The following is a 121896-nucleotide window of genomic DNA, read 5'->3' as shown; positions in this document are numbered from 1 at the left end:
GTCAAAGACGCCCGCGCGAAGAGGGAGGTCTGTGGGTCACCGCTCTTCTCACACTCCGGAATCTTAAAGCAGAGGTCCGGGGACTCCCGGCAACCGCAACACGGCCCGAGCCACCCAGTCCGAGCAACTTCCCCAGCAGGACCACACCCAGTCTCCCCCGCCGCAGTCGGGTTGCCCCGGGCGCCAGGAGCGCAGGCTGTGGACCACGGCAGGCACGTGGGCTAGGCGCAGTGCTGCGCCACTTCGGCCCGCCTGACAGCCCCGGGGCTCGCGCGCTGCCCCGGCCTCTGGGGAGAGGTTCCTCCCCCTCTGCTCTGCACCAGTCCGAGGGAATCTGCGGTCGGTGACGCGCATCCTTCGGCGAGCCACCTGCAGCCCCCGGCGCGCCGCTGGGGCCGCATCGCAGGCTGGGCGGGTGGCTTGGGTACCGCGCGCTCCGGAGGCCATGCGGGTGTTGGCGCGGCGCGGCGGCCGACTGCCGCTGCTCGGTAAGGCCCCTCGCCCCCTCCCCGCCCCGGCCGAGTGCGCACCCCCGCCCCCGAGCTCCCCTCGCCGCCGTGTCCCTCACCTCTTTCGCGCCCTCCTGTGCAAGCGGTGAACTTGGCTGCGGCTCGCCCCCCCCCCTCCGCTCTCGCCCCCACCCTCCTCCGCAGCGCTCCTCCGCAGTCCCCAGGCCGCCGCGCCTAGGCTTGGGTTTGGATGCGCGCGGCCAGCCCTGGAGTCTGGGCAGTGCAGGTGGCCCAGGACCCCCTGAACTGTCCCCCTGGCTACTGTGGAGTCTCGGGAAGTGGCGTTCTCACCTCTTTGAGGCATGGGTTGACTGAGTAAACTCTAATGGGAAAACGGCATCTTCTGTTAGAGCGGTCATCCCCGCTGGTGACCCCCACCTGTGCCAATTTTCGGTTAGATCAATGGCTAGTTACTTTGGAAATACTATCCGAAACGGATTTACAAATTAAAATATTAGCGGTCCTTCTGTTCTTATCCTAGGATTAAACCCTAGTGAGATTTTCAAGGACTCTGAGGACTGCCCTCCCAAATTACCTGCTTGGGTGGTAGCTGTGATTGAAAACGTTAACCATAAAGAAAAGTTCCCCTTCCGACCCAGTTCAGATCGGTTCGCGTCAGCTTTCTATTTGGGAAGATGAGGGGGTTGGATTGAATTTAAGTTGGAGACAGAGTTCTGGGAGCCTGGAGAAGATCGGGCCCTGCCCTAGTTTTGCAGCCTTGGGAGGCACTCACGGCCTGGCCTTGGCGTCCTCATCTGCCCGGTAACCTACTTCCCCTTCGGCTCCAACGCTTAGGAATAAGGCTTGAACATCGACGACAAATAGAAAAAATATTTACAATATAACCAGCAGAAATTATTTCCGGTCGCTTTAAAAAATAAGAATTACAAAGTAAAAAATGTAGAATATAAAGAAGTGGGAAAATAGACGTTTTACCTTTCTTAAACAGTTTTGTAAATAGGTATATTTCAAATACATAGCTTTGCTTTTCAGGTTCTGTTAATGCAAAAGGGTTTGGTTGTGTATGCTATTAGTGCCTTTTTCCATAGCAGAAAAGATTTTCTGAAGGGCTGAAGGGGTCTAGGGAAGTAACTTGGTATCAGAGCAGCACTTGCAACCACACTCAAACCGCACTAGACTCCTTCTTAGGAAATGTCTATATTCCTCTCCAGATTCAAAATGCAACACACAGACAACAAATATGCACAATCTTAGGAGTCCATCCGTCCGTTATATTTCAGTATGTCCTCGTAATCACGGGAGGGGGTCAAAACACAGGGTGGCTCAGCTCCAAAGTGACCACCACTCTGATTATCTCAAACTCTGTATTACTTTTGCCTGTTTTTGAAATTCACAAAAAGGAAATCACTATTATACCCCACCCCTCTCCTTTCTTTTTTCAGTGCTGGGGATCGAACTCAGGGACTCACATAGATGAGGCACTCTCCTAACTCTTCCTTCATGATCAATTTCTTTCTGTACTACCTGTTTTTATGTGTGGACAAGTGTTGACCTCCATGGGCATGTGTGCCTGTGAAGGTCAGAAAAGGTGGCCAACTCCCCTTGAAATGAATTTGCAGATGGTTGTGAGCCACCGTGTGGGTGCTAGAAACCAAACCCAGGCCTTCTGCAAAAACAGCAAGTGCTCCTAACTGCTGAGCCAGTTCTCCAGACCCAGTATTCAGCCTCTCTAACTCAACAGTGCTTGTGAAAGAAGACTTTGTTCCCTGTAGTGTAGTTCTTGAAAACAGTGCTGGCTGCCATTCTTTGATATGATACTCTTTGCCCTGTGTTTATACATTCCTTTGATGATCATTAAAGCTCTTCTTGGACTAAGGATGTGTCTCTATAGCAGAGTACTTGCTTAGTATACATGAAACCCCTGGGTTCAATTCTCAGAACCCCCTTTTTTAAAGTTGCTTCTGTTTTCGTTGTAAATACAAACAATACTCTGTGTCCATCATCTGGTTTTGGTGGACCTGAACTCTCATTTCTTGTAGGATTTTCCCAAAGGGAGGGCATATATGCAATTTGGGTAGGTACTGCAGAGGTGTTTTCCAAAGTAGTTGTACCAATTCACATCCCTACTAGTGGTATGGAAGCTCCAGCCCACACCTTTATGATGCTCACTCATAAATATTTTCTTCTTGGGTAAAGTAAGGATCTTAAAAGTAAGGACTTTCAGCCAAGCATGGTGGTGCACACCTTTAATTCCAGCACTCAGGAGGCAGAAGCAGGCATATGTCTATGAGTTCAAGGCCAGCCTGGTCTACAAAGCTAGTTCCAGGACAGCCAGGGCTGTTTGTTCACAGAGAAATCCTGTCTGGAACAAACAAAAAAAGAGTTAAATTTCTTGCATTACAAAGAAAGAGGTTGGTTTCCTTTGTAAGCACTATTTTTCATGGATAGAGGCTCTGGAAGAGAGGGAAGGTGTGACTGGATTTTTCTTTGGGCTGCCACCTCACAAATAATGACACGGAGACTTCATATTCATTAGGAAAGCTTGGTCTATAGCTTACGCTTATTCCAAACTAGCTCTTATAACTTAAATTAACCCATTTATATTAATCTATGTTCTATCATGTGGCATTCTCTCTTCCATATTGCACCTCCTTTTTTCTCTCTGTGTCTTCTGCATTCTGCCTGAACACCTAGATTCCTCCTCCTCTTCCTTTCTATCCCCGGAAATCCTGCCTGTACCTCCTGCCTAGCTATTGGCCATTCATCTTTTTATTACACCAATCATAGCAATATATCTTCATACAGTATACAAATATTCCACAACATAAATGGTTTATAATAATAGCTTTCAAGCACTAGAACTTTACGTTACATTTAAAAATGAGCTGCATGGGTATAATACCTTAAACAAGAGTAGAAACACACACACACACACACACACATATCATACAATATAATAAAAATAAACTTAAATTCATATCAATATACAAAAACTAGTGGTTGTTCAAAAATAGACTCAACAATACACCCTTTTTAAAAATATTTTATTTGTTATGTATACAACATTCTGCTTCCATGTATATCTGCCCACCAGAAGAAGGCACTGGATCTCATAACGGATGGTTGTGAGCCACCATGTGGTTGCTGGGAATTGAACTCAGGGCCTCTGGAAGAGCAGTTGGTGCTCTTAACCTCTGAGCCATCTCTCCAGCCCAACAATACACCCTTTTATATTATCATTTCTATACTATATCCCCCCTTTCCCCTTAAGAAAGAGATCCCTGAATCTAATCTCCTTTTTTCAGTTTTTTTCATGACCATGACCAATAACAACTTGTAACCAACCCTGATAAATGATGACAAGCATCTATAACCCATGGAATGATCAAAAATTATCCACCCCACATCTTGGAATTGTGGGCATCATGTTCTTCTTTTTTTAAAAAAAATTATTTTTATTTTATGTGCATTGGTGTTTTGCCTGCAAATATGCAAGGGAATTATAGACAGTTGTGAGCTACCATGTGGGTGCTGAGAATTGAACCTCTGGAAGAACCACTGAGCCATCTCTCCAGCCCCTAGACTGCTTCTTTCTGTCTAGGGTGCAACAGCATCTTTAGGGGACCCTGAGAAAATTGGGCTAATGGTCAAGTTCTGGGAGAGCTAGCTGTGTTATTTTTTGTTTAGTCTGTGTGTGATGGGAAAGTCTTTTCTGGAGTAGTCTGTGAGGCTGGACCATCTCAGCTAGCAGCTTTGAAATTTTTCTGAACATAGAATTTTGAGGAAATTGCAACTGAAACATTCTGAGAGGCTGGATCACCTGGGGTACTTGTTTTCATTGATGTCTGGTCCTTTTTTTTTTTTTTGAAAACACATAAACTTTTGAAGTTAACATATATATCTGCATTAACACAAGGATGGAAAGTGTAGTGTATACAAGTCAGCTAAAGATGATTTTATGTTTTATGATTAGGCAGGTAAAAGGCATCTGTTAACTTTATAAGACCATTTGGACTGCACAATGAAACTATAATATAAATCTCTATCCATGCCCTATGAAAGGATGGCATGTAATAATTAGTCACAAGGACTCTGTAGACAACAAGATTTATCCTGTCTCATCCAGTCTCAGAGCTGTTCCCATGGAGGGGGATCAGCATATATATCACCTGTTGTGTAGTCTTTCTTGTTTTTTTTTCATGTCTGTAGCCAAGATTTTCAAGATGTCTCCCCCAATCAAATTTGATCTTCATTATTTTTTAAGAGAACCATAACTTTTTGTTTCCTGTAGAAACAAAGGCATAACCTCTCCCCTAATGGAATATATTTTCTGACTTCCATTTTGAGTTAAGACATTATTAAAATATATAGTTTGGTTTAATTTAGAAGTTTCCATAATCCAATGTCTCTCAGCAGCTTTGTTTTTGTTCATTAGCTTTTAAAAATTCAAAGTCAGCAAAGTACCATACAGTATTCAGGCACCCTGTGTATTTCCCATCTTTACATGGCTTTTTTTTTACTATTACTTTACTTGTCTCTTTAAATATGTTACTATTTTTAAACTATTTTTTCCTTTGTCTATACCCATTTTCCTTTCTTTTAAAAAAATTTAATTTATTTTTATTTCATGTTCATTGCTGTTTTGGCCTGCATGTCTTGTCTGTATGAAGGTGTCAGAGCCCCTAGAACTGGAGTTACAGACCATGGTGAGCTGCCATGTGGGTGCTGGGAATTGAACCTGGATCCTCTGGAAGAGCAGCCAGTGCTCTTAATCACTGAGCCATCTCTGCAGCCCCCATTTTTCTTTCCTTGCATCTAAACACATTTTAAAGCAAACTGTGACCTGTTCAGAAGTTTTGTCTGCCTGAACCTGGCAGACAAAATTCTATTTTTTTTTTTTTTTTTTTTTTTTTTTTTTTTTTTTTTTTGCTGCGACTCTGTAGCCTCCTCTGACCATGTGAGCCAAATCTTAAAACGCTAGGCTACTTACTGCCTTTGTGGCTCTGCTTAGCATATGGCTCCTGCGGCTGGCTCTACCCCCCTCAGTTCCATGAGAACTTAGTTTTATGTCAGTGGGTACCAGCCTGGAGACACATTTACTTGCCCAACTCTGGGAATTTGTTGTGTCTGCCTGAAGCAGGAGTTTGTACCCAGTGCTGGCTGCTCAAGTGCTCAGCTGTATAGCAGGGCCTCTTAAAAAAGCCATGCCTCATCCCAGCACTTCGGAGGTAGAGGCAGGCTGATCCCTGTGAGTTCGAGGCCAGCCTTGTCTTCAAAGTGAATTCCAGGACAGCCCACCAGTGCTACACAGAGAAACCCTGTCTTGAAAAACAAACAAAGCCTTGCCTTTTTATGCCCATGCTACCTGAAAGCCTGCTTTCTCAGGCTTTATATGGACATTTGAGCCTTCATGTTGGACGCCATTATATATATTGAGTCTTTTTCTGTCTCACCAGTCAGCTCCCAAATAATGACATGGAGACTTCTTATTAATTATGAAAGCTCAGCCTATAGCTTAGGCTTATTCCAAACTAGCTCTTATAACTTAAATTAACCCATTTATATTAATCTATGTTCTGTCACGTGCATTCTGTGTCTTCCATTTTGCACCTCCTGTTTTCTCACCGTGTCTCTTGGCTTCCCCCTGCATACTTAGATTCCTCCTCCTCTCCCTTTCTATCCCTGGATATCTTGCCTATACCTCCTGCCTAGCTATTGGCAGTTCACCTTTTTATTACACCAATCATAGCAATACACCCTCACGCAGTGTACAAATATCCCACAACAGGAAGGAGCTCTCTGTGACTTTTTCTACATTGGGCACTGTTACTGTAAAGAGAAGATTTCAATATTACAATAACTAAGACACTGTCTCTTTCATTGTCAGAGAATTAATAGTCAGAGCCTTGAACTACACATTCTTGCCACTGTTTTTTATCCTTCTTGCTTGCCTTAGTTACTTTTCCATTGCTGTGAAGAGACACCATGTCCAAGGCAACTTGAAAGAGTTTATTGGGGGCTTGCTTATAGTTTCAGAGGGTGAGTCCATGATCATTATGGCATGGGAGGGGGCATGCATGGCAGCAGGCAGGCAGGCATGGTACTGGAGCAGTAGCTGAGAGCTACATCTAGATCCACAAGCATGAGGCAGAGAAAGCTAACTGGGACTGTCTTGAGCTTTGCTTATTTTGTTTTGCTTTGGTGTTTTTGTTTGTTTGCTTTTTTTGTTTGCTTTTTTGTTTTTGAGACAAGGTTTCTGTGTGTAGCCCTGGTTGTCTTGGGACTCGCTCTGTAGACCAGACTGGCCTCAAACCCACAGAGATCTGCCTGTCTCTGCCTAGGATTTCTGGGATTAAAGGTGTGTGCCACCACTGCCTACTAGGGTTTTTAAAACCTCAAAATCCACCCCTAGTGACAGTCTTCCTCCAACAAGGCCACACCTTCTAATCCTTCCCAAACAGTTGCACCATCTTTGACATAGCATTCAAATATGTGAACCTATGGGGCCATTCTCATTCAAACCAGCATGTTCCATTCCCTGGCCCCCATTAGCTTGCATCCCTATCATAATGCAAAACGCATTTAATCCAACTTCAGAAGTCCCCGTAGTTTATCACATCTCAACACAGTTTAAAAGTTCAAAGACTCTTCTGAGACTCAATGCAGTTTCTTAATTGCAACCCCCTGTAAAATCAAAAGCAAAAAGCAAACTGCATACTTCCAACATACAATGGTTCAGAATATACATTACCCTTCCAAAAGTGAAGAATGCGAGTGTAGTAAGGAAATACTGGATCAAAGCAAGATCAAAATCCAGCAAGGCAAACTCCAAATCTATACTCTACGTTTGATGTCAGAGGGCTTAGATGGCTCTGCCCTTCCAGTCCTGATGATTGCCACACCCTTCTTTTCCTTGGGCTGGTTCAACTCCTGATCTGCTGCTTTGCATGGCAGGTATCCTACAGTTCCAGCATCCCCAACATCCGAGGGTCAACAACACAACCCAGGCTTCACTTTCACAGCTTTTTGTGTGGTGTCTGTTGGTCTCCTTGCAGGGACCTCCCTGACACACTCCTGGTCTTGGAGGATCTTCTTAACTGCAGAGGAAGATTCCATAACCCCTTTACTCCTTTATTCTTCATAACTCAAAAGCTAGAACCTCATGGCTGACGCTGGCAGGTTCTGGTGCCTGCTTGGGTAGGAATTACACTTGCATGTGTTTTTATTTGTTTTCTTCCTTGGTTGAATAAGCTTTCCTGTATTTAGGAGCAGAAGATTCCTTAGGCATTTCCTCTTTGCAGGTTAGAAGCATGACTAGGTGGGACCTTGCTCGGACAGTACCACTCCCTTTATTCAGTTTCGTATCAAGCCTTTCTTTAAACTTCTCATCTCTTTGAGCACAAGACTTTGCTTCAACACTGAATTTTCTGGTGCTCTTTTTTCCCCTCAAACTGCACATTTTGGGTTACTTTTTGTCCCATTTGCTCATTTTTATTGTAAATCTGCATAACAGGGACCACTAATAACCACATGACACAGTCAATGTTAGGCTGTCCTGAAATATCCTCTGCCAAAGAAAGAGTCCCCAGGCAGATTCTTAGGACAAGGGCAAAAACCAGCCACATTCTTTGCCAAAATATCACAAGAATGATCTCAAACCCAGTCACTAGAATTTTTCCCCTCTAAAACCACCTGAGCTGGGCCTCCCTAGTCCACATTGCTGTCTAGTCAACACTAGACATTGCTCCCTAGTTAGCACGACTGTCTTCTGAGTACATAGTAGAATGGTACAGTAAGCTCTTTTTATAGTGTTCAAAGTTCCAAATTCTTCCACACCCCACTCCTGGTACAAACTTCTGTCTTAGTTACTTTTCTTTTTGCTGTAAAGACACCATGACCAAAGCAACTTATAGGAAATATATTTTAATGGAGCTTACAGTTTGAGAGGGTTAGAGTCCATGCCCATTGTGGTGGGGAGCATGGCAGTAGGCAGGCAGGTGTGGCACTGGAGCAGTAGCTGAGTGATCACATCTCAATCCAGGAGCAGAGAGAGCTAACCAGGAAAGATGTGGACTTTTGAAACCTGAACCCAGCCCCAGTGACACACCTCCTCCAAAGCCACGCCTTCTAATCCTTCCCAAACAGCTCAACCAACTGGAAACCAATCATCCAAATATATGAACCTATGAGGGGACATTCTCATTTAAACCACCATATTTATCTTCCTTCTTGAGAATCCAAGAAGGAGTAGGCCAGAAAGATGGTGAAGGCAAAGAGGCTGGGGGAAAATGGGTTTGGATTAGAGAAAATACCAGCCCCTTGATGGCCCTTGACTCTAATGCTTTAGTTTCAATTCTTGCCTCATCTGAGTTTAGGTTAGCTATTATTGATTTTCCTCATTGGAACTTCATATTTGCCTGTAGTAAATTATCTGAGGGTTAATGGGGAACTCATGTCTGTTGTTATATAAGAATGATATACATCTTATAATATGAATGAATGAAACGGCACTTCAGTAACTCTTAGTTATCAGTTGAGGTGTTTCCATTGATTTTGAAACTGCCTGTTGTCTAACTGAAAGTTAAGGAGCTATTAAAGACTGAGAAGGAGTGGCTAGAGAGAAGGCTCAGTGGTTAAGAATGCATACTGCTTTGCAGAGGCCCAGAGTTCAGTTCCTAGCACCCATATCAGGTAGCTCACAGCCATCTGTAAGCCAGCTTCAGGGGATCTGGTGCCCTTGGGCCTATTTGGACACAGGCATTTAACATATACATACCAAAGTGTGTATATACACACACACACACACACACACACACACACACACACACACACAAATACATAATAAATCTTTTTTAAAAAAAGATGGAGGTTTACACATTTTATCAGGAAGACTTCAGATAAGAAAAATTAATATAAGCCTAAATAAGTGGAAATATTTTTAAATTTAACACACATTATTGAATGCTTATTTCTGTGCCAAGCACAGAACTTTTTTGGACAATGTGTACAAAAAGGAAAGAGATGGTGGTGTCAAGATTTATGTATGAATAGCTGGCTTTATTCTATTTAACAAATCTATGGTCTTTGCCTTTCCCAGGAAAGGCATCTCAAACATCTTTTTTTTTAAAAAAAAAGTTAATTTATTCTGTGTGTGTATGTCTATGTCACAGTGAGCAGGTGGAGGTCCGAGGACAACTTGCAGAAGTCAGTTCTCTCCTTTTACTATGTGGGTTCCAGGGATTGAACTTGGCTTGTCAGTTATGGCTACAAGTGCTTTTATCCACTAAGTCATCATTTTGACTCAGGAAAAGCATTTTGATATGAAGCTTCCTTTTATTTATTTATCTATTTATTTTATTTACTTATTTTTAATTTCATTTGCATTGGAATTTTGCCTGCATGTATGAGGGCATTGGATACCCTGGAACTGGAGTTACAGACAGTTGTGAGCTGCCATGTGGGTGTTGGGAATTGAACCCCGGTGCTCTGGAAGAGCAGTCAGTGCTCTTAACCACTGAGCCATCTCTCCAGCCTTCTATTTACTTATTTTTAAATATTTATTTATTTATTTATTTATTTATGTGTTCATGTGTGTTTTGCACCATGTGTGTTCAGTTCACACAGAGGCCAGAAGAGGGAGTCAGATCCCCTAGGATTGGAGTTACAGATGGTTCTGGGCTACCATGTGGGTGCTGGAAATTAAACCCAGTACACTGGAAGAGCTGTCAGTTCTCTTAACTGCAGAGCCATCTCTCCAGCCCCATGAAGTTTCCTTTTAGTTCAGCCTTCCAGCAAGGGGGTGGCGGGGGGGGGGGGGCTGGCTTAGGGAACAATGAGGAAAGAGGTAAATTAATATTGACAGATATTTTTGATCACTAAATACATATAGATTATAAGTAGCATGGGTTTGGAACCTCAGAATCCATTTGGAGGCTGAGCTTGGTGTGTAGTCCCAGCACTACTACAGGGAGCTGGGAAGGACTAGAGAGTTCCTGGCAAATCATGGATCAGGTATCCTACCTTATACACAGCAAATACCAACAAAGAAACCTTACCTCAAGCAATGTGGACGATGAAGATCCCTGAGATTTTCCTCTGACCTCCAGGGGTACACACTGGCCTGCACATACCTACACTAGTGTGTGAATCACACATGTACACACAAGGTTTAAAAAATTTAAAAATGAAATAAAAACAGCATTCTTCAATGAAATTTCAACTAAATAAGAATAGGAATTCCAAGGGCATTACCTTGTGCAACTACTTGAATATAGATAGATTGTATTATATATTCATGGAAATAGCAGTGCTCTTGCATTTGGGGTAAAATGAATGATCTGTCACAAAGTCAAATATGATTTTTTTGTTTGTTTTCAAGGGTTTCTTTGTGTAACCCTGACTATTCTGAAACTAGCTTTGTAGACCAGGCTGGCCTTGAACTCACAGAGATTTGCCTGCCTCTGCCTTCCAAGTGCTGGGATTAAAGGTGTGGACCACTACTGTCTAATCAAATATGATCTTTGCATTTGGGGAAGAAACAGTTTGAGTTTGGAATTTTGTGTGTGTATGAGAGAGAAAGAGAGACAGAGACAGAGAGACCGAGAGAGAGAGAGAGAGACAGAGACAGAGACACAGAGAGACACACAGAGAGAAATACACAGAAAGAGACAGACAGAGACAGAGACAGAGTCTTATGTTGCCCAGGCTGACCTCCAATTTAATATGTAACCAAGTGCTAGGACTATAAGGATACATTCTGAAGACGGGCTTGGGGCTGTTTTGGATTTTCCAGATGGTCATTCCACTATGTCATCTAGGTTGGTCTTAAGCTCCCATAGCTCAGACCATGGAACCTAGCAAGAAGCAGTTTTCTAAATGGTTCTTTGAACAAGTGTGTTGACTGTGTTTTATCACCAGAGAGTATCTGTGCTCCATTGAGAACCTCCCCGCTTCCCCATACCATCTTCACAATTTAAACTGTGCCTGTCTTGTCTTCACTCTCTAATGATACTAAGAAATCAGTGTGGCAGGATTCCCTGACAATGAAATATGCATCCGATGTTGGAGATTGCCATCAAAAGAGAAAGAAAAGGAAAGAGGGAGGAAGGGAGGGAGGGAAGAAGGGAGGGAGGGAGGGAAGAAAGGAGGGAGGGAGGGAAGAAAGGAGGGAGGGAGGGAGGGAGGGAGGGAGGGAGAACAATATCTGTAGATTGACATCTGTAGATAGCTGACTCAAAATACCTCCTAAGTATTGTTTTGTTTTGAGAGAGCTGGCCTGGAATTCACTATGTAGACCAGGCTGGCCTCAAATGCACAAATATCCACCCACCTGTCTCTGTTTTCAAGTGCTGGGAATAAAGGCATGGGCCACCACGCCTGGCTCTGGATGAAGTTTTGATTTGACAAAAAAAAAAAAAAAAAAAAAAAAAAAAGCATAAATAATATGAGGAGTGCTGCAAACTTGCAAACTTTTATTCTTAAAAATTAATTAGCAGCTGGGCATTGGTGGCACATGCCTTTAATCCCAGCACTCAGGAGGCAGAGGCAGGCAGATCTCTGTGAGTTCAAGGCCAGCCTGGTCTACAGAGCGACTTCCAGGACAACCTCCAAAGCAATTCAGAGAAACCAACCCTGTATTGAAAAAAACCAAATCAAATAAATAAATAAATAAATACAATAACAATAACAATAATAATTAGCATACAAAGTAAAATACTGCTTTTTATTGTTTCTCCTCTCCTCTTTTGGGCTTTTTAGGAGGGTTTTTTCAGGTGGTATCCCAAGCTGCCTCGAGTCCACCTGTCTCGGCCTCCTTAGTCCTGGGATTTCAGGCATATGTGCTACCACACCCACGCTCACGAGTTCCAAACGGGTCTTGCAGATAATGGGAGGACACATTTGGCTTAGCATACTCCATAGTTTGATCCTGCTGCTCTGCCCCACCCTTCGTTCACTTAGACAAGCTGATGACCCTCCAGTGAAGGGATTTACCCAAGCAGAGTGTTTGGAGTCTGAGTTATCTTTGGTAGTGGTGTAGTTGATTGTTTTTTTGTTTTTTTTTGTTTTGTTTTTTGTTTTTTTCTGAGACAAAGAATCTCACAGACAAGGTTGTCCTTGAGTCCCTCCTATCTCAGTTTTCCAAGTGCTGGGATCACCATGTCCATCTGTCTCTATTGATCTTCAGACTTGCCCTCACTGTGGCTTCTATGGAGGCTTTAGCCATAGTTACAAGGTCAGAAGTTTTTCATCCTTTAAGGGACGCGGAGTGTGAGCTCTGCGCCTGCGTGGTGTGGTTAGTTTTTCCAGTGGCTGTCTCCTCCGTGGCCATGAACTAATGAACACTGTTGTGTCGTTAACTTGACTCATACCATTCTGTTCTTTAGGTACTAACACATGTGAAGGAAATATAAAAATAATATAAAGTACACACACAATGTTCTTTTGTGGCTAGAGGAATTGCATAAGATCCTAAAAGAGGAACTATTGGTATTTTGGGGGGAGTTGTTAAACAGTAAAAAAAAAAAAAAAAAAAAAATGTTTTCACTACTGTCATTATTAGTTGATTGGAAGCCAAGAGTCCTCCATAAAATTATTTACAGTTTACACTGCAGAAGGAGATATTGCCATTCTTCCTCTCCAATACCGTGTTTTAATTATAGGATACCCACCAAATTCAGTCTTCAAAATCCTCTGTGATCAGAGTCAGGTTTCCTAATGCTGTTCTACTCTTGGAGGAAATGCAGATAGACATCTCAGGACTCACAATGCAAATAGGAAGCATGCTGGTGGCGATGGCTCTGCAATTGAAGTTCCTCTTTCTGAACATCAAATGAATCCCACAGGGTCTGCTTTAGGTGGGCACTTTGCAGAAATGGAGATACAGAGTCAGGGTTTGGAGTCAGTCCTGGATGTAAGGCTTCCCTGCCTCCCCACCCCCCACCCCCACTTCTTCTGAGTGCTTCTGAGAAAGGTCTATTTCTAGGACCCGTGTTAAATGCTGAACAGGGCTGTGGTATGCCTCAGTGTTACAGCCCAGCATTTGTGAGGACCTAGCTCTGTCCTGAGCACCTTCCCAGACACCATACAGCAACCTCCAAAATGGACCGGTACTGCTCTCACCAGGCTAATGCTATGGTGCCGACAGTCACAGAGCTGCAACTGATGCAATTTTAGAAGCATCTACAGAAGCATAGCCTCTAACCCGGACAGAAAAAGAGGCCAAGCTTCCAAGAGGAGAGCATTCCAACCGTGGCTGGGAAGGTGTGTGATCAGTGACAGGAAAGCAGAGGGTGAGGACACTCCCAGCAAGTGGGCTAGCAAGGAACAAGGTTCATAGGTAACAAACCTGAGCAAGACCACAATTCAGGTCTCTGTCCTTGGGACTCAGACTATAAGGTCTCTAGGATTACAGTGGCTATGCTTTATAAAGTTATAACTCAGAAAATTGATTTCTTTTTGTTTTTTGAAACAGAGTTTCTCTGTAGCTTTGGAACCTATCCTGGAACTCTCTCTGTAGATCAGTCTGACCTCAAACTCACAGAGATCTGACTGCCTGTATCTCCCTAGTGCCTGGCTTAGGAAATTGATTTTTTAATACTTAGTGTGTATGTGTCTGTGTGCATGCATTCGATTGTGTGTGGGAGTCAAGGCTCATGTATGAAGGTCAGAGGACAACTTGAGGGAGTTGGTTGTCTCTGTTGTAATTTTAAAAAGCAGCACTCCATGGGCTGGAGAGATGGCTCAGCGGTTAAGAGCACTGACTGTTCTTCCAGAGGTCCCTAGTTCAATTCCCAGCAACCACATGGTGACTCAAAACCACCTTGAATGAGATCTGGTGTCCTCTGGTGGACTTTAAACATAATAAATAAATAAAAATCTTTAAAAAAAATAGACGTTTAAAAAAAAAAAAAGCAGCACTCCAGAGAAAGACTCCATGTGACAGAGTTTGGGTGGAGGGGTTTATTGAGGGAAAGTGAATGGGAAAAGAAGGGAGGGGAGGGGGAGACTGGCCTCTGGGGACTAGAGTGGCAGAATAGGAGAGACAGAGAGAGAAAGAGAGAGACAAGAGACAGGCAGAGAGAAAGAGAGATGGGAAGTGGGAGGTGGGCGGGGCCCTTTAAAAGGGAGCACAGTGAGTGTGCACAGGTGATGCTCTTATGGCTACAGCTGAGGGCATATCCTGTGAGAACCCAAAGGACAGGTCAGTACAGATGCAGGAATACTAACAGTCTCATTTCACCATGTAGGTCCCAGGGATCAAAACTCAGGTTCTCACGATTGATGGCAAGTGCCTGCAGAGCCATCTTGATGGCCTGGAGCTTGGCCTTTATCACAGAGCCCTCGAACCTCTGATTCCAGGAGATTCATTACACTGTTTCTTTCCTCTCCCAGTCTCTTTCCCTCTCCTCTCTCTCCCTCCCCTTCCTTCTCTGTCTTTCTCTCTGTCATCCAACTTTGTTATTTTATTTATTTAATCATTTTTCTTGGGGTTTTGAGACGGGGTTTATCTGTGTAGCTTTGGAGGCTGTCCTGGCACTCGCTCTGTAGACCAGGCTGACCTTGGACTCACAGAGATCTGCCTGCCTCTGCCTCCCAAGTGCTGGGATTAAGGGTGTGCGCCACCACTGCCCAGCTATTTATTGACTTTTAAGAGAAAGTGTCCATAACTTTCACTGGTTTTCAAAGGGACCTGTGAGGGAGTCCAAAGAAAGGAAGAGCCAGTGCTGTGAGTTGTGGAGGGTTTCCAGTGGAGGATGTGTGGTGTTTATGTGGAGGATGGAGTGGGTCGGCTGAACTGTTGCACAGTGGCCAGAGAGGAAGCTGCAGGTAGTGGTCCAGGCCAGAAACAGCCAAGACTTTAACCGTGACAACGGTAACCCAGAGGGTGAACTGAGGGAAGATTTGAGAATAATCAAGAAGGCAAAAATGTTAGGGTTTGGCTACTGCTTGGATGGGAAATGAGGGCGGGGAAAGGACTCAAAGCTATCTCCTGGAGCTAGGGGAATGGCCACACCTGCAGCCCCAACAATGTGGGATGCTGAGGCAGGAGGATCCTTTGATAGTAAGAGTTCACAGCAAAGATGCTCTGATCTCCAAGATGTCCAGCTTTGGTGAGAGTGTGGGTGTTGACACTAACTGAAGACACAGAGAGAGAACAGAGGCAGCAGGAGGCGGGAGGGAAAGGTGGCTGCAATTCCTGGTGGGCCATCCAGATCTATAGCTACATATTCAGAGGTGTGAGACACACAGAGGTAAAAGTTTGGAGTCCACAAGTAAATAGGTGGTGGTTAAAATCATGACAGTTTTCAGGGAAAGTGCACAGAGAATGAATAGGAAAAAAAAAAAAGAGGGGGGGAGCTTAACCTGTCGCCCTCATTTGTCAGGTGGTGAAATGAAGCTCAGAGAGGTTAACTTTGTTCAAATTCAGTGTTATCCAAACTAAACTCCCAGAGGGGAACTTGAACTCAAGTCTCTAGTTCTCACCTGGATCTATTTGCCTCAAAGATGTCACTTGGAAAGGAGGCATTAGCGCTAGAGCGATAGCTCATCTGTTAAGAGCACTGCTGTTCTTCCAGAGGACCAAGTTCTGTTCCCCACACCCTCATGGCAGCTCACAACCATCTGTGACTCCAGTCCCAGGGGATCTGACGCCCTCTTTCGGCCTCTGAAGGTATCAGGCATACATGTGGTATAGTCAGGCAAACACTGACACATACAACAATTTAAAAATTTTTCTTGGTATTGTTTTTTAAAAAAGAAAGAAAAGATAGGAAGAATGAGAAAATTATGTACCTAGGCATTCTATCAAATCTAAATCCATTGTTCTGTCATTGGAGAGTAGATATTTACTTTGTATTTTGAGTTTGTTGAGACACAGCCTCACTATGTAGCTCTGAAATCTCGCAGACCAGCCTTGCCTGAGAGTTGAGGCGCTCCTCTGGCCCCTGCATCCTGAAGACTATAAGCTCAGGAGGGCTTTCACCAATGCACTACCACACTTGGGTTTGCTTAGTTGTGCTTTTTTTTTTTGTGAAGCAAAGTTGTGTTTTTTTAAGAAAAGATTTTAATATAGACTTAAGCATGAGCCCTTAGGGATGGGGGTGGGGGTGTGAACACACAAGAGGAAGTGTGGGCTTCTCAAGGGAGAGTTGCCTAGACGGTTCTTGTATTAGCCTAAACTTTGATTTTAGATTAATGTCATCTCTTTCAAAGTACCCTCGCCAGTGCCATTCTTTGTAGCAGGCTTTTTCTTTTGGGCCACCAACCAGCTCCCAAATCCCAATTACACGCAGAGAACTAACTATTGTTTTTGAGTGCTCACCCTTAGCTTAGCTCCTTTCTTGCTAGCTCTTTTTTTTTTTTTTTTTTTTTTTTTTTTTTGCCCCGAGACAGGATTTCTCTGTGTTGCTTTGGAGACTATCCTGGAACTCACTCTGTAGACCAGGCTGGCCTCAAACTCACAGAGATCCTCCTGGCTCTGCCTCCGGAGTTCTGGGATTAAAGGCATGTGCCATCAACGTCCGGCTCTTGCTGGCTCTTTTAACTTTACCTGTTTCTCTTCATCTACGTTTTGCACTTTTTTTTTTTTAATCTTCTTTTTCTGTATGTTCTACTCCATCTAGCTGACTGGCGGCTGTCTGACTGGCTGGCCCTGGGAGACTGCCTCTCCTCCTCATTCTCTCCTTTCTTCTTCTCTCATTCTCTTGTTCTTAGATTTTAACTCTTACTTATCCACTCCACCTGCCAGCCCTGCTATCCTTTCTCTGTCTAGCTATTGACCATTTAGCTTTTTTATTAGACCAATCAGGTACTTTAGGCAGACAAGATGAAATAGCAACATATCTTTTCATAATTCAACAAATGCCGCAGAAACAAATGTAACACATCTTGACATAGTTAAAGTAATATTCCATGGCATAAAAAGTAACAGCTTTCTATAGCTAAATATCCCACAATTCTTTTTCTTTCAAAGCATATAATTTTTTGAGCTTCCCCACTTTTTTTAGGTTAGTTATTTATTATATATACAATGTTCTGTCTGCATGTATGCCTGCAGGCCAGAAGAGGGCACCAGATCTCATTATAGATGGCTGTGAGCCACCATGTGGTTGCTGGGAATTGCACTTAGGACCTCTGGAGCTATTATCTCTCCAGCCCCTACCTCCCCACCTTTTTTAATTCCAAAGCTTCCTCAGGGCTTCACATGGATTTGCAACCACAATCCGAGAATTTCCACCAAGACTTTGGAATAGATTCTTGGAAAATAGATTCTTGGAGTTGATGATGTCAATTATGCATCAGCCTTTTGAAGGCAGATGTGTTGAGTCATATTTCTATAGTAACTTCACCTTTTTTTTAAAAAGATTTTATTTATTTACTATGTATACAACATTCTGCTTCCATGTATATCTGCACACCAGAAGAGGGCACCAGATCTCATAATGGATAGTTGTGAACCACCATGTGGTTGCTGGGAATTGAACTCAGGACCTCTGAAAGAGCAGGCAGTGCTCTTAACCTCTGAGCCATCACTCCAGCCCCCCGTAACTTCACCTTTTAAAATGTCTGTTTCCTGCCAGGTGTGGTGGTGCACCCCTTTAATCCCAGCACTCTGGAGGTAAAGGCAGGCGGATCTCTGTGAGATTGAGGCCAGTTTGGTCTACAAAGTGAGTTCTAGAACAGCCAGAGCTATTACACAGAGAAACCCTGTCTTGAAACACCAAACCAAACCAAACCAAACCAAACCAAACAAACAAAAAGCCCGTTTCCCAGAGTGTATTAGAAACAGTCACAGAACTATCATCACTATCCATATGCAGGGCATTTCCATATCCACCCCCAGTTCCCTCATGACCAGTGTCATCAACCCCCAGTCTCCACACCTAACCCCTGGCAACCAGTAATATCTTCTCTGCTCTTTGTTTCCCCCTTTTCAAAAGATCATGTGTGGAATTGTATATGTGGTCTTTTGAGTTTGTTTAACCACATAGAATAATGTTTTCGGCTTTTTGTTGTTATTTTGTTTACATCAGGATGGCTTAGAACCTACAAGATTCACCTGTCTCTGCCTCCTGAGTGCTAGAATTAAAGGTGTACATCACCATGGCTAGCCTGCCATAAATTTTTCAAGGCTTCCTCATGCTGTTATATGCCAGTATTTTTTTTTCCTTTTAATTGCTGAGTAGTATTCTAATGTGTGGATGTCATAGTTTATCCATTAAGCTGATTTTTTTCTGTCCATTAATTCTCTTTTTTTGTTGATTATGAATGATTTCATAAGTGTTCAAGTACAGGTGACTCATGTGAGGAAAGTGTTAATTTCTCCTGCGTAAATCCATGGTGTTGTGTGGATAGATTTTATGCTGTATATAAATGCTCAACTGGTATCTTTGGGGGGAGGGGGGAGACAGGGTTTCTCTGTGTAGCCCTGGCTGTCCTGGAACTCGCTCTAGACAAGGCTGACCTTGAACTCACAGAGAGCCTCCTGCCTCTGCCTCTGCCTGCCGTGCTGGGATTAAAGGTGTGCCACCACTGCCTGGCTCAACTGTTGTCTTAACCAAGTTGTGTTGACAAGTGATTATGCCATGGGGACTGCAGTTGCTCAATGCCATTGTCAGCGCGCGCTGCAGTCAGTTTTCTGTTTTTGTCCCTGGTCCCCTTTCCAGTCTGCGTCATAGTCTGGTGTTTTGGCCCCCACACCATCCTACTAACGATGTAGCAACATGTTGTGGTTTGAGTTGTGTTTCCCTAGTAACTGATGATGAGAAGCAATTACCATTCACTTCATCATTACCTTACTCTTTGTTATTGGATTATTTTCTAATTATTGGGTTTTAGGAGTTATGTGTATGAAATGGATAAAGATTATTTGTTGGAGTAGTGTTGTGTAACAGTTTTCTCTGAAATTGAATCATTCCATCCTGCAGGGAAGCTCTTTAAGCAGGGTGATAAGTAACTCAAAAAAGCTTCAGGAAGTCCCTGAAACTGACCAGATTACACTAGGTCCCTACCAGAGTAAGCAATAAGAAGAGCTGCAGAGAAGACTCTTGAGATAACCATGATCAACTAGCTGCCTGCAAGAAACAAAAACGAGCAGAGCTCCCTGGAAGGTGTTAGACCAACTGAGTCCCTTGGAATGGGCACTCACCAACCCATTGAGCTGCTTGTGGGCTATGCAGTGTGCTGTTCTCCATGCTGGGGTGGACTTTGTTGATGCAGCTGTCTTTGAGTCATTTCTGCTCCTTTAGGTTAGCATCTTACCCATATTCATGCAAGTAACTCCAGTAAAACTCATTGGTTTAGCAAGCTAGACTTCTAGAGCATTTCTACTTTGATCTGTCGTGGGCTCCCTATCTAGGTTGAGTAGACATGTGTGTCCCTCCAGGAAAAGTTTGTCACACAAGAAGTGACCTGAAAATACCTTCATTCTGAGAGTTTGAATTCTTTGCACCCCTATGTAAAGGCCATGCCTCTATAACTCTAGTGATGGGGATGTAGAGACAGGTCGAGCCCAGTGGCTTGCTGGCTGGTCTAGCTGAAACAGAGAGACCCTGTCTCAGAAAATAAAGTGGAGAGTGATGGAGGAACATATCCAATGTCAATCTCTGGCCTCTATATGCACATGCATGGGGGTATACACTTGTGTGCATGAACACACACAAAAATAAAGAAGAAAGTCAGCTATTCCCAAAGGAGGCAGAAAAAGAAGACAAGGGAATTGGGAGCAAACAGGACAGACAGAATCAAAGGACAGGTTGATGGAGTCAAGCTTAATCACACCAATAGTCTCATGAACTTAAATAACACCAATGTCACAACAAAAAGGTTAATTTTGGTATGCACTGCTTTTATTGGGAAGTCCTTTATAATTGTTTTATTTAAAACATGAAAATGAAAATCAATGTTTTAAAAGGCAAAGTTGGTCAGATTCCATTAAGAAAAGAAGTTCAAACTCTGTGCCACACAAATGACGTCAGTCCTGTATATGAGGACATAATAGGCTAAAAGGAAAAGAGTGTGGCCATGTACACCCTTAATATCAGCACCAGGTAGCCAGACAGTGATGGCACATGCCTTTAGTGCCAGCACTGAGAAGGCAGAGGCAGGTGGATCTCTGTGAGTTCAAGGTCAGCCTGATCTACAGAGTGAGTTCCAGAACTATTGGAGCTATATAATGAGACCCTGTCTCAAAATTAGTTAACTAATTAATTAAACAAAGGGAAAGTTTTATGCTAACACTAATCCAAACAGCTAGTGGGTTTTTTTTTTTTAACAGCATCAAAATGTCTTTAGGGCTGAGTCATGTGCAATGCTGTGAGGCTTATTTCTTCAATTGAACATTCCTGTGTCTAGTAACAGAGCTGGGAAGTATGTGTAGGGATCTCTGGTTGAGCTGCAAAGAAAGGTGGGTAAACTCACAGAGTGCAGCACTCCTTCGGTAATTAGCAGTGTGAGGACAAAGAGGCCAATAAGGGAGAGAGAAGCCTTGGCTGCCTCTCAACCAAGATGATGGGATGGCAGCAGTCAAATGCTCCCCACTTCTGTCTCCCCCGAAGTACATGTAATGAATGTACTTACAGAGTATACTCTGAGCTATGAAACACAGTTTGACAAGCTCTGAAAGATTCCAGAAATACAAGATAGAGCTTTTGACTGACATGGTATTTTAGAAATTGCTAGCAGAAAAAAAAATTGGAAGGTCACCAACTTTGAGAAATCAAAGCAGTTTTGAAGGGTCCACGGATCAAGAAGAAACCAGAAAATCAATTGTATTTTGAATTGAATTATCAGTGAAAATGAGATGAATATAGTAATATGTGGGATGCCTCCAAGGCCATCATTCTAGCCCAAGTTGTGTGTATTTGTTTGTTTGTTTGTTTTGGTGTTAGGGATTGAACCAAGTGCATCACACATTTGAGGGAAGCCCTCTATTACTGAGTCATGCTCCCAGACCCAAATTTATAATGTTAGCTTATTATTAGACATTTACTTATTAATTATTAATTAGAGCTTTTTCTTTCTATGGTGTCATGATTGCTTGCTTGTTTTGAGACAGAGTCTCATGATAAGGTTCCAGTGCTGGGCTTGTAGGTGTGAGACACTTTAAAACAATAAAGATCTCAAATCAATGGCATCATATTCAACCATAAGAAACAAAAGGAAGCCAGGTATAGTGGTCTATGCCTTTGATCCCAGTACTCAGGAGACAGAGGTAGATTTTGAATTCAAGACCAGCCAGGTCTACATTGTATGCCCCAGGATAGCAGGACTATACAGAGACGACCCTGTCTCAAACAACAGTACACAATGACAACAACAAAACAGACAAGAAAAGAAGAAATAGAAGGAAAATATCAAATTAAGCTCTGTCTTAATTAAGGTTTCTATTGCTGTGAAGAGACACCATGACCATGCAACTCTTTTTTTTTTTTCTTTTTTTTTATGTATACAGTGACCTGCCTGCATGGATGTCTGCATGCCAGAAGAGGGCACCAGATCACATTATAGACGGTTGTGAGCCACCATGTGGTTGCTGGGAATTGCACTCAAGACCTCTGGAAGAGTAGCCAGTGTTCTTAACCGCTGAGCCATCTCTCCAGCCCCCATGGCAACTCTTATAAAGGAAAACATTTTAATGGGATGGCTTACAGTTCCAGAGGCTCAGTCCATTATCATCATGCTAGAATTTGGCAGCATGCAGTCAGACATGGTGCTGGAGAAGGAGCCAAGAGTTCTACATGTTAATCCACAGGCACCAGGAAGTGAACGGTCACACTAGGCATAGCTTGAACACAGGAGACCTCAAAGTTCACCCCCACAGTGACATGCTTCCTCTAACAAAGTCACAACTACTTCAACAAAGCCATACCTCTTAATAGTGCCATTCCCTATGAGCTTATGGGGCCAATTACATTAAAACCACTTACCAGGAGCTCTGTATGAGCAAAATAAACAAAGTAATCATGACCAGAGTTTTAAAAAATGAACAAGAAAAGCAAATCAAGGGCAGAAAATCAATGTAACAAAGATTGATAAAAGATCAGTTAAACTGATGAACCTCACTCAGTGAGACCACCAGATCAAAGATACAAATGCACAGTTGTTTAAAGAGTTATGTATTACGTACAACTTTCTAAAACTAAAAATAAAACCTTAAAACACTTGACTTGGTCAAAATATTTGAAGAGATATGCTATCACAGTGACAGAAATTAGAGAATGTTTTAAAGTAACTGAAAGGATACTAAACATTTTAATTCAACAAGGCAATTAAAGCCACAGTATGCCCCTGTATTGCTCACACCTATCACTCCAGCTCTTGAGAGCCTGAGGCAGAAGTCTGTGGCTAGCAAGGAGTACTGAGCAAAGCTCTGTCTCAATAATGAAAAAGGCGGAAGAAAAGCCACAGCGAGAGGACACACCTCCTACTCTATGAAGAGTGAAAGTCTTGCAGAAGATGATCCAGTGGATAAAAGTACTTGCCACAAAAGCTCAGCTACTCTGACTTGGGGCACGTGTACGCACGCGCACGCACACACACACACACACACACACACACACACACACACACACACACAAAGATAAAATTTAATAATAGAAAAACTGAAGGTCTCATTATAGCAGATATTGTTGAGAATGTGACACAGCTGGAATCCATGTGTATCAGAGTACACAGGAGTACCAGAGGATAGTACCTCTATGAAAAAGAAAACTTTGTAGGATAATAGAAAAGCTCACTATTAATATGAGTGTGTATGTCAGGGTGGTTGTGTAGTTTTTTTTTAAAATGTATTTATTATGTATATAGTCTTCTGCCTGCATACCAGCAGAGGGTACCAAATCTCATTCAAGGTGGTTGTGAGCCACCATGTGGTTGCTGGGAATTGAACTCAGGATCTCTGGAAGTCAGTGCTCTTAACCACCGAGCCATCTCTCCGACCCGGTTGTGTAGTTTTATATGTATATATAACAAATATATGTAACAAATAAAATATACATTATATATTACATGATAAATGTATATTATATATAATAAATATATATACTCATTTCCAAAGTTACATGCTTTAATGTGTACAATCTAAGTAGATTAGACTATAGAGTCATGGTTGTTATTGTAGTTTGGATGGTTGGTTGATGTGCTATATAGACCAGGCTGGCCCCCAAACTCACAGAGAACCACTTATCTCTGCCTCCCTAGTGCTGGGATTAAAGACATGCATCTCCACACCTGGAAAAATCACATTTAAATCGAGAGTGGAGAGTGAAAACATTAGAGAGTGAGACAAGAAAGAATGTTAACATCCCTGAGACTCTGAGATTATAGGGTACAGAGATGGCTGGACATGTATATTTACCTCCTGCCTCTGTCAAGCCCATCACACAAATGCCAGTAAAAGAGATTTAGAATGACAGAAACCCATGCACTAGGCGTGATCTGGAGTCTACTCCTTGCTTAGGGCACTGTGTGAGCCACTGGGTCGGTGAGTAAGCTTGATTCTAGTGGTTGGTCCACAGAGCATGTTTTCGTCAAAATGCCACTATGCCCACTGAGACATTTGCATTTACTTCATCAAGAAGGTTAAGTAAAACTCAACACACACACACACACACACACACACACACACACACACACACACATCATGAAACACGTTACTTTGTATGCCAGCTCAAAATTAATTAAAAATAAATAAATGAATACCTCAATAATGCTCTAAATATTTCTAAACTTGAGAGGCTGAGGCTGAGGTGTACCTCACTGGAAAGTACTTACCACTAGAGTAGTCACCTACCATGCATTTTCTGAGGTCACTGATGAGATCTCCAACACTAGAGAGACAAAGGAGCAGAGACAGTGAGCAACAGAGAGAGCCAGAGAAAGTGCTCTCCACTGCAGGACCCCTGAGGTAATGACATCAGTTTTTCAATGTCTCCACCTCATTTCAAAAGCTTAACAGGGCGTGTGGCCAGTGACCGCCATGCTGGACAGCACAGATGGAGAACGTCCCCATCACTGCAGATGGTACTGTGGGATGCTGCCCCCAGTGGCTGCTTTCCCTCATCTAGAATAGACTGGCTTTCATGAAACTTCACTTCCCATATTCTTTTCTGTTGGTCCCTTTTCCCTGATTGCATTTCGTTTCTTTGTTCTGTGGCAAGCCAAACACTTCTTTTCTTTCCGAGGTGTGTGTGTATACTAATGTCATTATTTTTGTTTTGTTTTACAGTCGTTTTGTCCGTAACAATTCTTGAGACCATTACAAACCAAGATCTGCCTGTGATCAAGTGTGTCTTAATCAGTCATAAGAACAATGGCTCATCAGCTGGAAAGTCATCCTCATATATCATGGTAAAGTAATAGGAGCATATGGCTCCCTCTGTTTTGCTCTAGAGACTATGCTTTGTAGGCTATTGGAACCTGTCATGACTCAGTGGGCACTGCTATCCCTTTAGCGTACTAGGCACTCTTATCGGGTACAGCCGCATCTATACTGCCAGCTCTTGCCGCCAGTGGCATCAAGAACGATATTCTGGGGGTGTGGATTGGATTTCCAGCACTGAGGGTTAGTGTGTTTCCCTCACACGTGCACCTGGGAAGATCCATGAGGGTATGGATTTGAAAGGGCATGTATACCTAGTGTGGAGAAGTGGTGAGCATCTCTCTCTCTTTCCGTCTCCCTCCTCACGTGTGTGTGTGTGTGTGTGTGTGTGTGTGTGTGTGTGTGTGTGTGTGTGTGTGTGTACAGGCATGCTGTTGTGATGGCCAGAAGCAACCAGAGCAAATTGGTTCTCTTGCTTTGCAGCAGGTACCTTTGCCCACTGAGCCATTACACTGTCTGCATTTCCCTTTTCTTTTCTAAAGATTTATTTATTTTTATTTGATATGTATGAATGCTTTGCCTGAATGTATGTGTGTATACCGTGTGCTTCCCGGTGCACACCAAGATCAGAAGAGGGCATCAGACCCCTGGAACTGGAGTTACAGACAGTTATGAGCTACCATGTGGGTGCTGGGAATCCATCCTAGGTCCTCTGCAAGAGCAGTCAGTGCTTTTTTTTTACCACTGGGCCCCTCTCCAGCTCATTCCACTCTCTTTAAAAGTTTGTTATGATTTGCTTTTTGTGTATGAGTGTTTTGTTTGCATGTATGTCTGTGAACCATATGCATGCTTGGTACCCGCAGAGGCCAGAAGAGGATATTGAATTCCCTGTGACTTGAATTCCAGAAGGCTGTGAGACACCATGTCTTTGCTGGGAAACAGACCTGGCCTCTGGAAGAGCAGCCAGTTTTCTTAACCACTGAGGCAACTCTCAGCCCCTTTGTTTGATACTAGTACTCTAACATGCTTATCTCCACCTGTCTACTTCTTAAAATATATGTTTAGTGAAAGCACTCAAATGGAGGAAGCTTACATGACAGAGAACTGAAAACATTAGACATTTCTATGCATCAAATAAGACTGTATCAGCTAACTCTATACACATTTCCAGTTTAGGATTCACTAACTGTTTTCTTTCATGGAAATAGAAAAATGTATGTTATGGATTGACCTCCTCTAACTATCAGAGACTAGAAATAATATTAACTTAAAATAATAGTATGAAATGGGTTTCAATAGCAGCATTATATATATATATATATATATATATATACACATGTATATATATAATAGGCATATTATGTATACACTACACACACACACACACCTCAATCTAAACACATTTTTTTCTTTCCTTTCTTTCTTTTTTTGGTTTTTCAAGACAGAGCTGTCCTGGAACTCGATTTGTAGATCAATCTCGCCTTGACCTCACAGTATGTGCTCTGCTGGTAGAAGCATTACTGGTTTTAATTTCTAAATAGGTATTAGCATTGTAACAAATTGGCATCTTAATAATGAAGGCATTTTAATATATAATAGTATGGAGACCAGATGAAGTCCTGAGTGAATGTGTATTATTGGCTTGAGTTCTACAGTGTCAGGGAACCCAGTGCCCCAGACTCATGGGAATGGTAAGTCCTTCCCCAGGTCAGACTTGGGAATGGCAAGGTCTGAGTAAGGATGTTGACAGTTTCTGTAGAAAGTACCAACCACAGCTTCTTCATCCTGGGTGACTGCAGCCTGAGACTACTCCCCTACACAGATCACACACACACCCCTAAATTAGCTCATCTGCCTCCTTGTTAAGTTGTATATAATAAACACACTGGGTCTCCATCACAGTGCACATCCCAGCCGAGCCCAACTTTTTTGCAGTTGTGTCTGTCATCATTTCCTGATTGCTTCAGGTCAGGTCAGGTCAGGTCCAAAGTTTGTAGGTCACAGCATAGTAGCGTTTCAGTGTGGATACAAAATAGTATTATGTGGCATCCGATTTCAACTTTTAGTGTCTTTCCAACCTAAAATAGCTATTCACGTATATATGTTGTCTTTTTCTGTTACATGTATTATTTATTTGTGTGGAGGGGGTGGAGGGTGTACATGACAAAGCAGGGGTTTGAAGACAGCTGCGGAAGTGTGCTCATGTCTTCCAACATATGGACACTGGGGGGTCAAACTCAGGTCATGAGGCTGAGTGAGAAGTACCTTAAGCCTCTGAGCCATCTCCCAAGGCCCAAACACTGATTTTAAAACAAATAAACTGGGGGCTAGACAGATGGCTCAGAGGTTAAGAGAACTGATTGCTCTTCCAGAGGTCCTGAGTTCAATTCCTAGCAACCACATGGTGGCTCACAACCATCTGTAATGAGATCTGTTGCAACTCTCTCTTCTGGCCTGCAGGCTGAACCCTGTATACATAATAGAAAAAAATCTAAAAAAAACAAACTTTTACTTATTTATTGTATACATGGATTTCTGTGCATTTGTGTGCGGTTCATGCAGATGCCGCCACACACATGTGGACATCAGAAGACAACAGTTCTTACCGGCCATCATGTGGATCCCTGGGATCCCTGCCGGTCCTCAAGCTCAGTGGCAAATGCCTTTACCACTGAGCTATCTCATCAGCCCTTGTGTACTTACTTATAAACATCGATCTTTAAACTAAATGAATATCTATTGGCCTTGGTCCCTAATCAATCATGTATTATTATTCTAATATGATATTCTTAGACATTATTGAGGATCCTGAGATGTCTTAGGGTTTCTATTTCTGCGAAGAGACACCATGACCATGGCAACTCTTATCAAGGAAAACATTTAATTGGGGTGGCTTGCTTATAGTTCAGAGGTTCAGTCTATTATCATCATGCAAGGAAGCAAGGCAGTATGCAGGCATAGTGCTGGAGCTGAGAGTCCTTACATCTTGATCCAAAGGCAACAGGAAGTGAACTGAGACACTGGATGGTATCTTGAGCATAAATGAGGTCTCAAAGCCCACCTCCACAGTGGCACACTTCCTCCAACAAGGCGACACCTACTTTAACAAAGCCACATCTCCTATTAGTGCTACTCCCTTTGGTGGCTATTTTCTTTCAGACCACCACATGTGAAGACCAAGTAGCTCCTAAAATATTTTAACAAATAGCCATGCAATGTGAACTGCAGAAAACATGAGCTCTTGTTCCCAGGCTCTTGTAGTGTAACCTGTTCTACTGGGACATTATCTCAGTTTGCTGTCTGTCTCAGTGATAAAGACCAAGACCAAATGCAACTTGATGATGAAAGAGGTTTTTTTTGTTTTTTTGTCCTTGAGACATCTTTGTGGAGATCCCATAGTCCAGTGGAGTTTTGCATGGCCAAGCACTAGGTAGATGCCTGGCTTCTTCTATGTTTATTAATTGGAATTATGTCATGAGTAAGAGCTATGTCTTTTCCCCCATTTTATTTATTTATTTATTTATTTACTGAGTTATCTGTTTAGTTCATCACAGACTCATGACATTTAGTGTTTGTGTAGATCTTGAGCCCATTCAGGGTAACACTTAACAGTAGCACATGACTTGCCATCATTTGTATATTTCTCCCTCCAAGTTAATGCTGATAACTGTGGTTTCAATATAACAGTGAGGGTTCATTCCAGCCTACCCCTTTCCTTTTTGTACTTCTCTATGATTGTAAAAGACCTGGCTCATACCTGAGATATGCTTATTTATCTATTCCATCCTAGTTTGTAACAGGGTCTTAAAAAAAGTGCTGACCAGTACCCAGTGGGCACTAGCGGATCTGTGTACAGGAACTGTGCCCCAGTACCCAGTGGGCACTAGCGGATCTGTGTACAGGAACTGTGCCCCAGTACCCAGTGGGCACTAGCAGAGCTGTGTACAGTGACTTTTGTCTTTTGCTGTGTGGTATCCAATGTTTCTTGTGCAAAGTTATCTATTGTAGTAGTACTTTCTCACTGAGACCAGCAGCCCACAAATAATGACATGGAGACTTATTAATTATAAAAGCCTTACCTTAGGCTTCTTCCTAACTGGTTCTTATAACTTAAATTAACCCATATTTTTCAATCTAAGTTCTTCCATGAGGCTTGTTACCTCACTCTGTACTGCGCATCCTGCTTCCTCTGGGTCTCTCTCTGCCGGGAAGTCCCACCTATACTCTCCTGCCTAGCTATTGGCTGTTCAGCTTTTTACTACACCAATCACAGCATACATCTTCACACAGTGTACAAATATCCCATCATATTTCCCCCTTTTTGTCTAAATGAAAGGAAAGGTTTTAACTCTAATATAGTAAACCTATATATAGTGAGAACAATTCAAAGAAAATACTTTATTAACTATCCTATCTTAATGAGTCTAAAATTTTATACCTAAATCACTTTCTATCCTAACTTATATTGTCATCCTAAAAATATCTTTTTAGACCTTAAAACATTTCTTAGATGAACAATTTAAGCTTTTATGTCCCTCAGCCTTATAAACTTTGCATCTCTTTTGTAAGTTTCTTTTTTGATAATAACAAAGAAAACGGTGTAACTCTCTAGTCTTCAACTCCCATCAGAGAACCGAAAGGATAAAATATTGCTTAGGTACACCAAAGGTGTAGAGTCATCTGTTGTTCTTTGTTCTTTTGCTTAAATTAAAGTCGTGCTCTATGGAACATGAACCGGGAGATACATTAACCATGGAGTTTATTAAAAGGTGGGGAAAGCAAGAGAGCAAGCAAAGAGAGTAAGAGAAGAGAGAGGGCAAGAAAGCAAAGAGAAGAGAAGAGAGCAAAGAGAGCGTACGTGGGCAGGGGTCTGTCTTTTAAAGGGGTTCTTTACACCTGTGTGCAGACTTAGTACCCATGGAACTCTGGGCTGACCAGGGTACTGCCTGAGTGGATCCTGCCAGGTAACAGGATTCTGACAGGGCCAGGCCAGCATAATGCCTGAATCTTTCACCATCAACTTCCAAAATTACAGAAATGACAGAAACAGCTGGCTGCCTGGTGACCCAAGGTTGCTCTGCAACATCAGGACATCCATCTTCAGCCTACAGGCCTAGAATATCTGGCAGGAGTTTTTATGAATAAAGAATTTTGAAGGACTGTCCTACCTTGTCTTGGCAAAGCTCAGCAGTCACCTTCTTTTGTGTCCTGCTTGTCCGTTTGGACAGTGTACTGTCAGCAGGGGAATTTTCTTGCCCAGTGGCTAGCTTTGTCACAAAGAAAGCAAACTCCATATGGAGGTTCTTCAGTGCCCATCATCCTTTTTTGAAGTAAATTGGTGCTTCCAGGAGCAGACATGTCTCACTGTCAAGAAAAGCCTTCTCTTATTAAAACATCTTAATAAATACTTATTTTGTAGGACTCTGAAGTGTTTGAAGACCAACTTTCTATCTAAAATATATTTTTTAACCTTGAAAGCATATTTACATGACTACAAGTTTGATTGTTATAGATGACTAACCTCTAACCTGCATTTTAAATTATCCGAAACAGTTTGTAGTAATAGCCTTTAAGGACTAGAACTATATTACATTTTACAATGAGCTGCATAGGTATAATATCTTAGACAAGTGTAAAAATTTGTGTGTGTGTGTGTGTGTGTGTGTGTGTGTGTGTGTGTGTTGTGTTAAAACAAAAATAACCTTAAATTTGTATCAATATACAAAAATCCATACCATTGTAAAATAGTTGAGATTAGCAGTTGTTTTTTTAGTTTAAAAGTAGATTCAATTGCCAGGTGTTGGTGGTGCATGCCTTTAATCTCAGCACTCGGGAGGCAGAGGCAGGAGGATCTCTGTGAGTTTGAGGCAGCCTAGACTCCAGAGCGAGTGCCAGGATAGGCTCCAAAGCTACACAGAGAAACCCTGTCTTGAAAAACAAACAAACAAAAAAGTAGATTCAATTATCTACCCTTTTATCCTATTATTTCTGTATCCCCCTTTTTTCTTTTCAGAATGAGATCCCTGAATCTAATTTCCTGTGCTTAGTTTTCTCTCTGACTATGACCAATAACAATTTGCAGCTAACCCTCCTAAGCAATGACAAACATCCACTAAGTGACCGAATCCACCCACCCCCACCTCTTGGTGCCCTTTGTTCTCTAGACTGTTCTGTGACATCTGGGGGTCACATTATCTTTAGTGGACCCTGAGAAAATTGGGATAATGGTCAAGTCCTGGGAAAGCTATCTGTAACATTTTTCTCCAGTCTCTGTGTAATGGGAAAGTACAGAGCTTATCTGAAGTCCTGGCTGGAGTAGTCTGTGAAGTTGGACCATCTCAGTTAGCAGCTTTAAAGTTATTCCAGGTGCAGAATTTTGAGGAAACTGTAACAGAGGCATTCTGAGAGGTGGGATCATCTGGGCTACTTATCTTTACTGGTGTCTGGGTTTTATTTTTTTTTCTGAAAATACACAAACTTTTAAAGGTAACAGATAGATCTGTATTAACACAAGTATGCATTGTGCAGTGTGTACTAGTCAGCTAAAGATGAGTTTTGTTTTATGTTTGAGCAGGTAAAAGGCATATGTCAACTTTATAAAGTCCATTTGGACTGCACAACCAAACTGTAATATAAATCTCTATCCATCTTATATGAAAGGATGGCATATAATAATAATAAGCCATGAGGACTCTGTAGACAACAAGATTTATTATGTCTCATCCAGTCTCAGAGTTGTTCCCATGTAGAGAGATCAGCATATACATCACCTATCCTGTAATCTTTTCTGGCTTCCTCCCTATGTCTGCAGCCAGGATCCTTAGGAGGTCTTCCCTGGTCAAATCTGATCTTGATTAACTTAGAAGAAATCCTATGGAAACAAGAGCATGACCTCTTCCCCATTGCAACACATTTTCTGACTTCTATTCTGAAGCCAAGACACCCCTAAAGTTTATAAGATGGTTTAATTCAGCAGTCCAATATCTCTCAAATGCTGCTGGTCTGTGTTCATTAGCATTTAACAAATTCAAAATCAATAAAGCATCATCTAAGATCCAAACTCCCTGTGTTATAATACTTCCCATCCTTAGGGGACTTTTTAAATATTCCTTTACCCAGAGGCAGGTGGATCTCTGTGAGTTCAAGACCAGCCTGGCCTACAAGAGCTAGTTCCAGGACAAGCTCCAAAGCCACAGAGAAACCCTGTCTCAAAAAACTAAAAAAAAAAAAAAAAAAAAAAAAAAAAAAAAAAAAAAAAATCCTTTACCCTCTCTTTAAAGACTATTTTAAAACTATTTGTTTTTTTTTTAAACGATTGTCTGTACCCACTTTCTTTTCTTTCCTTAGCACCTAGATGCCTTTTAAAGCATACTGTACCTTTTTAGAATTGTGTGTGTGTGTGTGTGTGTGTGTGTGTGTACTGACTTTATGCACTCTGACCATGTGAGCCAAGCCTTAAAGGGCCAGTCTGTCCAACGTGTAGATCTGATTAGCACATGATACTGGTGGCTGGCTCAAGACCACAGGCAGTGGCCAGTAGCCATGCCTCTATGCAGCAAACATTGGCCACTTGAGAGACTGGGAGTAGGAAGCCATGTCCAGCTCCTTGTCCAGAGCTTTTCTTAGTCCTATGTTTGGCCCTATATTTACATATTCAAGCCTCCACATAGGACACCAATCTATGTGTGTCAGTTCTTTTCTGTCCTACCCTTTTCATTATGGTTTTGTAATTTATTTCCAACACAGATGGGTTATTTTGGTTTGTATTCCATTTTGATGCCTTTCTACAATATCCTAGTTGTGTAGTTCCTCCCTACACCTTTCACTTTTTGATACTGAGTCTCATTTTATAGCCAAAGTTGGCCTGAAACTATGTAGTTCAGGCTGGCCTCAAATTCAGGTAGTCCTCCCAAGTCTTGGATTAAAGGTTGCTATGCCTGGCTGCTGGCTGATTATTTACTCTTAAAATCTATTGTGGGTCCTGCAAGTCAGATATATATTGTTGTTGTTTCCAGACAGAGTGTCTCTTGTAGCTTTGGAGACTGTCCTGGAACTCACTCAGTAGACCAGGCTGGCCTCAAACTCATAAAGAGCCACCTGCCTCTGCCCCCTGTGTGCTGGGATTAAAGATGTGCACCACCACCTCCCGGCCAGAGTTACATATTTCAAAAATGTTGTATTTAGGGTTATAAGTTAAGCTCAATGGTAGAGCAGGTGCCTAGCTTATGTGAACCTGGGGTTCTAGCCCCAGTACTGAAAAAAATAGACACAGGATGGGGAACGGAACCTAAAAAGACAGTTCAGCAGTTAAGAGCACTGACTGCTCTTGCAGAGGACCTGGGTTCTTTTCCTGGCACCACATGGTGGCTCACAACCACCTGTAATTCCAATTCCAGGTACTCTGATGCTCTCTTGAGGATGCCTCTTGGCCTCTGCAGGCTCCTGCACTCAAGTGGTGAACATAAACTCACACACACATGTATTCATGTATATATATATAATATATATATATATATATATATATATATATTCTCGAGCTGCATCTCGAGCACTGAGCCCTCCTATCTCCTGCAGTTAGCTGATTCTTTTAATTCTTAGGTATTGGTCCTGAATTCCTTGTACACAACAAGCAGATGCATGTGTGTCTCACGCCTACCTTTTTCTTGCATGTGATGCCCTTGATGAGGATAATTTTGTAGTAAGCCTTTTCCCCTTGAGCAATATAGCATATCACTGCAAGTCAGTTCCCAGAGCCTGTCCTTATGTTTTTTTTTTTAATTGTTTTGTTTTTTGTAAACAGCCACATCATACTCACTGTATGCACTTGCCATAGTTTGTTCAGTCACTCTCCTGTTTGAGCATTTAAATTGTTTCCAATATTTTGACATTACAAATAGCACTGCAGTTGATGTCACTAATCACTGGAGACATATTTCTAAATGTGGGGATGGCTGGCTCACACAGCAAGTGCGTATTTGAGTTTCATAGGTGTTGCTGAATTCCCCTCCAGAACGTTGTTTGGTGTAAATTCCTGCAGCAGTGTGTGAGTGTCCACTTCCTCAAAGTGTCACTATCAGAATGTGTTGGCAGACTTCTCAGTGTTTGCCAGTCTCACAGATGAGAAGTGTTTTAATTTATGCGGGTTTCAACATCTTCTTGCATATTTGAGGGCCACTCTGTATCTTTTTGGAAAAAAAAAGATAGACCATTACTTTTTTTTTTTAGATTTATTTTATGTGTGTGACTCTTTTGCCTGTGTGTATATCTGTGCCCCACATGCTTTCATGATACCTGTAGAGTTCAAAAGAGGGCATTGGATCCCCTGGAACTGGAGTGATAGGTGGTTGTGACCCACCATGTGGGTGCAAGGAACCAAACCTGGATCCTCTGGAAGAGCATCCAGTGTTCTTAACTGCTGAGCTGTCTTTCTAGAACCCCTTCTCCTCCTTCTCTTCTTCTCCTTTAGATTAAAATTAGATCATTTTAATGTGTTTTAATTTTTACAACCTAGTTTCTGGTTCTTGTGATGAGTGCAGACATGTTAGGTTATTTGATGGTATCTGGAAAGATCACATGGCAAAATGCCTACCAGGTAGCATGGACAAGGCCACATTTGTTCCCCAACTTTATGGGGGAAAATTGTATAATCTGGGTGTGGTAATGCATGCAGCCTTGGTTACATAGAGAGGTTTTGTCTGAAAACAGATGGAAGCTGGGCATGGTGGTGCCTGACCTTAATTCCAGCAAAGGCAGAGGCAGGCAGGTCTCTTAGTATTTGCAGCCACCCTGGTCTACAGAGAGTTCTAGGCCAGCCAGGGCTACATAGTGAAGCCCTGTCTTAAGGAAAGAAAAGAAAGATCATGTTGTCTACAGCTTCTTGCTTGTGTATATACCTGGCCTTATACAGAACCACAGGCCAGCCATGAAAGGCTTGCTTGTGGTCCCCAGTGTGGGTGGTAAACTGCCGTTCATCAGGCCGTCTCATGTCCCAGGGCCCCACTCACCGAGTTCATCTCAGGGACACTGCCCTTAGCAATAGTGTAGTGGGGCAGCAGGATTCCTTTCATCCCCAAAGAGTGTGACCCTGGCCTTCTGGAGACATATGCTCCTTGGACTTATAGGTCTCTCTAGTTAGCGGTTCTTCCAGCAGAGAATGCATGGGGAGCAGGCTCTTCCACACCCCCTTCTTCCCCACTGTTTGAACTCTTACACTTCTCCCTGGGCATGGATGCCCACACCAGAGGGACTTCCCATTTCCCAGACTTCTCTTTTGCTTGGGCTTGATCACTTTCACTTGGACTGCCCTTCCTTGTCCTGGGCCTGTTCATCCTTCTTGTGTTTTGTGTTTCTTCAAGGTTCTGTGTGTGCTAGGTATGGGCTGTATGGCCGAGCTACACTCCAGCCCTTTGTTTTTTCTGTTCATGCCTCTTTTTCTGGTGCTGGGTTTGGAACCCAGGGCCTTGCTCATGTTAAGAACTCTACCACTCAGGGCTGGAGAGATGGCTCAGTGGTTAAGAGCACTTACTGCTCTTCCAGAGGACCTGGGTTCAAATCTCAGTATCTACATGGCAGTTTAGAATTATCTGCAACTCCAGAACCCAACACCCTCACACAAACATACAGGGAAAACACCAATGAACACAATGCTCAGTACCCATAGCTCTTCCATTTGTGCATTCACATGTTCTCAGTGTGACATGGCAGGGTTAGCCTTCAGACTAGTCACCGTGCATTCATGAGCCTTTGGCTTTCCTTCTCTTTTCCTTGTGGTAATCTGAACAGCACCCACAGGCTTACACTGAAATCAAGTGTACCCATGCGATGGCCATCTCTGGGGTTAAATAAGCCCTTCTTTTTGGGGTCTTAGCAACAAGCAAGCTGACTTCATGTGGTCTGAAACAGGAAGGTACACTCCATACATCTTTTGCTTATGTGAATTGCTTATCAGTTTCTTTTCCAGTTCAGCCCAGATATACCTTCTTAGTAGGTAGCAGCATAGTTGGATATTACATGCTATTTATGGTTTTATTGCTGTGAAGAGATACCATGACCAAGGCAACTCTTTTATTTGTTTGTTTGTTTTTTCCAGACAGAGTTTCTCTGTGTAGCCCTAGCTGTCCTGAAACTCACTCTGTGGATCAGGCTGGCCTCAAACTCAGAGATCTGCCTGCCTCTGCCTCACTAATGCTGGGATTAAAGTCATGAACCACCATTGCCCAGCTAACCATGGCAACTCTTATAAAGGAAAACATTTAATTGGGGCTGGGTTACATTTCCAGAGGTTTAATCCGTTGTCATCATGGTGGGGAGCATGGCAACAGGCAAGCAGATATGATGCTGGAGAAGGAACTTGAGAGTTCTAGATAGAGATCAGCAGGCAGCACAAAGAGAGAGAGCCACTGGGCCTGGTTTGAGCATCTGAAACCTCAAGGCCCATCCGGTTGACATACCTCCTCCTACTAGCCTGACTCCTGTTGAGCCTATGGGGGCCATTTTCATCCAAACAACCACATATGCAGAGTGTCGTTATGCAATCAGGCTTGATATTAAGAAAAAAAGTGAATTCTCATTGTTCTATCTACAACACAGGTTTCCGAATCCCCAGAAGACCTTGGGTGTACACTGAGGCATCACAGTGCAGGGGTGGTGTACGAAGCTGCCACCGTGGAGGTGGCCGAGTCCGCATCCATCACACTGCAAGTACTGGTCACCACCCCAGGGGACATTTCTTGCCTCTGGGTCTTTAAGCACGGTTCCCTGGGCTGCCAGCCACATTTTGATTTACAAAACAGGTAAGGGTTTCAGAGCCAAATTTTCAGCATAAAATGTAGTTCGTTTGGACTCCCCCACATTTTTTTTCCCTTTCCCCAAAACTCAAAGTTCTCCTGTCTCTGTCTACAGAATGCTGAGATTATAGGCTTGGACTCCTAAGCCTGGCTCAGAATCCCTTCCAGCGTCCATCCATGTGTGCTGTAACTTATTTCTGGTGAAAGAATGAACTAAATGTAGAATTAGGGTACGGACAGATGACATTATGTATCTGTCAGTCACAGGAGGTGCCTCCCCAAAGGGAGGCTGAATGCAAGTGTGGGTGCCAGCTGACAGTGATGCATCTATCTCGGTTCTTCAGTTACAACAAACTAGACCTGCACAAGATACTACTAATGTGTCGCCAGGGGGTGGTGGTGCACGCCTTTCATCCCAGCACTCGGGAGGCAGAGGCAGGCGGATCTGTGTGAGTTCGAGGCCAGCCTGGTCCACAGGAGTTCCAGGACAGCCAGGGCTTTGTTACGAAAACAAAGAAAGAAAGAAAGATTGATAATGTTGTGGATATATGGTGGGAAGGGCAAATCCAAAACTACTCTAAAAAAATAGAATCGTGGGCATTGAAAGACGGCTCAGTGGTTAAGAGCACTGGCTGCTCTTCCGAGGATCCAGGTTGGGTTCCCACCACCCACACAGCCACTCACAACCATCTGTAACTCCAGTCCCAGGAGATCTGATGCCTTCTGTTGGCCTCCATGGGACATTGCATGCAAGTGGTATGCGTATATATGTGCATACAGACACTCATTCATACATGTATAATAAGAATAAATAAAATATTTAAAATTAAATAATTTACTATTTATTTACTTTTTTGGGTTGTGTTTTGGTTTTATTTTATTTTTCAAGATTGGGTTTCTCTGTGTAGTCCTGGCTGTCCTGGAACTCACTCTGTAGACCAGGCTGGCCTCAAATTCAGAGATCCACCTGCCTTTGCTTCCCAAGTGCTGGGATTAAAGGTGTTCACCATCACTGCCTGGCAAAAATAATTTATGTAATTTGAAATCTTGATTTGCTCCGACAAAATAAGTATTTTGTTATTGGACATAAGATGCAGCTCTAAAAAAAGTTTTAATAATTAATAATACTTTGTAAACTTGTAAGAGACTTAAAACTGTGGGGTTTCCCAATGACATAGGCCTCTCACCTGATTTTGAGGGTAGGCAAAACTTACAGCCAGGCTGATTGATAGCACTCAGGCTGGTGCAGGACCAGAATCGTGTTCTCCACAGAGCAGCCCTCAGGGCCACAGCCTCGAGGACAGGCTCGAGTGACTCAGGGTGAACTTGATGCTTTTGGTTCTGAGTGTTTTCCAGAGTAGCCAGACCTCTTTCTCATTTCACAGAGGGATCATTTCCATGGTCATGTTGAATGTGACAGAGACGCAGACTGGAGAATACCTACTGTATATTCAGAGTGAAGCCACCAACTACACAGTACTGTTCACAGTGAGTATACGAAGTAAGTCCAGCTCACTCCTGGGTACTCCAGCACCCCATGGGAGTACCTCAAGACTGGGTATTCCAGCACCCCATGGGAGTACCTCAAGACTGGGTACTCCAGTATCCCATGGGAGTACCTCAAGTCTGGGTACTCCAGCACCCCATGGGAGTACCTCAAGACTGGGTACTCCAGCACCCCATGGGAGTACCTCAAGTCTGGGTACTCCAGCACCCCATGGGAGTACCTCAAAGACTGGGTACTCCGGTATCCCATGGGAGTACCTCAAGTCTGGGTACTCCAGCACCCCTTGGGAGTACCTCAAGACTGGGTACTCCAGCACCCCATGGGAGTACCTCAAGACTGGGTACTCCAGTATCCCACGGGAGTGCCCTGGGACTCACTGTACTCTCCCTCACCAAATTCAGATAGTCAGAGTCTTTCAACACAGAGCTGGAAGAACTAGAAAAGAGCTGGAAGACTTGGGAATGAAAAAAATTCTGTCTCTTTAAATTTTTCCCAGACTAACTTCAAACTCCTGTAGGCTAGGGTTGCCTTGAATTTCTTCCTGCCTCAGTCTCCAAGTATTTGATTGCAGGTACTCGGTACCATGATGACTAAATGTCCTGAGTTCTAATTCTGATTCTAATTCTACCAACTTTCGAGGGTTGCTAAGTCTGTCTAAGGCTTAACTCCCTTATCTGTAATGAGAGGATGAAAATACATGCCTCTGGATTGGCGGTGGCTCACAAGTAAAAACAATGGCTGCTCTTGCAGGGGACCTGGATTGGGTTCCAAGCATCTTCATGGCAGCTCACAACTACTGTAACTCCACTCCCAGAGGATCCAACACCCTTCTGACCTTTGGGAACTACATGTACATGATGAGGGACAGACAATACTCAGGCTAAACACCCTTGCATGTAAAAAATGAAACGGGATCAATTTATCTAAAAAAAAAAAAAAAAAAAATAGATGCCTCTCAGACTGCAAGGCCTTGGTGTGACCTCACAGAACTTCCTGACATAAAGTCACTGTTCCGGTCTCCTACACCCAGCAACACAGACCAGACACATGCTGTTGCTGAACACTTGAACTTTGGCTAGTGTAACCGAGGAACCAAATTCTTTATTTTATTTCATGTAAACTAATTAAAATTTGAAATTAAATAACCACATGTAGCCAGTGGCCACTGTGGTGGACGAAGCTGGTTTATGCAAGTGCAAGCTGTCCAGTGGTTGGTTCGCTGCACAGTTGGTAGCTGTGTGAGTAGTAGAGACGCCACCAGCATGGGTCCTCTGGCTTCTGTTCATTTGGTACCATTACTTGCAGGCCTCATGTGTGCAGACTCGGTGCTGTGCATACCACACACCTGTTTTCCTTCCCGTCACTGTGGAGGTGGCTGCATGCATGGAGCCTTGAGTCTTGGGGGGCTGAGGCAGAGTTGACACCATTGCAACTAAGTTGCCTGCTGCACATTGCTAGGACTTGCCAGGCTGCTTTCTTCCCTGTCAGAGACTCAGCTTTGCAAAGCCAGGGTAGTGTGCAGCCACAGAGGGGCCTGTCCAGACTGCCACAGAGACCATTTGTTGAGGAGCTCTGTGTGCCTTATCTCAGGTGCTCACAGAGGTTGGCCTGCGCGTTGATATGAACACAGACACCTGACGTATTTGTGACTGGCAAATCCAGGGGCCCATGAGAGCCAGGTCTGCACTTGCTCATCACTCACTCTGGGCCTGTGTGACACTTGTGGTCTTACAGTCATAGCATTGGGGAACATGCTAAGTATAAGCATTGCAGCTTGGCTGGAAAGGTATCCTAGCAGCCAGGAGCCAAGTAATAACACAAGGTCACATCGTGCAACAAACCTCACACAATAGATTTATTGGGAGGGAAAAAAGCCAGGAGGTGACTGCCTCTGCTTGAATGAGAAACAAAACAGCAGCAAACTGAACAGGATAGAGGGCTTACATAGGGTTTTGGGGAAGTGTGTGTGTGTGGGGGGGTACTTTTCAGGGTGGAGATTGGTGGGATTTCATGTTCAGAGATTGGGTTTTTTACTCTGTAGGGTGGGGTCAGGGTCCAGCAGTTAGGGCAGGTAGGTGGTTAGAGGTCTTCAGAGGACCTCGCTCAGGGGCCTTACACTAGGTTCCCTGAGGGATATCACCTTGGACAAAGTCAAGTACAGAGTAACTTCACCTATATTCTCTGAGTTGTCTTGAGCCTTCACCCCTGCCCCCTTCCTACCTCCTCAGCCCTCTTGTAGAACATTAAGTATGGGCTCCACGCCCGATGAGAATACAGAATGTCGTAGGCACTTTTCTCTCTCTTGCTACATTGCTGTGTAGCTGTGTGTGCTGAGTGGAAGATCCTCTGTGTCTCTGTTATATTTACAGTGGCTTCCTTTTTACTTTAAGTTCTATGTCCATAATTCTGGCTCTTAGGAAGCTGAGGCAGGAGGATCCCAAGCTTGGTGCCAGCCTGAGCTGCATAGTGAGTTCTAGGCTAGACTGTTTCAAAAAAAAGGGGGGGGGAATAAAGGGGACTGGAAAGATGAATCAGTGATTAAAAGCATTGCTGTTCTTCCAGGGGACCACAGGGTTCAATTGCCAGCATCCACATGGCGGCTGGCAACCATCCATAATTGAAGTTCCTTGGGATTCAACACCCCCCCCAAAAAAAAATGTAAATTATACCTTTCCAGCATTTCCTGAGTGGTGAGCTGTGAAATGAAAAATAGGAGAGACTAGCAACTCCAGTGTGGAGGAGAGACTAGCAACTCCAGCATAGAGGAGTTAGTCATAAACTCAGTCAGTGGTCAAAAGTGGGGCATAGTTACAAAAATAAAAAAATCCACACCTCATTATTGTTTTAAAAAATTAATAGTTTTTTTTTTGACAGAATCTTACTTTATTTTTGGCTGGCCCTCTATAGACCATGCTGCCCATGAATGCACAGAGATCTATCTGCCTGCCTCTGCCTCTGCCTCTGCCTCTGCCACCCATGTGTGGGACAATAGTGTGTGCCACCACTCCTGGCATTATACTATTCTTAATTTTGCATTTTCTTTTTCAGATGAAAAAGAACAAAACAGATCAATCAAGATAGCAAAGTGCAGGCCGGGCGGTAATGGCGCACGCCTTTGATCCCAGCACTCAGGAGGCAGAGGCAGGAGGATCTCTGTGAGTTTGAGACCAGCCTGGCCTACAAGAGCTAGTTCCAGGACAACCTCCAAAGCCACAGAGAAACCCTGCCTCGAAAAGCAAACAAACAAACAAAAAGATAGCAAAGTGCTTGGAATTCCTGCTGTTAGGAGCAGCTCAGGAAATGGGGGATGATTAGTGTAATGTAGGGGTCTTCTGAGGAGGGGAGATTGGTTGGAGTGACACAGGGAAAGTGATCTGGGGTCTGCCTTGGGAACCCTAGCTCACAGAAATACCTTGTGTGGTAATAAGCTCCCAAAGCCTCAGTTTCTAATGTAAGGTACTTAAAGGGTTGTGTAGAGACAAAGCAGCAAGGTTTTTCTTCTTTTACAAAAGTCTCAGTGTGTAGCCCAGGCTGGCTCTAATCTCACAATTTTCTCACTTCCTACATTTGGGGGTTGCGGGTGTGCACCATCACACCTGGTTATCACACAATGCTGTATTTAAGAAAAAAAAAGTTGTTGAAGTAGGGGGTTCAACCTTTGAATATTGCAACATATTGTGGTCTGCAAATGTCTTGTCCCCACTCATAAATATTCTGGGACCATGACACTTATGGAGTGGCTGCAGGTTGGACATGCCTGGATATCCCTAAAAATGTGTAGAATTGGAACCAAGTTTAGAAGTCACTGGGTTAAAAAAAAAAAAAAAATGAAAACTACCACGGAATGGGAAAAGATACTTACAGTTTATAACCCACTCCAGATTACTAGTAATAATATATAAAGAGCATCTATAAATAAATAAGGAACAAAACTAAAGCAAAATATCCCCTTCTCAGTAGTTGTATAAAGTGGGTAGTCATTTTTTGTATGTGTATTTTATGTTTGTATGTGTGTGTGTGTGTGTGTAGCAGTCTAGTCTGAATGGGAAGCTAAGCTAAACTTCTAAATTCTGCTCTAGGTTTAGCTCTATCCTATTCTGTTTCCACTGTTCTCTGTTGTATTAATTTGCACCTAGTTGTAGATTTTAAACTTTGAGTAAGAGCTAAGCTCTGCTTTTGCTCGTTTTTTTTTTTCTCCTTTTACACTATGTCATGTGTAAAAGGAGAAAAGACTTCACCTTACTTATTCATCTATGGATTTGTGAACCCCAAGAGACTGACAAGAGACCACATGTAAAACTGACCTTGACCTCACACTCAGCATGGTGGCACACACCTTTAATCCCGGAACTAGGGAGTCAGAGGCAGGAAGAGCTCTTGTGAGTTTGAGACCAGCCTGGTCTAGGTAGAAAGTTCCATGACAGCCAAGGCTGCATAGGGAGATGCTGTCTCAAAATAAGCACACAAACAAACAAACAAAACCCTGACATCACCTGAGGGTGGTGGGAGCCAGACTGTGCCCTGGTAAGATAGACCAGATGTTTGGAAATGGCATGGAATGTTTTTTGAGGGACTGCTAAGACAGTTTTAAGTATTAAGTGGCAGTATGTTGTCATGCCGCAGATACGCAGCTGTATGTACTGAGAAGACCTTATTTCAGGAAGGTGGAAAACCAGGACGCGCTGGTGTGCGTGTCCGAGAGTGTTCCGGAGCCCACGGTGGAGTGGGTGCTCTGCAGTTCCCCCGGGGAGAGGTAAGGCACACCTCATCGTGACTGTGGCCACTGTTCCTGTCAGAACATTGATTGTTTTCTTCCATGCTTGAAGTCAAACTATATGTGGAATTTGATCCCCCCACCCCACGTTTTGACAAAATGATTGCTGTGGATTTCATGGGGAGGAAATGGGTGATTTATGGTAAGTGGGCCTTGGAAAGCCACAGGGTAGTCGAGGGGCTCTCCCAGCCATTCCCTACAAAAGGAGGACTTAACTGTGATCTTTGGATCCCAGATCATCTGAGTCGGGGAGCTATAACAGCCTTATATGTAAGAAGTGTCTTGTGAGTAAATGTTTACTTTGTGATCGTTCTGTTTACTCTGGAGAAGCCATTTATAGAATTGTTAAAAAGATGGAATCCAGAGCCTGAGAACCCAGCTTTTTTTTCCAAGCTGTGTGGCCTCAGACAAGATCCTTAAGCTCTCTGTGCCTCGTCAGAAGAGTGAGGCTGGAAGAAAAACAAGCAAAATAAACAGGTTTTTGTTTTTATTATCTATGAGTGCTCTGTCTGCAGGTATTCCTGCAGGCCAGAAGAAGGCATCAGATCTCATTACAGATGGTTGTGAGTCACCATGTGGTTGCTGGGAATTGAATCCAGGTCCTCTGGAAGAGTAGCCAGTGCTCTTAACCGCTGAGCCATCTCTCCAGGCCTGACTTAGATTTTTAAAAGAAGAATGGGATTACCCAGATGGCAGAGTGAGTTGAGATGTGAGGCCACAGAGTAGGTACCAGGCACAGAGTGCAAGTCACCTTCTGCTTGTCACTGAGCTAGAGCTGAGCTCCCACTGGGTAAGAAGCCTTGTGGTCCCAACTAGCCAAATCAGTGATACTATTTGCTGAAAAGTAAATGGGACAAAGCAGAAGAGAAGAAAAGGAAAATCAGTGTCTCAAATACTATTAATGTGATCTTGAATTTTATGAAAAAAGAAATGATGACCTGAACTGTGTGTGTGTGTGTTTGACATACATGTGTGTACATACATGTATATGTATATGTATATGTATATGTATATGTATATGTATATGTATATGTACATAATGTTTGTATAGAATAAGAAGGTTGGAATACTGTCACATCAGTGTGACAACATTTGTCTTGGGGTGATAGGAAATGGGCGATTTATAATTAGAAAGAAAAGTGCACTTGATTCAGAGGAGAAAGACAGGAGTAAGGACAGCCCCCAAAGCTGTCACATGCCCTGGGAAAGCCATGTGGAGGCATTTCTGCTGAGGCAGGAGAATGTCACTTTGTGAACACTACTGTGGTCTGGTGGTCTTCCCTAGAAGTCTCACTTTTTTTGCCTTTTCTCTCCAGTTTGTGTTGGGAACTCACTACCCCTGCCCCCAGTTGGCAGTGTCAGCCTCTCTCTGTATGATCCTCATCTGTACTTGCCAGTCTTTTGTTTGTTTGTTTTATTTTTGTTTTTCCAGACAGGGTTTCTCTGTGTAGCTTTGGAGTGTGATGATATGTTATGCATGATTTATTAAAGCCACTGAAGATCAGAGAAGCATAGCAGCTAAGCCAGTAGATCTTGCCTCTACTAAGCTAAAATGGCAATCCTGTCTCCACGAATCCTCAGAGGCAAAAGCTCGAGTTCTGTCTCCTCCTGCCTTTTAGTCCTTTCTCTGCCCAGCCAAATCACTCCTGTCTCCACCTCCCTAGTGCCGGGATTAAAGGCGTGTGATCCCAAGTGCTGAGATCACCTTTGTGTGAGCTGTTTCTTTTAGGACTGAATTAATTTCGTGTAGTCAGTGTGGCTTTGAACTAACAGACTGTCTACCTCTTAATCCTGAGTCATGGGATTAAAGGTGTGTGCCACCACTACCTGACCTGTATAGCTTGTGGTTGGCTTTGCTTTCTGAATCCTCAGTCAAGCTTTAATAAATCATAAATAATATATCACTACATTGGTGCCTGTTCTGGAATTTGCTCTGTACATCAGTCTGGTCTCAAACTCACAGAAATCCGATTGCCTCTTCCTCCCAAAGCTGTGCTTCTTGTCACCTGCTTTCTTTCTCAGTGTTTCCCTTTTTCTTTTTTACTTGTCTTTAAATCACAACTAGAAAAAACAAAAACAAACAAACAAACAAACAAAAAACAGGTCACCAAGCATTTCTGTGTAATGACATACACCTATAATCCCAGCACTCAGAAAGCTGAGGTGAGAGGACACTCAGAGTCTTAAGCCAGCCTGAACGACCTGGAGAGACCCTATCTAGGAAAAAAGTCACTAAACCCCCCACCCCCCAAAAAAAGTCTACAGGTAATCATGTACTATTGTTTTAATTAGAGTAGCTGGCTGGTCCTGAGAATCCCAAGCTGAATACAGTTGAGTTTTGCTACTTTTTCAATGGCTCTTTAATTCCTTCCATCCCTTCCAATATACTTTGTAGCTTGGTCTCTGGGTGTTGTTGAACCCAGGGCTTTGAATATGCTGTTACACAGTCTACACCAAGTGGTGCTGCCAGCCTGTGATCTGTCACTCTGAAACATTTCATGAAGGAAACTCATTTTCTGATTGCAGCTGTAAAGAAGAAGGTCCTGCTGTTATCAGGAAGGAGGAAAAGGTACTTCGTGAGCTATTCGGAGCAGACATCAGGTGCTGTGCAAGAAACGAACTGGGCCGAGAATGCACCAAGCTATTCACCATAGGTAACTGGGGGCTGTCACCTATGTGCTGTTAGTGACTATTCCTTGGAATGCCGTTGGGACTGAGAGCATCTGCTTAGGTAATCATTCAACTTCAGACATTCATTTTTCTTTCTTTCATAGCACTTTGTTTAACTTGCCTTTATTTAGGTGCTGGGCTCGAACCCAGGGACTCTGAGTGTGTGCTCTGCGACCATGTTCCACTGCAGATGCTTCATACCACCTTATTACATTTATTTATTGTGTGTGTGGGGGGGTGAATGCATTCACTACAGTAAGCATATGGAGGTCAGAGGACAACTTGTGAGAGTCTGTTCTCTCAACCCATCTTATGGGGCCTGGGATCAAATTCAGACCATCCAGCAGGGCAGTGGGCACCTTTACTCGCTGAGCCATCTCCATGGCCTATTCAAGCCATTTCAAACGTCATACTATAGATTCTGTAAGTGGGGATTTCTTTAACAAAGGGGATTCCATCTTTGGAGTATTGTTCTATCTTGTCATTTCTGGGGACAGAGTGCAGGGCTTCTCTAGGCTGGCCTCTTTCATTGTGCTATTCTCAGTTCAAGATCGTTTTGATTTGTTATTAGTAATATTGGGGACACTGACACCTTTGCTTTTCAACATCTTCACTTTTTTTTCTTAATTGGGTTATTTTTATCTTCTAGATCTAAATCAAGCTCCTCAGACCACACTGCCTCAGTTATTCCTGAAAGTGGGGGAACCCTTGTGGATGAGGTGCAAGGCCATCCATGTGAACTATGGATTTGGGCTCACTTGGGAGCTAGAAAACCAAGCCCTGGAGGAGGTAATGGCACCATTGGTATTTACAGCGAGCGCCCCTGCACTGCTGGCAGCCTGAATTGCAGACTCCTGTTTCGTTAACACACAGGGCAGCTACTTTGAGATGAGCACCTACTCCACAAACAGAGCTATGATCCGCATTCTGCTGGCTTTTGTGTCCTCTGTGGGAAGAAACAACACTGGATATTACACCTGCTCATCTTCAAAACATCCCAGCCAGTCAGCGCTGGTGACCATCCTAGGTAACACAGGTGGCTCGGGAAAGCTCGTTTGTTTGGTTTTGTTTTTTGAGACAGAGTCTCCCTATGTAGCCTTGGCTATCCTGGAACTCACCGTATAGATCGTCTGGCCTCGAACTGTGTGTCTCCCGAGTGCTGGGATTATCGGCATGTGCCACTACACTCAGCTCTACTTGTATTTGTGGTTGCTTTTGGAAACTGTAAAGGGAGGCTGGTGAGATGGCTCAGTCACTAGAGATGATCATGGCCTGAGTTCCATCCCTGGGACCCCTGGTAGAAGGAGAGAACTGATTCCTGTAGGTTGTTCTCTGACCTCTACATGTGGTCTTTGCCGAATGTGCCACCCAAAACACAATATGTAAGTGTAACTTAAAAAAACAAAAACAAAAAAAAAAACTTTATTTTTATTTATATGCATGGGCGTTTTGCCCACACCTATGTCTGTGCCCCAACGTATGTGTAGTGCCTACAGAGGCCAGAAGAAAGTGTCAGTTCCTTTGGGTCTGGAGTTACAGGTGGCTGTGAGCCACCATGCTGATGCTGAGAATTGAACGAAAGTTCTCTGGAAGAGCAGCCAGTGCTCTAACTTCTGAGCCATCTCTCCAGCCAAAAGTTGTAAAGGAAACTGGTGAGAATAGTGTGGTCAAGATAAGCTTCCTCTAGCCTTCCTCTCCAGTTTGCCACTGACTTTGCTCAGACCACATTGCAATGGCATCAATCTGTCTGCCTGACTTTGTCCTACATAGACCGTAACTTCCTATGGATGGGGCAGTTCCTTCTATACTTGGAGTCCCAGAACCTGGTACTAAATGCCTGCCTAATGAATCCTTGTCCTGGGAATGTGCTTAGTCATGGCTGTGAGAACCATTCCCACGCTGGGTGGATGCGAATTATGGAGGCATGCCCTCAAGAGGTTCAGAATAACAACCACATATAGGTGATGTCACCCTAGGGTGAAGGCTTTAGCGATGTGAGCCACCTAAGGAGACAGCTGTGCTCTTGACAGAACAATATGGAGGATCATGAGGAAGCCTTGTGCATGTTGCTTTTTGTTTACCATATAGAGCATTGATTTGTACCTGGAGATTTTTTGACATGGGGTTTGTCCCTGGGTCCTCAGGAAGGGGAGTGTGCCCTTTCAGCTTCTGAGCCACCCTTCCAGCTCTAACGTCCTATCCCTAGTAAAATCCTGACTATAAAAGATGAGTTCAGTCCGGCATCTGGGGCCGAAGCTCCTGTGCTTCTTCTTGGACTACCCCAACCTACAGCTCGAAAGCGACTGTGCTTTCTTGCATTAAACTGACAAATTAAAAAAAAAATCGTTTTATTGTAAGTCTTAATGAAGCCAGCTTGGTCCACATTTCAGGTTCCAAGTTAGCTACACAGTAAAACCCTGTTTTTTTTTGTTTTATGAGGGGTGTGTGTGTGTGTGTGTGTGTGTAAGATTATTTTACCATCCTAATACAAATGTGAATATCTACTTTGTAAACTTTCCGTCTACAGAAAAAGGATTCATAAATGCTACCAGCTCACGGGAAGAGTATGAAATTGACCCATACGAAAAGTTCTGCTTTTCGGTCAGGTTTCAAGCATACCCACGGATCCGATGTACGTGGACCTTCTCTCAAACATCATTTCCTTGTGAACAAAGTGGCCTGGAGGATGGATACAGGTGAGACAGCGTGGAGCACAGTTCTCCACCCTCGCCCTTGCAAAGGACAGGGTTGTATTTGTGGAAGTGAATTCTCTCAGTACACACACACACACACACACACACACACACACACACACACACCCTCCCCCTCCTCCACTGTACTGAGGATCAAATCTGGACCCTTCCTTGTATGTGCTAGCCAAACACTGAACCCTAGACTCAGCCCCATGAGTTTGTGAGTTGATTTATTGTTGGGTTAAAGAACTGAAGGCTGAAAGCAAAGGGCACCCTGTGAGGATAGCTGCCCCACATTCTTGTCTGGGAGTAAAGCCTGCTGTATGAAAACAGAATCCTGGCAGTTTTTCCGTCAAGAGATTGTGGTTTCCTGTTTGAGTGTTGTGCTGTGACAGTACCCTGGGGCTAAGTACGGTTGTGAGCGATGGAGGAATCGAACCTCCTTGCCAACTGAAAACATCACCCATAGGTGTACTGATTTATGTTTTCAAACAAAAATGCGGAAATAGCCCAACCATAGTGGTAAAGGACAATTTAATTCTCCCAGGGACTTATTCAGCTATATTCTAAGGGAGAAAATCTCATTCCTTTTTTGAAAAGCAAAAGCCTGCTTTTCCCTGGTTTCTTCCTTTGACTATGGGGCCTCTTCTGTCTTTCTTTTCAGATTTTATTTCTAGTAGTTTTAGGTGTGTGTGTGTACATGTGTACGAAGTCTTTGCATGTGAATGCAATGTCCGTAGAGGGCAGAGGCTTGGTTACAGGCAGTTGTGAGCTGCTGAACTTGAGTGCTGTGAACCCAACTCAGGACCTCCATGAGAGCAGGATGTGTGTGTGCTTTCCTAACTGCCAGACTAAGCAAACCTGCAGCACATCTCCTTCTATTTCTTACAGCCCATGGCTTCACATTTGACTGTGAGAGCCAAGGCATTGTTGGCCTCTTTCCAGCAAGTCTTCAGTCTAGAACAGTCTTGGTTTCTCAGCATATGATCCGTAAGTGTGAGAGTCACCTGGGCAATTGTCTTAAAAGGTAGATTCATGGCTCCTATTCTAGACCTGCTGAATCAAAATTGAGACAAGTTTTTCTGATTTGATTTGATTTCTTTTCCAGATAGGGGCTCTCGGTGTTGCCTGGAATGAACTTGAATATTTGAGTTCAGGCGACCCTACCTTGGCCTCCAAAGTGGCTGGCACTAATGTGCTAGGCAACAATTCATTCGAAGGCCTTTGTTGCTGGTTTGTCTTAGGTGTGCTGTTTAACACAGTAGCCACCAGCATTAGACTAGTGAGGACTTCATACTGGGACGGTCTAAATTGAGATGTAAAATACACTCTGGGTTTTAAAGACTTTGTGTTTAAAATATAGTGTAAAATCTCATTAATAATTTCCACATCGGTGCTATGTTTAAATGATTGTGTTTGAGGCATGCTGGGTCAAAGAAATCAGCTATTGCACATGATTTACCGTCTTCTTTTTAATTCCCATACATAGTTGGCAGGGAATTTTTAAAAGAAGAATGTGGCTGTGTTTATGGCTCATGACGATAGTATTGGATCTCTCTGGTCACTGTGATGAGTTCTTTTTTACCTTGATTCTGCTCTCACTTGCTTCAAGATATTGTGGTTTTTTTTTTTTTAATTCCCATAAGTGATTAGTAATTGGTCTTTGTTTGAGAGAGAGAGAGAGGTACTGGGATGGGACCTAAGCCTTGCATGCTAACCAAGTGCTTTATCACTGGGACCTACAGCCCCAGCCCTGTTTGGATTTTTGTTGTTACTGTTTTTTAAAAATTTATCTTTAATCTCGTGTGTGTGTGTGTGTGTGTGTGTGTGTGTGTGTGTGTGTGTGTGTGTGTGTGTGCTACTTGCCTGCCTGTGACAGATTCCCTGGAACTGGGGTTATAGACAGTTGTGAGCTACCTGATGTGGGTGCTGGAAATTGAACCCAAGTCTTCTGGAAGAGCAATATTTGCTTTTAGCCCCTGAGCCATCTCTCTACCCCTGGATTTTCTTGGGGATGGGGGTGTCCAGTGGGTGTGTGTATATGTATGCACCCACATGCAGAGGCCAGATCAACCCTAGAGGCCATCCTCTATTGTTCTCCAAGATATACAAATTATTTATTTATTTTATGCATATGAGTGTTTTGCTTGCATGTGTGTCCATGCATATGTGCCTGTTGGGGTGTCAGATCACACATGTGCCTGGTGAGATCTCAGATGACATATGTGCCTGATGGGGTATCAGATCACATGTGTGCCTGGTGGGGTATTTGTAACGGGAATAATAAAAACCTAGAAACAGATATTGGGCTTCAAGCTTCAAGCTGAAGATAAGAGACTTGGCAAAGTAGCCAAGTGAGTAGACCTTAGCTCTACCTAGCTGAAATGGCAATCCTGTCTCCACGAGACCTCAGAGGCAAAAGCTCTGAGTTCCTGTCTCCTCCTGCCTTATATTCATTCCTTTCTCTGCTCAGCCATATCACTCCCGTCTCCATCTCCCTAATGCTGGGATTAAAGGTGTGGGATCCCAAGTACTGGGATCAAAGGTGTGAGCTCTGTTACTCTTCACTCTTGTGTAGGCCAGAGTGGCCTTGAACTCAGAAAGATTTATCTGCCTGTCTCCTGAGTCCTGGTATTAAAGGTGTGTGCCACCACTGCCTGGCTGTATGGCTTGTTGTGGTGATATCTTGCTTGAACAAATAAAGCCTGTCTGGGTGTCACAGAATGGAGCTTGCCACTAGATGACCATAGAGGTCTAGAGGTCTGTACAGACAGACAGGAAGAGGTAGCCGCCAGAAATGGGATATAAGCAGGGAGAAACAGGAAATAGATTTCTTGTCTGCTGAAACGCTAATAAGGTAAGGTGTGCAGTGGCTTCCTCCTTCTCTCTGATCTCTCAGCCAGGCTTTATTTGTTCAAGTAAGATATCACCAGAGCAGCAGGCATTGGCGATGCACACCTTCAATCCCAGCACTCGGGAGGCAGAGGCAGGCAGATTTCTGTGAGTTCGAGTCCAGCCTGGTCTACAGAGCAAGTGCCAGGACAACCTCCAAAGCAATACAGAGAAACCCTGTCTCAAAACAACAACAACAACAAAAAGATATTACCACAGCATGTGACTAGCTTTGCATTCTGAACCCTCAGGCAAGCTTTAATAAATCATAAATAATATATCACCACAGGTATCGGATCGCATGTGTGCCTGGTGGTGTGTTCAGATTACTTGGAAATAGAGTTATGGATGGTTGTTGAGTCACCATGTGGACTAGGAACCAAACCTGGGTCATCTGCAAAAACAAGTTCTCTTAACCACTGAGTCATTTCTCTTGCCTCCCCCACTATTTTTTAAACAAACTCTCACTGAACTTGGAGCTCACCCTTTTGGCTAGACTGGTGGGCAATCAAGCCCCAGGATTCACCTGTCTCTGTATGGCCCCTATATCAGCCTGAGGGTTACAGAAGCACACTGCAACACCGTCTTTTACATGGTACAGATCTGAACTCAGGTCCTTTGTCCACCAAGCCACCTCCCCAGCTCTGAATCTGGATCTTTAGAGTTGTAATGCAGGGAGTGCCAAGGGCTGTGGACCTCTTCTTACAAAAGTTATCCTGGTGTTCAAGGATTCAGTGTGAGGTTAACTGAGAGTGCAGAGTTTCCCATCAGCAGTGTGCTCAGCTTGCTAGCAAGAGGAACTGAATCATCCCTCTATGGCAGAGGACTGTCAGCATTGTAGACCAGCTAAGCAACATCCCTGACCTCCACTCATTGGATACCAACAGCTCATCTACCTTCTCTCAGTCATTACTGACCAAAAATGTCTCCATTGTCCCACCTATTCTCATAAGCCCTTGTGTTTGTTTAATTGCTTGCTTGTTTTGGGACAGGGTCTCTCTATGTAGCCCTGATTGTCCAGGAATTTTCCATGTAGACCTAGCTGGCCTTGAACTCACCATGCCTGACTCTAATAAACTTTTACCCAGAACCTGAGTTCTGGAAGTAGCAGATAGGGAGGGAGCTTCGTGATGACAAGGCAGCCCGTGTTCAGAAGAACAGTTGCTTGCTGGCTCCTTTGCATCAGTGTGATCTAACACAGCCTTAGACTCCCCTTGCATTCCAGGATATTTGTGAACCTGACTCAGGTAAAGGAGGAGTTAAATTCAGTTTAACAAATGTCCCTTTAGGTAGTGGTGGTGCACACCTTTGGTTCTAGCATTCCAGAAACAGAAACAGGTGGATTTCTGTGAGTTCCAGGCCAGCCTAGGCTACACCTTGAGCTCCAGGCCAGCCTGGACTACACAGCAAAGTGCCATCCATGTGAGTGGGCAAGATGCTGCCACTTTCCTTCTTCCTCAGACAACACATATTGTCACTGTTGTGACATGGTGATACACAACAGAACCTCTTGAAGTATCACAGAGCCATGTCTGCCACACAGTCAGGGGCCACTCCACTGAGCCAGGTAGCCACATTGCATCCAGGGCTCCATTCTGCAAGCCTGAACCCCAGAAGCTTCCTATCCCAGCTTCAGTAGTTCTGTCCCTATCATTTCTGTCACCTGGGATTGGCTCTGAATTTATAGTCTCCATAAAGATGGCTGCCCTGTCATGCCTCTAGCGCTGCCCAAAGCCTCAGTCAGGAAATGCGTATGCGGTAGAGTCATCATCACTTCTAGGAGAAAGCTGAATCCTTGGTGTCTCCCACAAACCACCCACCCACCCACCCACCCACACACACACACACACACACACACACCACCAAGAGCTTACTTAGTGTGCATTTCTTTGAAGGCTCCCAGAGAATAAAAACTGCACCAGGTGTAGCAGGGCCACTAAAGCCCAAGGTGAAGCAGACAGCGCTCTCCCAAGCTGAGAGAGCTGAACAGTGAGAGAGGTGAACCCGCTTCTCAGTGATCTTCTGTCTGCTGTAGGCTCTGGGTTGAGGTGGGAGGTAACGCAAGCTCTGTTTAACTTTCAGTGATGAAAAGTTTCAAATTTACTAATTAAGCCAAAGAAGCCCACATCCTTAGACACCCCCCCCACTAGATGCAGCAGTTTGCTTGAGATGAGTGGGGTGGCAAAGTTTCTTGATTGTGTTCTGAGAGCTGAGTTGAGTGGCAGAGTGACAGGAGGGTTGGGTTTTGTTTTGTTTTGTTTTCCCCCATCTGTGTACTAGCTGGATTCCTGCAGAAGCTTCAGTGTGGTCATCGCGTATGCCAGAAGTCTCAGCTTCCCCACCTTCACAGCTTCATTTCTGCAATTCACTTCCTCAAATCTCACCCTAAGGTTTACTGGGGCTTGCCTTTCCGTGCTTGTGTTCGGTTTCCAGCTGCCATGGTGTCCTTTTACTTCTGAAAAAAAAAAAAAAAAAAAAGATTGACGAATGTTCGCACCTCACTTGGAGTAATTATCTAGACTTCCTAATCAACACCAAATCCCCATTAGTGTCATGGTAGGAAAAGTATGAGCTTGTCATAACTTTTCCCCAGAGATATTTCATTCTCTCCTCCATGAGTCTTGGTTCTGTCCCCACCAAGGCACTCACTGAGTTTTTTCAAAGTAAAGCAAGGGGATCTCTCGTGTTCTCGGTCTGGATGACTACTAGCTCAGGACAAGAGCAGGGACACAGAAGCCTCTGGATAGGACCTGTGGCAGAGCTGACATTTACCTTTTAGTGAATGGGGTTCAGGGTAGGGAAGAAGTGAGCCTGAATACATACAGAAAAGAAGGAAAAGATATTTGACTCTAGAGCAACACCACAAGCCCCAACTCTGCTGCATCTCGCTTTATTAATGTAACAGTGACCCTGGCTCCTCCTTTTCCTGGCCTACATGGTGAGACCCTGTCTTTATGTATGTAATAAGTGTCTTTAACTTAATAGTTGTACTATTATATCTTAGTTATAATTTTAATAGCTATATAGTATTATAGATTTTAGAAGTTGAAACAGGATCTCTTGTGTAGCACTGGCTATCCTGGAGCTTAAAATGTAGATCACAGAGATCCACCTGCCTCTGCCTCCTGAGTACTGTCATTAAAGGCATGTGCCACCATGGCTGGCCTTAGATATAACATTCTTTATGAATCATAAGTGGATTCCTGAGCCCTTGGACCAAGCTTGGCCTTTTTTTTAGCTCCTCCCTCTCGGGGCTAAATACAAGGAAGTAGAAGGTAATTTGGTGGCAGGATGAACCCCCTCTTCCTTATTATAATGACAATTCCTTGTCTTAGTCTCCAAGATATGTCACTGTGAAATCAATTTTCCTAAACCAAAAAAGAAATAAACAAAGAAAAAAAAAAACCTGGAAGAAATGAGGCTCTGGGTCTCCGGATCAGCAGATGGTAACTCGGATTGTTGCTGGGATCCTAAGGGTGAGAGAAAGCCAGGTGTAGTGACACAGGCCTATCACCCTGGAACACTAGAGACTGAAGGGAAATGGGTAGAGCCATCTGGAGATTTGATTCTGTGTCCCACTAAGTTATGTGATGAGTTTCCCACCTGGATGTTGTTGAAGGGAAAATACCTCAGGGGCATTTTCTATGACAAGCCACACCCTGTGGTGACAGCACAAAGGACAGAAAAGAAGAATCTTCATGCAGCCGTGTGCTTTGTTCCGCACAGTGCAAAACGGTTGTCTGTAGTCAGATTTTTCTTTGGGCCACCAGCTCACCAAAAAACAAAACCAAACAAAAAAGACAGGGAGACATATTAATTATAAAAGCTCAACCTATAGTTTAGGCTTGGTTCTAATGTATAGTTTAGCTCTTATAACTTAAATTAACACATTTCTGTTCGTCTACATGTTGCCACCTGGCTCATGGCTTTTACCTTTCTTCCTGAACATCTCCCATCCTCTGTGTCTGGCTGGCAACTCCCTTTCCAGAAAATCCTGCCTACCTATTGGCTGTTCAGTTTTTTTTTTTATTAAACCAAACTGAGTGACACATCTTCACAGTGTACACAAAGATTATTCCACAACAGTTGTGTGGTCATTAGTTTCTTCCCCAACCTGTCCCTGGCTAGCTGTGTCATTCAGTCATCCCTCTCCCTCTGTCTCTGTTTGTCTCCTTCTCTCACTCTGTTTGATATAAGCAAGGCTCTCTATGTGACCCACATCAGACCTGAACTCTCTCTCTCTTTTTTTAAAGGATTTATGTATTTTTACTTTCTGTGTATTAGTGTTTGCCTGAATGTTTGTATGTGCATGCTTAGTGCCATGGAGACCAGAAAAAGGCATTGGATCCTCTGGTGGAGGTATAGGTATCTGTGAGTCACATTGTGGGTTTTGGGAACTGAATCTGGGTCCTCTGAAAGACCAACCCACTGAGTCATCGCTCCAGCCCTTGACCTTGAACTCTTACCCTCCCATTTCCGCTTCCTATGTACTGAGATTACAGGTGTGTGCCAGTTCTCTTAGTGCTGGCTGGGCCTTTTGTTTGTTTGTTTGTTTGTTTGAATTCTCTTCTTCCTTCCTTTTCAAGGCCCTTGGCCATTGTCCAGAGAGAATCACATTTTCTGCTTTGGAGGCTCATGCCATTCTTCCCTCTCTGAAGCTTAGAAATTGCTGTAGTTTGCCCCACCCCCCATGCCACCCCCACCACTGGCCTTTGGCTTTTCCTACAGTCATTCTATTGCTTTACTTCACATTATTTTTCCCTTGTCCTGGAGTACGCCAGGATAAGAAGTGAGGACTGCGGAAGTAGCTCAGATGGTAGAGTGTTTGCCCCTGGGTTCAGTCTCTGGTTTCATAGAGCCAGACAGTGTGCTCAGAAGGTAGAAGCAGGAGCTCAGAGCCCTTTCATAGCAAGTTCAAGGTCAGTCTGGTTGCCAGAGAATCCTTTTAATAAAGAGACAGAGTTGTAAAAGGAGCTCAGTCAGTCAGGCTATTGTGAGACTTTGTCTCCTCCCATAACCACACCCACCCCCCCAAAAAAACAAAGGAAAGAAAGGGGAAAGAACTGGAGAAAAAAATGTGTACAATTTTCAACCTTTAATTACTGAAAGCATGTTATTTTATTCTTGGTAGTCCTGGGATTGAATTCGGCAGCGTACATGCCAGGCAAGCGGCATTCATATACCTCTCTGCAGCCCGACTGCTACAAACTTTTGACAGGTGCAAGAAATGACTCCCATATCACTAGGAGTTAAGGGCACCCAGATTGCTGGTACCAGGTTAACCCTGGCTCAGAGCTCCAGCTCTCCAGGTGTCTCTTGGGGTCCTCTGGCATTCTGCTGGCACGTTGGCACTTGCAATTTTGTTTTCCCCAGTGCCTCCCAGGCCTGCCCATTCCCATTCTTTCTTCCCTAGAAACATTCTCTGAAACCTCAAATGTGAACTTTTATTTCTCTTGTGGTAGAACTTGCCACACCCTAGTTTATTATCTGCTCAGCTTCCCCATTTCTTTGTGTGCTTTAGAGACAGCATCTCCCCATGGACCTCAGCTCAGCCTCGAACCGACCATCTTCCTGCCTCAGCCTCCCTAGTGCTGAGATAAAGGTTTGAGTCATCATGCCCACATCCCATAATTGCTCCTTTATGTCTGCTTCTAACGTCGAACTGTAAATTCTGAGATAACGGAAACACACTCCCCCCCCCCAAATTTTCTGCTGGAGGCTTGATTCTTCCCATAGAATCAGGTCTCTATTGGTAGCTCAATGAACCCATGGGTTCCCAGACTGTCACTGTAATCTCCAGACTTCCCAACAATAAACTTCTCCCAGTACAGTCAAGCAAATCTAAAATTGCACATGCTGTGGCTATTGTGCTCAGGCATCCATAGCATCTCCTTCCAGTATTCACCTCTCTGAATAATTAGACTTTCTCAAGGATCTTAATCAGTGGACTCTCTTCTACCCCCTGAGCCCTCTTTTCCCAGACATCCCAGTACCTCCCTCTGCTTTGGTCAGGAGGCCCCACTGCCCTATGACTTCCTGCCTTCAGTATTGTGGTTGCTTTTCCCTTGGTCTCTTTTGCCCTCTGGGCTAAGCTGACTCCAATTCTGCCTCTGTGAAATCCACAGAACTTTGTATGCTGACCTCTGCCTACTTTGGGCAGCTAAAAGCCTTCAATTTAATGCTTTACCTGTTCCACTAATAGGAGTTTTATAGCCCACTTGGGATACAATCTTCTTGAAGATGGGAGGAGAATAGCTGGGCCCTTACTTGTTGAAGGCTTGTTCCCCCACACCCAGAGTGGTGCTAGGAGATGGGAGATGTTTTGGGGTTTTTTTGTTGTTGTTTGATTGGTTGGTTGGTTGGTTGGTTGGTTGGTTTTCCGAGACAGGGTTTCTCTGTGGCTTTGGAGACTGTGCTGGAACTTGCTCTTGTAGACCAGGCTGGTCTCAAACTCACAGAGATCTGCCTGCCTCTGCCTCCTGAGTGCTGGGATTTAAGGTCTGTACCACCAACAGCCCCGGCTGGTGCTAGGAGACGTTAAAGAACCTTGATTGGTGAGGCCTCGTGGGAAGCCTGTGGATGATTGGGTGGACTCTCTTGAAGTGGGGAATGCTCCCCACTCCCTGTCTTTGACTTCCTCACTGTATCTTGCACTCTTGACATGTTGTACCCCCTCACAGGCCCCAGAGCAACAAGGACAGCCAACTGTGGATTGAAGCCTCCAAACCTGTGCTTGTTTGGAGCAACCTAACTCCAAACCCCAGTTAGCTTGTTCTCTATACATTGATTTACCTCAGCTCTCTGTTAGGTTGACAGAAAGCAAGCTAAAGAGAACTTTCAGATCTGTATCCTGCACAGCAGGCTTCAGGATGGCATTCGTGATGGCTCTTGCCTACCTTTCTTTCACTCAGTTATTTACTGTGTGTGTGCCCAAAAGCATTGTGTGTGGAGGTCAGAGGACAACCCTGGGAGTCAGTTCTCTCCTTCCACCTTGTGCATTCCAGAGATGAAATTTGGCTTGTCAGGCTTGATGACAAGAGCTCCTGCTGAGCCATCTTCTCAGCATGCCTGCCTACTGTGGAACAGCCTTTTTGTACACTCTTTGCTTGGCAAGGGCTCAGGCAGGAGGCTTACAACAGGCAGATTAGGCTGACAAATAAGATCTGAGGGTCAACAAATCAGTCCACACAGATGTTGTTCTTCTCAAGGCTCTTTATTCTTCAAAACATGTTCTTCCCCTAAGTTCTCTTTTAAAGTTTCTCTCCAAAAGTTTTCTCCTCAAAAGCTCTTTCTCTAAAAGCTCTCTTGAAGTTTTCTTTAGATACTCTTCTTAAAAATTATCTAAAAGTTCTTCTTAAAAATTCTCCTAGATCCCATAAGATTTCCAGTTTATATACCTACAGACACAATTAGCAATTCTCTGGCAATAGCAAAGATACCAGGTATGCATGTCTCTCTGAGTCGGGAAGGCAGGTAAGGTCTTGACAAAATGGGGGAGATGTGACTTGTAAAATGTCTAGGCAAACTTAAGTCTCAGAGGACACATGACTTGTAAAACATGTGGGCAAATTTAAAAGGTGGGGCAGGTTTAAATGGAATAAGGGTTTATGTGAGATCCAGAGGCTGCTGCTCTCACTACTGACACCCGGTGAGAAGGGATTTCCTTTCTCTGGGGTCTTTTTGATAATAAAGCAACCAGGGTATTTTCTCCATCAGAAATTAATTATGGTGGGTTGATACCTAGAATATTAATTGCTACTTCTCTAATAAATGATAAAGGCTCTCAGCAATTGGTTAATAAAGAGCTGACAGACTGATAGCTAGGCAGGATTTTAGGGGCAGAGGAATGCTGGGGAAAAAGAGGGCGGGGTCTCCAGAGTTGTGAGCCAGACAAGGAAGAAGCAACCTAGGAAGTTCATAGATGAGGTAAATGAACCTTGGGACAGCACATAGATGAATATAAGTGGGTTAATTTAAGTTGTGAGAGCTGGCTAGAGACAAGCCTAAACTATCGGCTGAGCATTTATAATTAATATTCAGTCTCTGTGAGTTTATTTTGGAGCTGTCAGTGCCAACAAAAACTCCGCCTACACCTGCCTACCTTCCTGTCCTGCTGAATTTGCATGCTTCCCTCTCCCCACACACATTTTCAAGTAAGTTATGGTCTAATTAAATATTTTCTCATGGGAAGAACTCAGGGGAGGGGGACAAAGTAGAACAGAGATAATGACAATGTGTGAAAATGTCATAATGACCCATTAGTTTGTTGTTTTTATAACTTTAAAAAAATACTAAAATTTAATGAAAATAAAATACATAAAATCAATATCTCATGAGCAAGCACTTTTCCTTTTCTTTTGGTCTTTGTCACACCGGGTTGTGAAAGCATATTCAGTAGTTTCTTACTTTCTCTAACTCTAGCCAGTAACCCACTACAGTCTCCAGCTCCCGTAGGCCTAGTAAGTATTGTGGTTTTCCCACAATATGAAATTGTTCCTGTGAAAACACATGCTTGATGTGCAACCCAAGTAGTCACTGGAGTTTGCCCAGTTCAGTTAAAGATCTGAGAAGTCAGTGGTTTGGACCTTCACTAGTGTGGTTTTTTGTTTGTTTGTTTGTTTGTTTGTTTTTTTCGTTTTTCGAGACAGGGTTTCTCTGTGGCTTTGGTGCCTGTCCTGGAACTAGCTCTTATAGACCAGGCTGGTCTCAAACTCACAGAGATCCGACTGCCTCTGCCTCCCGAGTGCTGGGATTAAAGGCGTGCGCCACCAGTGCCCAGCTCAGACCTTCACTAGTGTTAACTGCCATGTATAAGTCAATGGCTGATCACTGGATCATGGATGATTGGTTGATCACCAGGGATTCACTCAATTCAGGAAGGAGAAAGAACCTACAGGGATTCATCTGTATCCTGGAACGTCAAAGTGAATTATGTAGGAGCAGGCCAGGGGCTTCCTATCTCTCCAAGGAACCCCAGCAAGCTCTAACTCTAGAAAGTATGTTTGCATTTCTACAAAGTCCTCAGATGCTGCACATGCTGGTGGTAAGGCTGTGTGTCCAGGCACTTTGAGGAGCAAGGGTTGGAATAGAGGTACCTCCTTGTCTGGTGACTGTTCTTCACTCTAGCCTCTCTTGGAAGCACTGGGCTAAATTCATCTTTAACTTTTCTCAAACAGCATATCTAAATTTTGTGATCATAAGAACAAGCCAGGCGAGTACATATTCCACGCAGAAAATGATGATGCGCAGTTCACCAAAATGTTCACACTGAATATAAGAAGTAAGTTAAATCTCATTTTTCTCACCTCTTATGCCCTATTAATTTTTAACCAAGAAAAGCCAAACACATCTTAGAAGGGATGCTATCAAACTGGTGTTTGTTTTTGTTTTTAAAGAGATTTATTTATTTTTTGTGTATGTGAGTATTTTTCCTGAATGGATAGCTCTGTGCCACATGCATGCAGTACCCCCAAAGGCCAGAAGAGGGAGGCTGTTCCTCTGAAACCAGAGTTACAAGAGATTGTGAGCCACCATGTGGGTGCTGGAAACTGAACCCAGGTCCTCTGGAAGAGCAGACAGTGCTTTTAACCGCTGAGCCATCTCTCCAGCCCCTGAAACTGCTTTTGTAAGCTACGTGCTTCTTGTATGTTGACTTTAGTTACATATGTCCCTTTTTATATTTATTCTCAGAGCAAGACATGTTCTGTCTCCTATGTGCCTGTGCCCTGGTGCTGTGACTTTATTGACTTGACACTTTGACATGAACACAAAGGAAAGGCTGTAGAGTTATCTGTTGTTGATTTGTTTTAATGATTTTCATTTTGGTCTATGCAAAAGTAAGAAAAAGACGATACATTTCATTAGATTTTTGAATCTGAGTATTGTGTTGTAGTATACAGTTAGATGGAGGTTCTGTCCCTCAGTTCCCTCTAGGAGGTGAGCCACAGAGAGGTGTTGCCCCACCAGTCAATTAGATTGTATGACAGAGGAAGAAGGAACCAACCAAAGATTTGAGAAATCATAAATGAGGGGCTTCCCCAGGGGCACATGGTGCCTGGAGTAAACAGGCCGTCTAAGCTGAAGTCAGCTCTGAGCTGTTTCTAGAAAGACCTGTTTTCCATGACCTTATGTGCCTGTTACTTTCTGCAGAGAAACCTGAAGTGCTAGCGAAGACCTCAGCCAGTCAGGCATCCTGCTCCTCCGTTGGATACCCATTACCCTCTTGGACCTGGAAGAAGTGTTCCGACAAGTCTCTCAAGTAATGAGAAGCTTGACGTCTCTTGAAATGGAAGAGCCAAGCTGGACATGGTGGTGCACGCCTGTAATCCCAGCACTCGGGAGGCTGAGGCAGGAGGATCTTAGAGTTTGAGGCCAGCATAGGGTACATAGTGAGGCCCTATTCCAAAATGCAAGAAGGAAGGAAGGGAGGGAGGAGAGGGAAAGGAAAAAGAAAAAGAGAGGGAGAAGGAGAACAGGAGTAAGATTCCCTGTCCTTTTGTCATGAATACTGCTTAAGGAAGAAATGCGTGCCTGACCCTGCTGTCATTCCCTATGGCCACAGCTTGTTTCTTTGGGACCCACTGGTAGAAACCCTGATTTCTGGTCTTACCATGACCCCGCCCACCTAACTTCCCTTCCTGCCATTTTGTTTGTTTGTTTGTTTTTCAGCTGCACCGAGGAAATCCCAGAAGGAGTTTGGAATAAAAAGGCTAACAGGAAAGTGTTTGGACAGTGGGTGTCAAGCAGTACCCTAAATATGAGTCAGGCTGGAAAGGGTTTTCTGGTCAAATGCTGTGCGTACAATTCCGTGGGCACGTCTTGTGAAACCATCCTTTTAAACTCACCAGGTATGCAGACATTTGCTGTTGTGATGAACCCACGCTGTCCCCAGAAATTCCCCAGTCGAAGTCAACCACAGTGGCTGGCTTTTGCTGGGGAATTTTTATAAGGCAGTGTAGTTCTGAGTGAGTGTGAGATATTTTTTGAGTCAGGCAAGACTCCCCAGACAGACTCTTGCCCCATTTTACTTTTCGGGACCCAGTTCTCCTTAGGTATTGAGTCACCAGTACTGTGGAGTCCCGTGAACTCTTGGAGGGGCGAATAGCTACCAAAGTTACAGCAAAACAGACTTAGTAATCTGGAATTTCTGTCCTTTTCAGTTTTGTTAATTCCCTTATTTACTTTTAGCCTGCCATTCTATATCTTGGGGTTGTGTTTAGAGTCTTACTAACATTGCGCTAATAGTTTAGAGTCGCTGGATAAGATTGATTAATTGAAACCAGGAGTGGTAGACACAGCCCATCTCTCATTCCAGATGCAGAAGCAAGAAGATCCTAAGTTCAGGTCCAGTCTGGGCTATATAGTGACCGTGCCTCAGAAAAATGCAAAACAAAGCAAGCAAATAAGTCAAAGCTCTGGCTTTGGAGAGATGGCTCAGCAGTTAAGAGCATTTGCTGCTCTTGTAGAGGGCCAGGGTTCAGTTCCCAACAGCCATTAAGTAGCTCACAACCACCAATTAACTCCAGCCTCAGGGGATCTGCTGCCCTCTTCTGGCCTATGAGAGCACCAGACATGCACATGGTATACAGACACACATACAGGCAGACACTTGATTTTCTATGGCGCGCCCAGAATTCACAAAATACCCATAAGTCTGAGAATGGTGGTTACATTGAATAGGATTTGAGAGGGTCTAAATAGAGAGGGGTAACTGCTTTTAACTGCAAACAGGAATTTTATCTCACTGCCTAGAGACTGCTTCCCTTGCAGGCCCCTTCCTTTTCATCCAGGACAACATCTCCTTCTATGCAACGATTGGTCTTTGTCTTCCCTTCATCATCGTTTTGACTGTGCTGATCTGTCACAAGTACAAAAAGGTAAAAGCGCAGTGAAGGCTCATCCCTGTCTTGGCTCTGCAGCGCTGCAGACCGTCGCTGACTCCCTGTCCATCTCTGAAGCAATTTAGGTACGAAAGCCAGCTGCAGATGATCCAGGTGACCGGACCCCTGGATAATGAGTACTTCTATGTTGACTTCAGGGACTGTGAATACGACCTCAAGTGGGAGTTTCCAAGAGAAAACTTAGAGTTTGGTAAGGACCGAATGATCCGAGTTTCTGTGGCATTTCCTCTTCCTTGAAAAATCTTTTTTTTTTTTTCCAGACAGTGTCTCTCTGTGTAGCTCTGGCTATCATGAAACTTGCTCAGTAGACCAGGCTGGTCTTGAACTCACAGAGATCCGCCTGCCTCTGCTTCCCGAGTGCTGGGATTAAAGGTGTGTGCCACCACCTTCCGGTATCCTTGCAAAATCTTTAACACGTGGCTTACCCCATCTTTGCAGGGAAAGTCCTGGGGTCCGGTGCTTTCGGGAGAGTGATGAATGCAACAGCCTATGGGATTAGTAAAACGGGAGTCTCAATTCAGGTGGCGGTGAAAATGCTAAAAGGTACAGTGCAAAATGTGGGATTATCATAGCAAAGTTGCTCCGAGATAGGGAGCAGCTGCCTCCCCTCTCCTCTGTTCTCTCCCACTATTCTGATGCTTCCTGTTTGCCAAGAATCAAGGTTAATAAGGAGCAAGCAGCAGATAGGCTCGTAAAGTAAGGAGTATAAGCCATGAAGGCAAACCCCACTTCTTCCTCTTCTCTCTTCCTTCAGTTTTTATTGACTCCTGTGTTACAGTTTGACACAGATTCTGGGGAGGACAAACCAGGGACTTCTCACTTCCCACTCTACACCCTCCACTCCCATCTGGCATCCACCCTCAGGCAAGGGCATCCTCACCTGATTTTTAAACCCAGTGCTAAGAATTGAATCCAGAGCTTTAGTGCCTGCTAGGCAAGCCCTCTACCTCAGAGATACATCTCCAGCTCTTCATTCTGTAACGCCCTGCCTTGCTGTATAGCTCGGGCTGGCCTTAAACTCTCAACTCTCTAGCTTTTACATCAGGAAAGCTGGGATTACAGGTGTATGACCTCATTCCTTGCTGGCCCACTCTCTTGCTAAAGTAGTCTCTGTAACGGTAAGGGAATTCACCCACCACACACACACACACACACACACACACACACACACACACACACACACTGAAGTGAGCTGCAGCATGCAGACTTAGAGGAGAAATGGCACACAGAAACCTTCGGAACAGAGCTCTCACACAGGCTGAGCCTCCAAGCCAGGTGACTGACTTCTATACATCCTGAGTTATAGAAAGAAGCTTGTATTCTTGGAGGAATGGAAGGTGTGTGTGTGTGTGTGTGTGTGTGTGTGTGTGTGTGTGTGTGTAGTCTGTCTTATCATATAATAAAGTCTCTTTGGTGACTTTTGTAGTCTTTCTGGGTAGAGTGTCATGGGTGTAGAGACTTTTAGTCTCATCTTTCCAAGATTTCATAGCAATTGCATTTCTCCCAGGAAGGGGATTTCTCACAGCAGATAAAGGAACTTCAGAAGGTCCATCTTTGGGCTTTGAACTGAAAGAGGATCAAGAGATAAGAGTAGGGTGAGGGTGGTATGAAAGGGTAGAGACACCTCAAGGCTCCTTTAGTCCAAAGCTACCATGCTTTGTTTGGGGGCTTTGGGCATTGTTTTCTGAGCGTCAACACCTCCAAGCAGCTAAGCCCATGGTCAGTGCAATCTTCCTGTTACTAGAATTAGGTGTCAGATGCTCCTGGGTGCCCTTCCATCTCAGAGCACCTCCCTCCTTGTTTCCCACACCCTAGGTTTCCTCCTACATCCCTGACTGCATCTCAGTCCTTTGCTAGCTCTTCTTCCATCTAGTTTTGTTTTTTTAAGCAAAACCACTGTGTGTGTATGTATGTGTGTGTGTGTGTGTGTGTGTGTGTGTGTGTGTGTGTGTGTGTGTATATCTTGGTTTAGGATACATACATTTTACTACAGATCAAGTTCAGGGTGTGAAAAGGGATGGATTCCTTTCTCCATCTGCAAGGTACAAAAACCCTGAAGCAGTATCAGAACGTTATCCCTTGTTAAATCTGGATCACAAATACATAGATCTCTTTTGCATTGTTTTTCTTCGTGAGCATATCTTAGTTCCACAAAATAAAGGGTGTCATTGTGGCACTTTCATACATTTATCTAAAACATACTTTGGTCCTGTTCACCACTTCCCATCACCCTCTCTCATCAGTCTCTTCCTCCAGTTGGTCATTTCCTTTCCCCAAATGGCTCCCTTCTACTGCTGTGCCTTTTTTCTTTGGATCTAGATTCTGCATATGAAAGATGACACATGGTCTTTGTCTTTCTGAGTTTGGCTTTTTTTTTTTTTTTTTACTTAACATGACAGTCTCTAGTTCCATCTATCCATATGGCATAATCCTGTTCTTCACAGCTCAATAAACCCATCCTGTGAGCCACTTGTCCATTGTCTGTTCATTTGCTGCAGGTTCCTAGGCTGGTTAGATAGCATGACTGTTGTAATAGTGGCACCATCAGCTTCCTGTGTGGAGTTCCTCCTATCTCCACTCACTCTGCACACTCACCGTGGACCACCCTCTAGAACCCAGCTTCATCCTCTGTATTAAGGGCTCTCATAACCATTTCCCTTCTAAGCCTTGGCTTCGTGTGCCCACATACTTGCTTCTCAGTGTCACTCATCCAAGCTGAAGCCCCCCAGCCCTGAACCCCGTCTCTATGCCAATTTGGTCAGTAATGTAAGGAGTAACGTTGTGAGCCCACATTCCACACAGTAATAGAAATGAGGAAGCGGGTACTCATCACTGGGCCCCTTCCTCCCTTCCCCAACAGGTTTCCTGCACAGTGTCTGCTGGGCACATCCTCTTCTGTCTCCATGGTGACCCAGTTCTGTCTCTAATGGCCACCAATGGTAGTTTCCAAAGCAGGCACCCTGCATCTTCTGCTGGGGACCGTGTGCTGGGGCAGGGCATGGCAATGATGCATTGCCCTTAGCTTTCTTTCTTTCTTTCTTTTTTTTTTGTTTGTTTGTTTGTTTTTGAGACAAGGTTTCTCTACATAGCCCTGTCTGTCTTGGAACTCACTCTGTAGACCAGGCTGGCCTCGAACACGGAGATTCACCTGCCTCTGCCTCCAGGGTGTTAGGATTAAAGGAGTGTGCCAGTGGCTTTCTATTGCTCTGAAAATGGTTCCCACAGCTTTGGGCAATTCAGCCCAGGCTCAGCCTTTTTACCCATCCTTCTCAGCGTGCCTCCTTTCAGTTCCCCACAGCACCCACCCTGCTTCCCCACCCACAACCTCTGCACAGGTAAACTCTTCCACCTGCTCTTCCCCTTTCACTTTAGGAATCTACTCATCTTTCAGATGTCAGCTTAGACATCACTTCCTTAGGGAAGCCTACTCTCGTGCCATGGGCAAGATCAAGTCCTTGGAGGCTATGGATGTAGCTAGGGAGTAGAACACATACAGAGTGTGCTTGAAGCCCTGAGTTTAATCCTACCATTAAAAACAAAACAAAACAATCAAGTTTTCTACAGTAAATTACAGAGCACTGTATAGACTTCTCTCAGAATTCTAGCACAGCTATGTTTGTTTGGCTCTCCAGTTCATGTCTCACCAGCTGCATCAGTCCAAAGCTTTCTGAGAGTAGCTCGTGGCATTTCCTGTGCTATTCTTTCTTAATACTATGGACTCTGCTGCTTCAGCCTTCAGTGGGCTTCAATATCCAGTCTCACTGCAGGAGACTCACTCAGCTTCCTTTGGGATCCAGTGGACCCCTCTCCCTGCCTCTTCTGGCTGTTCTGTGTCCCCCTAGTGTAACCTCACAGTTCTTTCGTTGTATTTCCTTTATCTTGTATGGTCATCCCCAGTTTCTTTAGGAAGTTGGTTCCACAGTCCCCTTTGCAGATGCCAGAACTCCAGATGATCAAGTCCCTTTTATAAGACAGCAGTGTTTGTATAGAACCAAGAGTGCATGGAGCCTGAAGTAGAGATTCCTAAGAAAAATGGTACCCTGTCCCTGGGGCTCCAAAACCTATTGAGGTGGGGGTCCCCAAGCAGCTACACTGGCCTCAGTGACAGGAATGCTGTGACACTCTTTTTTTTCTTTTTCTTTTTCTTTTCTTTTTTTTTTTTTTTTTTTTTTTTTTTGTTCGAGACAGGGTTTCTCTGTGACTTTGGAGGCTGTCCTGGAACTAGCTCTTGTAGACCAGGCTGGTCTCGAACTCAGAGACCCACCTGCGTCTGCCTCCCGAGTGCTGGGAAAAAGGCATGAGCCACCAATGCCCAGCTGCTGTGACATTCTTGTTCTTGCTTCCTAGCAAGGCTGTGAGTACAGTTGGCCACACTGTTTCAGTCCCTTCCCTGGAAAGACTGCATTGGCTAGAGTGTAAATGCATTGTCTCTTCTAACTTTTCCCTGTCAGACATACTTAGAAATGGATGTTTTTAGACCAGAGGACCAGCTTAGAGTTAAAGGCAACTGTGTTTGCTGAAGCTCCTCCTGGCCTTCTTGTTACCCAGCCCCTTCTCCACTAGGACAATCATGTTGTCTGCCTGTCTTGAGAGCTGGGGTGGGGATGGGTGTTGTTTTTGTTGGTGGGGGAAAATCTAGTAGAAACATATATTCTTGCTGGACATGGCAGTGCACACTGATCCCAGCACTCAGGAGGTAAAGGTAGGCAGGTCTCAGGAGATTCTGTTTCAAACTAACCTAATCTACATGGTGACTTTGAGATCAGAGTTGAGACCCTGTCTTAAGGAAGGTCTAAGCAAAGAATATATTCATATAGTCAACATTTTTAATTCATGTCTTTAAATTCTGTCTTAAAACATAGGACATTATTATCAAAAATCATGTCTTATTTCCGTGTCAGCCTTTCTCTTACGGTTTTGAAATTATGTAAATTGTCATCTGAACTGGGGAAATTTTTTGATTTATAAAACAACATCCAGGTACTGGAGGTCAGCATTGTTTCTGCCCCCCCCCCCCATTAACAGAAAAAGCTGACAGTTGTGAAAAAGAGGCGCTCATGTCAGAGCTCAAAATGATGACTCAGCTGGGACACCATGACAACATTGTGAATCTGCTGGGAGCATGCACACTGTCAGGTAATGTATACAGACAGAACACCTGGGAGCATGCATGCTGTCAGGTAATGTATGCAGATAGAGCACCTGGGAGCATGCATGCTGTCAGGTAATGTATGCAGACAGAACACCTGGGAGCATACACACTGTCAGGTAATGTATGCAGACAGAACACCTGGGAGCATGCACACTGTCAGGTAATGTATGCAGACAGAACACCTGGGAGCATGCATAGTCAGGTAATGTATGCAGATAGAGCACCTGGGAGCATGCACACTGTCAGGTAATGTATGCAGATAGAGCACCTGGGAGCATGCACACTGTCAGGTAATGTATGCAGATAAAACACCTGTTCCAAGCTGCTGTTCCTGGAGGCAGAGAGGCCTGTCTTCCCTCCCCCTTCCTCTCTCCCCCCCTCTGTGTCTCTGTCTGTCTCTCTCACTCTGTGTCTCTCTGGCTCTGGCTCTCCCTGGCTTTCTCTCTCTGAGACAGGGCTTCACTGTATAACTGCCCTGGCTGGCCTGGAAATAGCCCTATAGACCAGGCTGGCCTCCAACTTAGAGATCTGCTTCTGGGATAAAAGGCATGTGCCACCACTGCCCGGTCTTTTTTCCCATTTTCACTCTTTCCTCGGCCCCAGTTCAAGTGGAATTAGACATTGACCACTCTGTAGAGCATACGGTCCTCTTTTTCAGCTACTCTATCACAAAATTCTAACCTCCTGAAAAACAACCTCCACCCTGCACTTTCCTGTTGTGGTATCTGAGCTCCTCCCTACACTGTCAGGATGGCCTAAATGCAGTAGTGAAATTAGTTTCAGAGCTCATATCACACACCCATTGGAAATGGTGAAGTCATTTGTTCAGAGCTATAAGACAGATGTTTGAGCCCCAAACTGAGACTGAATGTAAAATCTAAGAAATGGGCTCTTAAAAAGTAACTTCCGGGCCTTTAATCCCAGCACTCACAAGGCAGAGGCAGGCTGATCTCTGTGACTTTGAGGCCGGCTTGGTCTATAGAGCAAGTTCCAGGTCAGCCAAGGCTACACAGAGAGATCAAACAAACAAAGCCCTTTCTGGAAGGGGAGCGCTGAAAAGTCACAGACTCTGTCATGCTACATGGGATTCTGGAAGCACGACTTGGCGTTTGCCCACCTATAACTAAAATTTAACTGTTGCAGGGCCAGTGTACTTGATTTTTGAGTATTGTTGCTATGGCGACCTCCTCAACTATCTGAGAAGTAAAAGAGAAAAGTTCCACAGGACATGGACAGAGATTTTCAAGGAGCATAATTTCAGTTTTTACCCCACTTTCCAGTCACATTCAAATTCCAGGTAAGAGACACATGTATCTACTCATGGGACAGAGACATACAATGACCACTATGTGTACACACACACAACCCTGACAAGCACTGTGACCCCAGGGAGTTGTTAGCCTGTGCTGTGGACTTCTGCTCCATTAGCTCATCTTTTACTTAGTAAGGTTTCAGTTTCCCACAGTAAACCATGGCCCAAAAATATGACATAGGAAAGCCCAGAAATAAATAATCCTTAGGTTTTAAGTAACTTTACAAACAGGTATTATCGGCATCGTACTCTTTGACCACCTGTTGTTACTGCTCACCTGTTACTATGCCTCATTTATTTGTTGATTTGTAACTTATATATTATCTGTGTGTGGGTGTGGGGTCAAACCCAAGGTGTGATGCATCCTCCACCACTGAGCCTCACCCCCAGCCTGCCATGCACACTCCCAACAGAGAAACTACCCCAACACAGATATGCGTGACCAATAATTAGCTCCTTTGCTTCATTTTGGTCACCGGGGTGTTAAATAACCTGGCAGTTTATTTAGAATATCTGTGTACTGGAGCACTGAGCCATTTCCCAAGGGAAAGTTATAAATTGGGGTGAACTCATATGTTGGGGAAATGCTGAGCCACGCCCCGTTGTATCAGTGCAGGCATCTATCGGATGTGCTTGAAAAGAGTCTGTTGTAGCCCTTTGTTTACTCCATAGAGGAAGGAGAGCTGCTTTACAGAAGAGGAGGGTGCTGAGTTGGGGGACGGACACCTTTGAGGCAGAGCAGGCGTTCGCAAGGCATGTACGGCCCCAGCTACATTCCCAGCACAGCAGAAACCCAAAGAGCAAGCAAACTGCTTTAAAGAGATTGCACAGTGCTTCATTTGTAAACTCTGCACTGTGTGAACTTGGAGACAATGGTTTGGGTTTAGGACCAGCCAGAACACTGCTCCTTTCTCTGTAAACTTCAGGACACAGCAAATCATTTACCACCCCAGTTTCTGTTTTAAGTAGCCAGCTTACAGTGCGATGGTGACTGAATGACCCCTTGTACCCAGGTTGGATCTGCAAACCCCAGTACACAGATGTTCTTAATGTACACAGGGTACCACTGACAGGTCAGCAGTGTGCTTTCCATTTACAAGTTCTTCTGATGAACTGTACTTTTTCTAAAAAAAAAAAAAAAAAAAAAAAAAAAAAAAAAAAAAAAAAAAAAAAGTCTGCCCAGAAGAGAACAATGTAAATAACGAACAAATTTATTTTTAATAGTATGAATGGTTCACGAGAAGTTCAGATACACCCGGCCTTGGATCATATCTCAGGGTTCAACGGGAATTCGATTCATTCTGAAGGTAATCATTTATTGTCGTTGGTAGCACTTTGAAATGAATCCAAGACTCTCATACAGCTTTTTTAAAAAAGCTTTTTAAAACTTGCAGTGTGGCCATACAGTGGTGGCGCAAGCCTTTAATCCCAGCACTTGGGAGGCAAAGGCAGAAGGATCTCTGTGAGTTTGAGACCAGCCTGGTCTACAAGAGGTAGTTCTAGGGCAGCCCTCCACAGAGAAACCCAGTCTTGAAACCTCCCCCCCCCAAAAAAACCCCAAAACTTGCAGTGTGTGTGTGTGTGTGTGTGTGTGTGTGTGTGTGTGTGTGTGTGGAGAGAGAGAGAGAGAGAGAGAGAGAGAGAGAGAGCAGCTTATGAGAATCTATTCTCTCCTTCAACCATGTGGGTTCCAGGGACTGAACTCAGGTCTTCAGCTAATGAGCCGTCTTACCCATCCTCCTCTTTTTCATAGAGACCCTGGTCCCGTTCTCACAACTCAAGCACTTCACAAAGACCCCACTCCTGATACTATTGGTTAAGAGTTAGGATTTTTTTTTATTTGCTTTTATTTTATGAGTGTTTTCCTTCATGTATGTATGTGCAGCATGTATGTGCCTGGTACCTGTGGAGGCCAGGAGATGATGTCACATTCCCTGGAGCTAGAATTACAGATGGTTGTGAACCACCACATGGGTGCTGGGAACCAAGCCTGGGTTCTCTGCAAGAAAAGCCAGTGTTCTTAACCCCGGAGCCATCTCTCCAGCCCCTTGGGAGTTGAGCAATGCTTCATCCCAGAAAGCAGAATGAGTGTTCAAGTGGACTCAGAAGAGGCTGGTTTACAGAGAGGAAAATGACTGGAAAAAAAAAAAACACAAGTGAAGAGTAAAACAGGAATGGCAATGCACAACTTTAATCCCAGCACTCAGAAGGCAGAGCAATAGGCTGTGTGTGAGTTCAGGGTCAGCCAGGGCGTTGTAGAGCTATGCAGGCAAGGGTTAATGATTTCACTCTTAGACCCAAGATAAATGATAGATAAATGGGTGTTTATTGGGGAACACTTACTCAGATAATAATAACCGCCGCAGCATTTCTCTGCCTTCCAATCGGATCCAGGGACCCAAGTGGGAGAAAGAGACAACACCTCACGCTTTCCTCTGCTTCCTTCAGCCTGAAGCCACGCTCAAAGGGGTATGGCCATCATTACAGGTTGACAGGCAAGATGCTGCTACAGAGCTACAAGAACAGGCAGTTCAGTCATTTTCCCAGACCAAGCTAGGAAGGCTCATGGCTGATGGTTTAGCATCAGACTCCCTCAGGGGCATCTCTTGTGTAAGGACTGAAGCAGAGGCAACTCCATCCTCGTGCCCAGGAACCTGGCCTTTGCGGGAGGTTTGGCAGTTACTTTGGTTTTCCAAATGTCAAATAATCCTTTCTCTTTGTATAATGGACCTTTTGTGTGGGTGATAAGGTTTGGTTTGGTCTGTTGAACCTCATGCAGGAGGGCAGATAAAGCTAAAGGCCTCTTATATTTCCTCACTTCTACACACTGCTTGTCACCTTAGCTACTGCTCACAGGTCTGAGAAGGCGGACCTAGTGTCTGGGGGGAAAAGTGAAGAGTGGGTATATTTTACAGATGAGATTGAATATGAAAACCAAAAGAGGCTGGAAGAAGAGGAAGATTTGAATGTGCTGACGTTTGAAGACCTTCTTTGCTTTGCGTATCAAGTAGCCAAAGGCATGGAATTCCTGGAGTTTAAGTCGGTAAGGACCCTTTAAAGAGAAAACTAACAGAAAGTGTAAAAAGACTACTATAGAAAAGGACGTGTGCATGCCGCTGTGAAAAAGAGATGTGCTTACATTTGTTTCTTGTTCATTTTAACATCGTTTAACATCCGTCCCTTAATGTCTGTCCTCCTGCCCCTGAACTTTCACATCTACAATGTACTCTCTGCAGGGTAAAGGTCAGGGCCCCTTGATAGAGCCGAAGTCCTGTGGGCCATCCAGGGAAGTTCATAGGAAGTCCCTGAAAAGCCCCATTCAAAGAAAGAAGCACAATGTCACCATTCCCTGCTGACACAGGAATTCAGGCTGTGCCCTGCACAGAGTACATGCATTCAAGGGAGGAATGTGGGCCCAAAGTTGGCTAGTTCTGTCTCCCTAGCAGCTAACCTGAATGTGTGTAGCCCAGGCTAGCCACAGCACTGTAGCCCAAGCTAGCCACAGTACTGTAAAGCGTTTGTCTCCACAGTTGCTAGTCTCATGTTCACAAGTACTGCACTATTGTCTCCCCCCAGTGTTGGCTCATGTCACTGTTTCTCTGCCTACTGTTCCCTGCCATGTCACATTGTCAGTCATCAAAGCCATTCTCTGGATCTTTTCTTTCATCACTGCCTCCCTTGTAGCGACAAATCTCTATCACACCCAAGCCTCAGAGCTTTATGTCTGCTGTTCAGTGGTAATAAACATGTTAGCAGGTGAAGAAGCATACAAATGTTCACCTGTGTGTGTGCAACACAAAATATTGGAAAGCAAAGAAGGGCTAGGTTGTGGTATCTTACAAGTTTCTCCATAAGGATAGATGTGTGTATTTCAGTGGGATAGTATATTAATTAGGGTTCTCTTAAAGAACAGAACTGATAAAATTAAAAAAAAAAACCTTGTGATTATATATAATTATTATTGTGCTCAGATTCTGAACCCCAAAATCACAAAGAGACCCGATGCAAAAGCAAAGAGTCTTTTATTGTTGTTTAACGAGTTAACTGCATTACCTCGGGCCCTTTGTCCACCCAACATGGCAGCTGGTATGAGAAGGACCCCTGGGAACCATGAGGTGGGGAATTTATTGGGCAGCATAAGGGGAGTGTCTAGGAGTACACAACAGTCCCAGAATTGGTGTGCTTCCGGGCTTGGACGATCTGTCCTGTGTTGATTGGTCAACTGGTTGTTATGGCCTGTAGGCCCTCCCAGGGCGGTTGCTATGCTCTTCCCATCACTGTTGTGCCACTTTTACTGTAAAGCATGCCCAGAGCCATAAAGCACATCCAGAGTCCTGCCAGCTAGCTTCTGATTGGTTCCTTGCCACAAATAGGGTATCTGACCTCCTAGTGACTAGGGCAGGCCCAGCAAGATCAGACATGTGCTGAGTCAGAGGCCTACATGTCTTTTCTGTAGTTTAACATGGCCGCTAAAGCAGGGGGCTGGGTGAGGGTCTGGTCCCTTCAATTATATTTTTACATACATACAAATACACACACACACACACACACACACACACACACACACACACACACACATTGGATCTATTGGAGTGGCTTCCAGATAGTGGTCTTAGTAGCCCAACAGTGCCTATCTCCCAACAGAAAGGACAAGAGTCCTGGTAGTTGTTCAGTGCACAAAACCAGATGTCTCAGTAGTCCCAGTCTGGTGCAGGAGTCCCAGAGAAGTCCTGGAGAGCTGCTATCTTCAGTGTGTGTTGGATCCTGAAGAAGTCAATTCTAATACCAGAGAACAGATGAACCTGCCAGCAAGAGTGAGGGCAAGCTGGTAAAAAGCAAAAGTTTCCTTCTTCAAATCCTTTATGTGAGGCTGCCATCAGAAGGTGTGGCCCAGATGTTAGTTAGGTGGGTCTTCCAGCCTCAAATAATCTAATCAAGAAAGTCTATTACAGACTTAACCAGGTGCCTGGGTATTAGTTGATGCCAGATGTGGTCAAGTTGACAACCACCATTGAGCCATCACAGCTAGTAAATGACTTTATGGGAAATGAATGGTCTGAAGCAGAAACAGTGGGGCTGAAGGCGTGGCTTTGTGGTTGAGCACTTGTATAGAATAGCAGAGACCCCGGAGTTCAGCCTCAGTACTGCAAAAACTAAGAAAAATAGCTGAAATGACAAAGGACAGGTGATGATCTGAGACAAAGCCCCTCTGGGCTCTGGGTGTGGTATTTGATTTCCAGGCTTTTCTGTGAGGTGAACTTGATTCTTCTGGCTAATAATATTCCAATAAGAATTTGAGGTCATTTGTTCCCCTCTGGCAGATCAGTGTTCAGGAGGGTAATGAGCTGCAAAGAAAAGCCCCTCCCCCATTCTGTATTTGGAGGTGATGCTCCCTGGACCACTGCCATTCCTTTGTCTTTACTTCTAAACTTTTCCCTTGGCTTTCTTCTTTAGATTTTTATTCTCTCCCCCTCCTTCCCTGTTCGCTTCCTTTCCCTCTGTTTCTCTCTGACTTTGGAAATATGATCTCAAGTCTGTTTTCTGCCAGGAGAAAGTCACTGCCTCAGCAGGGTTTCTCCTCAGCAGGGTTTCTCACTTCACATGCCTGACAGGTGCTCCTCCCTCATTGCCTTTTGGATTCCCTCTCCCCACTTTATCGATAGTTCCGCCTCCACAGGGGCAGCAGTGCCTGGCCACCTGTCTCAGCTTGCTAGCTGTAAAGCCAACACGTTCCTCTCCTTCTGTGGTTCCACTTGAAACCTTCAGCTTTAAGATGGTGCAAGAGCCGTATGTTCCATGGGACCAGTATTTGGAATTTTGGATTTGTGCTTTCCCTGGGCTAGTGTGTACAGTACAGTCTTCTCTCATGATGATGGCGAGTGGCAGAGATTGTGGCCAGTCCTTGTGACCATGAGGGACATCAGTAGTACCCCATGCTGCTGAGCTACAATGGCCAGTGGCACTTTCTTTTTTTTCCATATTCTCTACTTTCAGTGGGCCTGTGGGAAGGGGTAGCCCAAAAGCAAGTTGAAGAGACTCTCTCCGTATTTGGTCAAGGGCACTGGCTTCCCTTTTCTTTTCACTCTTAGGCAGTTCTAGCATGATCCTTTGAAGAATGCCCAATTTTTAGACCCATTCGTGTTTACTGCAGGACTTCCTCTCTGAGTCGTGCCCGGCATTGTGTCCTTCCTGCTGCATGACTCCATCAGACATTGTATGGCTCTGTGCTGACACTGTTGGAGCAGAGAGACAGTGAGGATGTAACTTCTGGTCCCAGAGATTTTATGCTGGTAGAGGAAAGGCAAGCACACATACAATTCAGATCAGTGTCCTATGATAAATTTTGTCACTGAAGTTAACATGGAACATGAGTGACAGATCTAGCCAGTGAGGGACAGGGAAGAAAAGGCTTCAGGTGGGGGCTCATGCAGCAGCCAGGAGAAAAGCAGCAGGGAATATGGGATGGTAGGGAGTATGGGTCTGTAGGAAAATGTTTGTCCTTTTAAAGGTTGAAGGGAGCGACTGGACTCCTGTGGGTGCCATGCTGTCTCCAGCATCTTCTTTCAAAGAGTTCATTCCCCTTCAGAGATTTGTAATTCTATTTTCACAAACCTCCCTGAAACTTGCTCCTCCCTACTCACCCCCCACCCCGAACCGTGTGTGTGTGTGTATGTGTGTGTGTGTGTGTGTGTGTGTGTGTGTGTGTGAATGTGGGTGCATGCTTGCCATGGTCAGGGGACAACTTGGGGAGTTAATTTTCTCCTCTCACTGTGGGACAAGGGTTGAATGCAGACCATCAGGTTTGCATGATAAATGCTTCTTCCCACTGAGTTATCATGCCTTTGGCCACCAAAATTCATTTCTTCTGAATACTTTCTTTGATATTAGTGTGTTCATTTATTTATTCAGAGACAAGACCTCTCTATATAGCCCACGCTGGCCGCAAACTTGGAAATCCTCCTGCCTCAGCCTCCCAAATGCTAGGATTATGGGTATGCACCACCAGGCCTGTCAAATATTACACAGTTTTATTCCTAAAGCCATGTCTTTATCCAGAAGAGACTCTGTTTTTCACACTCATGCCCAAGAAGGCAGCTGCTAGAAGCTTCTTTGGGGCTCACGGAAGGCAGCGGTGAGCACTGCTTTTGCTTATAGCTCCAAGGATGCCCTGTAGAGACTCAAAGGACTGCAGGGGAGGTAACTGAGGAGTCAGCTGCTGTGTTCAGGTGTGTGTCAGTCCACCCACTGTTCTCTGTAACTATTGTGAACCTGAAACCTGAGAGACATCACTCTCTGAAGGCATAAGTCACAACCATTTTCATTCTAGCCTCTTTCTTCTAGTGTGTTCACAGAGACCTGGCAGCCAGGAATGTGCTGGTTACCCATGGGAAGGTGGTGAAGATCTGTGACTTTGGACTGGCCCGAGACATCCTGAGTGACTCCAGCTACGTCGTCAGGGGCAATGTGAGCCGTTTGCTTTTTGTCACGAGTACAGGAAACATCTGCACTCGTTGCAATGAGTGTTTGATTTATGGCAACACAGAGAAAAAAAAAAACAAAAAACCTCCCAGAGCTTCACTTATTTAGGCCAAAAAGATTGTTCTGTGCTTAATAAGAACTGAGTTACAGAGCCACAGTCTCTTCCTGGGCTGGCTACTCAGAATAGATCCATTAGGACTTGACTTGTGGTCTTCATGTAAAAAAAAAAAAAAAAAAAAAAAAAAAAAAGTCCTTACTTGGACCTGTTTCAGTTTCCTTAGCTATAAAGTGGCTGTTGAGTTATGTTTCTGATCATGACAGAAGCTAACATGTACAACAGGCTTTTTTTGTTTTTCAGAACAGGAACACACAGATATTAATTATAAAGTTTAAAGGCACCGTAGTTAACTATTAATATGTGTTATCCTGTTACTATTATGTTAATTCAGGAAGATCTAAAACATGCTTGTTAAAAAAGAAAGGGACAGCCAGGCAGTGGTGGCTCACGCCTTTAGTCCCAGCACTTGGGAGGCAGAGGCAAGAGGATCTCTGTGAGTTCGAGGCCAGCCTGGTCTACAACGTGAGTTCCAGGACAGCCTCGAAAGCTACATGGAGAAAACCTGTCTCAAAAAACAAAACAGAAAAAAAAAAAAAGAAAGGAAGGAAGGAGGGAGGAGGAAGAAGGAAGGAAGGAAGGAAGGAAGGAAGGAAGGAAGGGAGAGAAAGAAAGAAAGAAAGAAAGAAAGAAAGAAAGAAAGAAAGAAAGGAAGGAAGAAAGAAAGGAAGAAAGAAAGAAAGAGACAGGTGGTGGTGGCACACACCTTTAATCCCAGCACTCAGGAGGCAGAGGCAGGTGGATCTCTGAGTTCAAGGCCAGCCTGGTCTACAGAGTGAGTGCCAGGATAGCCAAGGCTACACAGAGACACCATGTCTTAAAAAACAAAAAACAAAGAAAAAGAAACAGGAAAAGAAAGAAATACTGCTTTTCCACTGGACCCAAGTTTGAATGCCAGCACCCAAGTCAGGAACTCAGATATAACTCACAGTTATCTGTAACTCCACCTCCAGGGAATCCAGTGCCTCTGGCCTCCTCCAGTAACTAGATTCATGAGGACATACCCACACATAGTTTAACGTAAATTTAAAGTATGATGAAGTAAAATAAATGTTTAAGAAGGGAAGAAAGGATAGATAGTAGATAGATAGATAGATAGATAGATAGATAGATAGTAGATAGAGAGAGAGAGAGAGAGAGAGAGAGAGAGAGAGAGATGATAGGTAGATAGTAGATTGGTGGATGGATGGATGAGATGACTCAGCAGGTAAAAGCACTTGCCGGCAAGCCTGAGAATCTGAGTTCTATCCCCCAGACCCACATGGTCGAAACAAACAGAATCCTACAATTTGATGTCTAACCTTCACCTGTGTGCTATCACATGCACCCTCCCCCAGTTCCCACATACATGCACATGAATAAATTAACACATAATTAAAAACATTTTTTTCAAGACAGTTTCTCTGGGTAGTCTTGGCTGTCCTAGAACTCGCTGTGTAGACCAGGCTGGCTTTGAACTCAGAGATCCACTTGTTTCTTCCTCCTGAGTTATGGAAATAAAGGCACCATAATCACCTGGCATATTTTTTTTTTACTTTCTTTAAATTCATTTTATGTGCATTGGTGTGAGGGTGTCAGATCCCCTAGAACTGGATTTACAAACAGTTGTGAGCTGCTGTTTGGGTGCTGGGGATTGAACCCAGATCCCCTGGAAGAGCAGCCAGTGCTCTTAACCACTGAGCCATCTCTCCAGCCCCATGACATAATTTTGTTTGTTTGTTTTTTTGAGACAGGGTTTCTCTGTGTAACTTTGGAGCCTATCCTGGCACTCTCTCTGGAGACCAGGCTGGCCTCCAACTCACAGAGATCTGCCTGCCTCTGCCTCCCCAGTGCTGGGATTAAAGGCGTGCACCACCAACTCCCAGCCGACATAAAATTTTTAAAGAAAGAAAGAATGAGGGGCTAGAGAGATGGCTCAGCAGTTAAGAGCACTGGCTGCTGCTCTTCCAGAGGAATTAAGTTCAATTTCCAACCACCACATGGTACCTCACAGCCATTTATAGTGGGATCCGATGCCCTCTTCTAGCATAAAATCATACATGCAGGTAGAGCACTCACACATAAAATAAATCTAAAAAAAAAAAAATGAAAGAAAAGAACAGTAAGGGGATGAGGTGTCACTCGGGCATAGCGCTCTTGCCTGGCTTTTTGAGGCTTTGGTTCAAGCCTCAGAATGAGGAAGGAATTACACCTGGGTTTAAGTCCCTATGCCGCTTCTTATTTGTTCACTTGGTGCTAGGGGATTCTCTCTACTGAGAGAATTATCATTGCTATTTGTGGAGTAACAGCAGCCAAGGCTGGTCCAGTTCCTCCTCCATGCTCAACACTCTCATGGGTGTTTCACAAACTCACTTCGTTCTGAAAGTGCCCACTCTGTGAAGAGGAATTTAAGGCAAAGAGAAGCAACTTGCCTGTGGTTGCTCAGTGTATGTGTGGCTATGAGCACGTAGAGTCTGAGTCTATGTCACTCACTGCGGTGGCAAACATACCTCCTATAGGATCCTGGAAATCAATGACACCAATGTCAAAGCCCTTTACAAAGGGTAAATTACTAAGGGTAAATGCCCCACAATGTGAAAACTTAAGTTAAATCTCCTCTCCAATGGCTTAAAATGGGCTCACAGTGATTATAGCTGCAGTTATAACATGCGGACTGCTCTATGTGGCTATGTGGTTTTCTTCCCACCAGCGGGTTCTCATGCGGGAAGGTGAATTCCGTCCAGAACCTTCTATTAATGAGTCAGGTCACCCAGGCTGGCCCACTTGATTCACTCCGTGACTCCATTTGCATAGGACTTAAAAGAGGGTTTCTTTCTGGGAGTCTGCTTTTGCCTGGCTGGTTACACACACGCACTAAGGGTTCCTGAGACCAACTCAGAGCAAAACCCTGTGCCCCAGGAACTAGTCACTGTGTCTCGAATCAAATGAAAGGCTGCACTGACTAAGCCCCCCACCCCTTTCATGCTGCTGGAAGTCACAGAGGGCAGTCTCATGTTCTTCCCGGATGTGGCGACCTAAGCCCCTCGCCACATCCTCAAGGATGACACTTCCTGAGAAACGCTCTGGCAAAGAATTATGTTCCTTGGCTTGAACTTGCTTATCTCCCAGCAAATGATGAGCTAGCTCTTCCTTCATGGGAAGCCGTTACTGTTAGACTTGCCAATTCAGAAGCCCGTATCCAAGGTGACTTTCAAAGAAGCATGTTCTGCTAGGAGTGGTGGCATATCAAATATTTACATCACAATTCATAGCAGTAGCAAAAAATGCAGTTATGAAGTAGCAATGAAGTAGTTTTGTGGTTGGGGGTCACCACAACCTGAACTGTATTAAAGGGTAGCAGCATGAGGAAGGTTGAGAACCACTAGAACTCAGTTCCAGAGAGAACTGACACCCCCTTGTGGCCTTCTCTGGCACTGCATGCATGTGGTGCACTTAAATCTATGCAGACAAAACACCCATGCACATAAAGCTAAAAACAAAAACTTAAAAATCCATGATTCTGCACATGGGAGATTCACCATCCTCTCTTGTATTTGATGCAGGCACGGCTACCTGTGAAGTGGATGGCACCCGAGAGCTTATTTGAAGGTATCTACACAATCAAGAGTGACGTCTGGTCCTATGGAATCCTTCTCTGGGAGATATTCTCACTGGGTATGTATGCACATGGCAGGTCTCCCAGGGCTCTGGCTTTGTGTCTCCTGCTCCCTCTGCACCCCTCCTCCACCCTTCTGTCATCCAAGTCAGAAGGTAGGTGAAACACCACCCAGTCGCTCCAGTGGCTCCTGGCCTCGCTTCTGGCTTCTGTTGTCACTGTTTATGAGTTGTTGACCTGCCAAGATCTGCCTTAACTATGACTGATTCGGAGGCCTTGGGACTTCTGGGTCCACTTGCAGCCCTCAGTCAAGGTCACTGAGGAATTCTCTTTGCCTGTTTGCCAACAGAACATATAAACGTCAACAACAAAACATGGAAAACCAATGTTTGTGTGGCCCCATTGAGCTTGTGTTTTTCTCAGGTGTGAACCCTTACCCTGGCATTCCTGTTGATGCTAACTTCTATAAACTGATTCAGAGTGGATTTAAAATGGACCAGCCATTCTATGCTACGGAAGAGATGTAAGTACAATCAGACTGGGGGTTGATAGCAGGACATTTACTGTGTGCTGTAAATCTTCCAAATGCATGATACAACAATTGATTGTGGGGGTTGGGGATTTAGCTCAGAGGTAGAGCGCTTGTGGCAAGCGCAAGGCCCTGGGTTCGGTCCTCAGCTCTGGGGGAAGAAAAAAACCAAAATAACAAAAAAGAACAACTGATTGCTTTGTTTGTTTGGTTTTGGTTTTCTGAGATGGTTTCTCTGTGTAGCTGTCCTGGAATTTACTCTGTAAACCAGGCTGGCTTTGAACTCAGAGATCTTCCTGCCTCTGTCTCCCAGTTGATGGGATTAAAGTCATATATCACCACACCCAACTAAAAATCACTTTCCTATTACATTGCTTAGGTTTCTTCTTATTTTTTTTAAGATTTATTTATTTATGTATTTGGATGTTTTGTCTGCATGTACATTGGATCCCATGAGACAACAGTTACAGATGGTTGTGATCCACCATGTGGTTGCTGGGACTTGAACTCAGGACCTCTGGAAGAGCAGTCAGTGCTTTTAACATGTGAGCCACCTGACCCGGCATTGGTGGTGTGCTCCTTTAATCCCAGCACTGGGGAGGGAGAGGCAGGCGGATATCTGTGAGTTCGGGACCAGCCTGGTCTACAAGAGCTAGTTCCAGGACAGCCTCCAAAGCCACAGAGAAACCCTGTCTCGAAAAAACAAAACAAAACAAAACAAAAAAATCAAAAGACACATTTGAGCCATCTCTCCTGCCCTTGATCTCTAAAAGCAGAGAAAGCTTGGTGCAGTGGCACATGTCTTTAATCCCATGTAGGCAGGCTTTTCTTTTTGCACCACCAGCTGACAAAAAATGACATGGAGACTTATTATTAATTATGAAAGCTCAGCCTTAGTTTAGCCTTGCTCCTAACTAGATCTTGTTAAATAAATAAATAAATAAATTAACCCATATTTTTTAATCATCGTTCTCTTATGTGGCTCAGTTACCTTTATTCTGTGCTCCCCATCCTGCTTCCTCTCTGCCCAGCTGGTGACTCTGCCTTTTTCTTCCCAGAGCTCTCTCTATCCAGAGTCCCGCCCATACCTCCTGCCAATCACAGTGACACATCTTCACACACTGTAAAGGAATATTCCACATTTCCCCCTTTTGTCTAAATAAAAAAGAAAGGTCTGTTTTTGTTTGTTTGTTTTTTCGAGACAGGGTTTCTCTGTGGCTTTGGAGGCTGTCTTGGAACTAGCTCTTATAGACCAGGCTGGTCTCAAACTCACAGAGATCCTCCCGAGTGCTGGGATTAAAGGCATGTGCCACTACCGCCTGGCAAAAATAAGAAAGGTCTTAATTCTAATATGGTAAACCTATAAACAATAGGAACAGTTATCAGGTAAGAATTACATTCACAGGCTGGAGAGATAGCCCAGTGGTTAAGAACACTAGCTGGTCTTCCAGAGGTCCCTAGTTCAATTCCCAGCAACCACATGATGACTCACAACCATCTGAAATGAGATCTGGTGCCCTCTTCTGGCCTGAAGGGATACATGCAGACAGAACACTGTATATATAATAAATCTTAAAAAAAAATTACATTCACAATGTCCAGTCCAAATTTAGAGAAAATACTCCATTATCTATCCTATCTTAGTCCAAAGTTTTATACCTAAACCATTTTTGTCATGACTTACATTACATCTTTTTAGACCTTAAAACATCTTTTTAGATAAATAACTTAAGTTTTTATGTTTCTCAACCTTATAAACTTTACATCTCTTATGTAAGTTTTTTTTTCTGAATTTGATAACAAGGAAAACTCAAACTATAACTATCTAATCTTCAATCCGCAACAGAGACTCAAGAAGGATAAAATATTACCTGAGTAAGCAGGGAGTAGAAAGAAAGCAGTTTCCAAAACTATAGAAATGACAGAGACATTTGGCTGTCTGGAGAGTCACCCCAAGGTTCCTCTGCAATGCCACATCTTTACACAGTGTAAGGGTTTTCCACAGCATCCCAGCATTGGGAGGCAGAGGCAGGAGGATCTCTGAATTGAAGCCAGTCTGGTCTACCTAGTGAGTTCAAGAACAGCTAGAGTTTCAAAACAGTGATACCCTGTCTTGAAAAAAATCAATCAATCAATGAAAAGTTTCAAGAGACAGGAGGAAGAAGCAGCAGGAAGGGCTTGGGGATAGTTGCCTATAATCCCAGCACTTCAGAGATGAGGCTTGAGATAGTAGGCTAGCCTGTCCTAATAGCAAGGCTATAAACAAACAAGCAAGCAAACAAACAAATAAGACAAGCAGAGAAAAACTTTGTCTTTTGCTTCAGGTAACTTTGCTCTCCTAACAGGCAGTACTCCAGGGCTTAAGACTCCTTTGCTTGCAGCATCTGAGGATTTGACTCCACCTCACTAATCATCCAAGGCTCCGGTCATGCACATTCTGATCCAAGCTTTCCACAAAGCCCATGCATCGTGCACAGGCTGCCGCATGCTGCAGGTGGAAGCTGCCCCGGGTGTGGACTGAGGATGACAGTCCATTTGCATCCATTCCCTCCTCCTCATTGTGACCTTCATTGTCTTGTTCTCCCAGATACTTTGTAATGCAATCCTGCTGGTCTTTTGACTCAAGAAAGCGGCCATCCTTCCCGAATCTGACTTCATTTTTAGGATGTCAGCTGGCAGAGGCAGAGGCAGCGGTAGGTAGAGATGTGGGCTTGATGATGACGATCCCCAGGGAGATGTGTGAGTGACAGCGTGGGCACCGTGTCCTCAAATCCAGTTGTGGCAGATATTCTTTCTCACCTCAGTTTTCAGTCTCTCTAGATTACCCATCCACAGTTGTGTGCACCAAGACCTACTGTTTTGGTTTTTCAAGACAGGGTTTCTCTATGCAGCCCTGGCTGTCCTAGAACTCACTCTGTGGACGAGGCTGGCCTCGAATTCACTGCCTACTTTGTAACGTGGTTTTGGGGGATCACTGTGATTTCATCCAATTGATTAATAAATTAATAGCTCTTAAGGTGCTGGGCGGTGGTGGCGCACACCTTTAATCCCAGCACTCGGGAGGCAGAGGCAGGTGGATCTCTGTGAGTTCGAGGCCAGCTGAGGCTACACAAAGAAACCCTGTCTTGGGGGTGTGGGGGCTCTTAAGGGTCCAGTACAAAGGACTAGACAAGTAAATGAAACTTAACTCCTCCAGAAGCCACTGGCCTTTTCTAATTCAACATGAAGCTAGAGCATGGGCTGTTCCCACCTGGATAGGTGGGTGTGGGAGCTGGGAAGGGCTCTGGTCTGATGCTGTGAGGACCCATTCCAGCTCTACTGCCTATTCCTCATTGATGATGGAGAGAATCTCTTCTTCGGCCTCAGTGTTCCCATCTGTGAAATGGGTTACAAAGCTAGCTGATCCTCCAGCAACAGGATCTTGGGGTTACCTCACTCACTTACTCCTCCTCCTAGCAGCACTGGAGAGGGAGCTGGTCCAGCTGTGAGACAAGGATGGAGCCTTGAGCTCTCAAAGCCCAGGTTCAGATCCTGCCTCCACCACTTACATCTCATGTGGTGATTGCTGCTTTACCCTTCAATGCAGATATGTTGTGGGGTCAGGATTATAGTTCTATAAAGGACAATTCATCTGCCCTTTTCCTACTTTTCATTAAAATGAGTGGCTGTTATTTAAGAAAAAACAAAACCCATGGGAGGTGCTGGAGAGATGGTTCAATGGTTAAGAACACTTGTTGTTCTTGCAACAGGGTTCACTTCCCAGTACCTTCATGGTGACTCACAGTCACCTGTAACTCCAGTTCCAGGGGACCCAGCACCCTCTCCTGGCCTCTGCAGGCACTGTATTCATGTGGTGCATATACCAACAAGCTGGCATAAATAAAAGTAAATAAAGCATTTTAAAAAGCTGAGGAAACTACCCAAATTCACAACTTCATTTTTTAAGATTTATTTTTTATTTATATGTATTAGAGTGTTATGAAGACCCTCAGAAAACAGAAGGTCATGTTAAACCCTCTGGACCTGGAGTTATAGGCAGTTATGAGCTACTGTGTGGGTGCAGGGGACCAAACGCAGGTCCTCTGCAAGAACAGCCAAAGCTCTTAACCACTGAGCCATCTCTCCAGCCCCTAAATCCACAGTTTTAAATGGTCTGTATGAAAGTGGCTTATTTGAATACTTTGCCTGTTAGGCACACACAGATGAGTCTTGCTCAGAATGTCACCCTTGCTGCCCTCCCCTTTTCCAGACGTATCAGAACACGGGGAACAACGCTTCAGAACATCCTTCTGTCTACCAAAACAGGCGGCCTGTCAGCAGAGAGATAGGCTCAGAGCCGCCATCGCCACAGGCCCAGGTGAAGATTCATAGAGAAAGAAGTCAGTGAGGAGGCCTTCGTCCCTGCCACCCTAGACAGGCTGTAGGTCGCAGAGCCAAGATTAGCCTTGCCTCAGAGGAAGCGGCCTACCAGTTGCTGCTTCGCTGGACTTGTCTCTAGATGCTGTCTGCCATTACTCTCGTTTCCAAAGTGACTTCTCTAAAATCAAACCCTCGCACAGGCAGGAAGAGCCAATAATGAGATTTATTTTTGAGCCTGCCTACATCAGGAGGCCTTCCCAGGCTGGCTTGAGGAGGAAACCGTGTACCTGAAATATAGTATATTCTTGTAAATACATGAGACAAAACAAAATAAAACCCATTTTTGCTAAGGAGAAGCTAAATATGATTTTTTAAAATCTATGTTTTAAAATAATATGTACCTTTTTCACCTGTTTAGTGATATATTTTATGGATGGAAATAAACTTTCTACTATAGAAATGTTGGTTTTTCGATACTTTCCTCAAACTATTTAGGGGAGGCCCAAACTGGAGCTTATGGCCTCGTGTATGCGTTTTTCATGTCTTCCTCTTAAGCAGGTGCATTCTGGGAGCAGTTTCCTTGTTGTTGTCCGTCTTTGAGACGGGACCTAGTTATATAGCTCAGGCTGGCCTCAAACTTGAGATCCCTCTTCCTCTGCCTCGAGTCCTGGGGTTAACAGCATGCATCCTCTCGTTTGGCAGAAGGTCGACCCTTTCATTAGAATATTAAAAGTTTCAGAGTCCACCGCATTGAGGACAACTGATGCCATATCTATTCTGTCCTTTGTAACTCCCTTTCCTACCCATTTGCTATTGATCTCTTTTGAAACTGAGCAACCCTCAACCCATAAACTTGGCTTGCTTTGTCCCTTGCATTGCTGGATGCTACTAGGTTCTGTCTTTTAGACCTTTGTTTTGTCCTAAGACAGAATCTCGTATGTCCCAAGCTGGCCTCAGATTTACTATATAGCCAAGGATGACCCGTCTCTACCTCCCGAGTGCTGGGATTCCAGGCTGTGCCACCATGCCTGGCTTTACCTGATTCTTTTCTAAACCTAAGTCTAATGCAGTTAGTTCTTAACCTTCCTAATGCTGAGACCCTGTAATACAGTTTTCCTCATGTCACGGTGATGCCCCAACCATAAAATTGTTTTTGTTGCTACTTCGTATCTGTAATTTTGCTATTGTTATAAATCATTATGGAAATATCTGATATGTAGAATATCTGATATGTGACTCCAGTGGAAGTGGTGACACACAGGTTGAGAACCACTGATCTAATGTGTCTCTCAGCTGCTGCAACATCCATCTCCCTAAGTACTTACTTACATACTTGAGTGTGGCCCGTTACCAATGCATCCGACCACCGCCCCACCAACCCCACCCCCGCTGGTCCAGCTTTGACCCCTCTGCCTCTGCTTCACGTCTCAACACTAGCTGCATAATGTTTTCTCTCCAGCCAAAACCATGTCTGTGGCCTGGGATGTGTCTGGGGTTTTCTGGCCCCCTCTTCTGCCCCAGCCTCTGTCTCCATCCCCACTGGGGATAGCGCCTCCATGGCACCCTGTGTGGGCTTCCTATCTGTATCGTGGGGTTGTCTCTGCACATTCAGCTTCTTTATCTGGTGCTGTAATTAATTTCTGCAATCAACGTCCTCTCTTTTAAGTTGGAATTTAAGCAGTTTGAAGATTTAAGCAAATTCATACACTCAGTTCCAATTTGTGCAGTCAGGAAGTAATAGGTATAGACTTTGATGGGCGTTACTTTTTAGCCCACTGATGTAAAAACATAAGATATGCTTGATGATAAACACTCAACTAGTGCTGATTTTACTTAGACTTATAAGTGCCACACTTCTTTAGCCATGTAACAAATGCTGGAACATCTCTCTAGCTGAAGTCCTGTTCAGGTGTCAATTGTATTTCTCCTACCTTCTAAATGTATTCCTAACACACACACACACACGCACGCGCACGCGCACGCGCACGCGCACGCGCACGCGCACACGCACACCACGGGGGTGGGGTAGGGTGGGGTGGGAGACTTGGTACTAATTACCTTTCTGTGCCTGTGATAAAACATCACCAAAAGCAACTGATAGAAGAAAGAATTTGAGCCAGGCGTTGGTGGTGCATGCCTTTAATCCCAGCACTCCGGAGGCAGAGGCAGGCGGATCTCTGTGAGTTCGAGACCAGCCTGGTCTACAAGAGCTAGTTCCAGGACAGTCTCCAAAGCCACAGAGAAACCCTGTCTCGAAAAAACAAAACGAAGAAGAAGAAGAAGAAGAAGAAGAAGAAGAAGAAGAAGAAGAAGAAGAAGAAGAAGAAGAAAGAATTTGTTTGGGATAAGAGTCCATCGCAGGAGAGAGGCACAGTAAGCAGCAGGCATGGCAGGCAGTGGGCATGGCAGCTGAAGCAGGAAGCTGAGAGTGCACATCCTCAACCACAAAGCACAAAGAAGACAGTAAACTGGAAGTGGGCTGAGGCCAGGAACTCTCAAAACCCCACCCCCAGCCAGGTATGGTGGCTCACGCCTTTAATCCCAGCGCTTGGGAGGCAGAGGTAGGCAGATCCCTATGAATTCCAGACTAGCCTGATCTACATCGTGAGTTCCAGGCCAGCCCAGGATATGTATTGAGATCCTGTCTCAAAGGAACAAGAAACCCCCAAAAAACAAAAGTCCACCCCAGAGACATGCTTCCTCCAGCAAGGCCATGTCTCATAAAGGTTCCAAAACATCCACCCCAAACAGCACCGTCAACTGGGGACCAAGCGTTCAAACACACAAGCCTAAGGGGGACATTCTCAGCCAAACCGACACACACTTTTCTGCTTTTGTATAAATGGAATCAGACACACTGGCCGTGTTAACAAATGTGCTTTTTGTTCTTGATAATATGTGGAAAACTCCTCAAATCTGCATATTGGTGAGACCCTTGTTGTGATCCAGGAGTCTGTAATTGCTTGCATTCAACTTTCACAGTTGAATGCTCTGATTGCTTAGTTTTCCTCTGAGGAAACTGAAACAGTAGGATTTTCAGTCTCCAAGCCCCGTTATCTCCAGAGATTGCATGTAAATTCTAGCATTATTCAGTGATTATACTTACTTATCTGTCTTGGTGCAGGGGGAAAAGCACAGAACATAATGTCTACCATCTTAACCCTTTTTAAAAACAGAACTCAGGCTGGCAAGTTGACTCAGTGGTTATGAGCACTTGTTGTTCTAGCAGAAGGCCTGTGTACAGTTGCCACACCCATATGGTAGCTCAGAACCATCCATAACTCTAGTTCCAGGGGATCCAACACTCTCTTTATCTTTCCTTTGGGACTGTCAGCACACAAATAACAGCATAGAGACTTATTAACTATGAAAACTTGGCCATTAGCTTAGGCTTGTCCCACTAGCTCTTTTTTTTTTATCATGAGGACTTTTTTTTAAAGATTTTATTTATTTATTCGGTATACAACATTCTGCCTCCATGTATATGTGCAGGCCAGAAGAGGGCACCATATCTCATTATGGATGGCTGTGAGCTACCATGCTGTTGCTGGGAATTGAGGTCAGGACCTCTAGAAGAGCAGCCTGTGCTCTTAACCTCTGAGCCATCTCTCCAGCCCCCCACTAGCTCTTATAACCTGCTTTTATTAATCTACATTCTGCCAAGTGGCTCGGTTACCTTTACTCTACCATATGTCCGACCTCTTCAGTGTCTTCCTGGCATCTCACTGGTGTAGTCTGAGCTCCTAGATTCCTCCTCTTTTTCCTCTCTCTCCCTGGTAATCCTGCCTATCCTCTCCTGCCTAGCTATTGGCCATTCAATTCTTTATTAAACCAACCAGAAGGCGCCTTGGCAAAGACACATCTTCACAGTGTGCAAAAAGATTATTCTACAACACTCTTCTGACTCTTCTGACCTCTTGGTGTATGACTCTGCAGACACCAAGCATACCCATGGTGCAGAGGCATACACACAAGAGAAATACTAAGACATAAAATAATGTAAGTAAAACAAAATGATACAAATAAATAAACCTAAAAAAGATTCTTCATTTAAAAAATTAAAATTAAAAACCTGAGCTCAGCCAGGCAGTGGTGGCACACGCCTTTAATCCCAGCATTCGGGAGGCAGAGGTAGGAGGATCTCTGAGTTTGAGGATCTCTGAGGCCAGCCTGGTCTACAGAGGAGACAGTCCAGGACAGCCAGGACTATGTAGAAAGGCCCTCTCTCAAAAAAAAACAACCAACCAACCAATCAACCAAACAAACAAACAAAAACACCTGAGCTCATTAACAGTAAGATTGTCTGCATTGTTGAGTACAAATCCAAGGTCTCCAGAATGCTTTTCAGTGCTTCTGAAGCTCTGTTTTAGTAAACACCTTGGGTTCCTCAAATCCACAAGCTCCCGAAGCCACCAATCTGTTTTTAGATTCGGGACATCTGATCCCTCCTGGAACCTGAGACTGACTCCCTCAGAGTCTGACATTGTGTATCTGGCTTATTTCACTCAGCGCAGTGCCCTCAAGACCCACCTGTATCACAGTATGTGTCAGAATTCACTTCTCTTTTAGGGCTACATAACCTGCTACGTGCACGCAGCAAGTTTTATTTGGCCATTGATTATCAACAGTCCCTGGATTGCTTCAGCCTCTTGTTTACTGTTAATATTGCTGCAGAGAACAAGAGTGTGGAAATATCTCTCCCTCCCTCTCTCAATTACAAATTATTTTGAGACAAGGCTTTATTTATTCATTCATTATATTATTATTATTGTTGTTATTATTGTTATTATTATTAGTTTTTGAGAGAGGGTTTCTTTCTTTTTTTTTCCTTTTTTTTGTTGTTTTGTTCTGTTTTGTTTTGTTTTTCGAGATAGGGTTTTTCTGTCTAACAGATCTAGCTGTCCTGGCACTCACTCGGTAGACCAGGTTGGCCTAGAACTCATAGAGATCTGCCTGCCTCTGCCTCCCGAGTGTTAGGATTAAAGGCATACATCACCACTGCCTGGCTTGAGACAGGGTTTCCCTGTGTAACAGATCTAGCTGTCCTGGAACTTGCCCTGGCTGGCCTCAAACTCACAGAGATCCACCAGCCTCTGCCTCCTGAGTGCTGGGATTAAAGGTGTGCGCCACCACCTCCTGAGTTAGATAAGGTTTTGTTATGTACCCCAAACTGGCCTTGAATTGAGGATCCCCCTGCCTCAGCCTCCTGAGTGCCTGTACTGCTCTTGCACACAGGTCTTCACACCTGCTTCTGGTGCTCAGACCTGAAAACCCAAGTGTGGGACCTGAGACTGGCTCTTAGCCTTCAGGCACAGCTGAGGGTTTTGCTGGCTTTGCCTTCTCTCTCTCTTAGTCTACCAGTGCTCTTTCTCAGTTTACATTTCCCCATTGTCTTGATGGAACTGGAGGAGAGAGCAGAGCTATGGTCATTTGGTAAAACCTCTTGGACTGCTTGTCATGTGTGCTGATAAAGGGGCAGATTGCTGATGCGGTAATTCTCTAGCAGTCGTCTTTTCTCTCAAAGTGATTCTGCCTGGGATTTATGCACACTCTGTCGGTGGCATCTCTGTGGATGGAGTGAAGCACACTGTTTACACCTGAAGTTGTTTCCTGGTGTACAATGTTGAATTGACAAAGGACTTCATTTCCAGGAAAATGAACAGTCTATGAGTGGTATAAAAATGGTTTTATAGTGTATGTACACTACCAGATGCTCCTTTCTTTTAAAAAGCACAATGTTGGGGCTGGAGAGATAGTTAACCGTCCAATAGCTCCTGCAGAGGACCGGAGTTTGGTTGCTAGCGCCCATGATTGGGAACTCACAACCACCTGTAAGCCCAGTTCTAAGGAATCCAACACCCTCTACTGGCCTCCGTAGGCCCTGCATGCACATGGTGTAGCCACACTCGGGCACATACACATACACATAAAATAAACACATAAATCCATTTTAAAAGCATAATATAGGCTTGTTCTTTAAAGACATGTTCATATCATGCAGTGAGCATCTCTGGTCCAAAACACAAAACCCAGAATCTGAACTCACTGAACACCATGCACAATAAATACATCACCCACGGAAAACCCTGTGCCTAGCCTCCGGTGAACAGAGGTTAGACAAAGGAGAGTTAAAATTATTGCATCAAGCTACCACCAGGCTGTGTGCATAAGACACACATGAAACATAAATGGATTCATAAATCATATGCATGAAAATACTCCAATCATGACAAACTTAGAATTCAGTCTGGTTCCACCATTTTAGGTAAGGCTGCCCACCTGTCTTATATTAAGTGAGGTTCCTCACTTGCTGATGTCCTGTGTAAACACAGTTCTTGTTCACCATGACCACTCATTCTCAAACTAATGACATTTAAACATGCTTCTGGGCCATGTGGAGGAGAGGTTCGAGGTGTCTTCACAGAATGGGAAATTGGGATCAATAAACATGTTCCTGGTCACTTTAGTTTGGGTCAAGCTATGTCCCTGATGTGACCCCTTTTTTATTTCTTTTTTCTTTCTTTCCTTCTTTCTTTCTTTCTTTCTTTCTTCCTTTCTTTGTTTCTTTTTTTTAAAAGAAAGGTTTATTGAATACACTACAAGAGGCACCCAGCTGGGCAGTAACTAGAGAACTGCTTGCCACAACTTCCCTCTTTAAATTGTTTTTAGAATTTCATATCTACTCCTTTCTCTTTCCCCTCTAACTCCTCCCACCCCCCTCTAATTCCTCCTGTGTCCCACCCCCTCCCACTGCCTATCAAGTTCATGACTGGCATCTTCTTCTATAAGTATTGTTACACACACACACACACACACACACCCTACTGAATCCATTTAGCTTTGCTCATATGTACGTGTATTTAGCTCTTGGTTGCCTTTGCAACTGGTCAAAAAGCAGAGATTAAGTGACCGTAGTGTGCCCAGCCCCAACTGACACATTCACAATGCAATCCCAAGGCCCAGAGGACACCAGGAATGTGCTTGTAGAAAGACTTTAAGAGCCAGAGAGGATCAGGACTTCTGCTTCTAGACAGGACAGCAAAACCTCACTCACTTAATCTCAACGATATGGTTGCCTAGACTTGCATGGTGACACCAGCGGCTGAGAAGGTCTCATACTCCTTAACGTGCTTTAAGAGGAGTCTGTAGGCTAAGGCAACCCCTTCCAGCAGTGAGCAGTGCTTTACGTGATTGTGCCAGCAGGTGGCGCCCGAGCACCACCGTTTCTAAATGGAGTCCCAACCATCAGGCCCAACTTGTTACTACTGGTCCTTGATATCTGGAAAGACAAATATTGAGTGAAAGGAAAGTCTTTGGAGATACTTTACCCAGGGTGCGATCTTTTCTGGACTCACGGTAACGAGCACTTTTCGTGCTGGCCCCTAGCGCGACACTAACTGAGTCCCCCTGGTATCAGAGCCTCCTGTACCCCCTCTTCTTAACCCCACCCCCTCTTGTCTGGGACTCCGCCCCCGTGGTGTTTTGCATTGTTTCCTAATCGTTTTTTGTGCTCTTTTTCCGAGAAGTACTCCTGGTAATAGGCTTAGTTGAACTCTCCTGCCACACTGCCTTCTGTGCTAAAACACCAAAACAACCTGGGGGGCTGGGGGGGGGGGCTGCTATTGAAAGAACACAAGACAGGAACTCAAGACGGGAACCTGCAGGCTGATTTGACACCCTCTTCCTTGGGCACCTACACTATTGTGTGCACACACATATAATACACCCAATTTAAAAAACAAAAACAAGGCTTTAATCCCAGCACTCGGGAGGCAGAGGCAGGCACATCTCTGCGAATTCAAGGCCAACCTTATCTACAGAATTGAATCCAGAACAACCAGAGCTACACAGAGAAACCCTGTGTTGAGAAACCAAAAATAAGTAAGTAAATTAATTAATTAATTAAATCTTTTTTAAAAAAAAAAGGAAAAAAAATAGCACACATGGAAGGAGGCAGAACTCCTTCTGAGACACCTCACCTACCCTGTTTCATTCGCATTAATTATCTGTTGCTTTAAGTGTTTGGGGTACAAAGAAAGATTAAAACATGGTTCCTAGCCTCTAGAGCAGTGTTTCTCAACATGTGGGCTGTGACCCCCTTTGGAGTTAAATGACTCTTTCACAGAGGTCGAATATCAGATACCCTGCGTATCAGATATTTACATTGCGATTCGTAACAGTAGCAAAATTACAGTTATGAAGTAGCAATGAAAATAATTCTATGGTTGGGAGGTCACTGCAGCACAAGGAACCCTATTAAAAGGTGGCAGCATTAGGAAGGTTGAGAACCCCACTCTAGAACAACCGCAATGAACGATGAAAAATCAAGTAGGCAGAACTGTGACCTGCCTAAATTACCAGGAAAAATTTCCCCAGGAACAACCCTGGTTCTATCCCCACCATCCATATAGTGATTCATAATCACCTGTAACTCCAATTTCAGGGGATCCCATACCCCCTTCTAGCCTCTGTGGGCCCCAGAAATGCACATGGTACACAGATATGCATGCAGGGAAAACATTATTGCACATAAAATATGTTAAGGATGCCACGCTTCTGTCTAGTTACGGCCACTGCTGGCTCTGTGGCAATGCTTTGGTTGGAAACATTCATTATACAGAAGCCTCTGCTCTCTTGGTTATGACCTTAAGCCTGGGTATGACAAAACTCAGTGGTAGAGTGCTTGTCTAGCATGTGCGGGTTCTGTCCCCAGCACACATGTCACCCCCTGACACCAGCAAAACCCTGAAACCTGTGTTTACACATTGCAGGAACATTGTGCAGGCTCCTCCCAGAGGCTCAGCTGGTGTTGCACAAGGCCAGCTTGTGTGTTCAGCAAATCCAACCCTGAGGGGAAAAGTCGGTGCCACTGGGTCGATGAGAACAGCCATGGATATGGAGAAAGTCAACTCCATGGGCTTCAGGGAATTTGTGGATGTGTTTGGGAACATCATTGAAAAATGCCCTCTGGTCGCAGCTGCTGTGTGGTCCCAGCGTCCATTCTCTGACTTGCAAGACTTAGAAAATCACTTTTTTGCTTTTATCGATGCTCTTCCAAGATCAGGTAAGACTATGAGCACAAAACGATTTCCAATCTCAGCTATAAAAATAGTTTAGGGGGCTGGAGACATGGCTCAGTGGTTAAGAGCATTGACTGTTCTTCCAGAGGTCCTGAGTTCAATACCCAGCAACCACATGGTGGCTCACAACCACCTTGAATGAGATCTGCATGCAGGCAGAAGACTGTATACATAATAAATAAATAAAATCTAAAAAAAGAAATAGTTTAGGTTATTTTAGCCCTGTTACTTATACTTAAAGTTATTTATTGGGGTTTACCAGAAGGGTCAGTAAGCACCCTTTGAAGGTGCTAGGTGCTAAGTAGACCTCAGAGTGTGTCTGGTAAGACAGCATGGCAAATAAACATTGGAGCCTGGAGGCCACCAACGGGAATGGGGCAAAGACCTCTGTGAGTTACAGGCCAAAGGGCAGACTGAGGCTGGCCCTGTTCAGCCACCCAGTGTCTGCTTTGGCCATGCTCTGGATGCAAGAGAGAAGGCCATGAGTACATTTCAGGGACAAATACAAATCACTGGCATGTTTATAAGGGAAGTGCATTCACTCAGACCCCTTTTGGGGAAAAGAAGAAGTTGAGGTGGGGGCTGGAGAGATGGCTCAGAGGATAAGAGCACTGGCTGCTCTTCCAGAGGTACTGAGTTCAATTCCCAGCAACCACATGGTGGCTCACAACCATCTGTAATGAGATCTGGCACCCTCTCTGACCTGCAGGTATACATGTGGGCAGAACACTGTATACATAATAAATAAATAAATCTTAAAAAAGAAAGAAGTTGAGGTGAGTTGGTGTGCTCTAGGGAAAGAGAGAGAGAGAGAGAGAGAGAGAGAGAGAGAGAGAGAGAGAGAGAGAGAGATCCCCTGAAACATTTTGGGCCATGGGGGGGGAACATGAGGGTGTAGAAGTTCAGACTGAATGGCATAGAGGCCAAAGACATCCAGTCCCCGCTCACAGGCTGCCCTGATTCCATGACAAGCCTGACATACCCTTGGGGACTTCAGGCAGGAGGGTGACCCTCTGGTTTCACAAAGGGGCAGGCACACACTGCTACCTTCAGGACAGCTGTGACATTCAGTGGCTTCCCATCCTCACCTGATGTCCTCATAGGAGAACTTACCAAGGAAGAATGGGATTAATGCCACAAAAGCAAACTGGGGGCCCAGAGAGATCCTCCGCAGGCCAGAGCACTGGCTGCTCTTCCAGAGGACCTGGGCTCAATTCTTAGGACTCACATAGCTGCTCACAACTGCCTCTAACTCCAAAAATCTGATGTCCTCTTCTGGCCTCCGTGAATACCAAGAATACATGTGGTGCACAGACACAATGCAGGCAAGACACTCACACACATCAGATTTAAAATGTAAATGTGTGTATCTCAAACTGAAGCCCAGCATAGTAACCCAGGACTCACTGGGCTGCAGCCAATCCCTTGCACATTGTTTTTAGGGGGTGGGGGGAACAACTGGAAACTCAATGTTTTTAATGCCCCCGTTCTTAAAATAATGAATCCAACATGATATTTAAATGAATTTATTTATGACTATGTGTGTGACAGTGTACGTTTGTGAACTTCATGAATGCAGGTGTCTGTGGAGCCAGAAGTGGGATCAGATGCCCTGGAACTGGAGTTATGGGCAGTTGTGAGCTACCTGATGTGGGTGCTGGGAACTGAACCCAGGTCCTCTGCAAGAGAGTGCTCTTAACCACTGAGCCATCTCTCCACCCCCAATCTAAAGGTTTTTAAAGAAAATAGCCAAACTAGATGTCAATCTCACAGCTTCTGGGGATTTTCTACATAATCTAAAACAAAATTAGAAAGGTGTGTTCAAGCACTCACACATGCATGCACGTGTGTGTGTGTGTGTGTGTGTGTGTGTGTGTGTGTGTGTGTGTGTGAGAGAGAGAGAGGGAGAGAGAGAGAGAGAGAGAGAGAGAGAGAGAGAGAGAGAGAGACTCAGTGTTCTTCCTGGAGAAGGATTTGTTGGCTCTTTTAAAAGTTTTTTTTTTTTAATGTGCACTGGTGTTTTGCCTCCATGTATGTCTGTGAGGGTGTCAGATCTTGGAGTTGTGAGCTGCCATGTGGGGGCTGGGAATTGAACCCGGGTCCTCTAGAAGAGCAACCAACCCTCTTAACTGCTGAGCCATTTCTCTATACCCATGGATTATCTTTTCTAAAAAATGAAAGAGAAAGAAAAAAAAAAACTTTCTACCTTTCACAGAAAACTGAAAATCGTTGTTTTGGAGCAAAAGAGAGGTTGATCTCTCCTTTAGGTGAAGCTATGATGTATAGTGACCACTAGATGGCAGTACAGGATTAATATTGAGCCTAAGCCTTACCTGATACCATTATGTCTAGCCAATCAACTCTCACTGACCTAAGCAGAGGCAAGGTGACAGCTATGGTAAGAAAAGAAAGCAAGGATGAAACATACGGACAAAAACCCTTGGACCGACTCAGTTCTGTCCCAAGTCAGAGTGAGCCAGGGAAATGAACCACACCTAAGGCTGTGGGTTCCATCTCCAGCAATAAATTCTCTCTCTCTCTCTCTCTCTCTCTCTCTCTCTCTCTCTCTCTCTCTCTCTCTCATTCCTCTTTTTTTTTTTGCTCCCTGTCTCTGCCAGTTTCTCTCCATTTTGTCTCTCTGTCTCTGTATCTCTCTTCTCGCTCTTTCACTAGACCCCCCCAGTGTGTGTGTGTGTGTGTGTGTGTGTGTGTGTGTGTGTGTGTGTGTGTTTGCTCCTGTCTCTACCATACCAATTGTGTGGACTTTTTAGAAAAGCTGTGTACAGGCTACACCGGGCACAGGGAGATGGGTCAAGATGCTACTGCTATGGTTAAAAGTGAGAGAACAGGTGGTTTGCACAGTGGTTAGGGTAGCAGGATGGCTAGAAGCTGCTGGTGAAGAGGTGAGAGCTAAGGTCAACAAGATTTAGGTGGGTGGCTTTGCTGGAGGGAGACCAATATCAAGAAATGCTAACGATAACTCCTCAGTACTTTGTCTGAGTGGCTGGGTGGGTGTGCTGTAATTTTCCGGGGTACCGAAGACATAAAGTGGAAAATGGGAGCTTGTTAGTCCTGGTCCTAACAAGCACCAAAATGAAGATGCTGGTTGTACCACCGGCTCATAGAAAAGGAGCATACTGGGAGCTAAGGACAAACTAGATCCTGGCATCATGAAAGAATTGTGTGCACTTAAAACTGCATGACTGCTTGGGGTGTGGCTCAGGGGCAGAGTGTGTGTTTCACATGCAGGAGACCCTGAGTACAATCCCTGGTGCCAAAATATAAATATTTAAAAATAAACTGGATGATAGAGCAAGAGATGGAGTTTGGTTGGATGGTAGAGTGCTTGTTTAGGATGTGGGGAGCCCTGGGTTTGATTCCCAACACATGGCATAATCCAGGCACAATGTCTGTACTCCCAGTACTAAGACGGGGCAAGAAGTTTATCCTCAGCCATGTATGGGGTTCAAAGCCAGCCTGGGCTACAAGAAACCCTCTCTCTGAAGAAAAATTTAACAAAACAAAAGTAAGCCCCTGGACGAGAACACTTACTATGTGATGTGAACCCCATTCCTTTCACTTCTGACAACTGGGCTGAGCCAGACAAGGACAAGCAAGTGAGGAGAGCCAGGTGGCAGGATGGTGACAGGGCGTGGCCATTGGGCTCAGGCTAGACTGCTATCATTAATTGACTCCATTGAGGGCAGATTGGAGACTCAATAGAGTGAACTGGATAGAGAAATGAGGAATTAAACAACAAGGATGGGAGAAAGCCAGAGAAATAAGGACAAAGTGGAAGGAAATTGAGTTTAATGGAGGCTGATTCTGCCTTTGGGATGATTCTCAGTGCTTCCCCCACTGGCTAGGAGATGAGATGGAGGAGGATGGAGAAATGCATACATGAGGTGTACAAGTGAGGTCTGAGAAGGAAAACCACAAGTGAACTCAAAACACCCAAACCAGGAGCTGGAGGGATGGCTCAGTGGTTAAGGGCACTTATTGCTCCTGCAAGGGCCCCCAGCTCAGTTGTCAACACCCACTGGGTGGCCCCAAACCACCTGTAAATCCAGTTCCATGGGATCACATGTCTGTTGCCTGCAAGGGCAGCCACAAGTATGTGACACACACATGCATATGCAATTAAAAACGAAGAAGCCACAAGTGAAAACTCAGTGGATTGTCCTGAAAACATGGCCAGTAAAGCTATAGGAGCCCCCAGGGAAAGGGGACCCAGAAGCTGCCTTGAAACTATGAACAAGAGAGGAGTGATTGGGGTGTGCCGGGCACCCACATTTATCCCTCGTACACACACACACACACACACACACACACACACACACACACACACACTTCAAAACAAAGAAACCACAAGTGGAAACTCAGCGTGAGTGATATATGCATGTAATTCCAGCACTAGGGAGGAAGACAGCAGTTCAAGTCCAGCCTTGTCTAGAGGAGACCCTGTCACTTCTCTTTGTCTAGAGAAGTGACTGAGAGGTTAAGAGTGAATACTGCTCTTGTTGAGGACCTGAGTTCTGTCTGTTCCTAGCACCCACACCAGGGCTCACAATCACCTGGGACTCCAGCTCCAGGGGGTCAGGTGCCTCATCCACGGACACATCCAGGCATGTGTACACACTTGCGTGCCAACACACAAATATTTTAAATAAATATTTAAAAAAGATCTTTTAAAGTAACTCAGCTTTTTTTTTTTTTAAAGAACACTGGTAAAGGAGTTGGCCTTTACTAGGCAACACAAGACCATCCGTTGTTCCAACCATTGTTCCAAGAGTGGGTACATATGACTGGTGAAGACACAGGGTCATGATGGGGTTCTGGGCAGGTGCCTCTTGCTCCAAAGGTACTGTTGTTGTCAGCCTACTCTTCACCTACGGACTCAGAAAGTCTTCATGAAGACATCTGTGTCCTGGGTTCCCAGTAAATAATACCTACCTACACCTAGTGTCAAGTCCTGACACTCAGAGACATAGCTGGGAGAATCAGAGTTTCTATGAGATGTTAAGAAACAGGCCAGCCTAGTCTTCTGAGCCAGTTCCAAGACAACCAAATCTGTTACACAGAGAAACCCTGTCTCGAAAAACAAAAACAAAAAGAAACGAACAAGAAAAAAAGGAGGGACCAGGAGACTGCCCAGCATTGGGCCACCCACGTAGGGAAGACTCAGGATTGCAGGCTGACTTCCACAGTCTCCAGCCACCTACTGGAATTATTGGACACGGCTGGGGGTACCTTGAAGGAGACCCAGTGTTGATGGGAACTAGGGAAGGTCCTTGCTGTGGGACTGTAGGCAGATTGAATACTGGCCTCCGCAGTACCCAAGGGATCAGTGATTTGGAGCAGTGAAGGTGGGGTCTGTGTCTGGGCAAGGCAGCTTTATTTCTTCTGGGTAAGCTAGCATTTCAGACTTCAGTTCTTTCTTGTTCTGTGTGTGTGTGTAAATTTCGGTTCCCCTAATTTAGCGTATTTTCTTCTGCCCTTTGCTCTGCTCTATTCTGGGCCTCTTTTTTTCTAGTCCCCCTTCTTGTCCTCTCTGCAAGAGTGGAAAACACATCTCACTCCTAGGCAAACATTAACCCAGGCGATGCTTTCAAGAGGGAAGATAAACCCTAGGAGGAGTGAGAAGTGAGGTGTAAGGGCAAGAACGTTTGGGGCGGGGGTGGCGCTGCTAGGCAGCCCGCTCCCGCTCCACGCATGCGCATGCGTACTGTCAGGTTCTCGAGGGACAGGGAAAAAAAAAAAAAAAAAAAAGACTTTCCATTCCCGAGAATCCCACCCATAACTACTTTGATGGCAGCTTGGACTGACCCGGGAACATATGCTGTAAAGCAATTGGGTCCTCCTGGAGTTGTTTCAATTCGGAACAAGAGAGGATCAATTGGGGGTGCACGGTCCTTTAGTATCAAATGTGTCATGTGCCGGCTCCCCTGCAGTAGCCAAGGCTGCCTGCGCATCCCGGGATTGGGTGGCTGTGATACGAATCTGCTCTGAGTGGCATGGCAACCGCCAGCCCCTGGTGGGGAAAATTCAACACCCACATGTTCGCACCACCCGGAAAGCGAGAGTGCAGAGGAAGAGCGAACTAACTACTCCTGATTGTGGTGGCCTAGAATTAGGGTACCCAGGATATGGGAAGAGTGGGATTGGCGACCTCCTTAACCTTGCAGGGATAGGCACATCACTGAAGGGGGCTGTGGGCTTAGAGCGAAGGGTACAGGTGCACAGCTCAGTGACCTTGGGCAGATAGACTAAAGTTTGCTTTCTGAGCCTCCACTGAATATTCTTTTTTTAAAATAAGTTTAATGTCTATTTTTATTTATGTGAGTGTGATTGCATGCCATTTGTTTGTGCGCCACAATGCCCAGGGAGACCGAAGAAATTGTCGGGTGTTCTGGAGCGGGAGTTCCATATGCAAGGCTCTCAGGACACTGGCTATGGTTTGCTTTGTGGAAGGCCTTACTTCCCATCCTGTTAGGGGCTGGGTGGGGGGCTGAGTTTGAGGAAGATGAGACCACACCATATTTAAAGGTTTTTTTTCCTTTTTGTGAGTACTGAGATACAACGTACTAAAGGATGTTTTAATTATTTCCATTTCCAACAAAGCCTACCTATTCCCACTGCCAAAGAGAGACAGACATCTGCTTTGTGTGGAGATGGACTAAAAAGGCAGTTGCATCTCATGGTTCCGTTTTCCTGAACTTCCTACTAACACGAACTGTTTGTGCATTAGGTGCCAGGGTGTGGGGCACCTAAATGAATTATCTTTAGTTCTCCATAGTCGGTAAATTAGTAAATTAGAAAGCACGGCTCTTCTTTTACACGGGGCCGCCCTCCTGGCCACATTTGAGATCTTGCCTAGCCTAGGAATTCCAATTCGTTCCTTACAGTGTTTAAACCATGTAATCTGCCAGGACGCCCGGAGTTCCCTTGAATTAGAGCTAGACTTTCCCACGGTGTGAGGCCTAGAAGAACAAGCACTTTCGTCCACGCGGGCTCTTTAGGGAATCTGAAGTTAGTCCCCGGAGAAGGAATAACAACACAACCCCAAAAGAGTGGGTGGGCCTAATTAAAGAAACAACCCCCTCCAACAACAACAACAACAACAATAAAAAGGCAAACCGCTTTCATCAAAAGCGGAAGAATTTCGGTGAAATGGATTTCCGTTTCGGTTAATCCGCCAGGCTCTTGGACCGTTTCATCCCAGAAACCCAGAACTCACACTTAAAGTCACAAAATCTCGGCATTTATTTGTCAAGCCCCGTGGATATTATCCTCTGGGCCCACCCCACTCCTGCCTCTTCTCTGAGCAAAACGAAGCCCATTCCAGGACTTTTGGCGGAAGTCTTCAAGCCCTCTCATCCGGCCCCCTTTCAACATCAAAGCCCCCCTGAGAGCAAAGGACTTTGAATAGATAGGAGTAGCTGGGACTTCTTATCGCTCCCCAGCTCTCGGGCCGGCAGAGCAGGTCATAAATTCCCAGCCTCTTCGACTGCCTTCTTTCTCCTCCTTTCCAGGATCCCCCTAAGTCTGAAAGCCAAACCTGTCATTCGCTCCCCGCCCCCGGGTCCTGGCAGGGGGGAAAGAGGGGCCCGCATCCCGTCATTGGAGAGAGAGGCCACTACCGGGGGACCCTGCTTGGCTTTCTGATCTGCGGGGAGGTAACTCTCTGTCGGTGCGTGTCTGTGCTTCCCCGCAGGCCAGGAGGGCATCCTGCGTTGTCATCCGGACCTAGCGGGCCGTGATCTGCAGCAGGGCACGCTCACCGCCGAGTCGCAGCGCGAGCAGAGCCAAGCGGGCCTCACCAGCTTGGACGCGGATGACCGGCTGCGGCTGCAGCAGCTCAACGCGCGGTACAGAGAGCGCTTCGGCTTCCCGTTTGTGCTGGCTGCGCGCCTGAGTGACCGCGACGCGGTGCCCCGGGAGCTAGCCCGCCGGCTGCACTGTCAGCCAGAGTCCGAGCTGCGTACCGCTCTGGGCGAGGTGAAGAAGATCGGCCACCTGCGCCTGGCAGATTTGCTAGGCGCCGATCCTGCCAGGGTGGAACCGCCCCGGAGCTGGAGATCCGAACGCCAGTAAGATAGCCACGGAAGGGACTTGGTGTTTGTTGTACACCCTTCGCTGGAGGCTGGCTCGGGCCTGGAAGAACAATCCACTCACCCACACAAAGGGAAGTGGAGAATTGAAGCAATCACACGACTAATGCAGTCTTTGTACACCCATCCACACAGCACGCGTCGCCAAAATATGTCAGATTCTAGAGCGTTTAGCGCTTTGCCCCCGATTTATCCAGCTCGCTGCTTCAATTCTCCACTCGCCTTGCGGCCTGCCCACACTACAGCCTTGGCGGATTGAAAGCTCCTATCCGGCTCCCCCATTCTCTCCTGCTAAGCAGGAGCTGGAAATGCAAAAGGCACTCACTGAAAAGGGGTCCTGCATTCCATAGTGATCTTTCTTCTACTCTGAAATGCCCATGAGAATTGAAGTTGGGAAGAAAAATTAAAACACTGGTTTTGGTCCCAGGTGACCAACTAGCCGTGGGAGTTGAGTCCTCCCACTCAACTTCCAGCCTGGGAAGATGCCCTGAGGAGGCCAGTGTAGTGTGTGTGTGTGTGTGTGTGTGTGTGTGTGTGTGTGTGTGTGTCCAAGTTGGAAAGTTTTGATAATCAGGAGCCAGTGTCACCCTTGTCCCTCCAGAAGATCAGCCTTTGGTGATGGCCCTGCAAGCCAAGCCCTGGGTGTTGTGGAGCCCAGGATGAAGAGGGCATCCCATAGTGCTGGTAATATGGGCACAGGGATGGTGCCGATAGAGATCTTCCGGTAGAGCAAGCCAGACTTGGGAACCTGGAGATCCAGTCAGTCAGCCTGAGGTGGACTCAGGAGAAGCAACACCACCAGCAGGAGGGACCATCACACACACACACACACACACACACACACACACACACACACACACACACACACACACACGAGAGTGAGAAGGGGGCGGAGTTAATGAGTCCCGTGAATACTACTTTACACTTCTTTTGGCAAAGAAAAAACAAAGTCATACTTGACTCCCCCCAAAACGGACAGGTAGAAGCAGAGTTGATTTCCATTAGTGAACAACCAAATAAGACAAAATGCGTACCCTACTCCATAAAGAGCTGTGCCATAGAACTTTGGGTTCTGGGGGTGATGATCCACAGAAATAATCCCCCCTGGAGCACTCAGAATCAAAATAAAGGCTCCTGTTGCCTTTTCTATCATCTCATCTATGTCCCTGGGCAGTATGGGCGTGAGAAACTGGGGATGGGAGAGTGGATGCCTTGGTGAGCCGCCTGGGGGACAGGATCACCCAATGTCCACAGAGGCCAGCCTATCTCCCTCTCTCTCTTACACGAGCGCTTGCATACTCACGCACACGAGTGTGCAGAGACCAGGACAAAGACTCAAAATCCACTATACTCAAACCATTCTGCCTAGCCCTCCGGTAAACCCAACCCTTAAACCAACCGGCCCTAAAACGCAGAATCCACCCTCTTTATGTAAATTTGCTAAGCCTAAGATGCAGAGAATCCAACAGGACAAGATTCCAAAAGGGCTATTTTTAGAATCATAGATGCAATCTGTGCTTCAGAAGAACGACCGGATCTCTCCAGTGACATAATTGCATTTTAACAGTCAAAAGCTTATCCCAAATTTTTTCCCCCTGCGGGAAAGGGCATGGGTTGGGCAATTGCTGGCGTCCCTTTGAAGGGAGGTGGCGGTGAGGGGACAAGAACTGGCTACTCAAGGACTCTTCCAAAGAGTCTGGAACGCTGGCAACCCGAAGGCCAGAGCTGGATGCGCGAGGGAGGAAGCCATCTGGGAGCTGGGAAAGAACGGTTGTGGCAACTGAGGGCCCTTTCCAGGGAGCCAAGAGTCAGAGGCCCTGAGGCCGTCCCCCTCCTCCCCCCCCTCCCCCGCCCCGCACAGGCGGGTGACCGGTGTGGCAGAGGATGGCAGGCAGTTTCCTTCCCCCGTATCTGAGTTCCAACAGTGACAAGTCTGCGCCAGGCTCTGCCCCTTGTTCCTTCCCCTCTGGTGCGCAGCATGCGGGAGACAAGCCTGCGGCGCAGGCACCGCAAGGCGCTCGCTTGGGTGGACCCGGCAAACACCAGGAGGGCGCAGGGATAGCTGGTTTGCATTTGGCGGGAACAATTAATATTTTACTTACGAATTCGTCAAGGAAAAAAGACTGAAAATGAAAAAGAACCAGACAACCTAAGGATTCGAGGACACTGTGTTTTGACTCCAGCCGATAATCAGACAACCCATCACACACACACACACACACACACACACACACACACACACACACACACACGGGGAGGGAGTGTGCTTCGCTCCTCATCTCCCCCATTGTCGCTGTCCCTTACAAAAACATCCGAGCCCAGCAGGCGAATGTTCTTGTAAAGGGATCTCCGCACAAGGCTCAGCCTGGAAATCAGGAACCCGTTTAGAGCTTGTGGTTCACCTTTGTAAATGGGAAAGGTGTTTCAAAACCTATTCTGGGCCTTGGTCTTTAAAGATGCTGGTATTTAACGAGAGGGCAGCAAGGGAGACACACATTTGATGCATAACCTTTACTCATGTTTAAGCTGATACTTTTCCAAGTTGAGTCACAGAATGCCAGTTCCAACTCTTAAAAAAAAAAAATGAAGTGCCCCCCTCCAAGAAAGTGTTTGCTCTGAGACAAAAGTAGATGGAGACCTTTACAGTCAGCTGGAGAAGAATCTAGAATAGAACTTCTGGAGGAAATGTATTCAATAAACAGGAAGACTAAAGTGAGCAGGTGCCCCAGAGGGAGAGCAGTATGGAGTGTGGTCAGCACCATAGCAGCCGAGAACCTGATTGTTCTGGTATTATGGTGTGTATAGGGTGGGGAGTTCTCAGACCATGAATCCTGATAGCTGGTTTTGTACTGGGGATGTTTCCAGGGTGGCACCAACAGACATAGTAATAATTAACATCTGTACAGACTACTGTAACCTGTGAAGATCAGACTTATTGTACTGAACAGCTAGCTATAAGGCCTTGGGGAGCTCTCCAATCCTCTCTGGTCTTTGTAAAACAACAGCTTGTCCAGGTTCTAAGTGCTGCTATCACCACCACCCACCACCACCACCACCACCATCACCACCACTCTGCTTCAGGCAAGGCAACCTGTCAGTGGATATGAATTGAGACAGACAGGTTTGTCTACGCTCCTTCCCGAACTGGCCACACAAAACTTACCCTGTAGGCTTTCCTTGGAAGAGATTTTCATATGATAAATAAGGTCATTCCAGGCATGAGACAATGGTGAGTGAACATGCTAATGGAAGAGCACTGGTAATGCTCTCCGTTGTGAGCCTGTGATACTAGCTTCCCCAGTGCTTCCCAGCCTGTGAGACCCCCCTCAAATCCTTCCCTTTCAAAAGCTCTAGTCATATTCTGTTTTCATCTCCCATACAGCAATCAAATTGCCCAACATTCCAAGTATCCACACACTAATTTTAGAACAAAGGAAAAAATAAATTATTGCTATCATTTGTTTAACCTTCATCCAATGAACAAAAACATTCTACAAAGAGTTCTAAAGCCAAACGTTTTTCCCTTTCCTCAACAGCCTTGTTTTCTTGGACCTTCTGGCTGGGAGAATATATTTTGGGCAGAACAAGCTGTATCCCCTGCATTGGATCAGAACACTCCATGGTCCCTCCAGGAGAGGCAAACGACAGCTGTATCCCTTCCAACCTGGGAAATCCCAGCCCACAATGCCCAGCCACGAATTCTGGAAGCTCCTCTTAGCTGGAGAGGACCTGGCCCCCAGTGTGCTTAGGAGGAAAAAGCATGCAACGTTTGCCAGCTGAGACCACATCTGCTTCTGCAGACAGCTGTGAGCAGCTGCAGCACCCCCTCCCTGCTCTAGATGGACACTTGGGTCTCCATTGTAGCCTAGTGTGCTGGACAGGTGGCAGATTCTGGGGAAACCCTAGAGAAAGAGCAACACTATTGACCCCATCCCAGAGATGTCAGCTGAGTGGGTTTGCAGCAGCGCCTTGTGGGGTCAATTCATGCATTATTGAGTTTTTCTTTGTGTGAGTGGATTGCCATTGAGTAGAGTGGCTCAAAGATCCCTGGAGTCTGGGCAGTGCCCTACAGCACTCTGCCTGACAGGCTGAGAGGACTGGCCACAAGCTCTCTCTTGCTCTTCTTGGAGATTCAAGTTTTTTGTTTGTTTGTTTGCTTGGTTGGTTTTTTGTTTGTTTGTTTGTTTGCTTGTTTGTTTTTTTTTGAGACAGAGTTTCTCTAGAACCCTGATCCGCCTTCCTCTGCCTCCCGAGTGCTGGGATTAAAGGCGTGCGTCACTAATGCCCGGCAAGATTCAAGTTTTTAATGAGCGAGTGGCATTACTGGGACTACATGGGACTCTGAAAGGACACGTTTGTGCCAAAGGGGCAGAGAGCCCACTCTGTGGTAGGTGGATAACTCACTCGCAAGCTGCAGGAACGACAAATGTGGGTCAGAGGCAAGGTCCTGTGACTGGAACAAACAGCAGGACCTTTGAGCAGGCAGGGAGCCATGTCAGTGATCTGTGGGTTTAAGGAGTGCCCCATCTGCCTGGTGGGGGAGCCCGCCCCTTCCGGTAGCCTCCAGTCCTTTCAGAGCCCCAGCTCAGGCCACCAGCCTAGATCCTGAAAGGGGACCCTCTTCAAGGAATGTGGAATGTCCTCTACGTTGTCAGTAACAAAGAGCCATCCCTTTGATAACCAGGTTGGCTGCTCCGCAGTCTTCCTGTGGCTTCATCTACCGAGATTTTTTTTTTTTTCCCTTCTCACTCTCTGCCCTAGCAGCTCATGCCTTCTCAATACCGAAGGCTGGTGCCTGGGAAATTATGTGGAAGGCAGCCACCACCTACAGTGCAGTTGAGGACACCCAGAGTGGTCCCTTCTCTAGTAGTGTCAGCTCAGACTAAAAAACATTAAGCATGTTGCTAAACTCTTCAGCACAACAGTAAGGGGAGCCTGAGGCAGGACTTTGCTGCTTCCTGCTCTGCGTTAAACCAGAGTCATGGGGTCGTAGCTTTGTCTACAGGACATCTTTGAGCCCAGAGGGGATTTCCAGAGGACAGGCGTAGCCCACCAACCTGCCAACCTGCTAGAACTGTCCCCAGTGGAAAGACACACAGGCTTCCTTCCCATTCACCACCCTCTACAAAATTCAGAATTGTTCTCACAGTCCTGTCCCTTTGGGGGACACAGCTGGGCCTTTTTTAGGCTAAGAGAGGAACCCATCCATGGAGGAGGGGGAGGCTTAGCAAAATTTCCACTCTGAAGAGCTTAATAAAAGACAGCATTAATCAGCTCCTTTCTCCTCTCCAAACAGTCCAGACTATACCACTGCAACCATGATCAGGCTACTACTTCGGGGGTGCCTAGGTTTTACAAGGAGAAAAACCAGTTCCTGTTAGTGTCCTAGTATCATCTCCTTTCCTGGTTCAAGCACCTCAAATAAAATGCACGTGCCCCTGTTGCTTGGCCTTGGGGGAGCAGAGTAACCCTTTCTGCTTCCCTAGCAGTGCCTAAGCTGGAGTCCTTTTTCCATGGTAGGGCACAGAGACACAGCTGGAACACGGACAATTAGCCAGAGGCTGGCAGCCTGGGCCATAAAAACTCAGGAAGTAGCCACCACAGGGTTGAGGGAATGGCTGTCCCTAATAAAGTGGTTGTTTCAAAGAAATGCCAGAATGCAGGCATTCAAGGACTCAGGCTGTGCCTGGGTTTGGGCCTGGCCTTCCAGAGAAGCAGCCTGGGAGGGGCCATGAAGGATGGAAAGAGGAATTGAGTCTCAGGAAGAGGTGGGAGACACTCCCAAGATCAAAAGTCTGCAGTGCCCACCACTTAACCCCCACATCCCAGCCACCTCATGGGGACTGTGAACACCCCTATCTGCTTTTGCCTTCTGTAGTAGGGTTTGATATTTATTTCCAGGTTTGTTTCTTGGAAAGTGAGATGGTTCCTGCTAAGTACCTCCCCCCCCCCCAGGGTTGATGGAAGACAACAAGGTTCCAGGGCCTCTTGAGGGACAGCTCTTGAACATCCAGTCAACCCCAGTTTTAGCCTTCCTGACAAAACACAAAGGGTAGGAAGAACAGGCAAGTTCCCACAGATGTAGGAGATATAGGAGGTGGGGAATCAAAGGAGATAAAGAACCCTGGAAAGTGCCCCCCCCCCCCGAACAGAACATATACCCAGAGAAGCAGAGAAACCCACTCAAGCAGGGCTCCAGGAAGGGTTCCAGGCACTGGCAAGAACAAAGTAGAGCTACTCAGCTTGGGCCTGGGCATTTTGTAACCTCATGTCTGAAGTGGCAGCTCCAATATCACCGAGCTACCTAGTGCAATCAGGTGGCTTTCTCCTTCCCCAAAGGCTCTGCTGTAGGGGACCTGTCCAGGTCTCCAAGTCAGTACTTGCTTTTTACTAGCAATAATTTATACTGACAGCAGATTGCCTTTTCATTCCCTGGGATGAACACCAAAATTCTGAAGAGAGGATTTAAATCATAAAGGAGAAAGGGCTGTCTTAAACTAATTTAATGTTTTTCAAAGATTTATTTATTATTTTTATGGGTATGAGAACTTTGCAGTTTTGCCTGTGCGGCATTCGTGTGCCTGGGCTGAAGATATGGACAGTTGTGAGCCACCAAGTGGGTACTGGGAATTGAACACAGGTTCTCTGAAGAGCAACCGGTGCTCTTAACATCTCTCCAGGCCTCAGGAGAGAGTGTTTTTAAGGCAGGGGCATGATTTAGACAACAATAACTGAGTAGGTGTAGACAGAAATTCGCTCCTTGATTTTTCTTTCTTTCTTATTTCTTTCTTTTTTGGTTTTTTGAGACACAGTTTCTCTGTGGCTTTGGAGGCTGTCCTGGAACTAGCTCTTGTGGACCAGGCTGCCTACAGAGTGCTGGGATTAAAGGCGTGCACCACCACCGCCTGGCTGCTCCTTGATTTTTCAACTCTTAAATAATATTAATAAAATATAAGTGTAATTGGTTGAAATTTCAAACTGAATACACCCTGTAATTAGCAAGGGGTGGAAATTTACCAAGATCCTAGCCATCCCTTCGATTACTGCCCTCCAAGGTAAGCCATAGCCAAACATATCATGGCTTTGTAGAAGTGTTCGATTCATTAATGTAAAAATGAATTGCTTTAATTGAACTCAAATCTAAGTGCAAGGACGAATTCGAAGGCGAAACCTGGAGCTAGTATCGTCTTTTATTTTCGGAGGTCGAGTGATTTCCTTTGGTAAGGAAATAAACTTAAGGAATAGTGCTGACAGTTGTTGGGATGGCAGGCAGTCTCATCCTGGCGGGAAGGAACGGCCCAGGTCTTAGCTCCACAAGTTTCCTTCTGGGTTGGTCAGAAATGTCCTCAAAGCAATGGCTTCTTCTTCTTCTTTTCTTTTCTTTTTTTTTTTTTTCCTCTTCTCTTTGAGTTTCTTGACCTCCTCCTCCCTTGCGAATGCATGAACAAGACTGCTCCTGTCTCTAAACCCAGATTCCCACCAAGATTGCTTTCGCTCTCCCCAAGGCTTTTGCAAGTCCCTTGATTTCATTCTTTGAACCTGTGATTGGAGGTTAAAGTGCAGCAGGTTGGAAGGAGGAAGCTCTTTAACAATAAAGGATTGAATATTTAGCTGTGATCTATCTGGTCGCTGCCCCCTCGCAAGCCCCCCCCCCTTTATCTTTTAAAATGCAAATCTTGTTTCTGGGGGGTTGTGAGCGTCGTGCGCTGCGCCTCGGCGTCTCCAGCCATTGGTGTCTGTGTCATTACTAATAGAGTCTTGTAAACACTCGTTAATCACGTAAGGCGCTGGCCTGGGACTTCGCAAGCCAACCTGTGGCGGGTCTTCCCCGCCTCTACAGCCTAGTGGCAAGGAGGTGGGAGGAAAGAAGGAAGAGAGGGAGGAGGCAGGACAGAGGGAGGGACTGCCCGGGAGGCAGGAGCGCCGCAAGGAGCCAGCGGAGCACCGTGGGCCGAGGTGCAGCCAGCCACCGGCAGCTCCCCGCGCACCCTCATCCCTAGCCCTCTGCGCCCCTGGCAGCCTCCAGCGTTCATCCCCAGGCAGCATGGTGAGGTCTGTTCTGGGTCCCTCGCCACCATGTACGTGAGCTACCTTCTAGACAAGGACGTGAGCATGTACCCCAGCTCCGTGCGCCACTCCGGCGGCCTCAACCTCGCGCCGCAGAACTTTGTCAGCCCTCCGCAGTACCCGGACTACGGTGGTTACCACGTGGCAGCCGCGGCTGCTGCTGCGGCGAACTTGGACAGCGCTCAGTCTCCAGGGCCATCCTGGTCCACCGCGTACGGTGCCCCTCTCCGCGAGGACTGGAACGGCTACCCGCCTGGGGGCGCTGCCGCGGCCAACGCAGTAGCCCACGGCCTCAACGGGGGCTCCCCAGCCGCCGCTATGGGCTACAGCAGTCCCGCCGACTACCACGCTCACCATCACCCGCATCACCACCCGCACCATCCGGCCGCCGCGCCGTCCTGCGCCTCCGGCTTGCTGCAGACGCTCAACCCCGGCCCTCCGGGGCCCGCAGCCACCGGCGCCGCCGAGCAGCTGTCCCCCAGCGGCCAGCGGCGAAACCTGTGCGAGTGGATGCGGAAGCCCGCGCAGCCGTCCCTGGGAAGCCAAGGTAAGCGGTGCTGGGGCGCGCCCCAGGTCCCGCGCGCACCCGGACTGTCGCGGGCTGTCTGCGAGCTTCTTGCCAGTAGAGGAGGAGGGGCAAGGGGAAAAACACAAGGATGGACCCCTGGGGGGGTCTTTTACTGACTGCGGTCCCAGAAGTGTATATTTTGTGCCATGCACACTAGGGTTTGTTTAAGGGCAGAGGAATGGTTTCCTCTTCCTAACAGTTCCTCGTTGGCAACCTCGGGATACCTTCGGAAGCCCCCGGCAATGTCGTAAGCACTGTCCGCCGGGAGCAGAATCACGTCCTCGAGTTCGCTGCCGCCGGCATTCCTTACGCAGCTCACAACGAGAAGAGGGGACCTTGGATCCCCCTTACCGTGCCTACAACACTTAGCTACCCAATCTCCTTCCTCCATCTGAGGTACCCGCGAAAGAGGGAAGTGTGGAGGCTGCGCCAGGACCGGTTTGGCCATAAGGGCCAATTCAAGGGGTCAGCGCTGCTTCAAGCAGAGAACAGACGCTGCTGTGCGCCGCTGGAGAGAAGGCGCTGGCCTCAGGAGCCTAAGGGGAAGGGGGTGCTCCAGGATCCCTGACCCTTCATCTGCTAAGCAAAGTCTCCCACGGAAGTCTTCTCTGATCATGACAGAGAACAAGGAGCAGGGAGAGGAAGGCCTGAGCGGACTCAGCTTCTTCAGATCGGGCCATTTTTCTCGAACCTTCCCTTCAAGGATCTCGAGTGTCTGCGCGTGTTTTGTGTTCCAGACTCGGGAGATAATTTCACTAAAGACCCTAGATTTCCCGGACTTCGGGACTCACTGCCGCTGGCTTTGTCCTTTCTGATGTTCCCGATGTGTATAGGGGTGGGAAGGAATTGAGAAAAGTGTGACAGGGGAGTGGGATTGGAGTCCCCTTTTTGTTCCGTGAAACCTCCAGCTATTTGAGCTTCCGCTTCTCTCGGTTTGCTTCTTGTCAGTACAGACAGGCCACATGCAAGTTATGGCCACTTTGAGGAGGTTTATAGCCAATTACAGCAGTATAAATCAGAGCGGCACTTGGGGGCCTGTCTCTGGACTCTTTTGCGTCACTGCCTACACCCCATGAGCGCCCTGGCGGACAATGTTGTCGGAGAGAAGGCAAAATGATAACTGGAGATTAGCCTCCAGTGGGTTTTGGCTTGGTCATTTCCAAGAGGACTTACTCCTAGACCTGAGCTACATGGCCCCCCCAAACCTCCCTTCCACAAGCCTGCCTGAAGGACAGTGCGCGGGAGGGGGGGGGCTCGCAGGCAGGGGTCTTAGACCTACGAAAGACCTTTAGCGTGCAGGGAGTGGGTGGTCCGAGACTGGGGTCCTGGGAGGGGGAGGATAACCTCAGGAGCCCAGGCCGAGGGGTCAGCAGATGAGAAGCCGCTGTGAAGTCCCGCGCCGAGGTGGCAAGGCCGCTGTCGGCGCCGGGCGCCCTTGTGATGTTAATGTGGGGAGGCTGTGGCCCGCAGCGCCCGAGCCCGACTCCTCTGCAGAGCGTCATCTGTCAAGGCAGAGGCGTGTACGCCGCCCGGCCGGCTTTGATGTACACCTTTTCTGCCGGGCCATTGTCTCTTTTAGGGCCCGGAAAGAGGGTGGTGACTTTCGCAGTCAATAATGAATTCTGACAACTCCTTCTCATTCCTCCCCTCTTCCAGCCCCCCTCCTTGGTTCCCAGGGGGTGCGGGGCCACCTCCAAGGCCCTTGTGGGAGCGGACCTCAGAGCGCGCGCGGAGTCTTTCTCAGCCTGCGTGATGCTGAAAAGGCAGCATCTATCCTAAGGCGAGGACCGCTGTGGGGATCTGTCCTGCGCCTCACTTCCTAGCTCTGATAGTTTCCTTTAGGACTCCAAGTGCTGTGCTATTCGGGCTCTGTCGTCCTCTGGAGTGGGGCACTCGCGAGTGGGGTTCAGGATGTGTTGGATCCCTTTTCTTCGAAAGCAGGCGCGGGGTCGGGGCCGCAGCTCCTATTCAAATGCGCCTGCGGGGCTATGTTTATGTTAATGCGCCTGGCGGGGAAGGGGATGAAAGCTGAGACCGCCATTTGCTCAGTAGTGGTAATTCAAACAGAACGCGGTTGTTATTAAGGCATTGAAAAGGGTTTTCTTTGATAAGATCGCCTTGTCCTGCATTGTTTGCGGCTGTGTTCCCCTTTCAGAGGCTGGAGAATTCTCTCTGATCCCGCCTGTATCCTCCCAGGGCGCTTTTGTTGTGGTTTGCAAAGGTTTTTACCTGAACAAAGTCAGCCTGCCGGGCCTTAAACACCTCTGGGCAACTCCCACCCCTTAGATCTCCTTGTTCGATTAGGCTTTGGGCGTTAAAACCTGTTCTGCTGTGAGGCCTCTCCAACTGGGGACGTGGAACAGTTCTTGGCCAGCGTTCTGTCGGAGAAGCAACCGGACAGACCCGGTGAATAGCCAGGCTCCAGCCTGATGCAGCAGTCCAGCGCTATTTGTCAAGGCCCTTCAGTAAAACAATCAATCCAAGATTTAATATGTTGACTCAATTCAATGATCATAGGTCACTGGTCAGGATAGTTGTCCCAGGGAATAAATGGGGAATTAAAAAAGAAAAGGTGCCCTGGGCCAAACCTGGTTGGACAGGCATGAAGTGTTCTCAGCAGGAGGAGTTTTCCTCCTGATGATGCGGAGGTCAGAATTCCAGGACAGGAGTATCTAATATATGATTCGGGTGGCTTTCAGGAAGCTGCCAGTCCCTGCATCCATCTTTCCACTGTATTGAAACAAAGGATAGCTACCCCCATACACTGACCCCACAGCCCCAGGTGTCTTAAAGGTGGCTGTTTTTTCTAGTAAGCCTGAAATTGGATATTATATACCTGGTGACTCTGGCCACTCCCCCCCACTTCCCTTTCTTCTGGTCCTAAATATACTATATTTGGTTTATGCGAAGGAGGGGGCTGTGTGAGAAGTTTCCGTTTAGTTTAGTTGTGCCCCCAGGCTCACACTCTTTCACTTCTCTGGGATCTGTGGTGGATATTGTGAGCCTTGGTAATAGACAGTCAAACCTGTTTCCCCATCAGTGAAGGAAGAGAAATGGCTCCTGGGTTAGGGAGGTTTGTCATTACCTATGACTGATGGATTATAGTTCTTAGCCAAAGCTTCTCCTTCCTCCACAGTGAAAACCAGGACGAAAGACAAATACCGAGTGGTGTACACAGACCATCAGCGGCTGGAGCTGGAGAAGGAGTTTCACTATAGTCGATACATCACCATCAGGAGGAAAGCTGAACTAGCTGCCACACTGGGGCTCTCTGAGAGGCAGGTGGGTGTCGCCTTCCCAGTGTCTGGTTATTATTGCATGGGGGTGTAGCATTAGAAAGCTTGGACAAGCCAGGCAGTGGTGGCTCATGCCTTTAGTCACAGCACTTGGGAGGCAGAGGCAGGTGGATCTGTGAGTTCGAGACCAGCCTGGTCTACAAGAACTAGTTCACTAGTTCCAGGACAGCCTCTAAAGCCACAGAGAAACCCTGTCTCAAAACAAAACAAAAAAAGCTTGGCCAAGAGTCCACCCTGTTTTCTCCGTGAAAAGAAGAGAGCAAGCAGTTGCTTTTTGAGAACCCTTGAGTTTCCCGTTATCTTTCCTGATGTTTCTGAATTGCTTTTTATTTTGTGGGATCTGAGAACTGCAAGAAAAAGGCCAAGACGCTGCTGCAGTATGGAACTCCACTTGGGCCCAGAGATACTTATATTACAATTTGTAACAGTGGCAAAATTACAGTTAAGAAATAACAACAAACTAATTTTATGGTTGGGGGTCACCATAGCATGAGGAACTATATTAAAGGGTTCTGTAGCACTGTAAAGGGTTGAGAAGCACTGTATTAAGATTTACACCCAGCACTAGAAAAAAAAATAGGGAAAACAAAGGCACAGTCTACTCATGTATATTACAGAGTCAGGGCCTGGAGAGATGGCTCATCGGTTAAGAGCACATAGTGATCTTTCAGAGGATTAAGTTCTGTTGCCAGTGTGCCCATGTCAGGTGGCTCACAGCGGCCTGTAACTCCAGCTGCAGAGGTCAGCCAGTGCCTCTGGCTTCCGTGGGTGCTCTTTTTGTGTTATATGCTGACACACATAACTCAAAATAAAAACTTTATTTAAAAAACGAAGGAGTTACTACTTGGCCTAAGAACACTTCTACAGTCTAGGGAAAAGAAAACAAAACGGGACAAATTCACAGCCAGGAAATTTTGTGCGAAATCTCACTGCCAGCACCAAGGTGAAGGACATCATAGGTATGTAGAGTACGTAGTTCATCTGCACTGCGAGGGCCAAAGGAAGTCCCCGTGACGCACACCTGAGCGGGCCACCCATCTGCATAGGGCTTCTGTTCCTTGCTTCTGAGATTCCAAAGGGCTCTTTTGGGAAGCAAGGAGTGAGTCGGCCACTTTTCTTCAGGGAATGAATACTTCAGCATTGCGCTGAAGCTCAATGGGGGAATGGCAATTGGAAACTTCTGGAAGAGCTGGAAGCATCGTCACCGGAGAGAACCATCTCGGTGGTGCTGTTTCCTTTTTCATATCCTCTCCTACCTTCTATTTTGTCATTTCTAGGTTAAAATTTGGTTTCAGAACCGCAGAGCCAAGGAAAGGAAAATCAACAAGAAGAAATTGCAGCAGCAGCAGCAGCAGCAGCAGCAGCAGCAGCCAGCACCGCCTCCACCACAGCCCTCACAGCCTCAGCCAGGGGCACTGAGGAGCGTGCCGGAGCCCTTGAGTCCGGTGTCATCACTGCAAGGCTCGGTGCCTGGTTCTGTCCCTGGGGTTCTGGGACCACCTGGAGGGGTTTTAAACCCCACTGTTACTCAGTGACCCCTTCCATGGTCTGTAGCGGCGGCAGAGCAATTCCAGCCTGAGGAGCATGGGCGCTGCTAGAATCCTCAGAAGAGACCCCTCTCCTGCCACCCACAAACAATACCTACAGATGAAGAATGGGGACAGAAGTAAAGACAAGTGGGATTGTGGGCCTCAGGGGAAGATACGGTCCAGTTTTTTATTTTTTCCATTCTTACTCTTCCTGCCAGTGATGACAAAGGAAGTGATCGCTGGGGCTTCATTCATGTTCCCTGCCAGGACTGGCTACAGGCACTAAGCTTTCAGCCTCTTCTGCCCCAGCTCTTTGCCTCCCGTATGGACTGTATTTCTGGTTGGAGCTGAGGAGAGAGTGAGGCTGGGGGAATGAGCAATACTTGAGCCAAGATGGCTGTTTCCTGCTGACTGCTGGTTCTGAGAACCAGCTGGAAGTCCTGCCTCAGGGGCAGGGACAGTTCAAACTGCAGGAGCCAGAGGCAGCTGCTTGGAAGGCTGGGCTGATCAAAGTCTGCAGAACCCCCAGGTGGTCTGTGTTTTCTTCTCCCTTTACAGACCTGGAAGGGTTGGTGGGTTCAGGGACTGTGGCCAGAGGAGGGGGTGGTTAGCGAACTCCAGGCCCCTGCGACAAGGGCTTGTTTGGAAAGCCTGTCACCAGAGCTGCTGTAGGCTGAATGTATGTCTGTGTTGTAAATGCCAGAGCCAACCTGGACTTCCTGTCCTTTCCCTAGTCTCTGGCTGGTGAAGAACGGAGTTGTTGCTGCTGTTGGAGTCATTGATCTGTGTAACGAGCTAAGCAAGCCTTTAAAAAGCCATGGGTAGAGAGGTGATACGGTGAAGGGAAGTGGGGGTATCCGAACACAGTCGACTTATATTTTCTAAAAAGACAAAAGATAAACCAACTTTACAGATTTCAGACCCTGACATTTATCTTCTTTGGATTTTGACAGAAGTTATTTTTTTTCCAGGAAATAAAATATCTTCTCATTGCAAGCTAGAAGTTGTGGGGGTGAGGGGGTGAGGGAAGGAAGAAGGTAGAGAAGATCGTCTGGCCAGCCTGCTTTTCCCCCAAAGCTTCAGAAGGGAGAAGGAGCAGGTTCTGAACCCTTCCCCGCCCCCACGCCTCAGTCCAGCTTTGGGCTGTGGAATGTGTGGTTTTCCTAGGGGTGCCTTTGGGCAAAATGCTCATCACAAAGACTAGCTGCTTCCCAGCTGCTATGCTACAGAACCATGGGGGTGGGGTAAGCGGGCTTCAGCTCCCTTCTCAATGCAAACATAGGACAACTCCCTCCCTCGCACGCCCAGGTATGCCCCTTAGCCCCAGAAGTGGACACAAGCATTGATTAATATTTTTCTGTTCTTTCCAGACAACATTTCCATGACTATATGTAGTCTTCCGAAACACTAGACATTTCCATGGGCCCTCTCTGTCTACACTCCTTTAGAACTATCCGGAATGACCTTATCCTCCCATCCTCACTCCCCAAACAAGAATTCAAGATCAGTATAAGATCGAAGTGGTGGTTGCATATCTGACGGTCTCCGGGCAAGGCCGGGAAGGGAAGATTTACGCCACGGTTTAGGACTAAACCTCGCCCTAACGCAGGGCGAGGACCCAGGGAGGAGGCACACAGGGCAGGGTGTGCGTAGCTTCGAGACACGTGGCCCCCCAGCCCCCTGGCAGCACCTCCCCAATTTCTCCGCCCTTCCTGGTGGCAGATTTGCTCAAAGATTGGGAAAGGGGGTCCAGCGGGAATAGGAGTTGGCCACCCAGAGGGAAGCAGCGAGGGCGCCTGTGGGGCGGGTGCTCCCTAGGTTCAGGGCCAGGTGATCCATCCCCATTGCTCCTGGGTGCCTCCTGCCCCAGCAAAGAGCTTGGCCGCGCCCACACGCCAGCCCTTCGCTGGCGGCGCGGTTGCTATGCGTTGCCGTGAAACGCCTGTCAATAAACCCTGTTTGGACAGTGGAGCAAGAGCACAAGGGTTGTTTGCTTAGTGGTTAGAGGTTCAAAAGTCGGCATTGTCCTGCTGCACGCGATTACAAGTTCTTCCCCCTTTCCTGGGGCTCGGCCCCCTCTTGGCGCAAAGATGATCTCGGGGCGCACTCTGAAACGCAGCCCAGCAGACCCCCCACCCCCACCCCCACACAGCTATCTGCAGCAAACGCCTGCCTCCCAGGCCAAGAATAAAGGGCCCTCCCGGGCTAGTGACGCTTCAGCCTAGAGACACTGTGTCATCGCTAAAGCCAGCTGGAGGAAACGTGGGATATGGAGAGAAGTGGCAGCGCAGCCTCAGTTTAGGCACTAAATTTCAGGGCGCCTTGTGCTTGGAGCTTGAAGCTGTTGAGGACAAGAGGTTCCAAAACGCCCCAGACATCCAGCCAGACTCAGACCTCTAGGGGGCGCGTATGCTCTGGGAAGCGATGGGGCTTGGCCAGTGCTCTGTGCTCTTTGCGGAGGGGGGGGGGCATGGGGGACGACGACGAGGACACCTAGAAAGTGCTCCAGATCATGGCCACCCAGAAAATTCCAGCCAGCACCTCTCCTCATCTCAGCTGCTGCCACACTGGGGCTCCCGACATCTCCCAAGATAGCCCTGGGCGGGTAGAAAACTGAAGGGGTAGGGATTAGACACAACTCAGAGTTTAGGATATGAGAGGGCACTGTGTTCAGTCCCCAGGGCCCAAACTCCAAACGCCCAAGTTCAGGGAAAACCACCTGCGGGAGATTCTTGAATCTGTTGACTTTAAGAAAACAAATTCGGCAGGGCTGTGTTGGCTCAGGTCTTTAATCCCAGCACTGGAGAGGCTGAGGCAGGCTCTGAGTTCGAGGCCAGCCTCGTCTACAGAGCAAGTTCCAGGACAGCTAAGGTTGTTATACAGTGAAACCTTGTCTTGAAAAAACCAACGAAACAACAACAAAAGAAAACGGATCTGGAGTAGAGATTCTTCTTCTTTTTCTTTCTTTCTTTTTTTTTTTTTTTTTTTTTTTTTTTTTTTTTTTTTTTTTTGAGACAGGGTTTCTCTGTGTAGCTTTGGAGCCTATCCTGGCACTCACTCTGGAGACCAGGCTGACCTCGAACTCACAGAGATCTGCCTGCCTCTGCCTCCTGAGTGCTGGGATTAAAGGCGTGCGCCACCAACGCCTGGTGAGATTCTCCATTCTAAAAGAGCCCCTTTGCACCATATCCCCCCCCCCTAAATTTACAGTAGGTTGGAGAAATGGCTATGTGGTTAAGAGCACTGGCTGTTCTTCCAGAGGATAAGGGTTCGATTCCCAGCACCCACAAGGCGGTTCACAATCTTCTGTTCCAGGGCATCTGACATCTTCAGGCCTCTGTAGACATGGTGCACAGACACACATACATGGTGGCAGAACACACACATTAAAAAAGATAAACATAGGAATAAAACATTCGTGTGGGATGTGTAGGGAAAGGCAAGCTGTGCTTGGCCATTTTTTCTCCCTGTGAACAATGTGTGGTATTCTTAGGCCATCTAATAAAGTTAACGTTGGAAAGGTAAATGAAAGCAAAGGCATCACTTCTAATATTTAGTTCGATGCTCACTTAGTCAAGAAAATGAACTTTAAATAACAATCAAAACATTTAATCAGTCATTTTCTTGCTGTTGTTTTCATAACCAACAAGGGAAAAAAGAGACAACCACACAGGGCTACTGAAGGACAGAGAAGAAATAGGTGTTTTTAGGGCTGCAATTTGCACTGCAGACTACTATTTCAGGGTCTGTTGACCTTGGGGAGATCTCAGCTCTGAGTTACAGCTCACCTGTCTGCATTATGGGAGTCAGATGAGGTCATAGGTGCATGTATCTTTACAGCACACACTTACGATTAGGCCTTCCTAACGGCTATACCGCTTTTTATCATGAACAATCTTGTGCAAAGTGCTCCAGGGCCCTGACGATGAAGAACCTTGGGAGGGATCATTTCTCAGATCTCAATAGAATTGCCCCTTCCTGGAACTACTGGATCTTTTAGCTCTTGTTGTTTTGCCAAAATAACCTCCGCTGCGCCTCATTCACTCTGGAACAGCAGAGCACTAGCCTGAATTCCAGATGTGAAGACAAGCAAGCAGCTGACTGGTCACTTCCTTGCTACTCCTAGAAATGTCTAAACACACTGTTTCTAGGAGAATGAAGATTTTGTTTATTTTGTTTTGTTTTTTAAGACAGAGTTTCTCTGTGGCTTTGGAGTCTGTCCTGGAACTAGCTCTTGTAGACCAGGCTGGCCTGGAACTCACAGAGATCCGCCTGCCTCTGCCTCCCAAATGCTGGGATTAAAGGTGTGCACTACCAATGTCTGGCTGAGAATGAAGATTTGTTGAAGGTGCTGCTGAACCCTCCTTGTAACTGATCAGTTCTTTTTTTGTTGTTTTGTTCTGTTATTTAGCCCAAAAGGAAAAAAAATGATTATTTTCATTTTGAGATGATATGCTCAACACTATCTTATTAATTCCGTACTCTTCAAGGAGTCATTTCCAAAGCCAGTTGTAGTTTTGATTCTCTATGTCCCCATTCATCCTTCAAGTGTCTTTAAGACTGGTGCTTTGCTCCTTACAGTTTACAGCCATTGAAACTGCTTTAGCAGATATTGTATCAAATGAACCTTGAAAGCTAAGAAAGGAAAGCCTAAATTATGTAGGTTTACTTGTAAATATTCAAAATGTTTCCTTAAGTCATCCCTAGCTTATAAGAGCTTCTGAGTCTCATGAACTCTTAACTTCATTAGTCTCTTTGCTGGTTCCCTCTGTGCTTCCTCGGAGGCTGTGTTGTGACTGTAGGAAACTAGGCAGGTGTTGGTGACAGCTGGAGGAGTAGCTGAAGGACCCCAGGGCGAAATCATCACTCAGTGCTTCAATGTTTGTTTGTTTCCTTAGCTACAAATGAGAGAGAATAATTCTACTTCTTATATCAGATTTCTAAGGTGGTTACGGAGTTAGAGGTAGGAAAAAAGCTCTAAAATTATTATTTTGAGAGAGGGTTTTACTACGGAGCCCTGGTTATCCAGGAACTTGCTTTGTAGACCAGGATGACCTCAAACTCACAAAGATCCTCCTGCCCCTGCTTTCAGTGTGTTGGAATTAAAGGCATATGTCACCACACCACGCTTTTGAAATCCTTAAGAAACAAATTAAGCTAGTTTGGTGGTCCGCATCTTTCGATTCCAACACTCAGGAGACAGAGGCAGGTGTATCTCTGTGGGTTCAAAGTCAGCCAGGTTTACATAGTGACAGCCAGGACTACATAGGGTCTTTACTTTTTGTTTGGTTTTTGTTTTTGTTTGAAACAGGCTCTAGCTATGTAGTTCTCCTGCCTCTGCCTCCTGAGTGCTGGGACTAAAGACGTTCACTTCCATGGCTGCCTTTAAAAAAAGGGGGGGGGCAGAATATCTCAGGTACAGAGATTAGATCAGCATATATCTGACATCTTTTTTTTTTTAAGATTTATTTATCTATTATGTATAGTATTCTGTCTGCATGTATGCCTGCAGGCCAGAAGAGGGCACCAGATCTCATTACAGATGGCTGTGAGTCAACTATGTGTTTCTGGGAATTGAACTCAGGACCTCTGGAAGATCAGCTAGTGTTCTTAACCACGGAGCCTTCTCTCTGGCCCATACCTGAGATTCTTTAGGAGAAATTGGCTCCGAGAAGGTGGGGGCTAGTACACAG

At 45.5% G+C, this 121896-nt stretch overlaps 3 protein-coding genes across 3 annotated transcripts; all 3 read left to right on the top strand.

Annotated features, from left to right (window-relative positions):
- Positions 1-445: 445 nt before the first annotated feature.
- On the top strand, positions 446-85746 carry Flt3 (fms related receptor tyrosine kinase 3). The gene is made up of 24 exons (XM_035444153.1): positions 446-587; positions 24697-24818; positions 36379-36581; positions 37961-38076; positions 42706-42835; positions 45383-45510; positions 46176-46315; positions 46400-46553; positions 48054-48222; positions 60288-60391; positions 61261-61369; positions 61780-61958; positions 62881-62987; positions 63069-63201; positions 63450-63554; positions 68037-68147; positions 69307-69460; positions 70700-70782; positions 72391-72518; positions 76817-76939; positions 80612-80723; positions 81088-81187; positions 83781-83886; positions 85443-85746. The coding sequence occupies exons 1-24, from the start codon at positions 446-448 to the stop codon at positions 85578-85580; spliced, it is 3096 nt and encodes a 1031-aa protein (XP_035300044.1). The 3' UTR covers positions 85581-85746.
- Positions 85747-94441: 8695 nt separating this feature from the next.
- Positions 94442-102726, top strand: Urad (ureidoimidazoline (2-oxo-4-hydroxy-4-carboxy-5-) decarboxylase). The gene is made up of 2 exons (XM_027413690.2): positions 94442-94616; positions 102347-102726. The coding sequence occupies exons 1-2, from the start codon at positions 94442-94444 to the stop codon at positions 102724-102726; spliced, it is 555 nt and encodes a 184-aa protein (XP_027269491.2).
- An 8093-nt stretch (positions 102727-110819) lies between these two features.
- On the top strand, positions 110820-116209 carry Cdx2 (caudal type homeobox 2). Its single transcript, XM_027413783.1, has 3 exons — positions 110820-111357; positions 114515-114660; positions 115952-116209. Exons 1-3 carry the CDS (start codon positions 110820-110822, stop codon positions 116207-116209), a joined length of 942 nt encoding a protein of 313 aa, XP_027269584.1.
- The last annotated feature ends 5687 nt before the right edge of the window (positions 116210-121896 follow it).

This window comes from Cricetulus griseus, chromosome 4, assembly GCF_003668045.3.
Source record: "Cricetulus griseus strain 17A/GY chromosome 4, alternate assembly CriGri-PICRH-1.0, whole genome shotgun sequence".
Classification (NCBI taxonomy): Eukaryota; Metazoa; Chordata; class Mammalia; order Rodentia; family Cricetidae; genus Cricetulus; species Cricetulus griseus.
The sequence above is the reverse complement of the archived record's forward strand: the minus strand, read 5'-3'. Positions and strand labels throughout refer to the sequence as shown.

What these genes read in the sequence shown, in the direction of transcription:
- Flt3 (XM_035444153.1), top strand. Translation starts at nt 446, where the DNA reads ATGCGGGTGTTGGCGCGGCGCGGCGGCCGACTGCCGCTGCTCGGTAAG. An exon ending in GGCCTGGAGGATGGATACAG is followed by an intron (nt 48,223 to 60,287) that starts GTGAGACAGCGT and finishes TTTCTCAAACAG; the next exon opens with CATATCTAAATTTTGTGATC. An exon ending in AATTCCTGGAGTTTAAGTCG is followed by an intron (nt 72,519 to 76,816) that starts GTAAGGACCCTT and finishes TCTTTCTTCTAG; the next exon opens with TGTGTTCACAGAGACCTGGC.
- Urad (XM_027413690.2), top strand. Translation starts at nt 94,442, where the DNA reads ATGGATATGGAGAAAGTCAACTCCATGGGCTTCAGGGAATTTGTGGAT. An exon ending in CGATGCTCTTCCAAGATCAG is followed by an intron (nt 94,617 to 102,346) that starts GTAAGACTATGA and finishes GCTTCCCCGCAG; the next exon opens with GCCAGGAGGGCATCCTGCGT.
- Cdx2 (XM_027413783.1), top strand. Translation starts at nt 110,820, where the DNA reads ATGTACGTGAGCTACCTTCTAGACAAGGACGTGAGCATGTACCCCAGC. An exon ending in GCCGTCCCTGGGAAGCCAAG is followed by an intron (nt 111,358 to 114,514) that starts GTAAGCGGTGCT and finishes CTTCCTCCACAG; the next exon opens with TGAAAACCAGGACGAAAGAC. An exon ending in TGGGGCTCTCTGAGAGGCAG is followed by an intron (nt 114,661 to 115,951) that starts GTGGGTGTCGCC and finishes TGTCATTTCTAG; the next exon opens with GTTAAAATTTGGTTTCAGAA.